The 122,445-nt window shown below is 36.7% G+C and overlaps 12 protein-coding genes, 3 long non-coding RNA genes and 2 pseudogenes across 24 annotated transcripts in view; 10 read left to right on the top strand and 7 right to left on the bottom strand.

Annotated features, from left to right (window-relative positions):
- The first annotated feature begins 5,212 nt into the window (after positions 1-5,212).
- On the top strand, positions 5,213-6,425 carry LOC137745392 (uncharacterized). Its single transcript, XM_068485379.2, has one exon. The coding sequence runs from the start codon at positions 5,521-5,523 to the stop codon at positions 6,196-6,198; it is 678 nt and encodes a 225-aa protein (XP_068341480.1). The 5' UTR covers positions 5,213-5,520; the 3' UTR covers positions 6,199-6,425.
- Positions 6,426-15,550: 9,125 nt separating this feature from the next.
- Positions 15,551-19,116, bottom strand: LOC137716031 (indole-3-pyruvate monooxygenase YUCCA2-like). Its single transcript, XM_068455423.2, has 4 exons — positions 18,125-19,116; positions 16,801-17,049; positions 16,567-16,689; positions 15,551-16,311 (listed from the first exon to the last, which is right to left on the bottom strand). The coding sequence occupies exons 1-4, from the start codon at positions 18,815-18,817 to the stop codon at positions 16,066-16,068; spliced, it is 1,311 nt and encodes a 436-aa protein (XP_068311524.1). The 5' UTR covers positions 18,818-19,116; the 3' UTR covers positions 15,551-16,065.
- Positions 19,117-21,141: 2,025 nt separating this feature from the next.
- LOC148690852 (uncharacterized) lies at positions 21,142-22,136 on the bottom strand. The gene is made up of 3 exons (XR_015956166.1): positions 21,788-22,136; positions 21,470-21,682; positions 21,142-21,236 (listed from the first exon to the last, which is right to left on the bottom strand). It is a non-coding gene; the product is annotated as an uncharacterized LOC148690852 (long non-coding RNA).
- A 17,942-nt stretch (positions 22,137-40,078) lies between these two features.
- Positions 40,079-41,405, bottom strand: LOC137718578 (heat stress transcription factor C-1b). Its single transcript, XM_068458130.2, has 2 exons — positions 41,116-41,405; positions 40,079-41,020 (listed from the first exon to the last, which is right to left on the bottom strand). Exons 1-2 carry the CDS (start codon positions 41,326-41,328, stop codon positions 40,205-40,207), a joined length of 1,029 nt encoding a protein of 342 aa, XP_068314231.1. The 5' UTR covers positions 41,329-41,405; the 3' UTR covers positions 40,079-40,204.
- A 9,654-nt stretch (positions 41,406-51,059) lies between these two features.
- LOC137745564 (kinesin-like protein KIN-13B) lies at positions 51,060-56,069 on the bottom strand (annotated as a pseudogene). The gene is made up of 11 exons (XR_015956228.1): positions 55,842-56,069; positions 55,562-55,736; positions 53,871-54,018; positions 53,533-53,612; positions 53,370-53,451; positions 53,106-53,268; positions 52,734-53,037; positions 52,434-52,652; positions 51,851-52,349; positions 51,707-51,772; positions 51,060-51,617 (listed from the first exon to the last, which is right to left on the bottom strand). The product of XR_015956228.1 is annotated as a kinesin-like protein KIN-13B (transcript).
- Positions 56,070-57,287: 1,218 nt separating this feature from the next.
- On the top strand, positions 57,288-60,227 carry LOC137723220 (uncharacterized). 2 transcript variants are annotated; one of them, XM_068463075.2, is made up of 6 exons: positions 57,288-57,524; positions 57,645-57,714; positions 57,810-57,915; positions 58,301-58,399; positions 58,646-58,783; positions 58,887-60,227. In XM_068463075.2, the coding sequence occupies exons 1-6, from the start codon at positions 57,398-57,400 to the stop codon at positions 60,045-60,047; spliced, it is 1,701 nt and encodes a 566-aa protein (XP_068319176.1). In that variant the 5' UTR covers positions 57,288-57,397; the 3' UTR covers positions 60,048-60,227. The 2 variants fall into 2 exon arrangements, with proteins under 2 accessions (XP_068319176.1, XP_068318820.1); XM_068462719.2 differs by having other exon boundaries at positions 57,302-57,714.
- Positions 60,228-60,581: 354 nt separating this feature from the next.
- LOC137716958 (uncharacterized) lies at positions 60,582-61,449 on the top strand. The gene is made up of 2 exons (XM_068456296.2): positions 60,582-61,009; positions 61,108-61,449. The coding sequence occupies exons 1-2, from the start codon at positions 60,788-60,790 to the stop codon at positions 61,309-61,311; spliced, it is 426 nt and encodes a 141-aa protein (XP_068312397.1). The 5' UTR covers positions 60,582-60,787; the 3' UTR covers positions 61,312-61,449.
- A 59-nt stretch (positions 61,450-61,508) lies between these two features.
- Positions 61,509-64,953, bottom strand: LOC137716952 (G-type lectin S-receptor-like serine/threonine-protein kinase CES101). The gene is made up of 7 exons (XM_068456292.2): positions 63,579-64,953; positions 63,231-63,371; positions 62,939-63,141; positions 62,660-62,870; positions 62,328-62,565; positions 62,072-62,219; positions 61,509-61,980 (listed from the first exon to the last, which is right to left on the bottom strand). The coding sequence occupies exons 1-7, from the start codon at positions 64,789-64,791 to the stop codon at positions 61,675-61,677; spliced, it is 2,460 nt and encodes an 819-aa protein (XP_068312393.1). The 5' UTR covers positions 64,792-64,953; the 3' UTR covers positions 61,509-61,674.
- Positions 64,954-66,115: 1,162 nt separating this feature from the next.
- Positions 66,116-68,409, top strand: LOC137710938 (uncharacterized). Its single transcript, XR_011065047.2, has 2 exons — positions 66,116-67,883; positions 67,981-68,409. It is a non-coding gene; the product is annotated as an uncharacterized LOC137710938 (long non-coding RNA).
- Positions 68,410-73,643: 5,234 nt separating this feature from the next.
- Positions 73,644-77,513, top strand: LOC137747306 (uncharacterized). The gene is made up of 6 exons (XM_068487400.2): positions 73,644-74,089; positions 74,214-74,346; positions 74,644-74,747; positions 75,393-75,537; positions 75,621-75,764; positions 75,877-77,513. The coding sequence occupies exons 1-6, from the start codon at positions 74,049-74,051 to the stop codon at positions 77,242-77,244; spliced, it is 1,935 nt and encodes a 644-aa protein (XP_068343501.1). The 5' UTR covers positions 73,644-74,048; the 3' UTR covers positions 77,245-77,513.
- A 268-nt stretch (positions 77,514-77,781) lies between these two features.
- LOC137745654 (uncharacterized) lies at positions 77,782-78,930 on the top strand (annotated as a pseudogene).
- Positions 78,931-80,227: 1,297 nt separating this feature from the next.
- Positions 80,228-82,656, bottom strand: LOC137744442 (ras-related protein RHN1). Its single transcript, XM_068484254.2, has 8 exons — positions 82,457-82,656; positions 81,984-82,061; positions 81,715-81,882; positions 81,360-81,408; positions 81,165-81,238; positions 80,985-81,078; positions 80,565-80,677; positions 80,228-80,457 (listed from the first exon to the last, which is right to left on the bottom strand). Exons 1-7 carry the CDS (start codon positions 82,493-82,495, stop codon positions 80,580-80,582), a joined length of 600 nt encoding a protein of 199 aa, XP_068340355.1. The 5' UTR covers positions 82,496-82,656; the 3' UTR covers positions 80,228-80,457; positions 80,565-80,579.
- A 6,140-nt stretch (positions 82,657-88,796) lies between these two features.
- LOC137742049 (transcription factor IIIA) lies at positions 88,797-91,479 on the bottom strand. 5 transcript variants are annotated; one of them, XM_088686398.1, is made up of 8 exons: positions 91,171-91,479; positions 90,850-90,981; positions 90,441-90,627; positions 90,199-90,346; positions 89,828-90,113; positions 89,506-89,744; positions 89,245-89,388; positions 88,797-89,126 (listed from the first exon to the last, which is right to left on the bottom strand). In XM_088686398.1, the coding sequence occupies exons 3-8, from the start codon at positions 90,452-90,454 to the stop codon at positions 88,950-88,952; spliced, it is 1,008 nt and encodes a 335-aa protein (XP_088542524.1). In that variant the 5' UTR covers positions 90,455-90,627; positions 90,850-90,981; positions 91,171-91,479; the 3' UTR covers positions 88,797-88,949. The 5 variants fall into 5 exon arrangements, with proteins under 5 accessions (XP_088542524.1, XP_068337892.1, XP_088542523.1 ...); XM_068481791.2 differs by having other exon boundaries at positions 90,461-90,627; positions 91,171-91,432; XM_088686397.1 differs by having other exon boundaries at positions 90,461-90,627; positions 90,850-90,984; positions 91,171-91,427.
- A 1,391-nt stretch (positions 91,480-92,870) lies between these two features.
- On the top strand, positions 92,871-95,856 carry LOC137745525 (uncharacterized). The gene is made up of 3 exons (XM_068485490.2): positions 92,871-93,517; positions 94,437-94,508; positions 95,525-95,856. Exons 1-3 carry the CDS (start codon positions 92,939-92,941, stop codon positions 95,525-95,527), a joined length of 654 nt encoding a protein of 217 aa, XP_068341591.1. The 5' UTR covers positions 92,871-92,938; the 3' UTR covers positions 95,528-95,856.
- Positions 95,857-104,737: 8,881 nt separating this feature from the next.
- LOC137747945 (putative pentatricopeptide repeat-containing protein At1g69350, mitochondrial) lies at positions 104,738-109,577 on the top strand. The gene is made up of 2 exons (XM_068488069.2): positions 104,738-105,028; positions 105,860-109,577. The coding sequence occupies exons 1-2, from the start codon at positions 104,994-104,996 to the stop codon at positions 108,459-108,461; spliced, it is 2,637 nt and encodes an 878-aa protein (XP_068344170.1). The 5' UTR covers positions 104,738-104,993; the 3' UTR covers positions 108,462-109,577.
- A 1,425-nt stretch (positions 109,578-111,002) lies between these two features.
- On the top strand, positions 111,003-111,756 carry LOC148690851 (uncharacterized). The gene is made up of 2 exons (XR_015956597.1): positions 111,003-111,343; positions 111,480-111,756. It is a non-coding gene; the product is annotated as an uncharacterized LOC148690851 (long non-coding RNA).
- Positions 111,757-120,713: 8,957 nt separating this feature from the next.
- The window catches only part of LOC137744369 (casein kinase 1-like protein HD16), a 5,884-nt gene continuing 4,152 nt past the window's right edge, over positions 120,714-122,445 (top strand). For 2 of the 4 annotated variants that reach the window (XM_068484208.2, XM_068484201.2), the window contains exons 1-4: positions 120,714-121,006; positions 121,783-121,964; positions 122,040-122,257; positions 122,355-122,445. The exon at positions 122,355-122,445 is cut by the window's right edge and continues 35 nt beyond it. In XM_068484208.2, the coding sequence (XP_068340309.1) occupies positions 121,862-121,964; positions 122,040-122,257; positions 122,355-122,445 (412 nt within the window). In that variant the 5' untranslated portion in view covers positions 120,714-121,006; positions 121,783-121,861. The remainder of the gene's footprint in view (positions 121,007-121,782; positions 121,965-122,039; positions 122,258-122,354) is intronic. The other 2 variants (XM_068484204.2, XM_088685959.1) reach the window with 2 other exon arrangements.

The following is a 122,445-nucleotide window of genomic DNA, read 5'->3' as shown; positions in this document are numbered from 1 at the left end:
GGATTATTTTCTCTTAATACATTAAATCAGAGAATTCATATCATTGAAATTTGATCCAACGGTTATAAATAGGAATTCACTTTAAAAGTTATAATAACTTAACCGTTGGATCAAATTTCAATGACATAAATTTTTTGATTTGATAGATTAGGAGGAAGATATCGGGATACGATCTCCTTCCTTATTTTCGTACTACACCCACACAGAGGCTAGCTTCTTCCTAACCTAAAAAGACTAGGGTCAACTTCAAAGCTTGGGGGGGGGGGGGGGGGGGTTTCCTTTTAGTCTTCTAGCGATTTTGCAAATTACATTTTTGTTATTATTTATGAAAAAGCGATACCGACGAAGAAGAATTCAAAAGCATAACATTTGAACGCCCTAAACCACTTTATTCATCATACACAGATAAACATTTTTGCTTTTAGCAAAAGTGTTTTTAAGTTTTTAAAGCACTAGAAGCGTATTTTAGAAGAATCACCAGTTATGTATTTTTTGTATGAAATGCTTCATGTGTTTTTTTAAAATTTACTTATATTTTTATTAAGAATTAATTTTAAAAGCACATTTCGTCATTTTAAATTTATTTTCAAATACACCCTTAATATTTGCAACTTGTTATGCAAAGAGACACTATATATTATTGGGAGTAGGTGAAGCTATTTTTGTTGTGCTGTCAAACCACATCTGTTTAATTTATAGAATCAAATTTGATTCCTTCATTATATATTGAAAACAGAGACAAAACATAACCAGTATAGCACACCCTACCACCCTAACATCAAATCTAGCTTTAGGTTTGCAGTATATAGCTTCATTCCCATTCTATCCAACATTCTTCCGCATTTAAATTAAGAAATTTTAACATAAAGTTTCTGGTACTATTTACTTTAATAAAAAATTATATTTTTACTTTAAAAAGTCAATCTCGGTGCTATTCGCTTGCAACACATTTTTGTCTTTTTCGTTAAAACTCAAAGTTTTCAGACCCTTTTCATTAGCTTTCCTTTCAAATTAAGCTTCAACATTCTTTAGCATTCAAATTAAGCTTCAAACATACCAAAAGACATCGATACTTGTTAAGTTGTGACCATCTAAATTTAAATTATTTGTCTGCGTCTTAATAAATAAATAAACAAATAAACTCGAAAGAGTGTCTCATTTGTGTTAGTTGTTTGGTTATGAGGATCTAAATCAGTTTCAATTGGCAGACTCATAATATGAGCACACATGAAAACTCAAAACAGTGTCCCATCTCCGTAATTTGCTAAGCTGTTAGCATCTAACTTAGAATCATGGCTTTATATTATGAACAAACATGAAAACTCGAAAGAGTAGTCTTCTTATATGCATTAAGTAAATGCACTGTTCTAAAAATTCCTGCATAGCTCTGCCTAAGTGCTAGGCGGCTGGCCACCGTCACGATTATTGTCTAAGCGTTTGAAAAATAAAAAAAAGTGCCTAGACCGCCTAGCCACCCGCCTAGATCGCGACTCACTTAAACAAAAAATATCTAGGCGACTCACTTAAATAAAAAATAGATAACTTTCATTTTGCATTTTATTGTTTTCAATAAATCGTAAGAGACTTGTTGCATACTTAAATGAACGCACATTATATCATTGTTCCTCATGTTTTCATTATGTTCTAACACTTTATAATATATATGTCATTCTATTTTGTAGTTTATGATGAAATTAAATATATTTAAGGTATATATAAACATTTATTTACACGAAATATAATAGATTTACTTAAATTTGCCTAGACCCTACCTAGCCACTAAGTCCTAACCCGCCGCCCGCCTAGCGGCTATCATCCTTTAGAACCTTGAGTAAATGAATACTCATTACGCGTATGTGTTGCTAGTACGTTAATGTGAATCATTAACCAGATAAATTATTGTGGTTCAAATTGATCGAACTTTACCTAAATGGTATCACTTTGGCAATAATGTTAACTGAATTGTCAATTAATTGATACATGAGCGAATGTGAGGACACATTCCATTCCAAAAGGTTCTCAAAAACTGATATGTCCAGTAATTGCAGCAGCAGCAGCTTTTCTTTTGAAAACTGATACGTCCGTTTCAAAGCTAAATAGGGCAAATGGGTTTTGCCTAGAACTAAAAATTGAAACGAAAGACAAGACACAATGGAAGGAGAAAATATAGGGATCAGAGATTTTGAAGCAAAAGTGGGGACCTTTTGGTAGAATGTGATATCTTGGAAATTCGAACCTCATGATCTATTTTAGAAAATATGGTGTTGTCTCCACGCTCTTTATTATGATTTATACACATTTTGATTTTTAAATATCGAGTAAATTAAAAATAATTAAAAGATGAAAGTTAACATGATATGTGTGAATAACATGATATTTTCAAAAATATTTTCTATCAATTCATATATATAAGAAATATTAACGTCTACTTATACTATAATATATATGATGACACGCCGAGTAACAAGTGTTCCAGTTACATATAAATTTCTCCTCTTTCTCCCGTGACTTTTTGGATGACCTATAAGACTGGAGGGCTGAGCTCTGCAACAACGGTTCCGTCCTGTGTGCAATTACTGTTCACCCAACTTGGAAGCAATTTTAAAGAATGTGTGACTATGCCAATGATGTTTACATTTGAGTGGTTCCTACATTGGGCTACATTTGCATTTTAATGGTCGCAGTTTTTTGGGTTACTGAGCCTCATGCTCATTTTCTCCATTGGGCTAACGATTTTTGAAATCGTATGTTTTGGGTTCCTGTGCCCTCTCTCCGTCTCACACATATTCTCGGATAAATTAGTTGAGCTTTTTGGTTTGGACCGATCGTGGAAGGAGATTAAGAACTTGGACCATTTCTGCATCCTGCAAAATTGACAGGTGACAATTGAATGATTTTGAGGAGGGAATGGACCACAGTTTAAACCCCTGCAATTCCGTATGTCGTTATGTTTTTTGTCAATAACCCACTCAGGTTTGAGCACAAGGACTAACAACGATGAGGAAGTTTTTCAAATACTATGAGAATAAGGGGTACATTATCCGTTTTGAGACTGGCTGGCTTATACTTACAAGCGTTTTTGTTATTAATATTGAACACTTGGAAGTATTTCTTAAAATAGCACTTAGACGTGCTTATAGGAAAAACGCTCGGACATGTTTCTTGAAGAAACTCCTTCAAGAAGCTTTAAGTACTTGAATTTGATAGACACTTCTCTAAAAAGCACTTCTATAGCCGAGAAACACTTTTGAATTTTTCTAGCAAATATTGTCAAGTTTTTTTGTTTTTGTTGTTGTAAATAACACTTTTAGCCCTTATAGAAAGTAGAAACAATCTCAATAATCTCTTTTTGAAGTTGAATAAGATAGGTTTGATACAACAAAACTTTTGGATCAAAAGCTATCATGCATGAAATTTGAACACAAACAGTCATGACTAGCTCCAACAATTAAAAATTGGGTGTTACAAGATCAAAATGTCATAAGCAGATTTTGATGATAAATTCAACAATCTTGATTTTGATCTTTGTTTTTTTGGGTATATGATTGTAAGTACATACGTAAGTGGATGCTTTAACATGCATATATAAATGTAGAATAACATACCTGCAATAATGTGCTATCCAACTAATATGCCTAAAAAATAATGAATCAATTTGGCAGTACTTGGGCAATGATCAGAAAAATTAGAATCTAAAAGGGAAAGATGTTGTTAGCGTTTTGGAATTTAGGGTTTGTGGTTGAGAGTGGTTTAAGTGGAACAAAATTTAGGGTTCGGTATCGTCATTTGTCATATGTGGTGGTTAGCCTTAAGCAGCACGGGTCTTGAGCCGTGCAAGCGCAGGCTAGGTTCTGAGGGAGACTGGTTCCAACCCTAGGACACGTGGCATGGTGTTAATGGTCAAACCAAGTCAGTAGACTAGTAACTGTCTCCATCTGTACTACTAGACCTAGAGGATCAGCCGTTCTTCAGTCACTTTCACCGCCCAGCTGCATCGCTTTGTACTCACTCTCTCTGTTCAACCAACAACCGTACAAGCAGGCATGGCAGTCTACGGTGGGTGATCTACATTGCTTTTGTCATTTGCTCGGTCTAAGTTGCTCGTATATGAAAATGACAAACCCCTAACGCGTTTTGGGTTGATGGGTTTTCAAAATTTGCTTTTGCATGGCAAACCCTAATGTGTTTTAGACATTTCCACGCTCTTTGCGTTGGACCGCCGACTGCATCTGCACAAAGGTAATGGTGGTAGACTGCAACGAAAAAACAAAAAGGGTCACTAATAGTGTCGTGCAATCGACCATTGTGCATATAGGCAACGGACTTCAGTTTGCAATGAGATTTTGACCAATGCAGCTAATGATGAGTTTTTAGTCCTTTTGGTTTGGGGTTATTGATAAAATTGCTATAATAGTGTTGTGCAATTGACTATTGTGTGTCAACTACTAAATTAAGGAAAATACTTAGGAGATCAAATTTTAGATCATCTTTTATAGACCACATAATGTAACGGTTGATGATTAGACTCATTTTTTATTGATTTACAGAAGAAGTTCAACCATTAATTGACACATTACGTAGCTTACAAAAAATAAATTAAGAATTTTGTCTATCAATAGTTATATATTGAAACCTACCTCCAGAGTGCTTTTGGAGAACCACAAGTATACTCATTACTCAACCACGAAAGTATAAAAGCTAGGTAAACCCACATCATTACAGCTAAGTAACCGAAAAGTATCCAATGCCTTCCAATTGAGTGATAGATGAGTGATTGGTGGCTGTCATACCTAATTGGTCGTGAAGATTGACTAGTACATAAATTCGGAAACTTCCATTTGCAAGAGCCAATTATAGAAACAAAATATAGGAAACCAAAGGAGATACAATGTCATTATCTAAGGTAAATGGTAGTTATAGTTCGTATTTACGATAATCATATATAAGTGTTATAGGTACCTCAAAAAATTTCGTTGTATGCAAAAGTAGGAAAGTTAAAGAGAATCAAGTACCAATCAAATTAGCTAGAGGAGAGAATTGGTCCAACAACCACCCCGCTCCTTTCATTCTCCTAAAGCGGATACATACCAACTCCAACTTCTAAAGTAAAAGCAAAGAAATAATCTTTTTGTACAAAAAACAAGAGTCACCACCTTAAGCTTCAATACATCTGTCGTTTCCTCATCATATAAACCATTATCGTTGATCACGTAGAGAGAGAGAGAGAGAGAGAGAGAGAGAGAGAGAGAGAGGGTGGGGGAGCGTGTGGAGACAAAGAAACATAAAGGGAAAACCCAAAGAGAGGAGGACTTCCCTTTCTCCACAGAAAGTTAAACGACTTCCATGGCTCCTATGATTCTATTATCTGTATGAAGAAACCCTTCCTTCTTCACTGAGATCATCACTTGCAAGAAGCCAAAAGTACTGAAAGACAAATCTCCCTCTCTCTCTCTTCAAATTTGTCATAGAGAAGGACCAACAACTCCCACTTCCATCGAAGCACACCAAAAGTTGCCACCAATGTTGCTTAGAAGCTCCATTTCCCACACCAAGAAGTTCTTCCAGAAAACCCTTGGGAACTTGAAGAACTTCTTCTCCGCAGGAGACTACGAAAAGCTCCCAAAATCCCCTACTCACTACAACAACCCTTTTCCCTATGCTTCTACTTCTATTTCTGCGGTTGACAACATGAATCATCTCCACGCCACAGCATACAAAGACTTGGACAAGTTGTATACCGACTTCACGGACCAATGGGATGCGAAAATCGAAAACATCAGGGGATCATCGAACAAGAAGACACTTCTCTCCACACCTACCAAACCACAACATCTTCATAAAGATCATGTTCAAAACCCTGCAAGCTTATCTCCACGACCACTCAATGCACACCCTGCAGCTGCAAGTACTCCTCCTGCAAAGATTGAAACTTTTGTGAAGGAATCAAGGGCGGTGGGAACGGGTTGTTTGCTGGAACATAAGCTGAAGGAGTTGGAGATGTTGGACATGAGCAATGTGGATCATGTTTTGGACATCGAAGAGGTTCTTCATTATTATTCTAGACTCACTTGTCCTGCCTATTTAGAAATTGTGGACAAGTTTTTCATGGAAATGTATTCGGAGTTTTTTGCCCCGACAGCAGCAACTCCGGCACGCAGCATCAATTCAAGCCTGAGGCCGAGGTCTGTGAGGTCCTAAACAAACTTTTGGAAATTTTAGAGCTGGAAAACAAAGTCCTAGAAATTAAATCATTCCACTTGTGTTTGAACCTCTGATCAGTTCTTGCACTTTACATTCTTATGTTAGTTTATGGTTGGCATTTGTTTGTGTGTGTGACAATCTCTCTCTGAAATTGTGAATAATCTGATTTCTTGATTCATTCTTCTTTGATTTATACTAATGAATTTGACTTGCAATTCTGATTATATATTTCTTCAATGTTTTAGTATTTTAGCATCATACTGAATTGGATTGATTTGGGTAACCCAAATTTTAACTTGTTGCTTTATAAAAGAAAATGCAAAGGGTAGTGGGAAAACATATGCTGACAATGAATCTCTATTCTTCCATTTCTCTGCAATTATTTTCCACTTTTCTAGTTTGACTAAAGACTTTAACACTCCGCGAAAGCTCGTTTGACACTGCTGTTAGAAGAGCTTGAACATGTTCATATAATTAAAAGTGCCATGGCAACGATTGGATGAGTAACTCAAAACTGGATTTTAACAACACCGTTTAGTGTCTTTTGGAAAATCATCAACAAGGTTATCATAACATGAGTTTATCAGTAGAAATGTTTTCTGGGGTGAACATTTTCAAACAGACCCTAACCTTTAATTCGGAATAAGACTAACAGTGATTCTGGCTCTAAATGAATAACATATATTCTCCACAATAATGTCATAAATATTGCACTTGTTAACATCGCTCAGTGAAGCCTAATTTACCTATTTTTGGTCTAATTCTTTATGCAGAACACGGTTGCAATCATTCATATTCATAAAGGCATTACCAATGGTCATTTTGTACTGGTCTATTTTTCTCTTCCATAATGTTGGAAGGATCTGATTTGGAATTTCCCACCCGATAACATATACAAACATGGAAATCTGGCGGGACGAATATGGGTTGAATTTTCAGAGTTGTAAGCTGTAACTTCAGATTATAGGCCATTTGACCAAGACAACAAAAAGATTGATGGGCTTAACATAGTATGGTGTTTCTGTTCTAATATGACAACCCAATTTGTTTAATGGACCGGGCATCTCATCTCATTTTGTTGGTTACAGAAACATTAGCCCAAAAACTTTTGTTGGTTACAGTAACACTAGCCCAAATAACTTGAGCTGTACACGATGATTCGGTGTTTGACAATCTATTAAAAATTGGGGTGGTGGAAATCGAATTTAGGACCTCTTCCTACATCATGCAAAGAAATGATAGACTAAGATTTAGTTTATTAGCGTTAAACTTAATAATGTACTAATAAATTGTTTTTTACTTTTACATGAGGTTAATATTGTTGATTATATGCATAACCGTCATTTACACGAAGAAGATTAAAAAATTAAGACTAAAAAAAACATTTTCTTCAAAAAAGAAAAACAAAACATTTTTTTTCCACCGTTAATATCTTTCCACATGAAATGTTACTTTTGTAAAAAGAAAACTTTCTATATATAAAGAAGTGTGAAAATGATTTGTATTGGAAAGTTTAAAAATAAAATGACATTTATGATTTTCCCCAACACCTCACTTTGTCTAGGAGCAGAAAAATGAAGTATTATTCATTCCACATTTGCCAGTGTTTTGTTCTTCTTGGCAACCTTTATAACTAAACATATCTTGTACTAAAACAATGCGAGTCCAGCACCATGTAAACATGTTATGGTGGCTTGTAGCAAGTGATTTGATGTCTGGGTTTTGCATTGTTTATAATGAAGAAAAAAAGTGCTAGAAAAATGAGGTCCAAATGGTGCACTGATATGGCAGAATCTTGGATCTCTCCACTAAAACTTTGGTGGAACCCAACAAATATCACATCTTTCCAAACTATCTCATGAGTCATGAATGAACCAAGTTGGAACCCTAGCAATATGGAATCCAAAATGCATGGGAATTTTGTTCTTTCTTGGTTCAAAGCCAAGGGAAGATTCGCTTGGATCCACTTCGATTCCAAGAAGATGGGGGCAAACTATGTGCCACTGGAAAAAGTAACGAAGTGGGTTAAGCATGGACTCTCTCCTTTAAGTAAGTCTGCAGCTCTCTTTAGTCATATGCATGCTCTTTTGAAACAAAATACGCACAGTAATTAAGAAAAAAGAACCATCTTTTTACTGCTATCTCTCTCTAAACTCTTACAGCTAGGGGTCATGAGGAATATAGAAAAGAATTCAACCTGCGGGCTTGTTGTGTCTAAATTTATGTGTGATCATCAGTTTTCAATTGATAAGTATACGAGTAATTTTTCCGAGTATCTAAAACACTTTTACATGATATTATTATACCACTCAAAATATAACAATACCTATAGAAATTTCTCCTAGTGTACAAACTTCATGACACTATTAAAGTGCTATCTCACTTTTAACATATAGATTGGGAGGCATTTTAAGTGGGGCTGTATAGCTTTCATAAGCTGACAGAAACACTTTCACACACTCTTCCGGACCTTGATCTTGTGTATGTGTAGTGACAGAGAGAAATTGATAATGACAATATTGGTTTTACGTACAAGGCCGGCGGCTTTGAAAGCAAGTGTTGTACATTGAGAAAACGTATCGCTTACTCAAACCAATTTGAACTATAGTTGATGGGGTAATGATCTTGTAGCACTGTTTCAGATCCTATCTTCCCATGCGGTTGATATCAACACATATATAATTGTGAAGGGTGTACAAACCGTCATTCTCATGGGGCTACCAACCCTAAGCACCGTATAATTAGCCTTTGAATCGGTGCATGTTGATGATGTTACTGTCAGTTATGATTGTATAAGCTATTATATAATACTAACCCTAAGCAACGTATAAAAACATTATATACACCTGTTGCATGTAAGAATTTCTTAGCAGACGTTAAAAGAGGTAGGGCCAGTTCAAAGATTTTTGAGGCCCAGGGCGATGCTAAAAAATGTGCACTCATTTCATATAAAAGATTATTTATTTTCACACGTAAGACATCGATAAAATTATATTTATAAAAACATTTTAATCTCAATAATTTTGAAACACGGAATAACAAATTTATTTTATATCGAGATAAGAAAACCAAAAAACTTCGGGCTTACAATTAGATAGATTATGAGTTTTGTTTTACATTTGAACTTTTAAAGTGTTTTTGTATAAATCGTGAGGTATTTTTTCTTATTTACTAACTTCGTCAATATAAAACTAAAAAAATAATAATTTTTTCGAGTCTTTAAGGATATGTATAAGTAATGAATGAACAATAAATTAAACCTTTTGATGGCACGTAATATTATTTGCAAATTTGGTCTAAAAATTTAGTCTACGCGTTACTCTTTGTTGAAGATTAGACTTGAATTTTAACGGATGTTTAAAAATAGCAACACATATAGCTACTAGGTAGTAAATAAATTAACAACCAAACAAATAAACATGCACATAGCATTTCAAACTTAGGATCTCTTATTAATTTTAAACAACAAAAACCATTGCTTCTAACTAAACTTCTTGATCATTTAGCCAAATTTTATAAATTTATATTGTTATGAAAAGAAATTTGTAAAAATTGGAATATAAATAAGCACAAATGATGTTTTGAACCCAATACCTCCTTAATAATTTTAAACAACAAAACAACCAATTCTAGTTAAATTTCTTTGTCATTAAACCAAATTTTATAAATTTATACTCTTATAAAAATATATATAAATATATCATCTTAATAATTTTGATGATCGCAATTTTTTTGAACATCTAACGATCGCCCTGCTCGTACTAGATCTGGACCGACCCTGATAAGAGGTCTGGAGAGAGAGCTTTCATCGACGGGGAAAGTGGAGGGTCAGTGTGATATTTCAACTTTGGAATCCCATTGAACATGTAAAGCTATGTATGGGGATCGATGGATGGGCTCAGTGGAATGATTGAAGACGACAAGTTGCAAGTGGTGGTCCATAATCGACGTATGTATAGCTAGGTAGGTAGTTCAAGAGAAGAACTTTAGCTAGTAAAGTATGGGGATGGATTGTCTGTTTTTCCATTTTCATACTCTCTTTATACTTTCTTGTGATATGTGATCACGGTTAAATCATATCAATATTTTATATTAATTTTTTATAAAAATAATAAAACAAAAAGTAATAGGAATATAAAATATGAATATGATTTAACCGTGATCACACAAACAAAAAAGGATAAGAAAAGCATGAAATGGCAGATAATTCACCTCCATAAAATATAAGGTATGTACAGTTATATATGCAATTGCAAACATATATATATATAATGAATATGTAGCGTGCGAAATTGTAGAAGGGACGATCGATCGGGTAGTAGCAGTCATGTCCATCTCGAAATTCCCTCATGCCTCTGACAAGTCGTCCTGTTCCTACTCACACGCCCTCGCGCCTGCATGTCTTGCCCCTTTCATCTACGTAATAAAGTGACTACTCTCACAAATTTAGATCCGTTTTCATGCCAACTTCTGGTGGCCTTACCAGATTTGCTTATCGCATATTTTTTTAGGGTTTACTAAATTTAGTAATTTAATTAAATATAAGGAAATTTTAGATGCGGTCTCTAACCATATATTCATTGATTAAAACCTTAGTAATTTTTAATTTTTGATCAAAGTTCTTTGATTTTGTACACCTTAACATATTAATATTAATATATTTCCATGTCAACAATAAAACTTGAGATTTTATGGTGTTTAAAATCTCACATCTAATGAGCTATAAAAAAAAGGGCAAACAAATAATATGGAAATTTTTTCAAAATTTTAATTGAATAAAAAATCAATAGAGCAATATAATTCCCTTTGAAAATGTATATTAATAGATGTTAAGTACATGTTTGCATATATATATATATATATATATATGTATCAATCAATTGGAAACAGTGTTAAAAAGTGCCAAAAAAATGTATGCAACATTGTTATGAATTTGACCAAAAGAAAACATTGTTATGAATGATAAAATAGTTGTCACATGTCAAAAGAATGTACCCGTACATTCGCCATATATAATTATCTATGGGGTACAATTTCAACATTATTCCAAAAGTAAAGTGTTTTAATATGTAACCCATAAAAATATTTAAAAAAAATGTACCCATATAATTATATGAGTACAATGGTGTATGTAGTTATAAATTTAAAAAATGTGGGTTCATTTTATACAAAAATTGGGAAAGTTTTATATTAAAAAAAATTGGTACATTTTATATAGAAAACAATGTGTACATTTTATATAAACAACAATGGATACATTTTAGATTAAAAAAAATTAAATAGATTTACAGTAAAAAATGTACCTATATAATTATATGAGTACAATGGTGTATGTAGTTATAAATTTAAAAAATGTGGGTTCATTTTATACAAAAAATGGGAAAGTTTTATATTAAAAAAAATTGGTACATTTTATATAGAAAACAATGCGTACATTTTACATATAACAAGTGGTACATTTTTAAAGATACATGGGTACATTATAAATAAATTATAGGCACAAATAAAATGGGAAAAAAAATTATGAGTACAAATAAAAATTTTAAAAATATGGGAACATATGGGTACAATTTGAAACTGTAAAGAAAAATGATACAAATTAAAAAATAAAAATAAAAAAATAAAAAAAAAATAAAAAAAAAAAAGATTGCAAATTAAAACTGTGTACAAACTAAAAATAGAAATATAAGATACAAAGTTTAGTCATAAATATAAATGTACCAAACGTAACGTTTCTAACATTAAATGAATATATTTAGTAATAAAATTTAATTATCTTGACATGTAAATCTCTACTAATTAATAAAACACTCATTGTCAATCAAAATCTTATGAAATTACCATTTTAACCGTTTAATTAAAACAGAACATGAATAAGAAATATGGGGTAGAAATATAATTTCAGACAACCAAATTTTATTGTTTTTTTTTTCCAAGGCCTCACCTACATGTAATCCTAATATATCTCTACTTTAAAAAAAAAAAATTCCCACTCCCACATTCTCTATCACAATCTCTTCCTCTGTCCTTCTATTTCAAAAAAAAAAAAAAAAAAAAAAAAAAAAAAATTCTCACACATTTTGTATGTGCCCATATGCTAGTATTTTATTATTGAAATAATGACATTCATTAAAACCTAAGGACATTGATCAAAAGTTAAAAAGGTATAAGATTTTAATCAATAGAGTAAGAATAAAAAGGATGAGAACCTAATTTCTCCTTAAATATAAGACTACTCATTCATTCATTCATTTAATCTAACGACATGACAAAAATGGTCCTGCAAGAATTTTTAGAGTTTACTCGCTATTAGAGAGAGAGAGTTACTTGCCCTGGCCAATAAATATTAAGGACCACGAACAATAAAGGCAATAAATCCATCAAAATTCGACGGTCTAAATCGACCAGCATGTGCACCATGTGTTCGTACACAGAGGGAAAGCTGTGCCAGGGGTGCCTCACATATCATACGCCTGGCCATCACGTGTAATCTGGACCATTTACGTCGTAATTTGCAAGGCAACTCAAAGGTGGTTGAGGGTCGGTCATGCAATGTTTAACACACAGCAACAGCTATCCAGACCTTGAAAACTTTAGTTTGCAAACGTAATTAAAAAGGATCTAATCGCTTAAGTAAAACGATGTATTGTAAGTAACAATAAAATCAGGATTGTCATTTAGTATTACGGTCTAGTGGTGTTCATCTCTACTATGTAAGTGAGAGATCGTAGGTTTGATTCTCGTCAAAAACGAATTTAACTACATTATTGCTAGCCCATTCCCCTCTTATGTAGTGTAGATAATATCTTCCAAAAAAACAAAAAAGATTACAAAATTTAGCTCATGTCTTAATGGATTAGGCGAGCCAGAATAAACGTAATATCCCAGATTGTCACTAATGCAACCTACTGCTTCCCATATAAACATAAAGAAAAATCAACTATTTATACGATTACAATCCCCAAGTAAAGCATGTAGAAGAAATTCTAGATTTTCCTTGAACCAAAGACCTTTGTAATAAGAAATATCCTGAACATGGCCGAACAGTGAGAAACTTCGTGAAAGAGGGCCGGAAAAGATCCTTAATGAAAAATGATTGCATTGCTCCCTAAACTGTAGAATCTCATGAATGTAGTGGAGCAAGATTGGCCGTTAGCTTGTTGGTCGGATGAAATTAATGTTGTCATCAAATTAAAATTCCAACCAAATTAGCAAAGGAAAAAAATTGCTATCTATTAAGAAAAAGGATTCACTCGAGATTTTTTCAGGGAAAAAAAAAAATCAATAGGGGTAAGTCGGCGGGAATTCAAGCATGCATTGCTTGGGATATGGATGCTCCAGCTCATGCAAAGAGAGCAAATTGTCACATTATCTGGTCATCGAAACTTTCCTTCTCTATAGCTCAGTAATTAAGCTTTTCTTGAAAATTGACCTAGCCAGCTTGGAAGTTTTTTTTTTTTTTAATTGAAGTGTTGGAATGCTTAGTATATATAAAATATAAGGATATAAAATACGATTGCAAAATAGTCGGCAGTAAAAGGAATAGGAGAGCAGGACTATATATTGTATATATAATTAAGGGGACTTTAATCAAATATGTACAGTATTACGGGATCTCATGGGCCAAATGGCCGCCAGGCAATTATTAGTAGGGCACACTTGCTGGTCCTGTTAGGGTTTTAGAAGTTGAAATCCCTCACAGATGTTGATACTCTCTCTCTCTCTCTCTCTCTCTCTCTCTCTCTCTAAGTTTACTTCTAGTATTGTCTTCATGCTGAACTTGAAGATTCAATTTGTATCATGCTTCATCAATTCCAATCGGTCGGAATAAAACCCGCCAACAACAAATCTTTAAACCCTAACTAACACCCTCAATTGTAGCAAATGTATTTGTCATTGTCAGTATCATGCGTACTGCTACAGATTTTTCTCTCATTTCCAATAATTATATATCTTACCCTATAATTTAACTCAAGTATTTACAATATAGTTTAGTTACTAAATCTTACCATGTCAATATACCATGACTGCCAAAGTTTAGGTGTGAATAGTGTACTTTATGTTTGACGTGTTTGTTTTTGGCCTAATATACCTTTTTGAAACTGGAAATGAAGAAACGATTCCAACTCACACCGCTTCGCCGGGACTAATTTGTACGTTCTTTTTGGAATTTTTTTAGCTTTCCTTTTTATTTTTCCTTTCTGTAACTAGGGTTTGCTATGACTATTAAACATTTTTTAGGATTGTATTTCAATCATCTTATTATCTTTATGAATTGAAAGTCGAGAGTTTTCTCAAACTATGAAGTTTCAAAATCTTATCTAAGGGTGATCATTTGTGACTCATTTAGCCTATAACTTTTGTTCTATCAGGAATTAATTGGTACTTTTTTTTGTCTCTTAATCATACAACTTGTCAACGCACAGAATAATAATTCAGATGTTAGTCATATTCACTTGCTAAGATATGAAACTGATCCATCCCGCCTCGATCGGTTATTGGTTCACATATATAATTTTCAACAATCAAGTATGAACGTGACTTCATATATATTCACAATATATAATTGGCATAAATGTTAGACGATCCGTAAGTATTGACAAGGTATAGTTGTGGTGGATATTCTACGAATGCTCATGAGTCATGAAGCTGCTGGTGATGGTGGTCCGAAAAATTGATAGGAAGTAAAGGCTGACTGATAAGGGCCGTATAAGGCAATAAGGATAACAGTTAATGATTGATCATCAAATATTTGCTAAGATTATATCTGTACAATACAGATTTGGGAACCTGATGATGATGATGATCATGATTCATGCATGAGGGCCACTTTCATCTTCATGGACATTATGGGGACCTTTTCATTTGGCGTAAAGAACCTTTCTTTTCTTCTCTTTTCCAATCACTTTTTACTTTCTCATTAGATACTTGTTATATATATGGTCCCTAGGTCTAAGTTCTTTTGAATGTCCTCTTGTTTTTACATATATTTATAAACATATAGTGAATAGAAGTTATATAAAAACATAAATTAGCCCCTCAAAACTCAATTTCATAGTTAAAAGCACTTCATATATATATATATATATATATATAGTTCCCGGCTAACATTATTGCACATTTGGTAAGTGAGGGTTTGTTTCTATCGCTTCGTTGTGGAAATGGTTCTCTTGATCACTAAAGTTTATTAACAGTTTTCAGGTGTAAGACCTCGCACCACAAATTCTAGTGCCACATTTAAGAACAGTTTGGCCTTGAGTTTGAGAGCGTGACATCAAAGAACTACACTAATTATGTACATAAGCAAACACATATCCAAAAATTATAGATAGAATTATACGAGTCTTAATGGAATATCATATATATATTCTATATACACCAATCACAAATATTAACATTAAAATGCACTTTATACCTTATACTTCACATTTCACACCGCCATATCATAAAATCAGCTACTAAAAATTATAAACCCTAGAAAACCAAATATAAAAAACCCCAAGCCCTTTCTTAATTAATTAAACAGTAATCCTCCTAATATAATCCTATCTAGCAAACTAAAGTAAAAAGTGGTAATTTACAAGATGTGTACGTACAAATTGATGATGAGAACTACGCCATCCATGATAGGTGAAGTTTCTCCTCCTCCCTAAGGCCAAAAGAAGCATTAAACTTTTGTTACATCGGCCATCCCTTCGTCTTTACTATAATAATTGAAAGATTGGAAGATCTCACAACCTTTTTCCCACCCTATTCCCTCCTCCAATGGCAGCTGCATAAAGTGATCATTCACTTGTTTCTTTTCTTATAATCTTGATATTCTTCATCATCAGTAGTATAAAATATGCACGCAGGTAGTTTTGCTTAATTAATTGAAACAGCAGGTTGTGGTGGTGGTGGTGGCAGTGCACAAGTAGTGAAAGCCATGAAATGCGTGGCCTCAGCTTTCCAGCTATGCTCAATATCCTCTGCAATTCTCCTTGCATCAAGAGATGCACCCAGAAGACCACGTTGTGTAAACCCCACTGAGTACAACCCACATTCCCCCTTCCATCCGTTCGGGAATGGCTTCCGAGGCAACCCATCTTTTTCAGAAAACATGCTCGTTTCCTGATCACAACACAACAAATTTTCATCAATTATATATTTCCATATACCTACATTCATGAATAAATAAGATTAATTAATTAATTAATCAAACAAAGTGGTCTCTACATAACAAAATTGGCCAACTTGATCAATTTTGAAATCCGAATTACTAAAATGATCAGTTTTTTTAATAATGTCATCGATATTTGATTTTTTCTTCAGTAATTATGATTTGATTTTTGATAACTTGAACCAATTCCTCATGATGATACATACCCTTAACCAAGACAGTACATTACTTCTGTAGCCCGTTGCATAAATGATGGCATCGAAATTCTCTACTCTTCCATCTATAAACTCCACAGCTTGATGCTTTAGTTGCTTTACTGCCTTGCAAACCTACATGATTTATTCAAGTAATTAGTCATATTTAATTTTAATTTATGCATAATGGAGAGTGAGTAATGATACGACGACGTGATTAACTTAATTAATTGTATTATTAAGTACCTTGATGTGGCCAGTTTTGATCTTAGCAAGGGCGCCAATGTCCAAAACAGGTGTCTTGCCAGTCATGCTCTTGAGCTCAAGAGGGCCACGCTCAGGGCGGTAGATTCCAAACCGAGCAGTGTCTCCGAGCATGAAGCGTGCAACAAGAAGCAAAAGATGATCCACAAAGGGCATGGGGAGCCACTTGAGCAACCACATGGACAATCCAAAAGTTGATATTCCCAGTATCTCTTGCGGCAAGATGTGCACCTGCAAAACAAAACAAATTTAGAATTGTATGTTTAAAGAAAATTAATAAATAAAAGGTTGTTACCTTATACATCCAATAAATTACAGAAACAAGTATTCGGACTTAGTTGCAAATGGAAAAATACAGTACTCTAGCTAATTTGATTAAGCTCGGCCAAAAAAGGGTTTTCTAAAAGCATTAAAAAAAAAAGGACCGGAAGATGCATGACAACTTGTGCGTGGAGTTTTTCTTCTTCAAAGTATATTCTAGTTTAGTTTCTGTAGTAAGCGTGTATACCACTAGACGATTCTCTACAAAACAATACCGTTCTTTATATGGGAAAGCCAGCTAGCACATAGATTTTTTTTTTATACATATATGGCATAAGATTTTATGTTTCAAGAAAGTAAAGAGAAGAATGAAGCAACTTTTGTTTAGAGTCTTCGTTTACTAAATTGGCTCTAGAGTACATGCTAAGCTATTGCTAGCTTGGTGAACACCTACCACCAATCTTCCAAAACTTAAGCATGTGTGTTAAAAAAAAAAAAAAAAAAAAAAGTACTTCCATCAATAGATTGCTTGGAGAAATGTTAAGTAGACTCTCTCAAAGTGTGAATGTGAACTCTCTGACACCTCACAATTTAATGTTAATTTTCGTGTCAATATTATACAATATTGTGCCAAATATATGAAGTGGCAGAGTGTCCATGGAGGGTCTCACTTTTGAGAGAGTCTCATTTTTTAGAGAGTCTCCTTAGCATTTCCCGATTGTTATAGTAATTAACAACTTCTTTTCATCAAAAGTGTAAGCTCTCAAATTCATTAGTTATTCTAAAATATCTAGTCGGAGGCACTATGAAATGGACTCTAACATTACTTTTTAAAGTATTTAGGGAAAAACTAGAAGCATTGAAATGAAACCATATCAAGAATGGAGGAGAGTTCGAATTAGATTCTCGTAACTTTTGTGTGGGGCAACTGCTCTACCACTATAGCTGTATTCCTCCATAAATGATGAAATAAATCGATCATATTCAAGGGAAAAAAAACAAAAAAACAAAAACAAAAATTGGGTTCTGAGTTGAGTATGCTCACCGAATCTTTTACGACTAGGGAAGGGCGTGCATTGTAGTTGCATAGATCCAAACTAACCTCCATGCCTGAATTACCAGATCCAACCACCAAAACCTTCTTTCCCCTAAACAACTCACCACTCTTGTAAGAGCTAGTGTGGACGATAGGCCCACCAAACTCACTCACCCCTTCAAATTGTGGTACAACTTCCTCAGCATTTTCACCAGTGGCAACAATTAGCCATTGACAAACATACTCAGTCTCCTCATTTTTCAATCCCAAAGTATTAACAAACCAATGCTCACATCTACTATCATACCTTGCACTCACCACTGTTCTGTTGAAAGCAGGCTTCAAATCAAAATTTTCAGCGTAAGCATTTAGGTAACCCACAAACTGCTGCTTTGTTGGGTAAGTGGGAAAATCTGAAGGGAATGGCATCAGTATGAGCTCACAGAATTTCTTGGGTAGATGAAGCCGGAGACGGTCATAGGTCTTGAGCTGCCATAACGAAGCTATGCAGTTAGCCCTTTCAAGGATCAAGCTTGGAATACCTTTTTCTTTAAGACAAGCAGCAACTGCTAAGCCGGAAGGACCAGCTCCGACGATGATGGGCCCCGGAACCCATATGCGCTTTGCTGTAGGTTTAGTTGCCATGTTTGCTGCAAAAGGATCATGAACTCGCTTTCCTTCCAATTCTTTCAGAAAGTCCATATATGATCAGTAGTTATATATAAGCTTCAGGTAGTACTACTTTTACTAGTAAAGAAGAAAACCTAATTAGGGTTACCCATGAATGAATGAGATTAGGCTGAAATTTCAGAGAGAGAATAATGGGAAGTAGAGAGAGAGAGGTTGTACTTATCAAATGTGGGAAATGAGGGTTAGGTGGTTTTCTTTTGTTCAAATGTAGGGAGAGGCAAAGAGTTGGAGAGTTGAGGAGCTAAAGAGAACACTTTAGCTCACAAAGGTAGTGAATGAGTGGGAGGACTAAAATAAGGGAGAGTATTCCCAATGAGATTGAATTGAGCTTCAATATATATACAAATGGTAGGCAGGCACAGTGGTAAAAGTTATAATTTTAGTGGGACATCACCATTTATTAGGAAACTTCATTTTAATCCTTAAAAAAAAATATGAGTTTTAGACTTTAACCTTGTGTAAGATTAAAATCCAATTTTAGTCCCTAGTACATTTAATCATATCATTTATTAGTTATATTTTGATGTTTTATTTATCTTTTTATTTTTATTTTAATATATCAATTACATTTAAATTTAATTTTTATTTCATTCATCATAATATATTTTAATGTCTACATTTAGGTTACTAATTCTTTTATAATTTATATTCCGATAGCAATTTTGTGTGTTCTTTATTTAGGTACATTAATATATTTGAATATTTCGGTATATCCATCGGTACAAACATGTAATTACATTGATTCAATATAATGCATTTCATTACGTACATTTTGGTACACATATTTGAGTATTGACTTTTAGGTACATTAATTCAATATATTATATTTTGGTATATACATTTAGGCACGTACATTTTGGTACATACATTTCGGTATTGATATTTAGGTACATACATTTCGGTATTGACAATTAGGTACGTACATTTTGGTACATACATTTTGGTATTGACATTTAGGTACATTAATTCAATATAATACATTTCAGTACATACATTTCGGTATTGACATTTAGATACATTAATTCAATATAATACATTTAGGTTCATTATAATATATTTCGGTACAATCATGTAGGTTCAAATATTTCGGAACAAAAAGGTCAATTTTATATATTTCGGCACACTCATTTATGTACACTTATATATTTATATATTTTTGTATCACAAATGTCTTTTAATATTTTCTCATTTACGTTCATTTATAATTAAAAAACTAAATATGTGCATATTAATAAAATTAAAATTTAATATGGAGAGATTAAATAAAAATACACATTAAATAACAAAAATTGAATGTAAATTTTGATAAAAGCACTCTTCAAGGAATTAAATTGAATATTTAATCTAGCACCAGGTTTTTTTTTAATTTTAATCTTTTGCAAGGACTAATGTTCAAAAATCCCATTTAATAACTACCATTAGCCCACAACAACCTCCTCATCACCCACCTCTTGAGAGAGAGAGAGAGAGAGAGAGAGAGAGAGAGAGAGAGAGCAAAACATCCTAGTTACAAGGACTAATACTTACTGAATCAAACACACAGTAGATGGTGGTGATGATGAGTGAGAAAAATTTTACATTGCATCTATGGTATGCTGCTACATTGGTATCCTGTGTTAATAATATATTATCATTTTGTGTATAGTTCTTATCCACATAATATTATATAATTGATATAAACCGCTTTAATAACTACGTACATATTCTATTGTCTATGTTGTTCTGCATGATTAGCATCAATCACATGGTAAACCAATATGTATAATTTTAGAATGGTGTATATTTTTTGAAGGGTAAAGCAAATATATACCCTTGATAATGGAGAATCTCTTTGTGAAAATTAATATTGACCCTACTGATATTCCAATGGAGACTTCCTAGCCGTCTGATTTTAATGCTTTCTTAGATGTATTGGAGCATTCGTGAAATTGTGATTGGTCATAGAGAATCACTAGTAGAAAAAAGCCCATCTACCACGGTTAATGCCAGTGGTAAATTGCAATCCACCATGGACACTGTACCTTTTAGTATTCTGGATGTGATAAAAAGTCTCAATTTCTACCACGAATTATGCTCGTTGTCAAATGCAATATAACCACGGATTGTATCTGTGGTAAATTGGAATCTAACACCACGTGCTATGACCGTTGTCGATTACTAATTGACCACAACTAATGCCCATTATAAATTATTTTCCAAAATTAAAAAAAAAATTAATAAAACTATTTAACAAATATATTTATATATTCAGTACAGAATAACCAACAAAATTCCATATTTACTACAATATAATAACTACAGAAAAAAATCACAAATTCAAATATTACAAGTAGTACATTGTTGGCCCTCTTCCCTTTCTCTTTTTGCTTCATTCACATCATCATTTGAGTACATCTCGTCACCGTCTAGCAAACCATCAAAATCTAGACACCTAAAAATTGAAACCAAATTCGTAGAGAGATTAACAAAGGAATGTTTTGTATCCTAGAAGAAAAAACAAATTTAGAGAGAAAGATTTCGCGAAGTAACCAAATGCAACTAGAAGACCACTCAATTGACACCAAATTTATAGAGAAGCAAATAACCCAGTTTACAAACGCGTTCCAAAATGTCATAACTCTTTGAGACATTTCGTCAAACACTTGGTGGTCATATTATACATACCCCAAATTACTTGCAGCATATTTGATAACCACTTTAGGTTCTCTCTCCTTCCTGCAAGAAGAATGATGATCGTAGGGGTAAGAAGGCTCACTAAAAACGAAGTGTCATTAGCGCGCAAATAAAAGCGTCTTCCCTTTTATACATATAATGTATGTAGTTCCTTCATCACTCCATATAGCTTTTTCATCACTCCATCACCTGCAAGTTCAAATACTAGAAAACACATTGCTCTCAGATAAAACCCATGAGATCCTGAATCATGTAATACATTAAGTTGCATGTTGAACCTAGTTAAAGTGAGACTATGATTACACATACTTGAACCAACAGATTTTCCTCCAATGGCAGCCATGACTTGGCTAAAGAATGTGGCAATTGTCTGACAAAAAGATAACATTCCATCAAAGTCTTTTAAAGAATACAAGAAAAATACTTTGAACAAGAAAGAGGCAAACAAGAATTTCAAAAATTGAAAAACATTTAATCAAAAGTTTGGCTTATTTGTAACCCATAGCAGTTGGCCCTGTAACAACCTACAGAAAGCCACCTTATAAGCTTCCTTATATACAAAGTAAATCCCTAGATTCTAGAGTGATGACACAAATGGCATCAAACTTTAGCCTAGATTCCCTGTTCATCTCCACTCCAGTATAGAGTCAAAACACTTGCTATTTGTGAAATCCCATTCCTGGATTTCATTGTTATAATCTACGTATTTGTATTATTAAGATTTTATATTATTTCTCGAGAATTTATTTTAAATTGTTTGAATTTAGATTTTAACTAAACTAGTTACAAAGTTTGAAGTTTGAAAATTAATTGCTTAAAATCCGTAGATTTTTGGAGGTCACAATTTATATTTTTCGAATAGATCTTGAAACCACGAACGTAAAAGCGAAAGCCGTTTGCGAGTTCGAATTATAACAGTATAGCTACGGACATTTGAAGTGGTCTTACAAAACTATAGATTTTAAATCGATTAAACTTTCAAGCCTTATCAGATTTAAGCAAAAATAAGAGGACCATTCAGCAAGAAGGAGAAGGACCAATCAAATAAAAGGGGGGAAGGTTTCTGAAAAAAAATAAAAATAAAAAATAAAAAATAAAAATAAAAAAATAAAAAAGGGAAAAGGGGGCTGCTGCTAACCCGTTTTGAGGGTGAATTAGACCCGTTAACCCACAAACTTGACCTGCTTGTATCTCCTTCATCCGAGCTCCGTTTTGGGTGATCTTGGTGTCCATGGAAAGCTCTTGACGAGCCCTACATCTTTGTAGTGTTAGATTTCCCCTTTTCTTTTCCATCTTTGCAGTTTGAAGCCATAAAGCCCACGAGTTTTTTTGCGGTTTCAGAAAAGACGATGTTGTAGTTTGAAGTAACTATTACGAGCATATCTCGTGGTAATTATGATATTCCATCACGGATTTAAATGTCCATTGTAGATTATTTGCTTTGAACAACGGGTCAAATTCTGACCGTGGTGGATTAATGTTATCTACCACGAGTTAAACTTGATCGTGGTAATTGAATAGTTTTTACTACAAACTATATATACCCGTGATAGAATTGATGTGGTAGATGAACTGTTTTTGTTCTAGTGAATATAGAATGCATGCCAATATAGCTCGAAAAATATCGGTCGAGAAAATAATCAGCCCCACCTCCTCTAGCACTAATATATACACATCATCATCATCATCATCACAAAATGATTATGTTGGATTCATGGAGTATATAAATGACTAAATGTATGTGATCCAAAGTAATTTACTTGAAGATTGGCACTTCTAAATGCTAGGTGTGGATCAGGGTGTGTTTCCTCCCTTAGCCACGTGTCAACTTTATATGATATGAGGATATGATTGGAATAATGCTTTGTTGTTGGAACACGAACACGTGGCACCGTGCTGCTCCAATTTGATCTCAATTCTCCTCCCCAAAATGGGACATCTTCACTTTTACGTATTGGAATATCATTATATAGTTTTAGGGAAAATACCTCTATGCATATTATGCTGTGGTGCCTTTTCATTTGAAGTCAATTAACTTGACGGTCTTGATGAAAAATATGGGGACGGTTTATTCTGTTACTGAAAATTAATTGATACTGAAACTTTTTTTTCAAAAATTACAATAAGATGGGATCATCTTTGATATTTTGTGGCCTATGTGCGAAATTTATAAAAACAAAATCCTCTTAAATTTTTTTTTTTTTTTAAGTCAGACAACATATATATTGATGTTATAAAGTAATAACTTAAATCAAAACAAGTTTTAGAACTCACTGACTATAAATGTACAAGTCATTAAACAATAAGTAAAAAGAATTACAAACATAACCTTCATTATGTAATCAAGAGCGTTATCATAAACAACCAAACAAGAAGAAAAGCTTCAAAAACTTTGACCTTTAAAGTTTCATTTGAAAGTATAGCTTCAAAAACTCTGATCTTTAAAGTTTCACTTGAATATATTACCACTCCAAATATATCACTGTGAACTCCAAATTTTTATACGGAAAACTAATGAAAAAAGTTTGAAAACTTTGAGTTTTAATCAAAATGACAAAAGGTGTTATAAGTGAATAGTACTAGGTGCGACTTTTTAGAGTAAAAATATTATTTTTCGTTAAAGTAAACAGTACCAAGAGTGTTTCATTAAAACTCCTATTTTTATATTTACAAAGAAAAAATTAACACATATAAAGAGTGCACAAAAATACGCCATCATGGTAACAAACTTGAACATCAAGTATACGTCGTGTTATCAATCTTTAACTCATAATTCTAACATTTACAATTTTATATTCACTTAAAGTATAAGTTTTATGTAGTTAATCAATCCCAACTTAAAAGGTGAGTGTATGATTGTCACATTCCGGTCTGGGGTCCACCACATCCTGGCCGGCTTCACCACCGTAGCACAATATTGTCCGTTGTGGGCCCCGACCATGCCCTCACGGTTTTGTTTCTAGGGAACTCACACGAGAACTTCCCAGGGGGTCACCCATCATGGGAGTGCTCTCATGCACTACTCGCTTAACTTTGGAGTTCTCATGGAACCCAAAGCCAATGAGCTCCCAAAAGGCCTCGTGCTAGCTAGGTAGGGATGGGAATATACATATAAGGATCACTCCCCTGGGCGATGTGAGATCTTACAATCCACCCCCCTTAGGGGCCTGACATCCTCGTCGGCACACCACAGCCAAGGTTAGGCTTTGATACCAAATTGTCACATCCCGGTCCGGGGTCCACCACATCCCAGGCCCGCTTCACCACCGTAGCACGATATTGTCCGCTTTGGGCCTCGACCATGCTCTCACGGTTTTGTTTTTGGGAACTCACACAAGAACTTCCCAGTGGGTCACCCATCATGAGAGTGCTCTCGTGCGCTACTTGCTTAACTTCGGAGTTCCCATGAAACCCGAAGCTAGTGAGCTCCCAAAATGCCTCGTGCTAGGTAGGGATGAGAATATAAATATAAGTATCACTCCCCTGAACGATGTGGGATCTTACAATGATCGTATGATAATCTCAATTTTTTGGTACTCCTCTCCTATATAATCAACTCGAGGCAGCTGAGTGATTACTTACAAAATGAACTCGATTTTTTCACTAAGAAATACCAAAACCTTAATCTAAACAAAGGTGGAGAGATAGATACCAAAACATATTCTGTATTTATTTATTTTTATATGGAATTACCTATTTTATTAGAAGTGGAAATTGATGATTCTTCACCTTAAGAGTGTTATCTTTCTATCTATAGTCACTAATTGCAAAGAGTGTGCAAACATTGATGTCCTATAGCCATAATTCTAATAGTGTTACAGTTTCTCCAAACTTTTGGTTGGAGAAATGTGTGGGATGCTAAGTGAGAATCAAAGTAGACTATTTGAAGTTAAAAACCCGATTGCCTTGTCACAGTTTGCAATGGCCACTGTGCTGCCCTAATTTAGAGGCGGAAGGCCAAAAATGCCATCTAGGCTCCCAATTCAAATGCCCCATCATTTTGGAGAATCTCTTTCCATCTTTCTTTTTTGTTTTCTTTTAACGTACCTAAAACCAAACATGTCACCCAACAGTACTCTCTCTTTCTCCTCCAAGATTCTTTCCTTCATTAATCAAACGATGTTGGTGTGAAAGCTAGACTTGTGGTCAGAATGAGGTTGAAATGTCTCTATGAGTCTTCCCAGCCCCCAAAAGAGATGGATAACCATGAAGCGCCATCAGTTGTCCGCCTTTTTAAAAATAAAATAAAATCAAACGCTTAGTTATGTTTGCTGCATGCCTTACGTGCACAAAAGCACAATTTACATATTCCCACTTCTTAATTTCTCTCTTTTCTTGGATTATAATTTCCACGTTTACTTTCTATCAAAATGTAAACATCTTAGTGCCATACGTATGTGCTTTCGGCAGCTCAATCTACTAAAACCAGTAAGAATTTTCAAGTGAAGATCACCATCACAAGCCACATATCTGAACGGAAATTATTGCGAAATTTTATTGGCGAACAGAGAACTGTTGGAGTTTCATTTCCGTTCTATATTTTTTTCATATTTTATTTCTTCATTTCCTCCTATGTTACTTTATGTAGCCCATCTAAGGGATGTGCGCAGTACATAGTTCATAATGCGGAACTCTTTTAGTTTCATCCTAGTGGCTCGGTTCATTCAAAAAAGTATCTTCAAAATTTGAGAATCTCAACGAATCCTTTCTTTCTTTTTTTTTTTTTTTAGTATTTATTTTATTTAGCCCACCCAATAACTATATATATATATATATATATATATATATATATATATATATGAATGAAACTTCAATTACTATGTTTGATCTCGAAGAGAATGTACAAAAATTCTTTTGATTATAGATCTACTACCAGAAATTCAATGCGTAATCTTAGCATTCAATGGTTATTCCTAAATAATCTCATTTTTCAATCATTCAACCATTTCATTTTACCACTATTTTTTGTGAAAAGAAGTCCAAATAACATAACTTCATTCCCAACAGCGATCCCTCTCCTTTTTTTCTTTTTCGTTTCACATTTATCATCAACCAAATGGGGGAATTTTCATTTCTTCAACTAGTACCGATTCGATTGATGGGAGAGAGGCATATGTTGATTGGTACAATTATTATATTATTAGCATCAAATTCAGGATTCCATAGGATACCGTACTATACAGGTCTGGCTTTTTCAATTACTCCCGATCTGTGAAATATGAAATAGAGTAGAGTATTGTATGTTTTCCGGGAGTACAAACATAAATGGAATTTGTACAATATAAAATAAATTGAACATATTTACTGTGTATAGAATACTTTTATTTTAAGATTAATGTAAAAGTATATCCTTTTTGGACCCTATTTTGTGTAACCTCAATTTCAAAAAGGATAAAAATTTCGCGTCTTAAATAAAATGGGCAGACTAGAATCAGTCGCATTCTATGAGTCGGTACATTTACTTTAGCGACTAATTCTTCTATTTGAAAATAAGTTCACACAACCAACAAAGAGAATTAAACACTACACGGCCACCACAAGAAATAAATGCCAGCAACAACTAATTGATGCAATAAACCTAAATTGAGGAACACAAAATTTGTCTATAAACAGCAAGGGTGTGGAGGGGCTAAGGTCACTGTGCTTTTTCTTTTTCTTTTTTAAAGAAAATATCACTCTGCATAAATTGTTGCCAGCAACCTGCCTTTAAGGTCACTGATGAGTCCCTGCTTGACCTAATGATTTAATTTATGTGATTGTATATGCGATTGGATGGCTCGACGAGGGAATGTTACTGGGTCAACTCATAAAATATACCAAAGTACATTGAATTGTCAATTTTTCATTGATAAAAAACCACTCATGCAGCAAGCCTATATGAATATGTACCATCTACAAACATTTCTGGCCATCGTTTGTGGCCACCATCATAATTGAGTCTGACAGATTTTGGGAGACGAACTATGAATTTATGCCTGCAGAATCAATGACGCTATTTTAGGTAACCCGTGAACCATGATTCTAATCGTACAAGGATTCTTTCAAATTCATCTGGTATAACCGTACAGTGGTCTCCATTCATATACACAGGGCGGAGCCACAGTTCGTATGAAGTTGCTGCAGACCCCAAACAATGGAAACTAGCTCCGCCATTGTTAATAACTTAATATGAATGCTATACACTTGCACGCGTTAGGTTAAGTCTGAGGGGCAGGTAGGTGATGGATACGATCAGGTTAGGTGTAGGGTTCGAAACCCTCCATATAGCTTGAGCTGACAGTAGTAAAGCGAGGTCGATAGTGGTATTAGTATAATGAATAATTAAGATGTACAATGATATTCCATTACCAACTGCCTAATGAAAATTTTAACAAAATTCTAAATTCTTAGTGACCTTTAATACTAGGCCTACTCACTTACAAAAGTCAACACTAAAATTCCTTACTTTGTATATAAAGGCACCATATATACACTAAATATGACCAATCTCATATACCTCGGGTATTATTGGGTTTGTCAGAATCATGTTTTTTCTTCTCTTATTCCCATAAAGATTTAGTGCAGAAACCGAATGTGACCTTCTGGAATAAAAGCTTTAATTAAAACAACTTCAGAAGCTTGTTTATTATAAACTAATTGCAATTTAGTAATTAATGAGTATTTTCTTGTATATTAAACAATTTCCTCATGTGGTATATAAACTATAAACAGACATTCATTAACTGTCGTTAAGCTCAAGTTTATGATTAAATAACCTACAAACAATGGTACCGGTCATGACAAATTATGTCCTTAATTCCCTACATCTCATGTTAGCTTCTCTCTTGCTAACCTTTACAAAATTATGAGACTATAAAACTGAATAATTAATTCTAGGGTGAGTAAAGTATGTGGGGGCCTTAAGGGTAATGCTAGCTAGGGAGATCATCGATAAACCATATTTTGTAAGCCATGTGACGTAGTGAGTGATGGTTTAATTATTACTAAAGTGTTGATTAACGTACTTATTTTCTATTGGTGACACATCACATGATTTGCAAGTGTGGTATAAAAATTTGGTTTACATAGCATTACTCGTGGTTCTTAAATAATTAAAGATTGATTAGTAGTAATAATGGGTCAAGTGCGATCTTAGTCGCTAGTTATATAGCTAAAGTAGGTTAATAAAGTTTGCAATTTGGAAGGTTCAGTTGTACTTGTATATATGTTCTTTGCTTCTTCAAGAATGAATATTTGTCAATGTGAACAGCCAATTTTATTAATTTTCTGGGAAAGGAAAAGGATCAATACCATTCTCTTTCCTTTCCCAATAATTGTTTCCAGGAGCCTATCTTTTCATATACAACTCGATTGTAAGAATATATATTGAATAAGATACCATCATGAGAAATTAAAGCATGACTTGACACAAAATAATAAGATGGCAGCTTGGCCCTTGGTGCTGAATTCTGATCACCAGAAAATGTATAATATTATTTCAAAACGAGGGATTAGGGCATCAGATAGAGAGATTTTTAAGTGTATCAGAAACACGGTCTGACACGAAGATTTTTCAGCGTGTCAGGGGTGCGGCTTGACACACATAACTAGTGTCATAATATAAATAGTTGGATACTTGAAAAAAAAAATTCATCCACCATGTCCCAACACATTGAAAAATTTCTCCATTAAACATATATAGATCACATATATTTTAATGAAAAAATTATCTCAGTGGACAACAATAATATTGGTTTATTAAGACATCTTTAAAACATTCCCTTAATCACAATTTTACATCAATCATTATTAAGTTCAAGCTTTAATTTTCTTTTCCACCCCAATTGTAATAATTAAAACAAAGTAGGCCGTGTCTACGGTTCAAAACCCTGAACCCTAATAATCTTACAATTGTATGGAATCTGTCTAAAGATGTGCAGCTCAATTATATCCATCAATTGATTTACTTATATGCTTGCGCTTCACCAAGTAAATTTTAAATGTTGGGTCATAACCATTGTCACCGAGTTGTAGATCAAAAGATAACATGCCAACAAGTGGAGAATACATGGGATCTGAAGAAAGTTGAGGTAATTGTTAGTCCTTATTGTCTCATACCATTAAGACACACGCTCGACATGATGAATGAGATGATGATCTGCACGTAAGGAACTCAGAAATCTTCTCCTCGCTATTGCACCTTAATCACAAGAACTATATGGGAGTTCAGGGTTTGTGATGATTACACATTGAGCAGGGACCTCAAGTTTTATAGGCTTCAATCTAATAAAGTCCTACCTGTAAACGGACTACACCAGAAAACCCTAATTAGTATCAAAGCATCTGAGGCTTTCTTAGCCCGAGAAAAAGAAAAGAGGGTGTCCATGGATATGTCTATATCCACCCCATTAAAAAATGGACCTATTAGATATGGATTTTAAAAAGCCCAAACCCATTTAATCTTACTTTGAGTCCTGCTAGAATAAAACACTCATGGATATATAATCCATTGACGTTGTTGTTGTCAGCAACAAATTCAATATATAGCAAAGTTTATATATACATATAGCCTTTAAGGGAAGGTATCAAAATTTTTTTTTTTAAATGGGAATTAATTATGAAGTTCATACCACATCAAACTTTAATAATCTGAACCGCTTCTATGTATATAGAAGATCCTACAGTCCTAACTAGTTGGCCACTTTATATTCCCCAAATAGACTAGGAAAGAAAGCTCATTAGCCCCAATTTATAATTATATTACGTTAAAATGTAATTAACTCAACTTATTATCCTTTCTCGATTATTTTCTTGTGGTACCATGTCCCCAAAAGACTGCCAATTCCCCTAATAATTCTAGCAACACCCCTAAATCCCAAACCTTACTAGTGTTGAATGATTATAAACACTAATCTCTCCTGCAAATTATATAAAAGCCCAATTACATATATAGAGTAGGAGTAGCTAGGGAAAAGCTAACTAGATGCCCTCCTATATGTGACATCTAGTTCAGAATTAAGCCTGTAATATTTTAAGTTAGTGATTTTTGGACTCTCCTTATCTTTAGTCTTGTTTTTTTATCTTTGAATTTACTTAACATAATTCAAGGTTAATCCAGAGAGAGAGAGAGAGATAAATAAATGAATAAGAAGTGAGTGTGAGTCTGAAAATCACTACCCATATTTTAAAAATGTTTGTCATATTGCATCAAGAAAACATCTAACAAAATCAAGCTAATGACATATGTTTGGATTAATATTTAAACATTGGGCTTAAGTATTAGGGGAAGCCCAAAGGCACCAAAACAAGTCCAATTTGCCCGAAGCCCAGCAATGAAGCCTAAAGCAAATTAAAGCCTTTTCAGCAAGGGCATGGGCCATGTGCCTATGAGTGAAGTGATAAATGACAGAGACTAACCCACTATCAACCAAAAAGTATTTTCTAATGGCATTACAAGTAAATAGAGGATGACTCACTGCCCTCCGAGAGCCATCGGCCAAGAATGAAGCCAAAGCAGTCGGGTCAAATTGCCTATAAAAGCCAAGATAAGCACAAGAGACAAGGACACTCAACCAATCAAACAAACAACATACGAGCTCTGCTCTCAAGCTAGATTTGCACCCAGAAAGTTGAAACTCGTCCAGATTTAGTTATTTTAGCTACAGTTCCCTTATAAAATCTATCTTTTGTCTAGTGTACAAGCTCTGTTACCTTCCCTTAGTGGTATAGTATCGATTCCCTCGTGTAAAACCTATTTGTCATTTATCCATTTTAGCACACAACCTCTGTAAACTCAAAGAGAAGTGGCTGCAAGACGTTTGACCTTATCCGACAAGGTGAAATTTTGCTCGAGTCTCTTTGCTTGTACTTTCAATTAGTAAATCTATCGCGTAATGTACTTTTCAGCATGTATTCCAGTTATTTCTAACTGTTTTCTACTTAAGAGATTCATTTATACTCATATCTGGTAAGTTAATGAACCTGTTCTCATTAAAGTAAACTTGGATTGAGAAAATGGTTTAAAGGGACTTGAACTCCCTTTGTTTTGGACATAAGATTATGGACTAAAAGTCCTTATTTACAAGGTAAGAAAAAGAACTTAATGCAAACTTAATCCATCTGCGACAATTCTTTGATAACGAGAAGTTTAAGTAACTTGGGGCACAAGTAATCGACTTAAATTACATCTATCTAGCATCTGTTATACTGAGATAACAGTGGCATGCCGAGATCCTTGTTAGTTTTGATTAAGAGCCTCAAGACCTATACCTAAGACCCCACAAAGGCACCTTTCAAACTAACCACTGACCCATCTTGCAGCACAGCCAGCAGTAAAAGCTTGCCTGACAACCAACCAAATGCCAACACCCCTGGGAAGCTGTGCGAGGGGAAATCCTTGCCTCGAACAACATCTATTAGTTAATGTGTTGTCTATGTGCTTTTTATATATGAGCGATAGCGGGTGGAAGAAAACCGAAACTAGAACCTCGATTATGCACGAGAAGTTTTTTTTAACGCCTTGATCTACAAAATCTTTTGTCAATGTATTGTGTTTTATTTGAACTAGATGTGGGAAATGATTTGTACAGAATAAAACAGTCGAACGAACTTTCAGTTAAATGCAATGCATGGTTTATTGAACATTCCCATTGCACTAGCTGGTTCCAAAAAGGAAACCAACAATTATGCAGAGACCCATGATGTTGCTGTTGCTGTTTGCATCATGACTCATGTACGGTTCAAATTCTTTGGAATTCAGAGCATTGGTTCGGCATGTGATTGTCATGGGCTTATACAACATGAGAAATATTTATATATAGAGTAAATGATAGATTTTCCTCTTGAATTTTCATTTAACTTTCAATTTATTTCATAAATTTTGAAATTGAAAAATCAAGGACTTAAACTAATTTTTTTAGCCAATTTTTCCCTACCACTAGTTTTTCATTGATTCCATTTAAATTAACTTTATCTATTATCACATGACTCTCATTTGAGAACAAAAACGTCACTTCGCTAGACCTTTAGACACAAAAACTATATAATCACACAGAATTCCATATGTTAACATTTTATAATCTAGGGTTTTCACGCGACCGAACTACCACGTTGTGCACATGTTTTCATTTAATAAAAATTTGGATGGAATGAATGAAAAACTAATAGCAGGGAAAATCGGCCAAAAAAATTCGTTTAAGTCCTTGATTTTCCAATTTAAAAGTTTAGGGGTAAATCAAAAGTTAGGTGAAAGTTCAGGGGGGATCAACAGTTTACTCTTTATATATAATGGTTGAGTCCTTTTGATGCAAATTAAACTAATAATAAACCAACATAATGATATGGAGTGATCACCAAACCATTATATATAATTTAGGAGAAGGAAGTTTCGAAACCGGGACGCATGGAGAGTCACCAAACAATACATACTCTCCCATACTACTTTTTGAGAAATAATTTGCGCACTTGTTTTGTCATTTAGAATCCTTCTAATTATTGGATTGTAATAATAAAATTACAATCAGCAAATAAAAATAGGCAACTTTAACGAAAAACTCCCGGTACTGTTCACTTTAACGAAAAATCATATTTTTACACTAAAAAATCAATTCTAGTATTATTTACTTTACCCTTTATTTTGTCTTTATCGTTAAAATTCAAAGTTTTTAAACCATCTTCATTAGTTTTCCAATGAAAATAAGAGAATAAGTGCAGAAGAAAATACTAGAGGGTTTTTTTTTTTTTTTTTTGGAGAACTGGCTTCCATTAAAACCAAGGCCGAAGCCACAATACAACAGAAGCTCAACGAGAGCAAGCCACAAAGGCAACCACAACCACAAGCAAAGGAGGAGGATCGATACAACTGACCCAGACCAAAGGCACGGCCTCCCCCTCCCCAGCCAAAACAAAAATTAATGGGGGCAGGGTAACCCATCCTTGTTAAGAACACGGACCAGCGAAGATGGAGGGAGATTTACCCAATTTACATCGCACATCTCCGGATTATTTCTCGACGCCAACACATGCGCCGCCAAATTGGCCGATCTCGGAACCCAAGACCAGCGACAATCCTGAAAGTTCCCCCCAAGACGCAAAGCCTTAGAAATATTGGGGAAAGCCTCCCAGCTGCCCCGTGAATAACCCTGAGATAAACTAAGGATATTCTCCTTAGAATCGGACTCCACAATGATGCATTCCAACTCCAACGCTTTTGCCAACTCACACCCACGCAAAATCGCAGCAGCCTCGGCAGCAGCCGCACTAGGCACCCCAACCTGACCACGATTAGCTGCCACAAACTTCCCCTCGTGATCCCTAATCACCACTCCCGTAAACCCGCATTTAGAATTAGCCTCCCAGCTCGCATCCACATTCACCTTCATAAAAGGACTGCACGGAGGACCCCAGCAGGCAGGAGGACTAGAGCGAGTTAGATCCCGCTGATGGCGACTAGCAGAACCATCAGTCGCCTCCAAAAACCCATTCACCGATGTCAAAATAGCCAAGATGACTCGATTAGGATAAATACCCATGTGATAAAAAACAAAGCTACACCGGGATTTCCATATGTGCCAGCAAGTAACAGCCACAAACATCAAAATCCTAGCAATTTCTTCCTTTGAACCCAAGTTAGACCCTAATAAAGACAAAACCCAGGCATGAAGAGTCGATATATTTGCTCTATTCACCCTGTAATTCAGCGGGCCACCAAACCAAATCGGCTCAACCCACGGGCACAGAAGGAGCATGTGTTCTACAGATTCATCCTGTTCGAAGCAAATTGGGCAACACGGTGATGGAGAACAACGACGTTTGAACAAATTCTCCATCGTTGCCAACGCACGATTCAGAGCCCTCCATATAAAGTTCCGGACCTTCGGAGGAGTCCTCAGCTGCCAAATACTTCTCCAAACTTTGTTCGGGATTATAGGGGAAGACGAGGAGGCTCTACCAATCATAGAGCTTGAGCTAGCATGCTTCCAATGATATCCAGATCTCACCGAGTACACCCCATTCCTGGTAGCCGGCCAAATTAACCTATCCTCCTGGAACCTATCTCCAATGGATGTATCCAGAATGGCTTCATAGTACTAGAGGGTTTAAATCATTTGTTTGTTTTTGTTTCTCTCATACTGTTTTACATCATGCAATTCTTTCCAAGTGAAATGTGGTCGTAATTAATGTTAGGATGCTCAAAGCTTGTTGAGTTACTATTCATGTTTGATTGGCAAACAAACAAAAGGATCCAAAACAATGGACAATACTATTCTTATGTTGAATTTTAATTTCTTCTTTTTTACCTACTAGATTTGTCACATTTTGTGTTTTGTTTTAATTTCAGCTGCATTTCAAACGTTATGTAATTAATATCACAATGCTTAATTATTTGAGTTACCAACCCTTCCTTGTGAAAAAGTGACAAGATTACTTTGCTTAAAATGAAAATCCTATTCTTACTATTTATTTATAGCATGATTTGTATTAGATATCTAATAGAAATGAAGTCCACGTGTGTTGTGAATCCTATCTCTATTATAAAAATGATACAAATAAATGATAAGTATAATACAACCACAGCAAGTGGCCCATCTATAAGAGCCTAGATTGCGGCTCTCCAATAAACAAAAAAATATTGAATGTTCGATGCTCCGAGCTGGTTAATTTGTTTAATTCTGGTCACGAGCAAGGTGAAATTTCTCATAGCCTCTTCAAGCCCAAAAAAAATGGTTAATCGTGACTTATTACCAGTTATTACTTTTTTAAAAGAAAAAAAAATGTTAAGTGTAATACTTTGCTTAAAATGACAATTTACATTTTTTTTTTAAAGAAGAGAGAAGGAACATTTTGATTCATATATATCACTTGCTTAATTATCCCCAATGCCTTGTTATTATTGAGCTCTAGATTAAGCTAATGGCAGATGCCACGTCGGTCTTTGTGCATTTTTTGTTGTGTTTATACACACCAGGTTTTGATTTAAAATTAATCAAGAAATGGACATATTAACCTAGCCTCCAAGGGACAGGTGTCACCCTCTTTTTCATGCCCTAGCCCATACAAAGCGCCCCCCCCCCCCCCCCACCATTACACTTTGTCCACTAAAACTAATCAAAACCTTGGACAATAAGTATATTTCCATATTTGAACCCATCATAGCATCTAGTTAGTGGCAATGTCTTTCATTATCGTGGCGTAATAATTAAAGAGAAATGTTCTATATACTGAACAATTCATCACATGCAAATTTTTTATTTTATTTTTTTATCAATACAACGACATTTACATTCAAATATAAAAAATAAAGCTCACTAGCAAGTAAGAAAAATTGTAATACCAAGGGCATCTCCAAAAGAGATGTTAAACATATAATAGTAAAAAATGACAACAAACTCTCTCTAACCAATCTTTCCATTTCTTACATGGACCTGAGTCAATTGAAGACAAAACCTTCTACCGTCAAATTAGTTTATGCTTTATTAATAAGTGTGATGCAATTCATAATAAATGTTGTTTTGTGCGGTAAGTATTTGATAGGTTTTCCTAATAACTGAACCCAACAAAGAGATGAAAGAAGTTATAAAATGATATTTCTATTTAACATATCAATTTAGTAAAAAATTATGCAAAATATCAATTTGTCACATAAATTATAAAATATTATTTTGATATTTACATTTGACATCTCCTTGATTACTAACAAACGATATAGTATCATTTATTTGAGAAAAAAATGAAAAGGTTAAAAATTGCTATTGGTAGAAAATACACCCATGCTGTATAGTTGGTGAACCTGGATATAAACACGTGGGGAACCCTACTTAGTCATGGGTTCAACGTCCACCAAGATAGTGTGCGCCAGAGCACCACCACATTGCGCTCTCCTGGCGTCTCGACCCTCGACTCTCATTTGAACGCGTGAGGAGGAGGATCAAAAGTGAAGCACTGGGAAGCAAACACGTGTTTCTTCCCTTCTACTGTCCCCACGTGGTTTCAGGAGTCGATGGGCTTGCTCCCTTGCCCCCTTAAGCCGAAGGAAATACTTGGTTGAGAGAACAGAGACCCCCCTTGTCCTACGACCCTCGGGGCCCACAGACTTTTTTTTTATTGATTTTTGAAAGTTTTAACGAAAAATTCTGAGTATTGTTTATTTTTACGAAAAATCACATTTTTATTCTAAAAAGTTAATTTTAGTACTATTCAATTACAACACATTTTTATCATTTTCGTTAAAACTCAAAGTTTTTAAGTCATTTTTATTAGTTTTCCTTTGATTTTTCAATGTCTCATGGAGTTACAAAACAGTCCTATCTTTTTAACTTTCTTGCGAGCATGCATAGTAGTTCGATGATGAAAACAGTCTATTTTTAAGAACCCTCATTAAAATTTCATTTACGAAAAATTAACTAAACTAATATTTGTTTATCGTTTAATATTAATTTTTATAATTTAATATTTAACTAAAAAATATGGTTACTTTACTATTTGAATAATCATTGATGCGTAAACAGTTACAAATTTAAAGTTACGTCTCGCATGAAGTTCATACAAATAAATTAAAAATATCACGTGAAAGATGAATACTAAAAATTTCTTCGCTCTCCTGTTGCAAAGGTCCGTGGGCCAATTCATCATGCAGTTTGGTTTCTCTCAGAGCAGGACACGAGTCTCAATGGCCCAATAACGCTTCAATCTCGGGTGGACCCCATAAGGTGAGCCTCTGAGGGCAAATCCCTACGTCAACTTCGGAGCCTGGCCCCACATAGATGGAAACGTAATTAAGCACGAGTCTGACTTTGACATGGATCTTTGGCACATCATTGGCCATCTTGTTTGACTTAAGACTAATCTCAATGGGAACATTTTTGCTTCGAGTATTCTCTCTCAATTTATTCTCATATCTTTTCCTCTCTTACAAAGGGAGGAGAATAAACTTAGTCTTACAAAGAGTAGCAATACTATGTTTCAAATATGTCTTTGACGATAATTGAACTAAATATCTCTCTCTTCTAACTGAAGAGAAATATTATTAGACCGTAGTACCAACTGACATTTATCTTTCACATTAAATGTTACTTTTTTTTCAATTTGAAAAAAAAAAAAAATAACTAAGCTTAAGTGAAAGTGAAAAAACACATGACAGATGATTAAATATATAGTAAGCATACACTGTAGTTTAGGGTGGTAGCAAAATAACATCATCCAGCAACAATCAAGAGTCGAAGGTCTGATTCCACCTAGTGGCCAATTCAACCAACAGAGAAAGCAACCTTAGCCCTTAGTGCAAGCACTAAGTAAGTAAACAACCTTCGTGAACGTCATGATCTCAATTACTTGATTAAGTTTATAATAATTAGAGTAAATTGTAGCAATGATCCTTAACTTTAACTCAATTGGAGTAATAGTCCCTTAATTAAAAATTCATTACCATTAGTCCATCAATTCATCAAAATGTGCAACCATGGTCTCTCAACTAAAAATTCATTACCATTGGTCTCTCTCAACTTGTCAAAACCCGCAACTATGGTCTCTCAACTAAAAATTCATTACCATTGGTCCCTCAACTTTAATTCAACTGGAGAAATGATCCCTTGACTTTAACCAAATTGGAGCAATGATCCCTCAACTTTAACCCAATTGTAGCAATGATCATTCCAACCTAACTCATTTTGACAAAATTCTAACGAAGTTGACGAAAATGACCTTATCTACACGTTTTATTGAGTTGAGGGAGCCCAATTATAACAATGGTCCTTTCAGCATAACTTATTTTGATAAAATTCTAACGAACTTGACGAAAATAATCATAACTACACGTTTTGATGAATTGAGATACCAATAGTAATGAATATTTAGTTAATATACCATTACTTTAATTTACTCTAAAAATTATGCTTACACTACACTGTGTACTTGGCATGTCCATGTCACGAGCGTGCAAATGTGGCACATAAGGGCAGGGCATGTTTGCATAGAGGTGATGGCCTACAGGCCCTACCTTATAAACGAAGGGCACCCCTCGTGCCTCTTGTAAGTTTACTGTGCCCCTCGGGGGTTGTCGATCGCAAATGTTGGGTGGAGACATCTTATGCGTCAATCCGCATTTTGATGGACCATTTACGCTAACAGGATCCCCTTTAGATCTTTTTGAGGGAGATCCTGAGAATTTATAATCATATTTGTTTATCGTATATCGTATGATCAGTTTTTATTAAGTACTATTTGTATTTAATTTTAAATAAAAATATTTAAAATAATTTATTACCGTACGATTTACGATAAACAAACTCGATTCACAGATTCCCGAAATCCTCACAAAAAAAATACGGTAAGAATCCAGATTCCCATTTACGAGTGTGTTGTCTCATGAATCAACACCACCCAACATTTTCTCCATAAATTGAATATTTTCTTTTTGAATAAACAATATTATTTAGGATGATAGATTAAGTTTCATAATAAATTAGTAATAATATGATTCAAATTTATTTTTAACAAGAATCAAACTTAGAATCTTTTAATTATATGTGAAGAGTAATACTACTATAATGTAGTACTCAGTTGAATACTCTTTTGAATGTGAACACTTCCTAACAGTATTGTAGTATGCCAATGGCGGTAGGGTCTGCCTGGCAATTCGTAATGGGTCCAGAGTATATTAAAAATGTGTTACTTCTCATAAATCATGTGAAATTAGGTTGAATGTGAATCAAATTACTAAAAGTCATTGAGAATTAGTGCCTCGATGAATAAAATACAATAAAAATAAAAATAATAAAATGGTCATTGACTTGACGACTTGGTTCCGCTTTTCATCCTCCTTCCTAAAGCACTTTTTTATGGACAAAGTATCCATATTCCTCTTGTGTCTGTGTAACTTTTTAATATTTATTCAAATCTTACCAACTTTATTAGCTAAATAATCATATCAAGTTTTACCACACGTGTAATAGAGGTGAAACGTACACATAAATTCAGGAGGATCCTTTTTGGATTGTCTTAACACGAGGATCCTTAAATCATGATCGTTCATCGTATATCATGCAGTTAATTTTCATCAGATACTATTTATATTTAATTTTAAATAAAAATATTTAAAATAATTTTTAACCGCGCAATTTAAGGATCCCTAAGATCCTCACAAAAGAATCCAAAGAGGATTCTCATTTCACATAAATGAACGGACTACATCTTCAATGATATATGGTTTAAAATTACGGCTTATTATTGCGAACTTAATAATTCAATAAATGTAGTTACGAAGCTATGTCAAGACCAGGTGAAGAACAACTTAGCTCACATTCATTTAGCGAGAGAATCTTTTGAGATGTAGTTTAGAACGTTTCAATTTTTAAATTAGGAATGGTGATAGAATGATTCATCAATAATGTTCTTTTTTAATCTAATTAAAATGATATTTTTAATGTAGCATTGCAACCATTGAAGGTCGAATATATAACTGAATAAAAAATGATTGACGATTATAGCTAAAATCGCCTATAAGTTTTCATTTAATAACGAAAACTAATTTCATGTTGCTACAAACTTGTGGAAATCTGTTACTTACACATAAACAAGTATTACTAAATGCTAACACATAATTGTATTTTTTGCGTACGAAGTGAGTTTGATAAAGGCACATCAATTAGAATAAAAAGAAAATAACACAAATATAGAATCCAAGAAAAATCTTGTTAAATTCGACCGAAAAATGAAACATATAAATTGTTAAAGCACCAAAAACACCTACATCTAAAAGCCTCCCTCCAGTAGCGAAAATGGATAAGGCGGTGGCGGACTAGCTTCCACCTCCGTAAAGTATCCCACTTCCCCGCCAGGGCCGCCACCATTCCCATTCCCATACCCGTACCCGGAACTACTACTATTCCGGATATTCTCCACCCCATGACCCGACGCCGTCGGATTCATATTATTCGGGTTTTGTACAGCGCGAACTTGATCCACGAACCGCCTCTGCCTTAACCAGTCAGACGCCGTCTGGACCTCCGGTGACGTGGAATACCGATTAAAACTCTCCATCTCAAAACCTGCTTCAGGAGATGACGAAATTACCCCTACGGTTCCATCATCTTCGTCCTCAGTTCTAACGGAAGTGGTGGCCCCCATCCCCGATGACGACGACGACGTCAATGCTATCATCATAACCCGCCGTTTCTTCTCCCCCAACTGCGCCGTCGTCGCGCGGTCCTTCTCGAGCATCATACGTGGCAGAATCTCCGGGTCCTCCGCCACTTTGTGTAGAAACGCCATCATTTGCTGCGGCCGTCGCTCCGTCGTCTCCAGCCGCCGGTTCATATGCCCGATTTCTTCCTCCAGCGCCTTCTGCTCCTGCTTCAACCGCGAAATCTCCATAAATATATCTTCGTCGTTGAGCTCCTCGTGCTTCGTTGGTAAGAAATTCGAGTTCGAATTACAAAAAAGCGATTTCGAGTTAGAACTCTTGTCCATTTGTTTTCTCCTCGCCACGTTTCTCAGCAAATGCGTCTGTCCTCGTAGAAACCACTCGTTCGCGAACTCCCACTTATCTGGATCGACCTTTCGAAATCCCTGCAAAATCAATCAAAATTACGAACTGGGTTTTTCAATTCCCTACTTAATTAACAAAACCCATTAATTTACTAATTTCAAGATTAATTGCTCACATAGGTGTTGAGCTGGCGGACGAAGCTGGAGAAATTGTTGTGCTTGAAGTAAGCGGGTAACAGTCTCTGGGAGAAGACCAGAGGGTCAACGACGATGAAGCTGTTGTTGGCTCTTCCCCATGTGATTAGATTGTCCGTCGTTGGATCGTTAACCATCTGGTAAGTCTTCAAAACGAACGGTGCGATGACGTTGTTGCTCTCCTCCATCATCATCCCATATAACTATTCTCTGCAACTCTCTGTTTTTTGTTTGTCTTCCCAGAGCCTTATCTTTCGCTGCCTTTTTTTTCGAATAATGGTGAAGGAGCACCGTAAATATATAACAGACGCGCGCACAGTAGCACCGAGCTAACGTGTCACACGGCGATAGGTATCTGATATTTCATTGGCGGGAGCGATGTGGGACCTGCCTTTCTCCCGCTTTTTGCACACGTCATTGTGACTCGTGAGATATTTTCCAGGAGAGTGATGTTCCACGCTCGAAAAAGGGGCGTGGAATTGAATGCAGGTTTTTTGTTTGATTATTTAGTGACGTGGTCCCCCTAGGTAGTTGACAACTGTAGTTATACCTAGACGACAGGGTGGGCATCAGTCGAGAGTAGATGAGATTGAGTTGGGCTGGTTGGATATGGGATATCGAACCGAAAATGGTATACCAAATTCCAAACTGAAAATTTTTGCTATGAGAATTTGACGATTGATCTCCGAATTGAAATTTCGGTATTTCAAGATTTCCCGAAAACTGAACCTGCATCAAAATTCAAATCACCTGAACCTACATTAAAAACCTAAATTGAAATCAGAGAGTGACAATGAATCGGTGGTCGAGAGAGAGATAAAGTGAAAAGATAGTCAGACAGACCCGTGTCTTCCTCCAGACTCAGCCCCCAATTCGAAACCTTAAGCCTAAATTTGAAACCCTAACCTTAATTCGAAACCCTACATGCACAAAAACTGGAAAGAATCGGTGTTGGGGGATGAAGTCGTGAGGTGTAGTGGTGGCCGGAGCAAAGAGAGTTCGTCGGAGTTAGATTATGAAAGGGTAGGTGGTTGTTGAGCTTTGAATTCGAGAAGGAGCGACAGAGAGAAGCCCTAGCGTCGCTCTATGTGCGCAATGGAGAGGGTGACCGGCACCGCTACTTTTGGCAACCATGTCTTAGTCGGGAAACCTTGGGGTGAGTTCATGGTTCGACAACGACCATGATTAGCAAAAAAGGGTGAGAATCTCAATGGTCAGAACCAAAACCCTAGAAATTTGAATTGGGCTTATGAAAATTTCAATGAGATTGGAAGGAATCTCGGTTAAAACTCGTCAGGGATGAACTTCTAGTCATCAAGGACGATGACCTACGTGGCGTGGCGTGGCTGCAGGCCAAGCCTTGCGGTGGTTCAATAATGGCAATGCCATCTTGGCATAGAGTTTTTTTTTGGGTTGCATGCTTAGAGCTGTTGGCTTCGTGGCTTGGGTTTTCTCACGGTTCAGTTCTTTCAGTAGATCCAAACTACTCACCTAGTGTTGGTGGCTTGCTCGGCAGTGCAGCTCGAAGTCACAAGTCGCGTGTAGGGTTTTCAATAACCCTAATTTCGTTTTTCTCAATTCAAATATATTTAAATGCATATTCACAATATCAATCCACAATAATTCAACAATTATGAATATAATGCATAAACAATTTATGTAGAATCTAAAATTTGTAAAACGTAAAGTTGGACTATGCATTATGGTGAAGGTTCATGCAAATATGGCTAAAAAATATCGCGTATAAAGCCATTGTTTTGGAAAAACCTGATTGTGTGATGATATTGATGAACTAGTTTTTAATAAAAAAATTCCCTGTCAGATTCCTTAGCGTAGCGGATGAGCATGCTGATAATATGTTGTGGCTTATTTAACTGAAAGAGAATAAGAAGTATGACAAGAGAAAGTATGGAGAAAGTGTAGGGATTTCTTATGTGTCTGTTATCTATTCTAGACAATGTCTGTATTTATAGTAGAGAAGAAGGAGAGGATTAACTTGTCCTCCAAGTAAATACAATCCTATAGGGAAAGAAAAATTAGTAACCAAATCTACTTAGCATTTACACAATCACAATCTAAGAGTATCTGTAACATATGCAAATTTATTAAAAGATCGGTGTATATATCAATATTGATGTTAGTTGCCTTTGATGATAATTGTGAAAATTTATAAAGAGATGAGTATAAAATTAGTCGAAATTAAAGAAAAATCTCCTTTAAAAAAAAAAAAACAAAAAATCAAAAGTTCAATCTGCAATGGGCTCCGGTAAAACTTATATAGTGAATCGGTAAATATCATCAATATTAATTGATTTTGTTATATTTTGCCTATATAGTGTGAAGTTTGCATTTCACCTCTCTTCCCATACCGATCTTGATTTTTCGAATATTTCAATGAAAATATTGATAATTTCGTGCATGTATTTAAATAGTGGTCACATGATAATTAGAGGAATTAATTATTAGTTTCATGGCGTTAAGGCTAATTACAATAGGCTAAACGGGTAATAGATCTTAGACCATCTCCAAAGGAGATGTCAAATATGCCAAATAAGATTAAAAGACATTCAAGTGTTCTCTAATGGATATGCCATATATGATGTGGCATGTGAGTCATGTGAGTCATTTAATTTAATTTTTTGATGCATGGATCCCATTAACAACCAATAGAATACAAACTAAAACTAATTTTGATTATTTTTTAATAGTTAATGTAAATCTAGGCCCAATAAAATAATAAAATAAATATTTGACACATCCATTGAAAAAGAAGAAGATTTAGCACTTGTATTCAATTGGCCACATCAACCATCAAATAAAATTTTGACATACTATATTTGACATATTCTTTAGAGATGCTCTTAGCCTTCTTAGGCTATAATTTTTTTTTATTAATTAATTACTGGCCAACAATTCGTCGTCCACATCTTTTCTTTTGAAAAAGGCTTAAATGTCAAAATGGCCCCGGTGTTATAGCCGTATGACAAATTTAGTCCTCATGTTTTTGAATTGGCTAATTTAGGGTTAGTCCTCGTGTTTGTCTCTGTTAGCCAATGAAGGACATTTTATTCAATCTCTTTTAAAAAATTCATAAGAAAAATCATATGAGAAATAATTACCCTTTATCTTTATAGAAAAATAAAAATCAATGAGAAATAACACATATAAGAAATAAAACTTCCAATCTGAAAAAATGAATAAGGTTGTGACTTAGAAAAGAGAGGGGGTAATATTTTTTTTAATTTTTAATTTTATTTCATTTTAAATATTTTAAATCAAATAAATTATAATTTAACAAATAAGTTTTATAGTAATTTATAAATTATTTATAGAAATTAGATGAAAATGTCCTTAATTTGATAACGGAGATAAACACAAGGATCAAATTGACCAAATTGAAAACACATAGACTAAATTGACCTAATGAGTAAAACACATAGACCATTATAACATTTAAGCCTTTGAAAAAACTATGAACTCAGAGAGCTCTGGATGGAATTGCAGTTCATAAACAATTGAGAAGGTAAAGGCAGCATGTGGCTTATTTCTTGGACCTAATTCAAAAGGAGGTGGTGGTTCTTATTCGTGTATATATATGAGACTGTTGAAAATCTCACCTTGGAAATTTGACAAAATAAATAATTATTTATGTATAATTATTCTATTTCTAATTACACCAATATCTTTCAAGATTACACACGACAATTTTTTGGCTACACATTGTTAATATGGAGACATCGGTTCATCTCTATGCAACTTTGACACACTATGACATATATCAAAATAATAACATAAAGTTACGTGCTTTAACCCTCACACGATAATTCCTTCTTAGTTTAAAATATCATTATCGCAGCATTTTTTAATGTAAGTAAGCCTGTCTCCTTACTATTCTTACTACTAAACAGCGAAATATGTTGTACATAAACAAGAATTCTCGAATTTTTAATGCACAATTCAACTAATGTCAAACGATGGGTGAGCATAGAATTCGATCTATTTCTGTCCTAATCTTAGTGGGCAGATTGAGTTAGTAAAAAGAAAACCCACACGTGAAGTACATCATCAAGGTTGAATGGAAAGATATAAATATTGTATTAGCTAGCTTTGATAGGAACAAGTGACCCAATGAAAAATGATGCTTACCCAAAAAGAGAAAGTATTATGTGGTGCTTAATTTTTGTCTGTAACTTAGTTTTAACAGCGATCCATGACCATATGATGGGAAAGTCATAGTCAAATTAAGAACTCTTACACTCCTACAAAGACTGTTAAAAAAGAGAGTGTATCATGCGGTGATTAATTTTGGTCCATAACTTGGTTTCCACGATGATTCATGACTGCATGCTGAGAAAGTCAGAGTGAAATTAAGAACTCTTACACTCATACAAAGATTGGTACGAAATAAAAATAAAAATTTAAGCACTTGTTCAATCTAGATCATAGAATATGACGATATTTGAGATTTTTCACATCCAATACAAACTCACCAATTCATATCAAATAAATTTAAAAGGTCCACGTATATTACTAATCAGTTGTATCATCACGCGAAATAATTTCAGGAGTTTTAACGAAACACTTCCAGTATTATTCACTTTTAACGAAAAATCATACTTTTACCTTGTCCTAGTACTATTCACTACACATTTATTTGTCATTTTTCATTAAAACTGAAGTTTTTTTTTATACTTTTCATTAATTTTCCTAATAATTTGTCGTGCAAGCACTATTTCATGTGCAGTTTCTCGCTTACACTTTTACAAGTTATAAGTGTACGACTTCTTTTGAATGTTGATAAGAACTTTTTACACTCAAGCTAATACTATAAGGGCTGGTTTGGTCTTACTGTGCTTTGAAAAAAAACTGATTCTGCTGTGCTGTGAGAATAAGCAGCTGTGAAATAAAGAAGCAGAGTGTTTAGTGAACTTTTTTGTAAAAGTGCTTTTGAAAAAAAAAAAAAGCAGTATTAGAGTGTTTGGTAAACTTTTATGTAAAACAGATGTGAAAAAAATCCGGTTTTTCAAAGCTAGGTTTTGCATCTTCTTGTTTTTGGCTTTTTTTTCATCCAAAACTGTGAAAAAAAGCTGAAGCTGAGTGTTTATCAAACACAAAAACAGCTCCCAGCTTTTTTTGGTAGCAGCTTTTTTCAGAATCACCTCAGTACCAAACCAGGTCTAAAACATGTTTACTTATCAAGAATGAATTTGTCATATTGTGTATTACTACTAACTAGAAAATATAGAAGTAGATGAGTCCTACATTAAAATTAGGTATGATATACTTGTTTAACCAGGTATGAGATCATAAAGTATAATTGAACGACCAAACATTATTGCTGTTTATAACTTCTCCTGTTTCGAGTAATCATGACGATAGACATTGAATATGAATAGAAAAACCCATCAAATCAAACCACAGATCATCGTGGGATGCCAAGGAAGTGGGACTGTGCGTTTATGAAGATCCAATCAAACAAGCACGCGCTTATTTGGGGAGAGTGCGGTGCTCCAACATCTCTCAAATTTTTATTGCAAAAAAGAGGAAACGTAAGAGGCTATTAGCCAATAGGAGGATGGAAAATGTGAAGCGAAAAGCCAAACGCAAAAGTAGTGGGCTTATTAGATTCGGTCGCTAGGAATCCGATCTGCTTTTGCATTTAGCTTTTGGGCAGCTAATTAGAATTTGCTGCTGCCTCGTGCGTTGGCGCATAAAGGGTGGTGCGCACGTGTCTAGTTCCTACTTGACCACGTTTAGGGTTCCAAGGTCCAAGATCTTCAAAATAAGAAAATAATTCTGTAACCGTTCATTGTACATAGTCCATTTTTGTTAGATATTATTTATATTTAATTTTAAATTTTACTTTTGGAGTGATGTTAGTGTTAGGGCCATGGGGAGCACATCCTGTTGCGTGTCTCCATCCTATTGCCACCTTGTCGGTTCATTTTATGAAATGAAATTGTGTTTTTTTTTTTTTTCATAAATTAATATTGGGTTAATTTGGATTAATAGTCAATTAATAGAGGTTAATCTACATGCCTGCTCACAAGTATTTGGAATAGATAGTATTAGATTAGACCCTTCAATTGATGTGATTCTTAATTGCTTAAGCATTAGATAACTGATTAACATATCATTAATCGAGAATAAAAAACTAACACATATATTAAAGAAGATTAAATTAGATTAATGATTTTTATGCTCATAAGATATTCGGAAGATAGCTTATGAGAAAAAAAAAAAAAAAAAAGAGTTTGAACCTTGTAATCAAACCAATTAGCAAATTTAATCCAAAAGTAAAAGTTCCGTCAAAATTCCGTTAGATACAGAGATATAAATGTCTATTTCCACTACTTCTTCTCTCTAACCATTGTCTTACCATTAGTTTGGGAAGTGGTGCTGAAGCTTCTGAGGAAGCTCGATGTGAATGCAGCTTGTCCATTAGGTTCTTTGTCCCGTGCAAAGCTGGACGTTCGACGGGTTATGTGTCCCATGAGTTATTTTTTATCTCAAACGAAGATGACATTGGTTGAAGAGAGAGTGTCGAAGGTGGTGGAGGTACAATTAGAGTGAGAGAGTTGAAGGTAAAAACAACAGGAAGAGGATTCTCTTCGAATCCATTTTGTGGGATCTTATGAATTCTCACATTATAAGGGTTTATTGTACATCGTCCGATTAGTTTTTGTCAGATACTATTTGTGTTTAATTTTAAATAAAAAATTAAAATGATTTCTGATCGATGATACGCGATAAATGACTATTATGTGAGAATTCCTAAGATTCTTACAAAATGAATTCGGATGGGATCCAATTCCAAAACAACATAAAGTGTATGTACATGTGTTAAATTATGATTGATCCATAAGGAACCACGTATTTGTTTTATTAAAAGTATAAGAAACTTATTTGTTTAATTGAAAGTACAAGAAACTTATTTGTTTAGTACAATAATTTAAAGTTAATGGGAAACAATTTCCTCTAATTTTTTGGGAATTGATTTTTTTTTTCAATAAATGATATAGAGGAAGGGAGTGGGCTAATTTTTTGGGAATTGGATTTTTGGTACAAGAAACTTATTTGTTTTATTAAAAGTACGAGAAACTTATTTGTTTTATTAAAAGTACAAGAAACTTATTTGTTTAGTACAATAATTAAAGTTAATGGGAAACAGTTTCCTCTAATTTTTTGGGAATTGAATTTTATTTATTTATTTATAATAAATGATATAGAGGAAAGGGTTGGGTTAAGTCTTACAATGGACTAACAATAATATGGTTTAAGTTCTCCATTAACGAGAATCAAATTTAAAACTTCTCATTAACAAATGTGAAAAAAAATATCAGTAAATTGTAGTACTAAATAGCTTTGGAAATAGATTTTAAAATAAAACATTGTCAAGCATGTCAGGTGGCGAGTCAATCAAAATATTTGGTGCTTTATATTAAATAATGATTGTGAATTAATGTAATGTGACTATAGCTTTCCTATCCATCATTGTTGGGCCTGTAATTGTTTGTTAAATGAGTGCATTATTGCACTTACAAAAATATAAATTAAATATAAAATCCATTATATATCATGATGGTGGTGATTCGCCAATGGCTCCTATCCAGTTGAGTCTCGTTGCCAGTAATCTTCGTTCGTGCCTCGATTTGTAAAACATTAAGTAAATTCATATAGGCAATAGTTGGTAATAGATGCCACGCGTAGCTCTTTCAACTTGAGGTTGTGGATATGTTCTGCCGCTGATGGTGAAAGTAACCGATCTCCCTCCAAACTTTTGTTTAAAACAAAAAATAATAATAATGGGATTAAAAATTTTGAAAAAAAAAAAAAAACTCAAATAAAAAATTACAAGGAGGATGATTATCATATATTAAGTTTTTATTTTTTATTTAGTTTTAATTTCCCGTTAAGCAAAGATAGATCCTTAGCTTGCCCAAAGCAGAAATGCCTGAGATGGGTGCTAATCATAGTTTTTAATATTATTTGTGTTTGATTTGTTGAATATATCATTAATTAAGAGTGTGGCATCAAGAACCCTAGACCCCACGGCAGCTGTTATAACATATTCAAAGTAATTCGTGTGTTTACTTAAGCTGGTTTTTGTAGCCAATCAATTTATAGAGATTAGTATCCAATCAGTTCTGCAAATTGTAGCAGACTTGAGCTAATCACACGACTTATTGAAAACTTATACAAGGAGTGGTTGGACAGTTGCCCACTTTCGCAACGATGATTTTCAAGTGGCACTAGACGACATTTGCATTAAATATTTAAAAGTATTCACGCGCAAGCAAGCAATTGTTTCAAATAAAACGTAATATTTTTTATTTTTCATTTCACTTGACGGGTAATAATTTTTACAATTTTTTAAGAAAACGAAACTGTGTATATGAATATATTGTAGGGTTGATTAATGCATATTTTTTAGGTAATGAAGTTTGATAAACAACTCCAAAACAACTTAAGGAATTCTTAAGAAGAAAAAAAAAAAAAAAAAAACCAGAAAACCAGAAAACCCCTAGAAAGCCCACCAATAATTTCATTTTCTTGTTTGTCCTCCAAGTCTGAAAATGATCGCTTTTGAAAAAAACAGTTTTATGGATGTGATTGATTCATGAATGAAAACAACCACCACCATAGAAATAATTTTATTAAACTATTTTCATATTATTTGACAACCAACGCACAAGTGATGGATTGCTTTAGTGCTGAACGTTCTTTTTCCAATCACTTAATCCCAAGTGATGGATTGCTTTGGTACAGGACGTTCTTCTTCCAGTCGCTTCATCCGGGTTTAAATTCTTCTACCTCTCTTTAGACAATCTCCAATGATTGAGCTAAAAACCAAATTTTTTAGCTCGAAAAATTTAGCTTTTAGCCCAAAAACAGTTTTTCTGCTCCAACTGTTTTAGCCTAAAATTTTAGCCCGGGATTATTAAAGAATGAACTTAGGCTATTTTTTATGTTAAATTAAATTAAAAAATATATATATGTAGACCATCGTAAATTAATTTTATAAACATTTTAATTTAAAAAAATTTAAACTTCAATAAATATTAGGTAGAGTCCACTCCGATTTCTGGGCTAAATTTTGAGGAGAATTTGGCATTGGTTTAGCATTTAGCATTTAGCCCAAAATTTCTCCTTGGGTTGGAGTGGGTTTGGAGGGAAATTCTGGAAAGTAATTTGACTTTTAGCCCACCATTAGAGTTGATCTTAGTAGTAAAGGAAAGGAAGTGTCACGAAAGTCTGAAAAAGAAGGAAAGGGAGGGAAAAGGGTACAAAAAGGATCAAAGATTTTGAGCAGAAAATAGATGATAGTGACTTCAGGTAAGACAAGATTTTATCACAAAGATTGCAATCTCTAGTCAAGCAAATGTAATGACTATGATGTCCTTTCAGTCTTAAGCCGACTTAGAAGAAGATGCGAGAGGCAATCTGAAAATATTTTAATTTGGAATCTCTTTCAAACGGCTCTAATTTCGCCAACCCAACTCTGCTACATGAAACATCGACCGATATACCATCTATAATGTTCTACAACACATAGGGATGGTAAAATTGGAAATGAGGCGGAGTGACGTTGAGTTTGCCCTCGCCATCTCCGCCCCCACAAAAATTTCCCATCCCCATCCATGCGCATAGGGATGGTGAATAAGTAACCATGTATACTTTCATCATCACCGTCGCCACCACAACTTACACTACTCACCACCCGCATTAACACATAGCTAACACCCACTGTGCACCGGTTGGGAAACAGATTCCCTAGAGGAGGAGGAGGTTGCGTTCCCTATACTCTTCAATTATCCAGTAGAAATGAAGTTATAAGTAAAATATATAGAGCAAATCAGAATAAGGGTTTTCATAATTTACTTTGATAAATTACACTGCCATAAATCTTTATCAAGCATGCATATTTACTTTGATAAATTGCACTGCCATAAATCTTTATAAAACATGCATATAATTGCATGTATCTCTCTCATTCCTCAATGATCACAATTTGAAACGATATGAATAACTGTTAAGACGAAAAAAAAGCAAGAACTAACCATTTACCCTAAACAAGCTGTTTTTGGTACATGGTTTTCATATATTTGTAGAAATTTTAGCAACTCAAACAAAAGCTTTATCGATAATCACACACTGCTCGAAGTGTTATGAAGAGCCAACAACGCTAGACATGCAGAACAAATAAATCAAGAAACAAGGGCCGAAAGCAAACCTCAAGCAAGCAGAGAAAGAATCATCATATCTTACTGCTATGATCAGTTCTCACTCCCAAATTGGATCAGTTACTTGAAGAAGAAGATACTAAAACGCTGTGATGATTCAGATGCCACAGGAATTTAGCCAACTGAGTCTGCAGTTGAAGAATTCCTGAAGCCTTCTGAGAAAGTATAGCATTCAATTTGCATATATAGTCGTCAATCGGGTTGCCTGGTTGATCAGCTTGAACCAGCAGATTCATCTCCTGCACCAGTAAACACGGTTAAGCCATGTCCAAACATATACAGCTTAAAATAGAACTGAGGTCAAAGTAGATTATAAAGTTATACTGACCTCCCAAACAATGTCTATCATATGCTGTTCTTGTCTTCGGTGAGCAGTTCCGAGGTCTTCCTCCTCCTCAAACCAAGCAAATGAGAGTATGATAACTGAATGGCTGATATGAAATATAGAACTGAAAATCTAGAATACCTTTACCTGTAAGACGGCATTAGGATCATCCTCCAAATGAAAGTTCATAACCTTAAAATCAGGCATATCTTTCCATTTCATCTGACTACCAATTTTTCTCTTTTTTTCGAGGGCTGACTGATGCTAGGTTTCTACGTTTTTAGTACTCCCCCTTGATGGTTTTTCTTGTTCATAGGTCTGCTCAGGGTAGTCAAAAGCATCTTTGCCTATGCCATTTCTACCTCCTATTGGAGCCTTGTAATAATTTGATACAGATGTTGCAAAATTCCTTCTGCGCTCCCGCTAGGCATACGATCCGCGTTAATATTTGGAGAGGGTTCTCTCTCAATCTGTTTGGACCAACCAGAGCTGCTCTGTTCGTTAGGGACAAAAGTAATGTCATCTTCAAAGGTTGTGTCATTTGGCAAAGACGAAAGACAAGGGCATTGTGGTTGAGTCTCGAAGGTTTGACAACGAAGAAAATTGATACCTTTTGAAGCCGCTCCCTTTTGATAAACTCTTCACCCTGGAAGCATAAAATTCATGATAAATGCAAAAGCAATCATAAAATCCACTTCCCCACTTCTTTTTTCTGTACTTAACTACGTACCTGTCAGCATATCTTAGCGTGTTGAGAGTCTGCTCACATGATCCTGAGCTTGGTGAAATGCATGATATCATAACGGCGCATGAATCACCGACAAATGAATCTCTAAGAACTTCTGTCAACTTACTCCCTCTGAAAGGAATGTGGCCTTGGTCACTGTCAAGAGCTCTGATGCCTTCTTTCAAAGCAAGGAAGCTTTTATTAATTTCAGCACCTTCCATTCTGCAAGAAGATAGTCAACATGAATCCGAAAGGAATAAGGTTATGCTAATTGCTCATAATTCCACACAACAAAATCCCCACCTTGTCTGTTTATAACTATCTGTAGTATCTGCACTGTGTGCACTTCCAGCAAGGTCTATGAAAGATAGCTTGCCTACAAGCCGGGCAGGGCATTGTTTCAGTTTTATAAGCTGGTCTCTTTACACAAAGCTGAAGTACAGAATGTGATCGGGAAGATTCCTCATCCGCACCAGTTGTACCGGTACTTCTGGTGGAATTTCCTTTCTCAATAAACTCCCTGACCATCTCAACATTTGAAACCCTGTACTCTTGCAGACCAACGATGCACACTTGCTGCTTACCATCCTCCCTCATGCAAAGCTTTCTGCAGAAGTGGACTTCTTTCAGGATAATGAGCCAGAAAATCTTTTCTTTCCTAAAGGCTGAAATAACTTACTTTCGGTCATTAGGAGATCAAAAAGTTTCCCTCCATATATCTTGAAGAAACTCACAAATAACTGAAAACCTTGGTTTCGGTATGTATCAAGCATTAATCTTAGAATATCTTGGGATGCTTTAAGGGGCAGGGGTTGCATAGTATAAGTCTTCCCGCTACCTGAACAGCGAATTTAAAACAAATGAGAAACGCAACATAAATTCTTAATTTCTTACAATATAATGAAGAAGCTAAGTTGTTATTAAGGGTATAATACTTACCGGTTTGCCCGTATGCAAAGCAAGTCGCTTTTGTTTGGTTGAAAATCAATGGAACTATTGGCTCCACCTTTTCAAAGTAAACCTAAAACAACAAAATGAAAGATATTGTAACATCAATTGATTGAAAGTGGCAAAGCGAAACCAGCTTCGGATAAACTCACACCTCATCATTTGAAACACCTTCGTTAAGCACAGCATAAAAAAAATTGTCTCTCAAGTCTCAACATATTCGGTTAAGTCAACCTGCAGAGAAAAGAGAAAACTTTCTGATAAATCACAAAGTAACCACATGTCATATAATGGTCTGCTAGTGGTGCAAAGCTAAACCAGTCATTTTATATAACCTAGAAATTCAGAAACTCTACATCACTTTCCAGTTCCTCTTCCTAAAGACAAGTTCAGTTACAATTATCCTTCTCGCACCTCGCATGCCTTCACTTCAAATGAAGGCATGTGGGAGGTGGCAAGCGCATTGACATATGACTCTTGACAATTGCTAACCTGAAGTTTGGTGTCATGAACTGTGAGTGCATTAGAATGTGGTTCAATTGCGATAATGTCTTCCTCTTTCTTCGCGAATTCCTTTTTATTTAGCGGTCTCTTGCATACCTGCAGAATCATTTTTCGAAAAACCAAGTTCTACCATTTGCTGCAAGGTAAAGAAAAAAGAGAAAACTTTTAAATCTACCAAATGAGACATACCACAACTTTGCTCTTAGCAACACCTAGTTTGTGCTAACTCCACAATTTAATCTCATGATCCGAACTATTCCTTTTTTCGAGTGAACTGTGAAGCCAAAAATAATCACAAGGCGACACGTGGATTTTTGGATATAAGAGGACAAAAATATCCTTGAGGTATATTGGGATTCCTACACGCGAGCAATGGGCAATCATCCATCAACTAAGTCAAAAGTGCCCAAAGAAGGTAACAAATTCAAAATTATTTCATCCTTACTCATTCCATATTCTCTACAAAGCAATCATTCCATAACCTTCCAAACATTCCATAAAAATTAGGTTAATTGGCTAATTAATGGATTTATTTCCTAATTAATCCATTAATCATCAATTAAATCACCCATTACACACCAAAAATAGCCCAAAGGGCCAACCACCTTTTCTCCGACCGGCCATGCTATATATGTTGAACCCCATTTTTCTCTAAAAAGTTAGATCCACACTCTTGCAAAACTTCAAAAACTCTCTAAATACTTTTCTCTCTGAATTCTAACTTTGGCATCGGAGGTTCTTCGGCCAAAGCCCTCCATTCATCGTGGGTCCGTGAGGCTCGTAACCTTGACTCTAAGGTGTTAATTGTTTTGTAGGTGTAATTTTGTCCAAGAAGAAGGAGCAGAAATTTACATCCGCATGAACCACTTGTTTATCTCGCAATCCAAACTATTCATTTTCTTTAGTACTCGTTTCGTGAGATTAAATTGTGGAGTGGACCAAATTATTTGTTAGCGCGGTATTAATTTGTATTCTAAATATTTGATAATTATTGAAGGAAAGCAGAGAAATGTAAGGGCTACCAAAAACAAAGCAAATTTTTCTCATCAGTAAAAAAAAAAACGAATGAAACGGAAATATGTATAAGGCATAGTTTGGTACTGAGGTGATTCTGAAAAAAGCTGGGAGCTATTCTTGTGTTTGGTAAACATTCAGCTTCAACTTTTTTTCACAGTTTTGGATGAAAAAAAGCAAAAAACAAGAAGCTGCAAAATCCAGCTTTGAAAAATTGGCTTTTTTCACATCTGTTTTACATAAAAATTTACCAAACACTATAATACTGCTTTTTTTTCAAAAGTACTTTTACAAAAAAGTTTACCAAACACTCTGCTGCTTCATTTCACAGCTCCTTATTCTCCCAGCACAACAGCAGAAGCAGCTGTGAAATAAAGCAGCAGACTGTTTGGTAAACTTTTTTGTAAAAGTACTTTTGAAAAAAAAAACAGTATTACATAGTTTGGTAAAATTTTATGTAAAACAGATGTGAAAAAAAACTGATTTTTCAAAGCTGGATTTTGCAGCTTCTTGTTTTTGGCTTTTTTCATCCAAAACTGTGAAAAAAAAACTGAAGCTGAGTGTTTAACAAACACAAAAATAGCTTCTAGCTTTTTTTTATAGCAATTTTTTTCGGAATCACCTACCAAACCAGGCCTAAACCAGCCCTAAGTAATTTGACAAACCTCAGGTAACAATCCAGGGCTGAGCTCACTAGGCGAAACTCGATCGTCGCCGTTCCTTCTCATGCCCGACGATCGCGACGCAATCGGCGGCAGAGTCGAAGACTCCGGTGGCGATCGTTCATTTGCCGTTTCTATGACTCTGCCTGCTCATTCTCGTCGCGTACAGCTCGAAGTCCTGCAAAATATTCAAAACAGAGAGCTTCGCATTATCAGGGACCCGGCATGAAATTTCGAGTTGACGAGGGGCGAGTTTGAAAAGATAATCAAATTAATAGAGGACCTGTGAGTGTGAGAGACAAGGGGACTGCAGCCACTTGGACGGCGAGTCCGTGAAGTGGTCCGAGTACTGGCGGTGGTGGTGGTGCATTGACGAACCAGATCTCGACGTCTGTCTCCCCACCGCATTTATCTTCGTCGACTCTAGGCCTGTAATTGTATCGACTCCAATGAACGGGCAGCTATCGAGAAGGGGCAGGGGGGAAGGAGGAAGAGGATGATGAGTGGCGGGGACACGTGGTCGGTTGCCTCGGGCGGGGTTTGGTTGTCTTCACGTCATTGATGCATGGTCCGATCCACTACATCGCGGGTCTATGCTTTATGGCCTCGTTTGACGGTCAGGATTAGCTTGATTCAATCCTTGGCTTGGCAGTAAAAGATAAATCAGGATTGCTTACTTGCATTTTGGATGAAATTTATTATGTTATGGTGTATTTTATGAATAATAAAAAGTTAAATTTTGATTATTGAATCGTTAACGTGAGAATTAAACTACAAAAAGCATCTTTAGAGTAGATTTCAAAATTGACACGTAGGCATACAACAGTAAAAAAAAATGGCAGCAAACTCTTTCTAACCGAGCCTTCAATTTCTTATGTGGCTCTGAGTCATTTGAAGCAAAACCTTTTGCTGTCAAATTTGACAGTAGATGTCAAATTCATTAAATTATTTTTTAATAGATTAATATAATATATAATAAATGTTGTTATGTTTTTGAAATATTTGATTGGTTGGCTTAATTATTGGACTCCACAAAAAGATAAAAAAGTTTATTAAATGACATTATTGTTTAACATATCGGGTGGAGCAAAATATTGTACAAAATGTCAAATTGCCACATAAGCTATCAACTATTATTTTGATGTTTAAAATTTGATATCTCCTTTGGAGATGCTCAAATAATCAATGTTATTCCTTCAATCAAACTCTAATTTTCAATCCAAAATCAATCCAATCCTAATCACCCAACATTATATGTTATAATACACCATGATCATAAATTGGTCTTTTATTTGAAATTTGGGGACATATAAAAGTGGACGCCTACATAAATGTTGTGCCATTATACTTATTCTATACAGGTCGCATTTCTCTTCAACGTGGAGCCATTTTCAAGTTCTAAAGTAAGGCAAAAATCTCACGATTCACTATCAAATTCACTATGTCAAATGTTTGTAGACTTATAATATCGTTTTTTTTATTTTATATTTCTGTGTAGCTTTTTTAGAAAGCTTGCTTAAATTATACTTACTTTGTAACCTGTTGATCTAATTTATTCCTCTCCCTTCCTTCTGCAAGTTCAAATTTCAAACACCAAATTCCAAAGCACATACCGGTGGTGGAATATTGTGTATAAATTAACTTTCTGTGAAAAAATGCTAGGTTCAAGTTGAGATGGCCGAGTCATAGCCGTCCATATATACATTTTCAAAAACGGAAATCTGAACGGTCCGGATCAAATATCTCCTCCCCAAATTTTCCCCTGCCCGCGCTTTCCCCCGTATCCCTCCATTTTCCATCGTACCCAAAATTCGCAGAGAAGCCAAAGCAACCGCAGCAATGGCTCAAGCCGCGCGGCTTAACCTCCGACTGCAGAAGGAGCTCAAGCTCCTCCTCACTGATCCTCCGCCGGGCGCCTCTTTCCCTCTCCTCGCTTCCTCCTCCTCCCTCACCACCATCGACGCCCGTAAAGCTTCCGAGTTCCTCCCCTTTTCGGATTTTTCTAACGCCGCGTTTGGTTTCCGAGGAAAAAAAAAGGGATTCAATAACGAAAACGTTTTTTTTTTTTTTTTTTTTTTTTTTACAGAGATCAAAGGTCCAGAAGGAACCGTGTACGCCGAAGGATTCTTCAACATTAAGATTCAGATACCCGAGAGGTCGGTTCAAAATTGCCAATTTTTTTTTTTTTGTTACAAAATTTGGGAATTTTATGAATTTTTTTTGGCGTCTTACAAAATTTTATGATTTTCAGGTACCCGTTTCAGCCTCCGAGTGTGACATTTGCGACGCCAATTTACCACCCGAATATCGACACCGGAGGCCGGATTTGCCTCGACATTCTCAATCTTCCTCCGAAGGTGAGTGAATACTTGAGTAACCCCAATGAAAATGTTCATGTATGCTGCTAATTGGGAAATTTTTAGCGGTCAATTTTTAGGTTGTCAAGTGAAAATTTCTGTCTTGTTCATCCATCAATTTATAATGAAGCTTAGGGGTTAGTTACGATACTCAATTAGCATAGTCCCGACAATGTTAGCAAGGAACACTTCAATGATTGAACTATAGAAACATACCGCTCGTTTATCAACTGTTAATGTCGGTGGAACAACGATCGGTTGCAATCACAGTTGGATGCAAAAGGGTTTTTTTTTTCTTTAACACAATGATTTAAGTGTTGTTAACTATGAAATGGAGATTTGAGAAGCTTATTTGCGAAACCATAATTAATATCGTTTTAAGCAGGGGGCATGGCAACCATCATTGAACATTTCAACTGTGCTTACAAGCATTGGGTTGTTATTGAGTGAACCCAATCCAGATGATGGCCTCATGTGTGAAGCGGTGAGTATCTAAAGTGATGATTATGTTATATGCTGTCAAGTGTATGTAGTCGGACTGTCAAATGCATCGGTAATGTGTTGATATCATTTACAACAAACCAAAACATGTTTTCGATACATTTCCAACAAGTCCTGCTATTATAATTTCTAGATGAACATATATGGTTGGGATCCCTGGGAGTTGGGACATTGGGGGGTACCAACATTATTGCTCAACTCGTTTCTTCTTGGTTTTTTGCATGTGCAGAGTAGGGAATTCAAGTACAACAGGCAAGCTTTCGACCAGAAAGCTCGATCTATGACTCAGAAATATGCCCAGGTGTCTGCTTCTGGGAGTGTTTGTGACTCTCAATCTCAACCTCAAAGCAGCGCAAATCCACTCACGGTATTATCAATTTATCTTAAGACTTATTTGGTTGAAAAGTTTACTGTTTGGATAGGATCCATTAGAACCGTAACCTTTTTCTGGTTTGTTTTTCCCTCCTCAGGTGCTGCTGGAGGTTAAAGCTTCAATCCATGAGTCAAAACATGAAGCAGAGTCTGCTGTGAGTAGTCATAAGAAGGTAATTGGGGGTAGCAGGAAGCTGTCACTGGAGTCTTCAGGCCAAACCCAGAAAAGGAATGTTTGCGGGAAAGGAAATGAAGTGCCAAAAGTGCAACTCTTTGCCTCTGATTTCGGAAACAAGATGGAAGTCAAAGGAACAGAAAAGTTGCTGGAACATAAGTGCAGTCAGAGTCAGGAGAAGATATGTGGGAGCAGACAAAAATTGTCACTAGAAGCCCTCAGCCAACCTGAGAAGAAAAGTGATGGTATGGAGAATGTGGTGCCAACAAATCACCGTTCATCACTTAAACTGCAAAACCTTCCCGTGCCATCTTCAGGATCGGTCGTGCTGCAATCAGGAAACAGTTACAAGCAAGGACTTCATCAGGGTCAAGATGGTAAATTGATAGATGACAGCACAGTCGTGAGATCAAAGAGGCTGCGTCTATCTGAAAACAAGCAGTCATTGGCTTCTTTAAACACATCCCAAATATTTGATGAAACCAACGATAAAAAGTTCATTACCCCTCAACTGCTGCCCTCAGTGTCCCATTCTGATGCGTTGTCTGAGCCTTTGTCAGCGGCACCAGCTCTTGACAGCATCTACTCACAACCACATAAAGATTTGATTGATGGAATGGGAAATGGCTCCGTTGGAATAAGTTGCAAGAAGCTTTGCTTAGCTGGCAAGAAGCTTTCGTTGGGATCCAGAGGCTCATCAGAGGCACATGGAAAGGCTAACAAGGAGAATGGGGCGCCAAAGGTGACTGAGAATCATACAAAATGTGAGATGGCTCATTTGCAAGAGAACAACAATAATAACATTCTTCTGCAGCCCCGGAGTCTCTCTTCATATCCATCCAAGGCCCTTCCTAAGCAACAGAATTTGAAGCGGGATGAGAAGCAACAATCTGATGAAGATTACAATAGTGGGATTGCTGCAGGGATTAATAAGCAAGAAGAAGGGAAAAAATTGGCAATGTGTGAGGCTGAGGCAGTGATTGTGCTGGATAGTGAAAGTAGTGATGAGGAAAGGAGTAGACCTGCGATGACTATATCAGTGCTAGCAAGAAAGCGCATGGGAAAGTGGAGAGTAAGAACTTGACAGTCTTTGGACTCCAAATCAATCAAGCCGTATGATTGTCCTTACCAAATTTTGTGCTCTTACTTGCTACTCAGAATGCTAATTGTTCCAATTCACCTGAAAACAGCTGGACATTTTACCCACAAACTCGGCAAAAGTTCCCTTGTTTGTAGACAAAAACATCTTTTCGTTTTTAGTAAATTTTGTGTCATTGATAAAAATTCATACGAAAAAGGAAAAAAAAACTTATCTTTTCCAGGGCACACAAGCGGTCATTGAGAGAGAGAATTAGATAGCACCTCGATTAATTGAGGGCGTAGGCCACAGTCGTAATTAAAGCAAAGCGCTTTGTAGTTAAAAGTGATTAAGAATGTTTATCTTTGAAGGAAACAGCATGTGAGCAAATTTCTGTTCCGCAACTCGGCTTGTATCAAAAGAAAAACCAACCCTAATGGGCCAATAGGTTGTTGGGCCTTTCATTTAAAACTATTGGGCTGTGGAATTTGTTCTAGTCGGGCTAAGGATAATAAATTGATCAAAAAGGGTGAGAAAATCAATGGTTGTTACGGAGAAATAAAAGAGAGGCAGAGGAAGAGGTAGCGGCTGAGAGCGTGTGGGTAAGGCGGTTGCGCCGCGGCCTGGCCTGTCCTAGACTACTGAAATTACTGCTATAGCCTTGGAGCCGTCTGCAACTTGAAAAACCGGAAGTCCAATCGCAAAAACCCAAGGAAGAAGAAGCAGCTGAAAACAGAAGAGAAGTGATGGCTATGGCGACGAGCTGCCTCTCAACACTGAGTTGCGTATCTCCTAGTTGCAGTTGGTCGAATTGGAGACGAAAGCACTCTTCTTTATCCCTAGTAAGCTCGTCGTCTCCGTCCTCCGCGTTGTCGTTCGAGTCTCGTCAGCATCGGAGGAGTCACGTGGTGTGTATGGCGCCGGATGAGGAGAAGCTCACCCGCCGCAACCCTCTCGATTTCCCGATTGTAAGCGTGCTCCTCCGCCTCCTCTCGATTTCTGCCGTGTTTTTGGGTTTGGAACTTGGTTGCTAATTAGTTTTTGGTTTTGCGGAATTGTGTTGCAGGAGTGGGAGAGACCGAAGCCGGGGCGGAGGCCTGACATTTTTCCGCAGTTCAGTCCTATGAAGACGCCTCTGCCGCCTCCTATGCCGTATGACCCGCCGGAAGAAGACGAAGACGAGGAGGAGAAGAAGGAGGAAGAAGAAGAGGAGCAAGAGCAGGAGGAGGAATCTCCTGAGAAGATTGACCCAGATAAGAACAATATTTAATCTATGCGTCTCTGCATTCAATTTTACGGTCTTTATGTTTGTAGTGTTGCCTGTAGGTTTAAGTTTAAGTGCTTTCCCACCCCACTGTATGAGTTAAACGGATTATGCTTAATCTTAATCGAGTTGTTTGATATCGAATTTTGATTGTTTTTCGATGAAATGTGTACCCTTTAGTTTACTCCAAAGCTCACATAAAGTTTCACGAATTTATATATATTCATTAAGAAATAAAGAAATAGCCTTTTGTGGCAAGAATGTATCCGAAAACTTCCTAAACTCGACGGGATTTCCCCCGCGCAATACATTTGTAAAATTCATATTTGAATGATGAATACTATCTAATGGAACGTGAAGTTAGTGTTGTTATCTAGGTTCCATTACAGTTATAGATACACAATTTGAAGAACCCATATCCGACCTTATTGCAGCTTGGGATGATCCGTATTCACTTCTTGAGACATAGAATGCGGGCTGTTTTGGATCTGGTAAAAACATGACATCACTTGTGAGCATGGATATTACTTCCGACATAGTAGGTCTATCCACTGCATGTTCTTGCACACATAGCAGACCAACATGAACATATTTCGAAATTTCGTCTTTTGGACATGAGTCCATTGATGGGTCCCTTATCTCTAGACAGTCACCTTGTTGCCATAAACCCCAGGCCTGCAGTCAATTAAATTTTGATGCACCATGTGAGTGTTTCTGCTCTAATTGAAATTGAATGCTAATTTCGATCTATCTTTATAACACTTACAAGTTCAATAAGGCTGAGATTAGTAGATGAAACGAAAACAGTGTTCTTTCTGCCACTCACGATCTCCAGCAGTAAAACTCCAAAGCTGTATACATCAGACTTCTCAGAGAAAATGCCATTCATGGCATACTCTGGAGACATATAGCCACTGCATAAAATCATCATACAAAATTAGGAAACCGTTCATATTTCATATAAGAAAGTACATAAATTTTAGGTGACATTACTATGAAATATTTATGCTTTCTAAACTTACTATGTTCCTACAACTCTATTCGTATTTGCTCTGGACTCATTCTGTGTGAAGATTCTGGCCATTCCAAAATCTGATATCTTAGGTTTCATGCTTTCGTCTAGTAAAATGTTGCTAGCTTTCAGATCTCTGTGTATGACTCTAACTCTAGAGTACTTATGAAGATAAAGAAGTCCTTGTGCAATCCCTTCAATGATGTTGATGCGCCTCTGCCAATCTAAGAGATACACTCTAGTGGAATCTGCAGTTAATGTGAAATTCATAGGATGCTTAGTAGGGTTACAGATTTCGGGGAAGATGGGAGTCTTTGAATTTGAAAGGAATTATGGACAAACCAAAGAGGAAGGCATCCAAGCTTGTATTTGTCAAGTATTCATAGATCAGAATCTTCTCTTCTCCTTGAATGCAACAACCCAAAAGCCGAACAAGATTACTATGTTGAAGTTCAGCTATGAGTGTTATCTCATTCATGAATTCTTCTAGTCCTTGTCCTGAATGTCTTGCGAGTCTCTTTACTGCTACCTGTTGCCCGTCTGGTAATACACCCTACAAAAATTTCAAATGTCAGATATCAACTTCCCAGATAGCCATTAGTTGATAAATTTAGATTTTACCTTGTAAACCGGTCCAAAACCACCCTCTCCTAGCCTTCTGGCAAATGAGAAGTCATCTGTTGCAGCCACTAATTCAGGAAAAGTGAACATCTTAAATTCCTGCCGCCGGCTTTTGCCGAATTTGAGTTTGAATATGTCACCCATTCCGCTGATTTGAGATCCCAAGTCAAGTAACCCTTGCTCTTGGATTGTTTCCGCATTGTCTGCAAGCCAGTGATTGCAATAGTTTATAAGGTACTTGTACTTGCAATTCATAAATTAACAGCCACAAAATCCTACAGTTTCTTCTCACCAGTTTGTTGCACGTGTTGAGACTTTCTTTTCCTTGTATAGAGGAAGTACCCCAAAGGTAGCACTGCCGCTGCAAGTATAATCCCCACGATACACCATATCCACCATTTGCTCTTTTTACTTCCTTCGGTAGGTGTTCCATCTGTACCGAACCACCAAATTAGCATTAATTACTTGAAGTGGTTGAGAGCTATAGCCAATACATAGATACGAAAGACATTATTGTTACGAGGTTCATGTCTGTGTCCCGAATAGCATGAACTAAAGGATGGAAGAATGACAAGATGCATAGGTGGATTAGATAAACTCAGTATTAGTCATGCTAAACCAGTAATTAGGGTATACATACCCCTGCTATTATTTGCTTTGGTAACGAGGTAATTAACTCCAAAGTAATTATTCTTGACAAAATGTGCTCCTTCTCTCATATACAGACATCCAGACCCATTGGGATGGAAAGGTCCGTAGCCGATACAGGCGCAATCCCTCCAGCAAATTGCGTGACAGTCGCTAAGATCCAAGTTAGGGTTACTATCATTATATGTCAACTGAGCATCAATTAAGTAGCCTTTTATCGGTAGGAATAGCTCGGAACCATTCCTGCATTCAGAGGTCGTCTGCTTTATGCACACTGCATCCGGATAATCTGGGTTGAACGTACATGGACCTGTAGCTGTGGTGTCCCATGTTGTACCGTCTGAGGCTAAAATCGACTGCAAGAGTTGGCCCCAAGTATTGAGTTCCCATCTCGAAAGAGTAGAGTTGTCTTTGACAGAATAAGTGAAGTACTTCTCCTCTGCATTTGAAACAAAAGTGAACTCGAACAAATCAGCCCTGCTTGTCAGTTGAGGGGCCATCTGAAAACTTCCACTTTCCCAGATCCCACTGGTCCAGTATACAACGTCTCGCCGCCAGATGATTAACCGGTTGGTGCGATTGGGATCCACACCAAGCCGGAATGCACCTGGCGTAGGCACCTGACCGCTGAACCATGAAGAAACTGTTCGATTACGCCCAGTCCTAAAGTCCAAGCCTAACTTCATTCCAGGTAACAATGTGTTTGATGGATAATCAAAACTTTCCCACAAAATCTTTCCGGGAGTTCCATCCGATGCTACTTCCCTTAACATAAAGTTTCCGGTATCCATCATATAGCCAGTCACATTACCGGAAACTGTCCGATTGTGATCCCACAGAATAATCTCCCCTCCACCATGTTTGATCTTCATTTTCCCATCACTATCCAACATAAACACTCCAGACGAATCTACGACCGGAGTTTCAGGGTTTGCCACCCACACCGCATCGGGGTGATTTGGTAGTTTGCTGTACCATATTCCCAAGAACCGATTGCTCGTAGGCCCCAGGTCACTCGAAGCACCGGGACTGAAGAACCCCAGCTTGAAGTAACCGTGCGGAGAAACGAGATGATCGGCGTCCTGGTCCCGTAGCTGGTCGCCTTGCTTGAGCGTGTACACCACTACTTCCGCATAACAAGAGAGAAGATACCGCAGGAAGAAACACGAGAAAAGCAGAAGCCTCCTGCTTCCCTGTGCAGCCATCGCCTACTACAATATTCTGTTTCTCTCTACGATTTTTTTGCAGATCAGCTTTTGTAACTTGAATGGCCTGCAAATTGAATCTCTGACTTTTCCTAATTTGTCCAATCTTTTGAACTTAGCTGTACAAGTTTGATATGTGGGCATACTTGTGTCCGGCAATTCGTTGAAAATTTGAAAGGATTTTATTGACTTGTTCTTCAATTTCATTTTTAATTAGAATAAATTATTAAAATTATTAGCCAGTCATGATCGCAGCTGAAGGTTCTCAAAGTCATGAACTAGGCCCTACCCATTACTCGTTTTAAATTCATACTATTAATTAATTAATTGATTGTTTTTGAATTTATTCTTGACTGCTGGAAAATCTAAAGATCTCCAATGAAGGTGGTGTCATTTTATATTTCAAATTCGCGTTCATAGGCAAGCTTTATAGGTCAAATGGCCTATTTCTTCTCGCTTGAGCACACGTGTGGACGACATGTTTATAATTTTAAGATATAATATCAATATTTATAAACGAAACACAATTGTGAATAGGGTTGTGATTTTCACATTCTTAACTACTTTTCCCACACCTTTTCATATTTTTTAATACTTAATTTGTATCCTACTATTTAATCTTCCATATATACCTCTCCTCTATTTAATCTTTCATTAATTACCATCAAAAAGTAGGAAAATGTATATATGGAAGATTAAATAATAGGTTACTAATTAAGTATTAAAAAATAAGAAGAAATGTGAGAAAAAGTAGTTAAGGGTGTGTGAAAATCACAACCCTTATGAATTCATTGGTGGAAGATTCTAAGATACGGCCAAAGCTAATACACTAGCACAATAAAAGAGCTAACAACAAGTAGTACAAGCCAAAGCGCAGTTTATTTTGACATATTTCATTTCCCGTTGACTTTTTTAAACTATTACGCGGATAACACTAATTTTTTTATTTTTTATTTTTACATATGATATTATCTACATTAAAAGATTGAAGTGTGGTCTAGACTTCAAAATTAGCTAATAATAGTGTGATTCAAATTCGTCTTTGGCGAGAATCGAATCTAAGACTTCTCACTTACAAGTGAAGAGAAATATCACTAGATCGTAGTACTAAGTGGCAATTAAGATAATAAGAAGGAGAAATCAAACATACGACCAAGAATGTAAGGATAATGCACTAGCATTTTGTGACTGAGAGCATTTTTTATGGCACGGGTATACTGTCACATTGGCGTTCCGTGCTAATGATATAAGAACACGTGGAGAGAAACTAACACATATTTTTATGTTATTGGTACAAAATATCACTGTAACCCGTGCCATACAAGTCCTTGTCTCAGTGGCATACGAGGGTGGAATATATAGGAAAGAAGCCTGCAATCGTTTACGCTTCGTGTTTAGGATTCATATTTTAGTAAAGTAAAATGTTGCTAGCTTGAAATCTCTGTGTATGATTCCAACTGTAGAATACTTGTGAAGATAGAGAATTCATTGTGCAATCCCTTCGATGATGTTCATGCGTTATTGGCAATCTAAACGCTTCCCTTTAGTCGAATCTGCAGTTTATTGAAACTCATACATAGCATGCTTAGCAAATTACAGATGCAGGGGAAGATGGAACAAGGGAGTCTTTGGATTTGAAAGGAGTTGTGGACAAACCGAAAAGGAAGGCCATCCAAGCTTGTATTCGTCAGGAACTCATAGAGCAGAATCTTCTCTTCTCCTTGAATGCAACAACCAAGAATCCGAACAAGATTGCTGTGTTGAAGTTCAGCTATTAAGTGTAATCTCGTTTGTGAATTCTTCTAGTCCCTGTCCCGAATTTCTTGCAAGTCTCTTAACTGCTATCTGTTGGCCATCGGCTAACACACCCTACATCGTTATTAAATGCAGGTACCAATGTGCAGTGGCAAAAATGTGTGTGTTGGATGATCAAAACAGTCCCATAAAACGCTTCCTAATGCTCCACTGGAAGCAATTTCTTGTAACACAAGATTTCCGGTACCTAGAAAAGTAGCAGTCACACAACCTCAAACTGTTTGATTGGTATCTAATACGGGTATCTGCCCTCCACCATACACAATCTTCAATTTTCCACCACTCTCCGAAGTAAAAACACCTTGAATCACTGGGCGGAGTTTTCGAATTAGCCACCCACGCTGCATCTGGATGACTTATTGGAAGCTTTGAGTCCCACGTAACGATCGCTGGTATCGCCAGAAGCGCTTGAAGTACCAGGACTCAAGAAGCTTAACTTAAAGAAACTGCCATTTTCCGAAGCAAGACGATCCTGATTTTGATCTACTATCTGCTGACCTTGCTTGAGTAGTACAAGATAACTAGGGTTTGTGCATGACAATAAGAAAAAACAGATTGCACGCAGTACATGCATGAGAAAATGCTCAGAATTAGGACAATATTGCATCTCATGTTTTGTGTACGAAATCTTGGTTTTTTCAGGATAATATTGACCAGTGCTACTAACTTGGTGTGACAAAAAATTGTTGACATTTGGGGACTGCTGACTTATGGTTTATTTGTTGACTTGTTCATTTCTTTAAAAACCCTACGTTTTGCTAGTTGCTACTTATTTATTGGTAGATTAAATGGATGGCAATTGAAAACTCTACATCCTATTATGTGTTATTGGTTTGAAATGTAAACATGGCATTTTAAATATTTAATTCATTAAGGTTTAGTGTGTGATTGGTTTAAAATGTAAACATGGCATTTTAGGTACGACACATGGTACTCAGGATCGCAGACCGGTGGCCCAAGAAAACTACTCATATTTGTTTGAATTCTCAATACTAAAGAGACACAGAAAGAGTTGGGTTTTGCCTTTTCGGCCAATAGTGAAAACTTTTACTTGAATAATGGACTCCACCTATCCTTCCTGGTGGTTTGAGCACTACGTACCTAATTTTTTTCACGTCAGTTTTTTTTTTTTCCAGACGGGTAGGTTTGAATGTTTGCTGAAAGATTGACAGATAATCTTACAAATAAATCACCCCAAATCAAAAAACCCCACATTCTCTTCCAAATCCAGTTCAGAATTTCATCTCCAATTTCCTTCTCCCTCACCGAAATCCATGGTATGTACGATCAAATTTATTTTTTTATGTGCAATCTATTGTTCAATTTATTTACTTTTTGTGACATTTTTTTGCGGTTGCATTTTTGGTGGTGCAGTCTCTTACACCATTGATGTTTAGGACACTGCTGAGGCTGCTAACATCCTTAATCGGAGATCCTGCTGCCTCAGTTTCGACTTTGCTCTATTACAGCGAGTTGCTTCCGCAGAACATCATCCTCCAAAGATTGGTTCGGCACGAACTGCTCGATGGAGAAAATTACCTGTTCCATTTCCTCATCAACTTTTTGAGATGTTTTTGGTAGGAACTAACAAATTATCATTCTATACTCTAATTCAAGCTAAACTATGAGGCGGAGATTCAAACTTGGATGCAGATGGACGCACAATACCAAGCAAGTTGCTTTTTTTTTTTTTGTTTTTTGCATTTTGGTAAACCATTATTTATTGGTGACCGACTGGCGAGCGTTCGAGTTGTAATATGTGAGTTCAGATCATAGAATGAGATATGTTTCACAGTTCTTTGAGCCGATTGCAACTCCATTTAAATCCAAGGTTTGTTATTCGCGTGTGTATACAGGATGTGAAAATAGGCATGTGCACCAGAGAAAAAATTACTCCTGGGCCAACACAGATTAATGTGTTGTTAGATTTTGGGCCGCTGGCCCATTTTGGAAAAGGGTATTTTAGGTTATATCCCTCGTCCATGAATCACTTTTCTAGTTTTCTTTAGCAGGCATTTTCTAGAATCCTTCTTACTTGCACAAAATTGCACGTAGCATAATAGCAGTAAGTAGTAACACCATTTGAAGACGATTAACGTATGGAACACCAAGACTTAGAAATACTAATATTATGAATCATTTAATGAAGCATGTGATTTCATTAAGTCGTTTAGCATCATTTTAAGGAAAAAAAATTTAGAAGGGACACTCCGACCGTGTTATCCGTATAATATTTCTTATAAAACACATGGAATTTTTTATTTAAATCTTATTCGACCCCACGTTTGTTTCCCTTTCATGAGAGCTACCCTAGTAGATTAGCTATACCGAAGATTCACTCCACTTTAAGAGTCCACTACATTGTCTGATTGTAATTAGTTATGCTAAAAGTCTCTAATCAGCGTGCTTAAGAGACTTTCCCGCCATTTTGTTATGTTTTTCATGTTGTGTTCTCCTGTTGCATTTTCCCTTTCCCCTCAATCTTGTTCTAGTTAGTTCTCCACAATCTTTTGGCAACCCTCTTTATGGGTCATCTCCAATTCAATATGTAGCCACTTTTCATCGTGATTCATTGCGATCTATTGAGTTGGTGTATCGAAGTCCAATGTTCTCAGGTGTTATCAACGCCACCACCTTCTCTCTCCCTCTGCCTATGGCAGCGTTGCATGTGGACTTCCACATGCTTCATGGCTGGTTTTTTCCAGTTTGTGGTTGCGATTGATGAACTGTTTTCAGCTGGTGGGGGCGATCAAAGTGGGGATGCTTTGTCAGGAGCGTGGAATCGAGTTGTACAGGATTTGCTGGTGTGGAAACCAGGGATGAAGCCAGAGATATGCATGGATGGGGCATCTTTAAACAACAAAATCACAAATTAAAAAGCACAAAAATATACTAAACAAAACACTTATATATTAGTCCATATTGTTTTTCATATAACATATCACAATATCCATCGATGCGTTTTTATGTTTTGAAAACGATGCATGACAACCTCATTACCAATACCATCAAACATCTCTCTCTACAAAAATAACCATGTTATCATTTATCCATTAGTCTCTCATACAATTTCACAATCGATCTTCATAAATTTTATGACCGAAAATGCTCTTTCAACAATAAAAATAACATATGAAAGAATTAATACTAATGCTACAAACAATTGAAAGAGTACATTTTTTTTTTCCACACAAATCCGCCCCCTCTGGGCCTAAGGTGGCTCCGCCCATGGCGGAAACGGCTGCAACACGGTTCTAGTTTGCTGTTTGTTGTTTACTGTGTGTTGGACTTTTGCTACAGGGGCTTTAGTTTCTCTAGGGTTTTCCTGTTTGTTGTTTTTGTGTATTTGGGCTGCAAACTATCTTTGGGCCCTTTTTTGTTTTATGGTCAATTTTGTGCATACTTTGTATTTGAACCATTGTGTTTGTAAAGTTTGTTGTTGGTAATAAATAATACCCTTTGACCAAAAAAACAAAATTGGAAATGGTTGGCATCTATGCCTTGCTTCTGCATGAATGTTAGATAGCTGAAGGGGTTGGTGGTAATACGATAGTCATTTCCCTTTTAATTAGTGGAAGTAACATGTGGATTGCTTAATTTATCCCCAAACACACAACTAAAAAGTGGATTAATTTAATTAATCATGTGACTAATTGGATGGCTTTGGTCGATTCCGTAAGCGGTGGGGCGGTGATGCAAAGCCGTAAAGCCTAATCCATCCACGTAGGTTTCTAACTTTCTATGAATGGGGCATGCAGAGCAGCGGAAGCTTGCAGACGTGGAATGTGACAGTGCTGTGTGCTTTCTGACTCTGCAGATGGATCTGTTCGAGTTAACTGAAAACTTTATTTTGTTTCGAAATATCTTATATTGTATAACTTTGTGTAGTTGTCCTGGAAGGTGTAAGTAGCAGCACTCCCTGGCACAAATTGAAGCCCTCGCTGTTCGAACTGGGCTTGAGTTGGCGACTGAAAGGGGATATCAAAATGTTAATTTAGAGAGTGATGCACTTCAGATCATTTCTGCATTAGGCGTACCTTCGATGGATTTGTTTTTCATTGGACCAATCATTGAGGATGCGATATTCCTGATGCGTTTGATCGCTGAAGTTTTTGTTTTCCATATTGATCGCCAAGCAAATTTAGTTGCCCATAGACTCGCTAGGTTCTCCCTCCACTCGGGGGTGTGAATACTTGGTTTGATGAACCTGCAATTATCATTTGTGATACACTTGAGGAGGACCTCTCTTTGTCATGTAATTCTTAATTTGTCAACTTTGGAAATGAAATGAAATATTGCCTTTTTCCTCAAAATAAAAAAAACAATAAAAAAATTTGTAGTTAAATTTTAAAGGTAAATTACACAGAACTACCTCAACTATTGGGTCATTAACAGTTCCATACCTCGTCTTTAAAAAGTTTCAATGTCATACCGTATCTTCAAATTTGTTGCAATGTCATACATTCCGTCAGTTGTCTGTCAATTATTCTGTTAAATGTTGACGTGGCTTGTGACGTGACACACTTTCTATTAAAAAAATTAAAATACAATTACTTAAATATTTTTATAAAAAAATATTTTTGCAGCAGAGTTATTTTCTTCTCGCTCTAAAAAAACCTCATTATCTCCCTCTCTCTCCTCACCCACGCAACCGACAATTCAATCTTCCTTTCCGGATTCAATCTCAATCGGCTCCAGGGCTTCCGATTCAGATTTGGAAACCAAATTAAAAAATTTAATTTAATTTAACAAAAAGAATTGAATTCGATTAGGGTTTCAAATCTATCAAGGCGATTTGAGATTTCTAGGAAATTTCCCCAATTATTTGCGATGACTAACTATGGAGAGTGAGATTTACAAACGAACAACGAGATCGATCGCGTTGGGGATCAATCGAACGGTGGGGAATTAGAGAACTCGTCGCCTTTGAACGGTGTGGGGAGATCCGACGCTGAACCAGCGTCGAGGAGTGAGATTGGGCTCGAGGAGCGGTTGACGGGGGTACTTGTTAACGAAGAAGATGGAGATCTGTTGCTCCAGCAGAACATTAGGGAGGACCGCGTTTTGCACTGGCTAGAAGCGCTTGTTATGCAGGTTATGGGCGCGTGTCGCACCGACGAGAGGTTGAAGCCGCTGTTGAAGATGAATGCCTCGAATAAGGTCTGGGTTTGGTTTCAAGGAAGACAGAGAGAGAAAGGGGGAGAGGTGTGGGGAGGTTAGTGAAGCAGGAGGAGGAGGAGGTGGAGGGGGAGGGATGAGGAGATTGAGGAAGAGAGGGCGCGAGGGAGGGGGGGGGGGGTTGTTTCTGGAGTGAAGGGAGGAAGGGTGCAGGGGGGAGACAGGTGGGAGGGAAGAAGGTGGGCGGATCCCACCTTCTTTTTATAAAAATATTAAAATAATTGTATTTTAATTTTTTAAATATCTAATTAATTTTTTAATAGAAAGCGGGTTTCGCCTCAAGCCACGTCAGCATTTAACAGAATAATTGACAGACAACTGACAGAAGGTATGACATTGCAACAAATTCGAAGATACGGTATGACATTGAAACTTTTTAAAGACGAGGTATGAAACCGTTAATGACCCAATAGTTGAGATAGTTATATATAATTTACCCAAATTTTAATTATCACCTTCTTGATTAAGTATTCAATGAACAAAAATATTAAAATAAAGAATATTGCGGAGACTACTAGAAAATCTCAAAATAATTGACATATTCTATCCATTATATTTTGAATAAGAGTAATGCTTGGTAAACAATATTTCTAGACTAAATTTGTAAAACATGTGATGTGTCATCAATAAAAAATAAAAACGTTAATCAACAATTCAATCATCAACAAACACGTCATATGATTTAACAAATTTTGTCTAAATATTTAATCTCCTTAACATTACTCTTTGAATAAAATATAATATCTTTGTTGAAGAAAGGAGACATGGAGTTATTCGATCAATGTAATATTTGAATATGAGTGACACAAATCAATTTCGTCAAACTTCTATTAGTAGATGATGTGATAAATATATGAGACCCACAATTCTAATTAAATATTATCATGTGAAATTTTTTAAAATCAAATAAAAATTAATTAAAAGCATTAAAATTAAGTTAAAAAATAAAGAGTAAACTTTCGATTTTCCCCTGAATTATCACCTAACTTTTGATTTCCCCCTTAACTTTTTAATTGGAAAATTAAGGACTTAAACTAATTTTTTTGGCCGATTTGCCCCTGCTGTTAATTTTTCGTTCATTCCATCTAAATTTCTGTTAAATAGAAGCATATGCACAACATGTGTGGGTAGTTGGTCGCTTCATCATTTAAAATAATAGAAAACCTTGGATTTCTAAAATACAAACCTATGCAAATATGTGTGATTCTATAGCTTTTGTGTATGAAGGTCTAGTGAAGTGACGCTTTTGTTCACAAAGGAGAGTTACGTGGTTTGTGCATGATAAAAGTTCACGATAATTTGGATAAAATCTATAAAAAACTAACGGTTAAGAGGAAATTAGACAAAAAAATTAGTTTAAATCCTTAAATTTTCAATTAAAAAGTTCAGGGGAAAATCGAAAGTTCAATGATAGTTCAGAAGGCAAATTAGCAGTTTACTCAAAAAATAAATAATAATTTAAGCTCAAGGGATAGGCTGCCGACAGAGAGAGATCTTGCCAACCAAAGACCCATCGATGTCATGACCGAGCTGAGGACGTCATCCATTGTCGAGAAACTGCCATTTTTTCTTTCGTAGATTGGCTAATCTGTGTACCATCCAAAAAAGAAAATCATTTTTTTCAGACCAATTTCTGATAAATCGGTTAATTGGCCGTTATCAACGGTCTTCCTTTATTTCTGTCAGACCGAAAATGATCATTTCATTGTCCCATGAAAGCAATATATAATTATAAATAATTATTATTATTAAAAAGGTTAATGAAAAAATTAAGGAATGTGACCCAAAAATAAAGCACTTGACGGTCTGGGTCCAGCTCAGCAGATTCTATCAACTCCTGGAGGGCTGACTCGTCATTTGCTCACCTTGACTTGATGACTCTACCTCCCACCGCACACCCTCCTCTTCCAACGGCCACGATCTCCAAACCCACCAAATCCGCGCTTATTTCCCCAAAACACCCTCAGTAACGTTATAAAAACCAGTCGTTACCCGCGTCAACGTCGTTGTGAAAGGTGAAAGGTGAAAGCGCAAGGACCTTGTCACAAAAGTTCTCTCTCCCATCAGCTTAGTGGCCGAGTGAGTTCGAAAAATGTCCTGAAGTGGCTTCAGAAAAGCGAGAGCGAGAGAGGAGAGAGAGAGACTTCTTTTTCTTCTACCTTTCTTGCTGTTATTGTTCTTGTTCTATTGCACTGCGAGCTTCTGTCAAGCGTGCTCATACATGCTGAGTCGCTGAGTCGAATCGTTCACCGAGTTATTGAAAAATGTTGGACGGGCTGCTGGGCCGTGGATTTGCCTCCAAATGGTTTGCGTTTGCCCTCAGATCTCTCTCCGTATATAGTTGCATGATTTGCATCTACCTCTGTATGTATATCAGAATAGAAATATGTATGTGCTTATATATATATTCTGCATGTTTTGATTTGCAGCAAATCGCTGATTAAATCGACGAAGACTCGGATCGATGTGATACGGAGGAAGAGGAACGCAACGCAGAAGTTTCTGAAGAAGGATATCGCTGATCTGCTCACCAATGGCCTTGATATCAATGCTTTCGGAAGGGTGAGATTGATTGATTACTCTGCTCTTCGATTTTGATTCTTTAATTTCATTTTTTGGGTGCAATTTTGAATTTTCTGTAATCTGTTTGGTCGCCGAGAAAATTTGTTTTTCTGCCTTTTTGTATTTTACGATATTTGCTCTTTGAAAAGGATAAGAATCGTTGGATTAAATTAAATAAAATGTGCAAGGTTTTTAATTAATCGGAAATCAGACAAAATATGTTGGTGATGTGGACTAAGTTTTGTTTTGCCTACTTGTGCACCTAAAGCAAGAGCATGCTATATTTGGTAAATGCAGGCTGATGGACTCACAGCGGAGTTGATCCTTTCTTCGTGTTATGACTTCGTTGAGCGATGCTGTGATTTGGTGCTCAAGAATCTTTCAGTTATGCAGAAAGAAAGGTACATTCTTGAGTTGTCGTGGGAATTTAGAGATTCTTTGCTGCCAAAACCGATCACTCAATTTTCTTTACCTATTTAGTGTGCAACCGCTCTTTTGATATTGGATTGGAACACTTTATACCAATTTTATGCTATTTTAATATGTTTCTTCTCTACATGTTATGGTCAATTTTGTGAATTATTGTGTTATATGATATGTACATTTGTATAATTTGTGGCTGATTGTGTTAGAAGTCGCAAAAATGGGTGTAGATTTAGTTGACATTTTCTCGTTAAGTGGCTTGATAAGATACGGTTACCCCTGTTGATGAGAAAGGAGACATCAAGTGAGGTAATTTGTTTCGACTAGGGGAAATACCTGTTGGGAAAATATTGGTTTCAGTAAAAATGCGTAAAGAAGTGTGGACATATTGTCACGTGATTGCAATTCTCATAAACACAACTTGTCTATGGTTCTGCCCCAGATATTTTCAGCTGATTCTATGTCATTGCTCCATTTTGTCTGTTAATCTGATGTTATTTCTCTAATATTATGCACATTAGGAAATAATCCGAACAATTTGTTCAGTTTCCTGCTAAAGGAAATGACAGTCCTGTAGTGAAACTCAAGATAACGTTCCCTTTGCTATGCTATTTTCTCTGTAGTGATTGCCCTGAGGAATGTAAGGAACCTGTGTCATCGCTGATGATTGCTGCTGCAAGGTTCTCTGATTTACCAGAATTGCGTGACCTTAGGCAACTTTTTCAAGAGAGATACGCGAATTCTCTGGAGTATTTTGTGAATCAAAAGGTAATTCTTTATCGACATGCTCATATAGAACTTTATGCATCCGTAACTGCTTTAAGCTAACCTACTGCATTATTAATTGATAGTTTGTTGAGAACATAGCTTCAAAGCCTCCTACACTGGAGAAGAAGGTTCAGTTATTGAAAGACATAGCAGTAGAGTTCTCAATAAATTGGGACTCCAAGGCCTTTGAACAGAGGATGGCAAAACCTCCTCCTGCGTTTACACAGGTATGTCCTACTCTGTTGTTGCCATAACACCTATATCAGATAGAATGAGGAATTCATGGTCAAAAGCATTGCTCTCTCAAATTAAACGTCACTTGTGGACTGGACCTTGCAGGACAAGCCAAAAACTTACGGGCCTTCCCATGTTAGTGACGATAAAAGCAAATTGTCTACTGGGAAATCTGCAGTCCCAAAAGAACATAATCTTTTACCCACAGAAAGGAGATTTGATCTTAATGATGCTCAGAAATTACACAAGGAGAAGCTCGGTACTGTATTGAAAAAAGATGATCACGTTCCTCAAACGAGGCATAGACCCTTTGGGATAGAACATAAGTCTCTCGGTGCCAGGGAAGATACTGTCATGGAAAAAGATGGCCATGGAATTTTGTTCCGGGAAAGGCAAGAATTGGCTTCTCACAAATATGAAGCTTGGAATAGAAGGGAGGATGCTCCCCCAAAGTCAGTTAGATCAGACAGTTCATCTCAAGGAAAAGGACAGGAAAGGCATCACGAGAGGGGGAACAATGTTCCTAAAAGAGACTTCCATGAAGCTTTACCTCGTGTACAGCCAAGTGTTGCTGGACCTCATGTGAAAAGCAACGGTCAAGGCTTATTTGCTGGTGACAATTATGGTGGCAAACAAAATGACTCAAAATTAGGAATTAAAGAAGAAGAGACACCTAAGTTGAAGCCCCCCTACAATTATGGGGTCCCTCCTCCGTATGTGAAACCAAATGCCAAAGCAAAAGATAGAAAACATGAAGTCAAGGATGGTTCTGGCAGCAAGAGCATCACTAAGGATCCTGTAGCGTATAACATAGCCTTTGTTGACAATATACTCAGAGGGGTAAGCGTAGGATCTGATGATGAGGATGAGAAGCCTGCTGCTACAAAAGTTAATAGTCATGATCATGAGAAGGATCGTGCTCATCGGGATGATGCATCTAGCAACCACATACCAAAACCAAGATCTTCTAGGAGGAGACACTCAAGATCACGGTCCTCTCACAATGATGCTGGAAACAGTGAAGATACAGAAGTTGCAATCAGAAAAACAAGAAGCAGGAGAACGGATGAGTCACGACGAGGTCTACAACTGTTGTTTGATGACGAGCACTATAAGAAGGATGAAGAAGAGAGGAGAATGGACGAGCTTCTGATTCATTACAGTAAAAAGCCATCTAACTTGGACTCAGAATTGTCAAGAAGAAAGCCGAGAAGTCATCACGCACAGCATGCAGGCACTGGTGTTGGTGAATCCCCAAGACACGCAAGCAGAGATGAGTCGGAAATGGTTCCAACAGCAGTAAGATCAGTTTCCCTTCCTCATGAACATAGCGGTCCATCAGAGGCACCCAAAGTATTTGCTCGTGCGGCTTCGTTTCAACCCTACAGGTCCAATCCAGCTAAGCATGTGCATCCCAAGCTCCCAGACTACGAAGATTTGGCCGCCCAATTTGCAGCCCTAAGAGGAATGTAAAGGGTAAAAGCAAGAATCTTAACTGTATGAGCTCGATGGCGACCATTGTTTCCGGTAGTTGAGTGGCACAGTGGCTTCCGACGGTTGGTCTTTTTTACCTCACACTGCGTCTAATAAATCATATATTACCGAAATTTCAAATCATTGGAGTCATCATTGTAGAATTTGTTATAATGTCTTGAGTTTCAATGGATAATTGAGTTTGAGAATTGAGAATGCTTCTTGTTGAGTGGTGTTCATCATAAATAACGGCTACACACTTTCGGAAATTTTGTCTTCAATCAAGGATAGAGAGGTAAATTTGTGGTTTAGTGTCAGTGCCAAATGACTAATTTGGCCTTGATTGTCAGAATGGAAAGCCTTTACATTCCCCAGGACCATTTGCCCTTCCACATTCCCCAGGACCATTCGCCCCTCTACGTTCCCTTCCCTTGTCATAGGTAACGTACTGTTTCCCGCCAAAATAATAAATCTGCTCGGTGCTCAGCCTCCAATATAACACCAGGACACTCTTCTCGTCCCTCAGTCCACCACAGTCTAGAGAGAGAAAGTGGGGGGGGGGGGGGAAAGAAATGAAGGGCACGTCGAAGGTGATAATGGGGGACACACTGGTGATGGTGGTGACCCTCACCATAGTCTTAGGCTTGATCTTGGTGCTGCTGGCCGAGCTCTACTGCTCACTCCTCCTCCGCCGACGCCAGCACAAAACCAACAGCTACGCCAACATCGTCGCTGACTCTGCAGCCGCTCCTCATCTGCCCTCAGCACAGCAGTCTCAAGACCACCTAACCGGCCCTTCTCTCGGCAGCTTCTTAGGCATTCTTTGCGCTCCGACAAGCTTCCTTTCCCTACCGGTTTCTTCCAGTGAAGAATACTGTGCGGTTACGAAGAAGCAGCACTCTCAGCCTCCTCCAAGTTTTCGACATCCCGGTCCAAAACCAAGAAATGTTAACAAACACATCTCCCTGCCATATAGGGATAATTATGTCAATCCGCTCCCCCATCAATTTCTTTTGTAACTTCCCCGCAACCAACCCCAGATGACAAAATTAGTCCCAGTCACGGTGCTAATTATAACGAAAAAGCTGGTGGCGGCAGCAGCGGTTGCGGGGGTGGAGCTGCAGAGCATTTTGTGTACATTTCCAGCCCCATTTACGACAACGAAACGATCGGCAGGGCAAGCGGAACAAACACTCCTTTCCAAACGCCGGACATGTCGCCATCAAGGATGGAAATGGGGGGTTCTTCTTCTTCAAGCTCCGGGGACGAAGAGGTTGCGCAACCAACCCCCTCAGGTCCGTCAAACCCAATTACCACGCCTCCTTTGACTCCGTTGAAGAAGCACCCTGCGGAGGCTTGCTCTGTTTCTCTCAGGGATGCAAGGTCTCTAGGCACTTCGGGTAGTGATTCCAATAGTAACAATGGCCACTCTTCCTCCTCCTCTGGTTCTCCTTCCACTTCTCCTTCATGGTGATTAATTAGAGCTTTTGTATTTCTTCGTTTTTTCAATTTTTTTTTTTAAATTTTAGTTATATTCTTTTTTTCGTAGCAAATGCGAATTAGGTAGGTTGGTTAATGTATTATATTTGTATCTGGTTTTGTGCATCCAAGTTCAACTCTCTCTTTGTAATTCTCCTCGTAGTTTAGGATATTATCTTGTCACAAATGGGTTTTTTGTGATCTACAGTGGGAAAGAATGACTTTCCTAAAACGGTGCCAATGTTTTGATAGAGTTGCCCTACTGGAGCAATTCTCATATTGACCAGGTTCACATGGGTTAGGTATGATCAAATGCATAGATCTATTTTTGATAGAGTTGCCCTGTTAGGGCAATTCTCTAGAGGCCTCATTTTTGAGATGTACAAATGACGTGGCCGATATTCTTACGTAAGTTATTCTTCTGTATTGAGACACTTACATGCATCATTCGAACGTTACTTTTGCATCCCTAACTAATAATACAATGCTTTTTGCAACATTAATAACACATGGCACTATGTTACTAGCTTCAAATGTCTCTGTGACATTTTGAGGGTTGTTTTCATCACGGCGGAATATCAAACTAATCACTCAATATTAAGTGCGACAAATGAAATGAGTGATAATTTGTGATTGACATAAGACACCGTCACAGTAATATCCATGATGGTAAGTTTTTGGTAAATGGGAAGACGGTGCTCCGATCAGCATTTCACTGCATGCGTTGGCCATGGCTCGTCCATCCAAGCCATGCCATGCTTCTCTCTCTTTTCCTTCCCTCCCAAACTGCAGAAGCAGAGAGCCAGAAGTACTTTTCTTGTTTTCACCTGCTTTTGTACTAGTTTATGGAGAAGCGGTTTCATTTCATTTTTCTACATATTACACGTTTATTTTCCGTTCGGGATCGTGAGAAATTGGATGAGTGTGCACGTGAACGGGAAATGGTGGACTAACAAAAATTCAACAAATAAACAAAAGATACAAATTTAAAAATAAAAAAAAATAAAAGAAAAGTCTGTTTTTTAGGGACATCGATTTGAGATAAACAATCCAACTGAAACCTGCTGGAGGTTTTTGTCCACTTCGGTAAGAATGAGAGAGTGTGTGTATTTGGTTATTTTATCACGTGACCAATCATGTAACGAGAGAGATGTGTAGAGCGAAATAGTAGAACGGTTACAACCAATAATATCTTTCCGTTGTGCACTGGTGAACAAGCTAACAAGAGGAACTTCCCCATCCCCGTCGTAGTGTACCTCTCTCTCCTCCGCAAGAAAGAAAAACATACTGCAATCAAGTTTTTGGACAATTGTTCCGACACCACTCTTCATGTGTTGATGAGAGTGTTAGGAACAACTGCCCCACTACTCGAGCGCACATGAGTATATCTCATGGGACGGGGATATATAGGTAGGTTATTTTTCAACCTTTGCGGGCAAAACTTTATTGATCTTTCAAGCTACACCAAGAAAGCGTAGATTGTTTTACTCACTGCCATGACACGTTTTTATGAGTGAAATTTTGCTTCTCATTATAATTATGTTCCACAATCACTCTTTAACATCAATTAACATAATGAAATAATTCTTATAATTTGTACAACATAAACTAAGGAAATTCATATCTTGTAGCAGGTCGGCAGAGCTTGCAGATGGATATTCATTTCTGATACAGCCGCAGTTTTAGTTAGTTTCTCCATCTTGTTGAACCATGTCCTTGAAATTGTTCACAATCCTGTTAAAAGAAGTTTAGTAGCTTTGTAATCGTCGAATTTAACAGAAAATAAGACACGGTGACCAAAATTGATAACGAGGCAAGATACAGCGAAAGAAAATGCATACCGAAATCATCAAGACTCAAGAGCAACAGAACATTCTCCTGCTGTTTTGCGGTGATCTGCTATGCAATTTTATCCCACTTTGACGAGAAGGGCTAGCTTTGGCCAGTTTTTTTGCTGCAAAAAAGACTTGTTTTCATAAGCGTTTTTCAAGAATATTTGCTGATGGACTGATGGAATGGGATCATACAACTCGAATACTGCCCAAATATTTCAGATCAAGCGGAAAACTTGGAATACATATTATTCCAAACATTATATAGGGTGGGAGACATGGGCGTAGCCACATTAGTCAATTAGAGGAGATATGCTCCCTCTATACACCCAAGTTTGAATCCTCTTCCCCGCAATTTAGATTAGTTTAAAGTAGAATATCACTGGTATCAGAAAAGAAAAACATTATGAAAGGCTGATAAGTATGTACCTATTTCATAGAAGAGCTCATTTACATTCTGTGCAGTTTTTGCAGATGTTTCAATGAAAACCAAACCATTTTCCTTGGCATATTGCTCACCTTCCTGCAGCCAAAAATAAATTTCATGAGAGAAACTTGAAGAATCAATAAATTACATGTACGAAATGTGTCCTGGTGAAGAGTGAATACCTCAGACCCTACTTTTCTCTTATCTTCCAAATCAGCCTTGTTACCAGCCAAGAACATTATTAAGGTTGGATTTGCTGATATGAAAAATATTGAACAAATTTCAGTTATCTTGAACAAATATCAAACTTCATTCGAATTGATGCGAAAACTAATTGAAAATGAAACTTTTAAGTACAAAAACTGGCATGCTTCCACCTTGTCGTTGCACTTCTAGAACCCATTTTTTCGCCCGAAGGAATGAATCCTGCAGCAAAACACACCACATATTGAACATAAGAAATATCATTAGTAAAGCGTTATTCAATCATTCGACAAATAACAATCCAATCCAATCCTAGGTGCCAAGCGAGCCATAAAAGTATTATCCGAAGTTCTAGAGGTTGAAGCTTCTTAATAGAAATCTTTCTGTTGCCAATCAGTGAGCATATTAAGCTGCTGCAGCCATTTTGGATTATCAACAAATGTTCAAGGCATTATGTGACAAACATGAACATGAGAAGACCTAGCAACAAACGTAACGATAGAAACCGTTCTGGACCAGTCTCCATACCATGCTTGTGATATCGTACACCACAACAGCTGCAGCAGCACCGCGGTAGTACATTGGAGCCAGGCTGTGGTACCGTTCCTGGCCGGCGGTGTCCCATATATCGAATTTGATAGTAGCTTCATTTAGTGACAGAACCTGAGTGAAGAAAGCTGCTCCAATTGTTGACTCCTGCAATTTATACACTACTCATATTAATTAAAAGCCATGAACAAATATTCTAGCATTCTACATTTTGTACAAAGAAATTAAAATTTGATCCAAAGTGAAACCTGGTACTCCAAAAATTTTCCAGTCACAAATCTCAATACCAAACTTGTTTTCCCAGTTCCCATGTCCCCAAGAAGTACCTGGAAGCAATCATAATAACGAAGTTAACCAATTTACAAAAATTTCAATGCGAAATTATATTTATTGATAAAATGTGACAATTTTAACAATCTAACAGCTAAGTGAATAGAAAAAGCATTTGACTCCTTCATATATATATATATATATATATAAAACACTGCTCGTTGAGTTAATTGCAATCTGCGAGAATCCTAATTCAGGAACCATCGCTATAATCAAGCCTAAAAGTCATATCATATATCATCGTGGATGGTGCTCATCAAGTTAATCAAAATCATATCAAAACTCAATTAACCTCGCAAAATAGTAATTAGCAATAACTCAATAGATCATGCATACAACGAATTAAGCGAATGAAAGAAAAAAGTAAAAATAAAAAGGAAGACATACCCACCAGCTTGGCTTGTATATTCTTATTGCCAGGTCTCGCCATGGATCTTTCTCGATTAAAATTACTTCCAACTTTTTTCTCGAAAATTCACAGAAATTCAGGAACAACAGAGACAAGATTTCTTCGTTTGAAAGTGATAACTTAGCAAGGGCACTTATGAGCCCCCACAGAGAGAAGAAAACCAAAAGATCAAACTGACTGGTAGTTTGTTCCTTGACTGGTAGTTGTTTTCTAGCTGCCTTTTTTTTTTCATTTTCTTTTTTTGTATTTTTGTCTGTTAATTATTTTTTTTTTCTTTTCCATTTTTATTTAGCTTGTTACTTTCAATGCATAGTGGATCCGGTCAGATGAAGAAGGAACACTCGGGCATCATTGACATTTTATTTTTCTGAACTTATCCAATTTTTCTTACCCCGTATGACATGCCGTGCGTTCATACACCGATAATCGCATTTAGGTCTGTTTTTACGATTTAGATCTGTTAATAACTACTTCGTTTTTTAAGATAAATAATTTCTTTTTTTTTTGGTCAAAGAAATAACTTTTTTTTTTTGTCGAAAAAATAACTTTTGTTTTTAGTTTTTACTTTTTGTGTTTGCCATATGTGTAAGCTATATTAAAGTGAAAATGTAAAAACAAATTAAATGGTTAGCAAATGGATCTTTCGATCATTGGATTCTCACATATAAACCCGAAATCAAATAATCAATTCTTTTATATATATGTATGCAAACATTATTAAGGGAAAACTCGAATGAGAAGTAATGTTCTCTTAACCATTTGAACTGCAAGTCACTAAAAAAAGTCTCAATTTTTTAAAAGAGCTAGTATTATTAAAGGATAACCAATTAGTAAGTCATTTTATTGCCAATTTAGAGTGCAGTAGGCGAGAAAATCCGTTATGAAACTGGTGGTACATTTACTTGTGTCTATTTTGTTGAGTGTGTTTAGATGTACAAAGACATATTCACAGTTCAAGATAGATTTACGATAAGTGATATAGACATAAATGGATACATCCCAAGGTAGATTAATCAAACCAAAGTACAATTCTTGGAGCTTAAATTAAGTTCAGATGAGTAATGAGCAATAGATAAAAGAAGAATCGTAACAAGCCAGCCGACTTGCATTGTTGAATTTAATATATATATATATATATATATATGCCATCTTGATAACTTAAAAAGGTCATCGCTATCATCGAACGAAAACGAAACTTGAAGGGATTGGATTGGGGAAGGTGTTAGGCACCACGCCAAAAGAAAATAAAAAAACTAAAAAAGGTTGGTGGGGTATCATTTCATACATATTCCTACAAGGATATAATTTATAAAGATAAGATAACATAATACAAGGATATATATAACCGTGTAATTCAAGTTGAAATTGCTGTAGTATGAGACAGCGCATGCATAGCCTGGTATGTTTGTGTTTGATTTCAAAGATGTATTTGAAATTAACATTACGTACATAGAAAAATGGTTTCTTCTAAGAAGAAATAAATTGTATGAACATTCATCGTCTTGCAGAACCAAACTATTACTTACAAGCATTCTTTGCTTTAAAAACTATACCACATTTTTATTTTGTCTACTTTGTAATTGATGGTTAATTCCAGAGTCTTGGTTCTTTCTGACTGTCTTGCGCGGGTTTAGAGAATAAGATTATTTTGGTAGACTAATGAACAAGCCTTATGAGTAGTTCGACTTGCCTAATCCATTATCATCGTTTCTTTTAAAAACAAAAAGAAAAAAAAAATTTGCCAATTTCATTAGCTTGTGAAAATCAAACAAGCTCGCAACAAACAAATTGCCAATTTCAATTTCTACACATTAAAAACGATGCAATAGTCGTGTAATTTGTATGGATGAGGAAGTTAACCTAGCTAATTCGGAAACAACAAGAACACATATCAAGTAGTCATGAACAACCCATATCTTCAATATGGGCTCAAATCATGCATGGCTAAGACAATATATATAAACAGGACATTTAAAGGAAGAGATTTTCATTTTTTATCAAAAATGGGAATTAATTGTAGGACCACTTCATATCGAACTTCAATTATCCGAACTGTCTACTTTGTAAGTCTCAATATTATAGATCATCTTTGCAAAAAATCAATTCAATCCGAAACTATTTGCTTTTTAATTATCACGATAAAATTTCAATGTTTTCTTTAGACCAAAGTATTCGTCAATTTTTTTGAACTCAATTAAATGCCTCAAATATTTTTGATTTGGCTAATATTTTGCAAGGTGATTTATGAAGAGCAACTTGAAAAATAGACAGTTTAGATCGTTAAAATTTGATGTCGTCGGAAGATGACAATAAAAGCTCTTGCTCTTTAGCAACAATGGGAGATGCCAAATCTTTTTTACTTAGGGTAGGGAGAGCACAAATACGGACCATGCATGATCTGGTGTAAAATAGCAAATTAATCAGAATGTATACTACGTGTACAATCAGCCACATACATTGCGTATACTTAATAATCCCTCCCACAGGGAAACCTCATCTTCATGCAACCACCAGCTATACCCACTCACCTTACCGACCTCAACATATCACCTTTTTTTTATCTTCAAGTCTCCTTCCAAATCAACTTTTTTTTTCCTAATGACAGAAGTCATGAATCGACAAGTTTGAAATAAGAAAGAGGAGGAGTTGAGATAAGATCAATTATTTTCCCCATAACTAAATTTAATCCTGAATTTTCAAGTACATTACAATTTACAAGGTAGGGAGGGTCATCTATGTTTTCTTTTTTATTACGCATGTGTTAGTACAATTAAGGGAAAAAAAATCAAAATAATTTTAGTCACTATGTATTAAGAAACATAAAAAAAATTCGAGAATCAAAATATTCTAATTCCCATTACAAACAAAAATAGTAAACATTTCATGATTTGCCTTTCACTTTTTCTTTTAAAACAGTATTGCCTTTCATACTGGTTAAATGTTATTATATGAGGAGTTTGAATAAGCTCAAAACTCTTAAGTCGGTGGATTATGGAATCCATTTCATGATCTTGTCCTATTCTCTTCTCTAACACATGATTATTTTATTTATTTATTGGTAAAAATGATTAATTTATTTAGAAGTTGAGATAATGACTCCTCATCTGTTTTTAGTCACCCTTTTCAACCTTTAGATCAGATTAGCATAAAACCAAGGGTTTAGAGTCTATCAATTTCGTGAAAAGCACAGATGTAGGTTAGAAACAACAAACAAAAAACAAAATTAACTTATCTACGAATAATTTTTTTTGTAAAACAATTACACTGTTACGTTATATTATTAATTATAGGAATGGAATATAAAGAATGATATAACTAATATTCCATACACATATCTGATAATAATAATGAATGAGGATCCTCTGTGAATCTTCCAATCATGTCTGTTTATCGTACATTATGCGGTCAAAAATCATGGTTAATTTTTAATTTAAAGTTAAATATAAATTGTACATGACAAAAACTAACTGCACTTTATAGATATATAATATTATAAATGAATTACATGATAGTACAAAAATCACTTTTGCCACAAATTCCTAATTTGGAAGAAATTTTTAGCTGTGACGGGAATACGGATGATACACATCAAATATTTTTATGTAAGTGGTGGAAATTTTTAATTTTTAAGTTATTAACCTTTTAACACACATATCCCACTATTTATATAGTAATACGTGATGTACCATCTCGGATGACGGTCACATTGAAAAATCTCTTATAATTTGGTTACTAAAGAGACAAATGAGGGTAGGAATCAAGGGTACAGCTTGATTGCCTTACTTGATCACTTCTGACCTCACACTATTCGAGGATAAAATCCCTTTTTTTTCCCTTCTAACTTTCCTCCTATATATAAAGGCAATCTGGCAATAAGTTTATAAAAGCTTTTCCTTCAATTGGTATCACTATTCTCTATCAAAACATGGCCTCACATGGCGGTGGCCTGAAAGTCTCAACAACTCCAGAAAATGGTGGCAACGCAGAAGCTGCATCAATTACTTCACAAAAGGGTCAATGTCTCTGCTCACCAACGACACATCAAGGCTCATTCCGGTGCCGGTTTCACCGGTCCACGTCCTCGGTTTGGATGAAGCGATCAAAGTCCATGCCTACCAATAGTAACTCAGCGGCTTCTTTCTCTCCCACATCAGTACTTGATCAGTCTACTTAGTTAACCAAGTCCGCAAAACAGTTTGGTGTTGCATCCTTTTCATTAATCCAACTATTTATAGAAGTTGTACGTATATATACAAATAGGTATAATGAAAATCTTGTCTCTGCTTGCTTAATTCAGGTGTAAATGTTTTTATATGAATATATGATGGATATATACAAGTGTTATACTTTTATCTTTATTAATTAGTACTTCTCTTCTTCTTGAACAATCAGAGCACACACACATATTATATATATATATATATATGTGTGTGTGTGTTATATATATATATATATATATATATATATATATATATATATAGGGTTTAGGATTACTAAGTATCCAATTTTTCATCAAAATAGTACTAAGTACTCTACGGTAAAATTACTTGAGAAATACGTATAGTTAGGATTGGCCTTGACATGTGCAGGTGGTGTCACCGTACAAAGCTCTTGATTTTTTTAATTTATTTTAGGTGTATATTTGTGTCACACAAAATTGTAATCGTTCATTGCAAATAATTATTCTTTTTATATATGAAGTGTATTGGCTATTATATGGAAAAAAATATTCAATGTGGTAGTGCCAGAAATACGATTCGATACATCAAATATTATAATACAAGTGGTTAGATACTTTAAAAAAAAATTTCCAACAATTTGTATTATGACATTGAGTGTGCCTAACCGTGTTCCTAAGGCATTGAAAATTTTTCCATGTATACTGCCGCCTTTCATTTTTATTCTTTTTTTCTAGACCATGATATGGATATCTGACTGAGATGAGTTTTGTAAGGCTGTGATTTTAGTCAGTTTATGTATATCATAGATTCATATGCAATAATGGGAACTGATTTTTCATACGATATCTTATCGCATGGTATTGGATGGTTGCGTGCCGTCACATCCTCCTTGCTCCGTTGTCAAATTTTCTTGGATTCACATGATTATCAAGGTTCCAAAATAATTTAATCCAATCCATGCATTTTTTTTTTCTTCTAATTACTGTAGAAGCAAGAGGAGTGGTAATGAAAACACTCATTCCATACAGAGAAAATTCAAACTTGAATAGAACATGGTAATAAAAACAGTCATTTCATATTAGCTGGCATAACACATTATTTCACTCGAAAATCTTAAAAACAATGTGAAAAACAATTATGTCAATCTCCTTGATGATCTTCTCATTATCATATCCAGGTAAATACAATATAATATTTTAAAGGGGTCTTTTGATCTAAATGGTGGTCAAGAATCACTCGACCATAATTATAATTACACAACTAAATACTGAATGTGACATATTAAACATTAATAGTTGATGCCAAATTTGAGGGAGTTGTTATTGGCACTCCAAAAATCTCATTCCATACTCCAAACTTTCTATATTTGGAAAGAAAAATACACTTGTGATGAGTGTATAATGAGATTTTTGAAGTGCGAATAATATTTTCCAAATTTTATACCATTTTATGTTAGACAGGTCAAAAACGTAATGGGATCAAATTTTCATTACATTGAAAGGAACCGAACATCTATTATAATCCTAACTCAACTTTGAACCTTTTTTTTTTGTGATTAAGAAAGAAAAACTTTGCAAATAAGGGCGGATGCACATTGGGACCAAGGTGGTCCTAGGACCAGGATCACCCGCAAACCAGGAAACAAGCATGTGAAAGTTCTCGGGGGACCCTCCGAATGTTTGGTAGTCTCTTTTGTGCTCACCTAGTGTTTGTTGTAATGACTGCTAAACATATCTCAACACTACTTGACTGGTTGCGTCGGTAACACTCGACAAATACTCTTGATAACACCAATCAAATTGCTTCAAAAAATAACGATATCTATTGATGTATGCGCAACATGATTCGGCCAACGTAAACCGCAATCCTACATCAACAGCCGGAGGAAGTATGGAGGACAATCAACAAGCAGAGAAAAGGGGCGACAAAAAGGATCGAGTTATCGCGCCCAAACCAAGGGCGGCACGACGTAGTGTATCTGTAAAGGATGTGATTGGTGCCCTGGAGAGGGAACCTCAGATGTCGAGGTTCTACTCTGATACATCGCTTGTTCGAACGAATTCAAACAGTAACAGCAGTGGTGAATAATCTAAAAAGTGCGAAACGTAGTGCAATCCTCACCATGAATGTTTACCAAAGACTTTGTTAAATACAAAAATGCTATATATATTTATTGTTGAGATTCATTACACCATCCAACATCCAAATCCAGTTTGAGAAATTCCTAATTCCTAAAGCTTTCACTCTCATAGGTTACTATGCGTGTCCGGTAATTTTAACAAGAACGCTACGACTCAATTCTCATCCTCCGCGTCTTGTAAGAGCAACCAGGAGAGGTACTCAGGCTCTAGGCCCAACTGATCCGGTGGAGTCACCCGTTTTCGTAAGAGCATTTCTATGGTCGGACACTTCCTCTTAAGGCCGCCCCTTGGCCTTGACTGGAATTGTTCGTCAGCCTCTATGAAATCCCCCTGCAAATCAAAATAATGTTCCAAATATGAATTTGTAATGTGGCATTTTCCCAGAAAGATGCTTATCTGAAAATCCATGCATAGAAAGGGTATTGAATGCTCCAAGAACAAAACTCACATAGGCATAAACATGGCGTCGAGTCTTCTCATGGTTATCTCTCACATGCTTGTATGCAAATCTCATGCCACACCCCGAAAAGCTACAGGCAAAAGGTTTATCTTCAAGGTGTACAGCCTTGACATGTTGAGTGAGATTTGATTTCTGCAAATGTCCAGCCAAAACCAGAAAAGGAGTCAAAAATAACCATGGCAACACAGAATAACAAACAATAAATTTTCTGTACCAAAATAATGCAACCAATCCAAGGCCGCAACTTACAGTTGAAAATGTGTGAAGACAACCCTTGTAACTGCATCTAATTCTCTCAACTGAAGGCGCTCCTCCTTTATGGGTGAGTAGATGCCTTTTGATGTTCCTTTTTAACTTTTTGGAACCACATATCTCACACGTAACATGTTGGTGGCAGGACAGGATATGGTCCTTGAGGCATTGGCCATTGGTAAAATATTTCATACAACCTGCTTCAGAGCAGAATGCCTCCACTGAATCCATATGAACTACAGAAATGAAGGATATTGTTTTTAGTTTGCAATTAACATAGTGCTGAAAACATAAATAAGGATTTAGAAATGAAAGCTACCATGAGAACTCTCATGCTTCTGCAACTTTGAAGCAAATAAAAACACCTTTCCACAACCAACTTCCTGGCACACATGCTGCTTCTGACCTCTTCCAACATAGGTGCCATCCTCACTATGAAGTTCTTTAACATGCCTGCTCATGTTACCTTGGCAAACAAATCCACGATTACAGTTCTCAATTGGACACTTAAAGAGTTTCCCTTGGTGCTGAAGAAGGTGGCGATTTAAGTGGTCTTTTCTTCTGAAGCTGGAACGGCAATCATCCACCGAACAAACATATGGCCTCTGTACAGAATAAGCTAACATAAATAATGAACCAATAAACACAATTCCAAAACCCACATGAACACGAATTCAAATCACATATTACGTGATTGAGGCTCTCTTGATGGAGCTTCACAGGAGGTCTCCCACCTGTTACTGGTCCATTCAAGTCAAACGCTCTCGCATTTTGGAGTTCTTGATTGGGATCCAATGCTTCACGTTGTCCAATGGATACTTCATTAAAATGTTGATTCCTGCAAAATTTCTAACTTCAACCGATGCAAACATAACGAAAACTTCATACAAAAGTAAAGAGAATAAGTTAAAGCGAATTCACAAACAAACTACACGTGTTCAAGCATTCAAACCTCAAACTGAAAGGTATGTGACTGAGGCTCGCTTGATGGAGCTTCACAGGAGGTCTCCCACCTGATACTGGTCCATTCAAGTCAAAAACCTCTCGCATTTTGGAGTGCTTTGTGTGGGATCCAATGCTTCACGCTATCCAAAAGATAGTTCTTAAAAATATCGATTCCTGCAAAACTTCAATCTTCAATTGTTGCAAACATGACGTAAACTTCATCGAAAAAGTACGGAAAGCTACAGACACAATCAACTCATATGAAACTATCACAAACTAAGCTGTGTGAGCATCATCAACTGGATTCAGTGCAAATATAATAAGCCAATTACATACTTTTCCTATACAAAAACATGTAAAAGCTAAGAAACTTTGAATTCAACACCAATCAAATACCTCAAGGGAGTGGCTTTGCATGCGTTGCTTCAAATGTGCAGGTTTTTTTAAAGTAGCACCACAATCTTCGCAAGTATTACATTTTTCCTTCTCTCCTTCCCCTTCCCCACCAGCCTCTTTTGCCATATCCATCTGCTACAGCATATAAGAAAATAGAGAAAAACTAAATAAAAATAAACACAATCAATCTGAATAAAACCCAAAACTTCAAATTTCGATGAAAATACAAAAACCAAATCGACCCACAACAGTAAATCCCTCGAATTCAAAAAACCAAATCGGAAAAATTCATAATTTGATCAAAAAGACGGGATTGGAAACCTTGTGGTGATCGAGGATGTGAGAAGCGATCAGAGTCTTTTTGGAGCCGCAGATCCCGCAGAATTCACAGTAATATCGCCTTATGTCCTTGAAAACTGGCAATTTCTGATCTGCTTCTCAGTTATCCATTGATTTCTCCAACCCTCTCTCGACTCTCTCACTCTCACCCGCCAAATTCTTCAGGCAACCGCCGTTTGGTTTTGCCTTCTGGAAGTCTGATTTTCTAGGCCTTTTGTATTAGTAAGGGATACGCTATTGCCGCATCTTACTTTACGACCTGCAATCTAAAATAAGTTCTAGAAATATTGCAAAAATATCACCCAGTTTTTCCATTTTTGTGCATTTACCACTTAAACTTCTTTTTTTTTTTTTTTTTTTTTTTTGCCTAGAAATTATCACAAAAAACGATAAGGTAACACTTAGCAATTGGAAAAATTCTATTTAATATCATTATGTGACTTATATGAGCTGATTTTTGAAGTTAATTTAAACACAAAAGAATACCAAGACACACTCCTTCGTAACAGGTTTCGTCAATTTTCAACTCAGTTGCAGATATTAGATGTTATCTCTTTCTTCTCCCATAAGAGTGTTTCGTCTTATTTTTTCATTTTTATTATACTTGCAATTTTTTGTGTAAATCTCTAATCAAAGGGGCATGCTTTGCTCCTTGGTGATTGCGGGTTTTATTGGAGGATATTAAAGTCCTGTCACAGTAGTTTTATTGTATTTCTTTTTCCTGTGTTTATAAAAATTAATTTTGATGTCAATAATCTAGCTAGTTTAGGCCCCTCATTTTTCAAGATTGTATTTGGTTGAATTTTATTCTACAACGAATGCATGCACTAGACCTCGATAACTTATGTACGGGTTGCCTAGAGGCTATTCTGTTTAATATTTCTGCTCTTTCAATAGGAAAAAAAAAAAAAAAAACCATAATGGAGTTACACATAGAAATAAGTTTGTGTTTGATAAAAAATAAAAAATAAATAAATAAGTTTGTGTTATTTGTTATCTTTCTCTAGCGTAAACTAACGATTTGTCTCCCGAATTATCACTTAATTTTCGATTCTTCCTTTGAGCTTTTTAATTGAAAAATTAAGGGCTTAAACTAATTTTTTTTGCTGATTTGCCCCTTGTTGTTAATTTTTCATTCATTCCATCCAAATTTCTGTTAAATGGAACCATGTGCACAACATGTTAGGGTAGTTCGGTCGCTTCATTTTTTTAAATAATTGAAAATCTTAAATTTCTAAAATACAAAATATGAAAATATGTGTGATTCTATAGCTTTTATGTTTGAAAATTTAGCGAAGTGACGCTTGTGTCCACAAAAGAAAGTTATGTGATGTGTATGTGATAAGAGTTAACGTTAATTTGGATGAAATTTATGAAAAACTAACGGTAGAAGGGAAATTGGCCAATAAAATTAGTTTAAATCCTTAATTTTCTAATTAAAAAGTTCATAAGGAAAATCAAAAGTTAAGTGATAGTTCAAATGGCAAATTGGCAGTGTAGCATTTTTCTCTATACGAGGGGAAATTGTACCAAAGTGAGAAATGTCCTGGGCCGCATGTGCAAATTGGCCTAATATTGAGGGGTCCAGGGTTCATGATTGGTTAAGGTCCACTTTGACGGCGTCGATCGTGCCACGTAATCTATGGCCCACCAAATCAACAACCTAATACTTTGCGTAGAAAATAAACGGGGAAAAAGCCAAAGAAACTCTGTTAAGTCGTCGTCGCGTCTTTAAGCTGTTCCAGCAAACATGGCCTCCTCCAAGAGCGAGTACGTCTTCTACGCGCCGATCCCGTCAGGCCCCTACAACCCCCAACCTCAGCAAAACGTCGTCGTTCTAACTCATTACCGCCCCGCTCCCGACTACTGCTGCCGACGCTCTCTCCGCCTCTACATCTCAATCACCACCTCCCTCCTCCTCCTCTCCGCCGCCGTCTTCTTCCTCTACCCCTCCGACCCCACCCTCCAAATCGCCCGAATTAACCTCAACCACGTCCGAATCAACGCGGCCCCCAAGCCCACTCTCGACCTCTCCTTCTCTCTCACCATCAGAGTTCGAAATCGTGACTTCTTCTCTCTGAATTACGACTCGCTCAAAGTTACGGTGGGGTACCGCGCGAGGGAGCTAGGGGTTGTGAGCTCCGACGGAGGGCGAGTGAGGGCCAGAGCATCGTCGTACGTGAACGCCACGCTCGTGATCGACGGGCTCCAGGTCCTCCACGACGTGTTCTACTTGCTTGAAGATTTGGCCAAGGGGGTAATTCCCTTTGATACTGATACGGAGGTGGATGGAAGTTTGGGGCTTTTGTTCTTCAAGATTCCGATCAAGGTAAACTTGCTCTTGATGCAATGTAGAGTCTATTACTTCGAACTGATTCAATGTAGAAGCTTTTATCTGGAATTGGTTCTGTCTGATATTTGTTTTAAACATTGAGAGGTAAAGATTAAATTTTGCATTAGAATCTGTATCTATTTGGGAAATTTTTAAAGAAAGTTGCAAACACTCCGTTTCTGTAGTCTTCGATTTTTCGTATTTATAAGAAATTCGGTATGCTGAGTTTTGCTATCAGAGTTGGGAAATTGTGTAAGAAGTTTTATAACTAGTTCACATAATGTGCCTGTTTTCACTTCTCATTTGATTTACTGATTTCGCCTTTACTGTTCTTGAGGTTCGTAAAGTTTTCTTCTTTATGTAATTAGTACTTCACACATAGGATCAAATTTTCAAGGTCAGAGCAGGTCGAGACATCCAGCATTGTTGAAATTTGATTGACGTCTAGTTTGATCAATCATTTAGGAAATGAGTTGAGAGGAAAGGTGCCGATAAGTTCTCATATATGCACTCATGATTGGTGCAGAGGGCTACTTGTTTACCCCCAATTTATTTTGTGTTGGAAAAGAAAGAGGAACAATTGTGTGTACTTTTCATTGATGCATAGTATGTAATATAGTGCCGCTGCTAGTAGAAATAAGATTCTGATCCAAACCGTAGAGTTGCAGGAAGCCGAGATTTGGTAGGTGAAAGAATAGGCACATAAGGATAGAGTGACTATTGATATCTGCTAACAGATTTATCACTTTAGAAAAGATACGTGTGAAATCCTGCAATTGAATAAGGGTGAGATGGTTGAGGTGGACATTGATTTTGTTGTGCTTCACTTCACATTTAACCACTCTATCGTGCATGTTATATTAGATGTTAAATCTTTCATTCTAATATTCTAATTGTGATCTTTAATGGTAATCAGGCGAGAGCGTCATGTGAAGTATATGTTGGTACAAACAATCAAACAGTTGTTCGTGAAGACTGCTACTCTAAGGTTAGGATTTTCTTTGCTTTCTTTAACTAATCTCAAACTCTGCAAAAATCTCTATAGTCCATGTGACATATTCATTTCCTATTTTCACGTCAATTTCATATATTTGGAAGCTCCGTCCTCCTGTGCTATAGTTAGTCCTGACAGATTAATAAAATTCATTCTTCTTGCTCTGTAAGCACAAATAGGAAAGTGCTATTCACACACCCATTTTTACCTCCCATAGACCCTTGTTAAGTTTTGGCCATTGATATTCTTTAGTTCATGATCCAACGGCCGAAAATTGAAGGGTGTGTGAAAAGTAAAAATGGGTGTGTGGATAGCACTACCCCCACAAATAATGTCTTAATTTCTTGAAGAGGCTTATCCTTTGGCTCTACCCAATATGTTTAGAGGCATAGTTCATCTAGAAGCCGGGTTTACACCAGTTCCTCATAATAATGTGTCGTTTCTTTTGGTCTTGAGGTTCACCCTCCTTATCAACAAAGAATCGGTGATACGTTGACATGAATTTGCTTTCTTTGGGCCAGAGTCCTCTTACATTTTGTGCCAAATTCCTTGTGCATCTTTAGAAAATAATGAAATTAAATTCAATCAACTCAACGATAGAGTTGTGCCGTCTGGTGGCTAAAGTTGCTTTATACTATTTAACGAAAGAAGTTTTCAAATATTAGTGTCTGTGGATGTGTTCTTGACCTGCATATGAGAATTTTTTACATGCAAGAATTTTCTGCCTCAATGTCCATGAATTTTCACCTGCAAGACTTTGCTGCCTCAATGTCCTTGAGTTACATTGTCTTCCGCATGACCATCTCGATCAACGGACAAGACACATCCCTGGCGGGGTTTGATACCCCGTGTTTGAGAAGATGTGTAACTCGTACAGTTTGGCTCTAGTAAGAAGTTGAATAGCCGGTCTTGTTTCTACAGAAAAAATTCTAAACCGAAAATGTTGTGTCGTAATAGCCATGAGAGTGTTTAATTTACTGGTGATTAACTACCTTATTTGATTCTTGCAGTGAAATCAATGGAGTTTTACTGCTGTATAACCTGTAAATTGGATGCTAAAGGCGAAAACCGACAGTTGCAGTCCGTGTGCATACTTATCGAGTTCGAATTGATCACGGACAGCATGTAGAATGTGAACAGGGTGTGCTTGATTATGCAATCAACGAAGCTTGAATAGCAAAACAAAATCATTAGATGAAAATCCCAGTGGGGAAGGCTTTTACTTGTTTCACTGTACTCTGTAACATTTGGTTCCTCAATCAACTTTGCGGTCGAAACGTGTCAATTTTAACTAAGGATCCAACGTCGGTGGATGCTATAAAATCTCGAATTATCAATGTCATTTTCATATGCACACTGTGGAGTATGGACCAACAAATGCAATAATGTAGACTGTCAACGTTGGGGTAGAAATTGGTTTGGGGAAAACGCTAATTCGGTGATTAGGTAATGCTTAATCTCGATGCAAAGTATTACGAAACTATAATATAAATTTTCTTTTGAGAGATGAGAATTTAAAACTCGCAGACAGAATGATACACTGCTCTATCCAATTTGATAATAGAAGTGTAGTCACATTGGCGATTAGAGTTTTTTTTTATGCACCTGAGTTTAAATCGGCGCTATATAAATTTGTTTTATCATCGATGGCAGGACAATCGAATGCAATAAAAAATAAACCGTTAGAAATGGGAAATAAAAAAGACAATTATTATTATGCACAAATTACTTGATGCATAAGTTGAGAGAAAAACAGATCACCCATATATATGATAATCTTTTCTCCTTAATTTGTACACACGATTTGCACTACTATAATAGAACTAATTAATTACTCGACATATTTCCTCTCAACTTCCGACCACCGCCCCAGGCGTACTCAGCATGGTGTTGCCTACACCGGAACGACCCCGGATGCCGCGTCGGCGAGCACAAGCACCGCCTTGTATTGCCGCCACCGCTGCCACCTCCAGCAGCAGCCTCTCCAACCCTTCTGGCCGCAGCTGCAGCCGCATGCAGGTTCACTGCCGTCTCTACCGCCACATACGCCTCCAGAAGAAGCCACCTGCGATGCTGCTGTAGCACGGCCAAGTCTCTCACTCTCCGTCTCACCGAATTAGGCACGCCTGAAGGGTGACACATAATTTCTAGCCTCCAATTCCGGAAAACTGAATTACAAAACAAAATGGTAATTTTGAAAATTCAGAGCAGATTGAGAAATTGAGAGCAAAGGAATGTGGGAAGGGACTACAGAATTATACGGAGGAATAAGAAAATATTTATAAGAGGGGAAGATGGCTAAGCCAAGTTAATTTGGCATGAAAAGAAGGTAGATTTTCGATATGATTCCCGTGAAAGAAAAAGCTACAATTTTTGCTTTTAAACGATGCTTTAATTCTTGAGGAGGAGTTTGTGATGGTCAAGGTATGAGAGGTTGTGTCAGAGCCCAGGCAAGCCACGGCTGCACTCTTTGAGTCGTTGCCTGTTATCGATAGACTTGTATATAACGTGTAAATTGTTTTCGATAGATATGCACCAAGGCTGAAACAACTTTTATATTATATGTTCCAACTGGCCCACCAGAGAGAGACATTGTTAGACAAATAAGGAATATGGTTGGAGTCCTTGTGTAATTGTATATAATATTATTATTGGAAGAATAAGCCGTCCTACAGCCGTCCTACCTTGTCCTACCTACACATTTGTATCATGTATATATCCTTGTAATCTTGTAGAGAAACATAATGAGAAAAAAACATTCTCTTCCATTTTTCCACATTCACGTATCAATAACAAATATATTTTTTAGCCTACATACCTTTTTCTACATGGTATCAGAGCAGGTTCAGCTTTCTCTGCCGTTCCCATGGCTGACTCTTCTTCTTCCGATGGTGTTTTTTCCCTTCATCATTCCGACCACCCGAATCTTGTCCTTGTATCCAAGAAGTTGCAGCTTGCGATGCCTGACCTCTTTGCCGAGCAGCACTCCCGTGTTCTAGCTGCTCTACGTGACACCACCACCCCTCCTCAGGCCAATGCCGTGCTCACTACTGATTTTGCCCAAGGTTTGTTACATGTCACCTCTCGTCATGATCAATGGATTCTTGACAGTGGTGCTACGGATCATATTACTTCTTCCGCTTCATGTTTGGTTAATCGTTCTCCTTCACATTTGCCGCCTGTTTCTTTGCCTAGTGGTGTTTCCGCTCCCATTACTTTTACCGGCACTTTTCCTTTAAATTCATCAGTTACTTTGAAGGATGTTTTATGTGTCCCTAATTTCCGAGTGGACCTTTTATCGGTTGGTAAACTTACAGATGGATTATCGTGTTCCATAACCTTCTTTCCTTCTTGGTGTGTTTTGCAGGATTTGGTTTCGAAGGCGACGATTGGTGTGGGTAAGCGACGTGGCGATCTGTATTACCTTGTGGCCCTTACCTCTTATCTCCCCACCCGTCAACCTCTCTGCAACATCATTACCATCCCCTCCTCCCTCTGGCATAGGCGTCTTGGTCACCCCTCCTCCACTCGTTTGCAAGCTTTAGCATCTAGCTCTCTTAATTGTACTTTTGATTCTAGTCATATTTGTGATGTTTGTCCGTTGGCAAAACAAACTCGTCAACCTTTTCTTTTGAGTTCAATTTCCTCAACTTTCCCTTTTGCTTTAATTCATTGTGATATTTGGGGCCCGAATCGTCAATCTTCTCTTTCTGGTGCTCATTATTTCTTAACCATTGTGGATGATTTTTCTCGCTTTACGTGGGTCTTCCTCATGAAACATAAATCCGACACTCAACAATTAATTAAGGATTTTTTTGCTTATGTCACTACCCAATTCCGCACTACCATCCAATGCATTCGTACTGACAATGGTGGTGAATTTTTATCTCTTCGTAGTTTTTTCTCTGATCATGGGGTGCTTTTACAAACTTCTTGTGTTTATACCCCCCAACAAAATGGCATTGTTGAAAGAAAACATCGTCATCTTCTTGAAACCGCTCGCGCCCTTCGTTTTCAATCCCATCTTCCTATCAAGTTTTGGGGGGGAATGTGTTTTTACCGCTACTTATCTCATCAATCGTTTCCCTACCCGTCTTCTCCATCATAAATCCCCATTTGAGGTTCTCTTTTCGAAAACCCCATCTTATGACCACTTCCACGTCTTTGGTTGTCTGGCATATGCCACCTCTGTCACTCCCACCACCAAATTTTCCCCTCGGGCTCATCGTTGCATTTTTCTCGGTTATCCTCTGGGACAAAAGGCCTATACCCTTTACGATCTCGACAATCACCGCATTTTCACTAGTCGAGACGTCATCTTTCACGAAACTACTTTCCCTTATGCCGTTTCTCACCCTCCTATCCCATCCTCTTCGCCTACCCTACCCATCCCACCCTCTCTGGACTTTACATATAACCCACCCCTTCCTGCCCCGACGCCTCATCCTCCTCCACCTTCTTCCCCTTCCACGCCTCCCACAGATTCCCTTGCTGCCCATTACCCGTTCCTCCCCATGCCCCTGCCCTCTCGGCATCCCCTCCTTCCCCCCCCTACTTCCTTACCTTTCACCCTTTTACCCACGGACATCCCTACCCCCCCACTACCTACCAATCCTCCCCTTCCCCGCACCTCTTCCTGTGCCCATAAACCTCCATCCTATTTAAAAGACTACGTTTGCTCGCAGGTGATTCTGCCATCCCACCCATCTTCGACTTCGCAACCCGGTTCTACACAAGGTACGCGATATCCACTTTGTAATTTTCTCTCTTATCACCGTTACTCTCCCAGGCATTTTTCTTACATTAACTCTGTCAGTCGGACTGTGGAGCCTTCCTCCTTTGCCGAGGCTGCCACTGACCCCAATTGGCAACGTGCTATGACTGAGGAGCTTCAAGCTTTACATGCTAATGGTATTTGGACTTTAACTTCCTTGCCCCCTGGCAAAATTCTCATTGGTTGTAAGTGGGTGTACAAACTCAAGCACAATTCCGACGGCTCTATTGACCGCTACAAAGCTCGTTTGGTTGCTAAAGGCTTCACTCAGGCTGAAGGTATTGATTATCATGACACTTTTTCTCCTACTGCTAAGATGATTACGGTGCGTTGTCTTCTTGCTCTTGCTGCTAGTCAGTCTTGGTCTCTTCATCAGCTTAATGTTAATAATGCTTTCTTACATGGTGACTTACATGAAGAAATCTATATGTCTCCTCCTCCTGGTCTTCGGCGACAGGGGGAGAATCTTGTGTGTCGCCTTCACAAGTCACTTTATGGTCTTAAGCAGGCTTTTCGCCAATGGTTTGCCAAATTCACTAGTGCCATCATTTCTGCCGGTTTTCAACAATCCAAAGCTGACTATTCATTGTTCACTAAAAAGTCTGGTATTTCTTTCACAAGTTTGCTCATTTATGTGGATGATATTGTGATTACAGGCAATGATGCTAGTGCCATTAATTCTCTGAAGTCTTTCCTCCGTGATCATTTTCGGATAAAAGACCTTGGTGATTTAAAATATTTTTTGGGTATTGAGGTTTCTCGTTCCAAACAAGGGATTTATATTTCTCAACGCAAGTATGCATTAGAGATTCTCAAGGACTATGGTTTTTTGGGAGCACGACCCATTGCTTTTCCTATGGATGACACAAAATTATCTGATAAAGGAGAACTTCTCAAGGATCCTGAAAAGTATCGACGATTAGTAGGTCGGTTAATATATCTCACTATCACTCGCCCGGATATCACCTATTCTGTACATGTTCTAAGCCGTTTTATGCACGAGCCAAGGATATCTCATATGGATGCTGCGCTTCGTATTGTTCGTTATTTGAAGGCTACTCCAGGTCAAGGTTTATTATTTCGTTCTGACAACCAGACCAAGTTAACTGCGTTTTGTGATTCTGATTGAGCAGATTGCCCTATCACTCGCCGTTCGACTACTGGGTATTGTGTATTCTTGGGCGGTTCTTTGATTTCTTGGCGGACGAAACGACAGAAAACCGTTTCGCTCTCTTCAGCAGAGGCGGAATATAGGGTCATGGCAGGTGCTTGTTGCGAGATAGTTTGGCTTCGTTTTTTGTTGAAGGATTTGAACATTCCTTTGGATGGTCCTTCCATTTTATTTTGTGATAATCAAGCAGTGTTACATATAGTTGCCAATCCTGTTTTTCATGAACGAACTCGTCACATTGAGATGGATTGTCACTTTATACGAGATAAGATTGTAGATGGCACAATAGAGACCAAGCATGTGGGTACGGCACAACAGTTGGCAGACTTGTTTACCAAACCTCTTGGGAAAGAAAAGTTTTCGGGTATGTTACGCAAGTTGGGAGTTCTTGACATCCACTCTCCAACTTGAGGGGGAGTGTTAGACAAATAAGGAATATGGTTGGAGTCCTTGTGTAATTGTATATAATATTATTATTGGAAGAATAAGCCGTCCTACAGCCGTCCTACCTTGTCCTACCTACACATTTGTATCATGTATATATATCCTTGTAATCTTGTAGAGAAACATAATGAGAAAAAAACATTCTCTTCCATTTTTCCACATTCACGTATCAATAACAAATATATTTTTTAGCCTACATACCTTTTTCTACAGACATGGTGTCCTCTCTTGATCCTGTTTGCTTGCGAGGATCCTTAAAATTTTCTAATCGTGTTCATTTATCGTATGTGCAATCAATTTTCATTATGTACTGTTTATATTAAATTTAAATAAAAAAATTTATAATAATTTCTGACCGCACAATATATAATAAACGAATATAATATAAAGATATTCGAAATCCTCAAAGAGAATCTGAAAAGTATTCTCGTTCCAACTTCCACATAGATTAGATGATACTAGTACTTACGTTCCCTTTTGAATTCTGCCACGTGGGATACACTTGTCCTTTTCTTGGCACCAAGTTTTTCTTCGTGATCAATCTAGAGCTAGGCGTTTGGGTACGAGTAACCTGATATTTACATGGTAAGACGCTCTCAACAAGGAACAGATTCGTTATTATACACAGTAGAATTCAGCTGTATGGTCCGTCAATTGTGAATGCCACGTGATCAATCAGTTGATTAAGTTGTCTTGTCAAAATTTTTCTATAATCATAAATTTAATATAATGATATTATCTCTATCTATATATATAAAGTCGGAGGCCACTTTTAGTATCACAGTGTTTGGATCCAAATTTATATTATCGACTTGTGCAATCAAGGTCGTTGAATGAGCATAACTTCACACTGTCATATGAAGAAATTAAGATAATTTTATTGTTAAGAGATAATATTATGATTTTTAATCATGATGATTATTTCTTAATAGTGAATTATCTTGGTTTTTCTCTTGTTCTAGATAAACGTGATGCAAATAATATCTCTAACCTACAATTCAAATTAATTGGAGATATTCGGCATATGACAATGCATCTACCACTAGATTAATTTCATGCAATTAATCTATGCATGGGATAAAGATGAAATTGAAATGGTAATGTTGTCATAATGGCTTTTGGGATTAGCCAAAGACCTACATGCTTGCCATGCACGTGGATTATCACTAGTCGACTGGTTATCTATCTAAGTCTCGGTCGAGAAGGATTTTCGTCCTTATTGGTAGAGGTCATCTCTTTAGCCTTTTCGGAGAAGTGAGGTGTTACAGGTTACTATTTTCGGCACATTGAAAGCCGAATTTGATACTGAACTTCGCAGAACTAGTAGCCTTGTCTTCAGGCTCTAGAATCCGAAGGCCGATATATGTTCCTTCCTCGGCCACAGTCACAAGATCAATAAGTCAACAGCACGCTCAACGCAACGTCAACATATTTTACTCCCCAACCGAGCTCGGCCGATGAGTTAGCACGCCTCGCATACAACCGAATGACGTAGTTAGCTTATTAATTACTCAGCATGTGCGCTACGTAGGCTTGGTAGTTTTTATGGTCAACACACAGCTTCGACAAAAATATTAGGACAAAATTGCCTCTGAACCAAAAAAAATTCAAAAGCAGCCCAATATAATATATCAAATAATGCAGGGGTAGTTTGGTAATTTTCCATCATAAAATATAATATAAATATAAGTGGGAATAGAGAAAAGAATAAAAAAATGGGTAAATTACACTTTCATACCTCAGGTTTGGGGTATATTTCAATTCTTTACAACATCTTCAAAACATTTCACTTTAATACCTTAAGTACTATTTTATTTCAAAATAATACTTCCGTTACATTTTCCATCTATTGATCTGTTAAATGCTGACGTGGCTGCCAAATGTCTGCCATGTGGCAAATAAAATAATTTTTTTTAAATTTCTCAAAAAAAAAAAAAAAAAAAAATTGTCCATCCCCCACCCCCTCCCCTCAGGCAACCCAGAAGAAGAAGAAAAAAAAGAAATGGGTTTCAAATTACCATAACCCACCTCCCACCCCGCGACCCTCCTTCCGCCTCCCCCCCAACCCCCCGCCCGGCGACCCTCCTCCCGTCCCCTTACCCACCCTGACCCATCTCTCTTCCTCCCTCTTCTTCTTGCGAGTTTCTCTTGTTTTTTGTTTTTTTTTTTTTTTTTTTTTGAAAAAATTCAGGTTTTTTTTATTAAAAATTATTTTATTTGCCACGTGGCAGACATTTGGCAGCCACGTGGCATATATGTGGCAACCACGTCAGTATTTAAAGGATCAATGGATGAAAAATGTAACGGAGGTATTATTTTGAAATAAAATAGTACTTAAGGTATAAAAGTGAAATGTTTTAAAGATGTTGTAAGGAATTGAAATAGACCCTAAACATCAGGTATGAAAGTGTAATTTACCCTAAAAAAATTGAAGGATGAGTGAAAGTTGATGGTGCTCACGTGAAGGAGAAAGAAAAATATAATGAAAAATAAAGAAAATCATGAATATTGTGTTCAAAACATCTTAAGAAGCATATAATGTCGGTTATAAAAAAGGTTTTTTCGCACACGGATAATAATGTGATTAAATAAGTTGTTAAATTATTATTATTTTTTAAACAAACGATATTATCTACACTAAGGAAAAAGGGGGTGGGCTTAGCTTCAAAATGGACTAGCAATAATGTGATACAATCAGTTGTTTATTAAATATTAGGGAACTATTATTAGCACTCCAAAAATCTCATTCTACAATCCTCAAAAGTGTATTTTTCTTTCTAATTATAGAAAGTTTGGAGTGCCAAATAAGATTTTTGGAGTGCTAATAACAATTCCCAAATATTATTTTCTTTATAAAAAAAGGTATTTCGCACGCGGATAATAATATGATTAAATTAATTGTCAAATGATTTTTTTTTTAACAAACGATATTATCTACACTAAGGGGGAGGGGAGTGAGCTTAGTGACTTAGCCTCACAATGGGCTAGCAATAATGTGATTCAATCAATTGTTTATTAAATATTATTTTATCTATTCTTAATATAAATTCTATAGAAACTGATTTTATTATGTGAATTCAACTGTTTTAATTGGTTTATGAGAGGTTTATTCTATCATGATCTAAAATTATTCGTTTACTTCAAATATTTGACTTTCCTTTTGTCAATTTACACATATAAATGTATTTAAAACGTGTAAGTCGCTTGTAGCACGCCGTGATTCAAAAAATGCATTTTGCACGCGTGTAAGCGTGTACATGAAGGCTATTAACTCTTTTTATTAGGGTCGAATCTGACCTGAAACGCCAAGTGTGACACAATCAATTAGTTTAATGTCCATATTGCTCATTTTTTTTCTAAATATCCAGTTCATGTGTATCCCTCCATAATTTATCATTTTATTTTCTACAAATTGATCATTTGCCTCTGTTGAAAACTTTACAGAAGGACGATTCAATTGAAAGTTAGGAAGTGCAAAAAGGTTGTATTAAAAGGAAACAGAAAAAGAATAAATCTGAATGTGCTTCATGCATGCTTTTTACACTGCACAAAATAATTTTTGGTTAAAGAAGTAAAAGAGAACCATTTAAGAAGAAATTTTTTTAGTATAACCGAAACACAAAGTAGTACCCTAGGTGATAGGAATACAAAATACTTCTAAGCCGAAGTTAGTTCTGTCCATGTTGGTGGTAGGATTCGAATTTCTAAATAAGATGACGAAGGAGGTGATCAAAACTCTGAGTAACACGTGGCAGCATCTAAGCCTTCATTAAGGGCATTACTGTCAATTTCATCGTTTCTTTCTTCCTCACTTAGTCACTTGTGGTTTAATTCGCACGTGTCTGAAATCCACACCGTTTCGCGCTAAACCCTAGCGCGCCTTTCTTCTTCTTCCACCGGTAGAGAGCTGGAGCATCCACATCCGACCCAAAATCATCGGAAGTTACAGTATGTTCGGATCCGGATCCTACTCACGACGTGTACAGAGCCCTCCGAATCTTCGTCAACCTTACCGTGAGTTCCGCGGCTACCAGTCGGCGTTACGAGAAATCGAAGCCCTCCGCCGCCTTTGATGGGTTGATGAATCCAAATGGGTTCTCGAATTATATGCATTTTCATCAAAGGGTACGTGTTTGTTCGATAAAGTTCCTCACTTTCTTGTATATTGCCATTTTAGTATGCCCGTAAATTTCCTTTTTCTTTCGATGTTTGGATGCGATTGCAGTGCATCTGTTTGTGGGTTTTTTTTTTTTGTGGAGTAGGTGGGTTTTCAGGTTGAAAATCTGTACTTTTTGTGTGATGTTCATGACTTTTTGGATTTCAGTGATGAAATTTTGTGGTGATTTATGTTTATGTCATTCTGTTCGAATCAATAATTTGGATTTAAGACTATTCGGTTGTAATGTGGGTAACTGGGATTCTGTCCAACTGATGATAATCAATAATGTCGGACCTTTGGGAAATTAATGCAGTTTGTGCATAGTTGCTTGCATAGCTGCGGTTCGATTGAGTATAGTTTTGTTTGTCTATCATGTTTGTAATGGACTTGAAATTGCAATGCAGCACGTGTGATCAGATTTTGATTCAGTGATATATAGTGGTTAATAAGAATGTGAGGTTGCTATCATAATTCACTTGTCATGAAATCTTTGTGCATTTATAATTAATATATCATGTTTCCATTTGTATCTAGTCAAATGACATGACTAATATGACTTTACGTCAAGTTCACTTTTGTACGGTGAGTATCTGAAGACAATTTGAAAAAATTGAATTAAGATGGTTATGACATGATAAATTTTAAAGTTTGTTGTCTTTTGTTTGTTAGGTTGAACCTTAGGCTTTAATTTCTCCCATCAGATTCTGATTTTTTTTATGAAAAGTAAACCTATCTTTACTGGAAGCTGCAGTTGCTTACTAAGCTTGTAGCTTACACATTGTTATCTGACATTTCAGTGTAACGGAGAATAGTGAGAGAAAGATTGCTCATTGCCAAATCATAGAGAAACTACTTAGTCTACAATTCTTCTTATGGAATCATATAACATCGTACTTTGAAGACATCAACGCCTTTCTTCTTTCGATGTTAAACCACCTTCACCATGCATTAAGGCAGTTTCACTTGGCTCTGCTACTCTCATGCCGCAAATATAATTACAAACCAAATCCCACCCGAACCTTGTATCTCTCTACCACCACAACGCCTTGTACACATGCCTCACCAACTTACCCTCGTTCTGATCTCCTCACGCTCAGCTCCGATGTCCAAACCCTTTACCAAACCAAGCAAGTTCACGCCTCTGCTCTTCTCAGTGGAGTACTGCCCCACAGTGTCTCTCTATGTGCCTCCCTCATGCTCAGATACGCCACTTTCAGATCCCCAGAAACCTTTCACCATCTCTTCCAACAAACCGTCCAGCATTGTCACACTGCTTTCTTGTGGAACACCCTCATACGGGCTTGCTCCATTGCTCAAGTTAATGATAATTTTCAGACTTATAATCAAATGGTTCGGAGCGGTGTTGGACCCGATGACTATACTTTTCCTTTTGTTCTCAAGGCATGTGCAGACCTTTTGGAGGTAAAAAAAGGGATGGAGGTTCATGGGGTTGTTTTTAAAGTGGGGTTTGATTATGACGTTTTTGTTGGAAATACCCTTATGTTGTTTTATGGTAATTGTGGGGATCTGAGAGATGCAAAGAGGATATTTAGTGAAATGCGTGAAAGGGATGTTGTCTCATGGAATACAGTTATTGGGGTGCTTTCGGTCAATGAGTGCTACATGGAGGCACTTGATTATTATAGAGAGATGAATTCGGCAAATGGGTTTAAGCCAAATGTTGTTACTGTTATCAGTGTGCTGCCAGTTTGTGCAGAGCTCAAAGATGAGTTGATGGCGATCCAGATTCACAGCTATGTTGTGAAAGTTGGTTTGGATCTTTTGGTGACTACTGGAAATGCATTGGTTGACGTGTATGGGAAATGTGGGAATGTGAAGGCTTCAAAACAAATTTTTGCTGAGATAATTCAGAAGAATGAGGTTTCATGGAATGCATCTATTACCAGTCTCTCTTACATGGGGCATAATTTGGAAGCCTTAAATACATTTAGGTTGATGATTGATGTAGGGGTTAAACCAAACTCTGTCACCATTTCTAGCATGCTACCAGTGTTAGTTGAACTAGAATTCTTTGGAGTTGGCAAAGAACTCCATGGTTTCAGTGTCAGAACAGGTATTGAAACAGATATCTTCATTGCCAACTCATTAATTGATATGTATGCAAAATCAGGCTGTCCAAATGAGGCATCGAATGTGTTCCAAGAGATGGATAAAAGGAATATTGTTTCTTGGAATGCCATGATTGCTAATTTTTCTCAAAACAGGCTTGAGTTGGAAGCCATTGGACTTGTGAAGCAAATGCAAGCTCATGATGAAATTCCCAACTCTGTAACCTTCACAAATCTTCTTCCAGCTTGTGCTCGTTTGGGTTCCCGCCGTCTTGGAAAAGAAATCCATGCAATGACAGTTCGCATGGGATCTGCCTCAGATTTGTTTGTCTCTAATGCTTTGACAGACATGTACGCAAAGTGTGGCTGTCTAGGTCTTGCTCGAAATGTGTTTAACATCTCCGTCAGAGATGAGATTTCTTATAATATACTTATAGTAGGTTATTCTCAAACTACTGATTGCTTAGAATCTCTGAGTTTGTTTTCTGAAATGAAGCTTAAGGGAATGATGCATGACGCTGTTTCCTTTATGGGAGTTATATCAGCTTGCGCAAATCTAACTGCAATCAAGCAGGGTAAAGAGATTCATGGATTTTTAGTAAGAAAGATTTCAGATACTCATCTCTTTGTTGCTAACTCGCTTTTGGATTTTTATACCAAATGTGGACGAATTGATCTTGCTGCTAAGGTCTTCAACTGCATGCCAAGCAAGGATGTAGCTTCATGGAATACAATGATTTTGGGATATGGAATGCTAGGTGAGCTTAACATTGCAATCCATCTTTTTGAAAAAATGAGGGAAGAAGTTGTAGAATACGATTCAGTTTCATACATTGCAGTTTTATCATCTTGTAGCCATGGAGGGCTAGTTGAGAAAGGGAAAAAATACTTTGAGGAGATGTGCACGCAAAATATTGAGCCAACAGAAAAGCACTATGCTTGCATGGTTGACCTCCTTGGGCGAGCTGGCCTTATGGAAGAAGCAGCAGAACTTATTAAAGCCATGCCAATTGTACCCGATGCCAACATTTGGGGAGCTTTGCTTGGGGCATGCCGAATCCATGGGAATTTAGAGTTGGCGAGTTGGGCAGCAGAGCATCTGTTTGAGTTGAAGCCCGATCATTCTGGGTACTATATACTTCTTTCAAACATGTATGCAGAAGCTGGGAGATGGGAAGAGGTAAACAGGGTGAGGGAACTGATGAAATCAAGGAAAGTGAAGAAGGACTGTGCTATCAGTTGGGTTCAGGTTCGGGACCAGGCGCATGCTTTCATAGTTGGAGATGCAATGGAGACATTAAATTCAGATAGTTGGCTCGCAGAGTCTTAGTATGTTTTGACCCAGCAGAAGCAAGAAAAGAGAATGAGTGGTAAGCCATGAAAAGGAGATGTAGACAGAAGCATAAGCTGAAGTAGTTGATCAAAGCAATTCTTTCCCTCCATTAAAAAAAATGAGAAGATGGGAGAGGATTTGAGAAAGCAAATAGGTGCCACAGCTTATATCGATGCAGCTCTGAGACTTAGCAGGTATATAACTTAGAAGAATTTTAAATTTAGAAAGCAATTAACTTAGAAGAATATAAAATTTAGAAGGCAATTCTTTGCCTTCATACATTTGCTTGAATAAATTAGAAATATGTGCCTTAGTTTTGTCTCTCCCTCTTCAAAACTGGTAATGACTGATAGTAAATTTAATCTTACCCAAGAGACTTGTTCCCCCCACCTCTTCTTTTACATGGTATAACAATGTGTTTCAATTTGATGCCAGTGCGCATCTGTCACCCGCCCAATTCATGAAAAGAAATTTGATTATTTCTTGGTTAGGTTTTTGTTCCACTCATTTGTTTATCTTAAGATCTTTCTTTTTCTTCCTCTCTTATTTTGTTCCGCATCATTACTCGCTTGCTAGATTTTCTTTTTGTTAGTACTGCCTCGGTTGTGTATATTTGATTCAGGTAATTACTGATTCGTGCCCATGTAATTGATGAGTTAATGAAGAATGAAAAGGAGATAGAGGCTGTATATTTTGCTTCTGAGTCTGGTTTGACTGAGATTTCGTATATCAGAAACTCGAAAAAGTACTTATCAAGTACTTTCGAGAAAAGCATTTCCAAATGGGCATGTAATCCTGACAGAAAAGGATCTTATTTGTGCACCCTAGAAGTGTAGATATATTGCCCAATTTTGCACGATTTTCCTTCACTCAAAGAATTCAGGGGTCCCAATGGACTCTACCTACAGCCACAGATGGGTATATCTGAGTCGAGTGTACAGCTGGTGTGAGTGGGAGCCATGGTTTCAACGCAAAGAACAACTTTTCCATGACACGTAAATACGTAATTGTATTGTGTTAGAAGAAAACTTGTAATTAGTGGCTGACATCTGTTTTAAGACTATTCCAAATTTCTAATTCATAGAATCCTTCTGTTGGGCTCTGACCTTCCAATTTGGTCACGTTGGACTTGTATGCGTTTGCTCTGGAGTTTCCTACGCATGGGACCCTTGTGTGGCAGGCTACAGGCTTCTGACCAAAAACGCAAATCCATTGCTTTGAAACGGGATTTTCTTCTCTCTCTTGATACCTGCATTTTGGAGTGATGAGGGTCCGAGTCAACACGCCGCCAACTCGGAGTCAAAGTATGACTTTTTCCTTCCAAACCAAAACAAAACCTCACACCAACGGAAAGGGATCCCTTCTCTTATCCCTTCCCTTCCTTCTAATCCATCAAATTAAGGGATCCAGACTGTTGAAATTTGATCCAACAGTTACAAATAGGGGTTCATTTTATAAATTATAATAACTTCAGTCGTTAGATCAATTTTCAACGACACATATCTTCTGATTTGGTAGATTAGGGGGAAGGGATCCGGAGATGATCCCTTTCGCACACCAACAACACAGAGATTCTTACACCTTGGTGCAGATATTAAAGCTAATATTATATTATTTGCCCGAATGAATGTTGGCGTCATATTATTTATATGAGATGTCATCATGGCATATTCAATGACATAATAACGTATTAGTGCGTCACTATTATATCAGCATGCATATCTCTACTAATTAATAACAGTCATTATCAACCAAAATTCTATAAAATTATCAGTTTAACCCTCTAATTAAAACAGAACATGAATAAAAAATATGAGGCAGAAATGTAATTTCACACAATCAAATTTTACTTTTTTTTTTTAAAACCTCACCTACATGTAATCCTAACATATCTCTAATTAAAGTAAAATAAATAAATAAATAAATAAAACTTCTCACTCTCACATTCGCTATCACTCTCTTCCTCTCTCCTTCTATTTCAAAAACAAAAATAAAAAAAAATTCTCACACACTTTGTGTGTGCCCATATGCTAGTAAATCTTTATATGTTTAAAATTGTAACTGGAAGGGTTAAAAATATATTTGGACAATAATGTACTTCTAACGACATCTGACACATACATTTAAAAGTGTTTGTGGTCATAGACGTATTTTCTAGATAAACACTTATCAAGTTCTTTTTTACAGAAACACTTCTACAAGCAAAAAATACAGTATACAAAAGAAATTCAAACGGCCCTCTTTGTTGTATATTTAATACACAGAATACAGTATAATTTGAAGTCATTAAATTCAATAATTGACATTTAGGAGCTAAAAATCTCGATGATAAAATTAAAAATTGTTATTAGTATTTTAAAATTTTCATTATACCTTTTAAACTTTTTACATTTTAAAAAGAAAAAACATTTGTAAATAATTTAAAATAAAAATTTTGAAATGTTAATAACAATTTTCATAAAATTAAGAGCTTAATTAGTAGAAGTCTCGCACAAACACGTGCAATTTGCACTCATTTTCCCTTTTCATCCGCTTTCCAGAGAAACCGCACATGTTGGCCGGCCCACCATGTTCCCATGTTCCCATGTTCCGAAAAACCCACCCCTCCTTACTTTCCCCCGCATATAAATATAGCACCGCCAATTGTTTCCGCAGCCTCCTTCCCCTCTCAAAACCTCACCCCACCTTCTCACAGATCTTTGCCTAATCCCTCTTAATTTCCCTTTATTTTCACCTAATTTTCTCTTAATTCATATTTAGCGGTCAAAAAATGAACTCAATCAGATCCTGCGCTCTCCCAATCATCGGGTTCATGTTCATGGCGCTCCTCAGCCTCGGCTACGGCCAGCAGGCGCCAGCTCCTGCTCCCACCAGCGACGGTAAGTCCATCAATTTCTTCCTAAAAAAAATCAATTTTTCAATTTTTATTTTGTTGGGTCGGTCCAAAATTTTGATAACTTTATGGGTTTTTTTCTGATAATTTTGTCTAATTTTTCTGGGTTCGAATTGTTGCAGGCATGGCGATCGATCAGGGAATCGCTTACACGCTTATGATGGTGGCGCTTGCAATTACGTACCTTATGCATTAAGAGATTGATTTTCTGAAATTTTCTTGGGGCAGAAAAACCGATTCAGAAATCACATTGAGCATTATTGTTGTACATCTGGTGATATATTAAATTCTATTTTTTTTATAAATTTTTTGTGTGTATTTTTCTCCTCTTATTCAGATGGAGAAATTTGCTTTGTAGTTCAAATATTAATATAAATTAATTTATTATTATTAGCTCAATATTTCTGAATTATGTCTCATTCGCTTGGAGGTTTTGGGAATCGGAGTAAGATTTTGTCCTTTTTTTTTTTTTTTTAGGTTAACATCATATATTAATTTTTTATCGTAAGAAAAAGACATAATAAGAGAGTGTAAAATAAAGCAATAGAAAAAAAAAAAAAAAAAGGCAGAGATTCCTGCGGCTGCCAACCTGCCCTTTCACATTATCTCAGTCAATTTATGTATTTTTCAAAAGACGAAAAGTTTTTGTTACTGTTTATAACGTAAAATTATATTTTAACATTAAAAGGTTACTCTTGATACAATTTAATTTATTTTTTATTTTGTTTTTATGTTTAAAATTTAAAATTTTCAAACTCTTTTCATTAGTTTTACTTTTTTTAAATTAAGCTGATCACATAAAGTGGGCTTCTTTGTGCCACATCATCCTTTGTTGCAGGTCTCGGTGGTTTTTTTTTTTTTTTTTTTTTTTTTGAACAAACATAAGCTAATAATAAGCTAGCCACAATTAGGTACATAACTCATCGCATGCATGTACTGCTTTTGTATTTTTGTAAGTCGGATTAGAGACCTCCTTCTGTTTGTGGCATTGTTTACTAATCCGTTATTGAGCAAGGAATAATCCAACTGAAGGCAAATCGGTGACCTGCTTCATGTAATGGCATTAGTTACTAATTCGTAATTTGGTAAGGGAGTTGGATTGAGGAGTCAAAATCTGAATTATTCATGTTTACTTACAATGAACGATACTTCAAATTAGAGTTTAATTCTCATTTTTATGTATTCTACGTTTACTAACACATAATATTTGGAAAAGAACCCGTTATCAATAATATTTGGAAAAGAATCCGTTATCAACATATTCTACGTTTACTAACACATATTGCGTCTTATTTTTGTTTCATTCCCAAATGATTAGTAAGCACAAAAATAATCTGTTATCAAGATTTAAATCTTTATTTTTATTGCAATTACAAATAAGTGCACATGTCAAAAACTCACAAGTGAAGACAAACCCATGTCAAGGTTTAACGGAATTGGATCCGCTCCGGACCTTAACGTCCAGAGTATAGGGATCAATTCATCTAGGCTGCACAAATTGAATCCAACAGTCCCTATTAACTTATTTTCTTCGCTCACCACACAAAATCAATGGCTTTGATTTCTTTTAAACACCAATCGGCAGCCCAGATGATTTAATCCTTAGACTCCGAACATTAAGGTCCTGAGCGGATCCAATTCCAGGTTTAACCTCATTCTCTTAATTTGATTAACAGTAACAAAGAAAACGACATGTCAATTGTTGGTCGAATAATACGATAAACTGAACAAACATTTGCACAATCCCAAACCACATTAAACCAAAATCATAACGAAACTGTGCAACTTTTTAATTTACAATTGAAAAGTTGAAAACGCACTATCTAATTTTGAGGATGCTAGACATTTTCTGCACTCAATCGCCCACTCGTGACTGTCTTTTCACCAAACGGGAGGCTAACAGGGTTGGCACACCGCTGGGCTCGGTAGGGTCTTTTTATGGATGGACAAATAGTTCGAGGGAATCTTTGATATTATCATTGATCTTATATTTGAAGAAAGTTTAGACTTGTAAATTGTATGGTGCGGGATGTCGTTTTTTCTTAGAACGAGTTGAAATCCTGATAAAGTTTTTATTAAACCGGGTATGCACTTGTTCTTCTTTTATCCGTATACCGTACTCTGTCAGAAAAAAGTATAAAATTAAGTGCTAAAACTTTTTGTTTTATACGAACATCATTAGGACTTTCGTTTCGTAGTTTTTTTAATATAAATCTTATACACTAAATCTTAAAATAACGTTGTTTTTTATATACCCTAACAAAAATGGTATTGACATTTCCTTTTGTTAAAAAAAAAAAAAAAAAAAAAAAAAAAAATTGGATTGATTCACGCGGTAGTTCGGTTAAGATACATAATGGGCAACCCAATTTGATATTAAATTCGCCATCACGAGATTCGAACATAAGATCTCTCACCTTTAATTAAAGAGAAATATCACCAGACTATAATGACTATCCACTTGCATTCAGAATTTTTTTTGCACTTAGAAAACGTGCGTTTTTTATTTTTTTTAATTTTTTTTTTTATACAAGAGACACGAACTCTAAGTTAGGATTTGAATTGAACCATACCATAATCAATTGAATAAAAATGTCGTGTTCATCATAAACGAATAAAGAAGTGTATCCCATATTAACAAAATATCATTAACGTCGTTTGGTTTCACGGAGATGTGTGATGTTGTGTGGGTCGATAGGCCCCCATCTTCGTTGGTCTTTGTGTTGAATAATGACGGACTTCCTTGTCCTCATTAAAGTGGGTGTGGGGGTGCTGGGGGTGACGCCTCTTCTAGGTGGAGGGGTCCTTGTGTTTCTTCCCTTGGCTCTTCTCTTGTTGTTGTTGTGTTTGCCTCTGTGTAGGCCTTTAATGAATTGGGTTCTGGTGTTCAAAAAAAAAAAAAAAATATCATTAACAGTGTAGGATATATTTATCTTATAAAGGAACTATTTAGATATAATTCTTTATTATTTTATATCACACATTTTCAAATATATAAATAAAGATGCCCTAATAAGGGAGTATAAAATCCAGATAAAATCCTCTCTGGATTATCTTTGTAAGGATTTTGAGGATTTTTTAATCTTATCTTTTCATCTATTGTGTGATTATAAATTATTTTAAAATATATTGTTTTAAAGTAAACATAAATAATATCTGACAAAAACTAATTACATGATGTACAAAGAACAGACATAATGAAATAATCTTCAGGATTCTCGCCGACTTGATCCGGCGAGAATCTCATCCGTATAAAATCACCTTCCAAACAAAAAACGTATTGGACGACAATATCGTCCCCTTGATATTAGGAGTAGAATTGATCCGTATGAATCAATGTAAATCATCTTTGTTTCCTTCCTAGAATAGACTTCTTTGTATTATATAAGTCTTGTATTCAACTGTGAATTAATAAGAAAGTATTCAAAGTTAATTCCCAGACTTCATATTTCTAAACCCTAGCCGAGTTATCTTTCAACATGGTATCAGAGCACCGTTTCTGGTGACTCTGAATACTCACACAGCTTCCGCAAATCCTAACAAACACAACATCACCTAAACCACCATGGGCGATCCAATACCTAAGACGTCCATTGACACCCAAAAACCTATGGAGACATTCACAGATGTCTCGAACCCTTTTATCATACATCCCTCAGATCAACCTGGGAATATCTTGGTCTCCAAAACACTTCAAGGAGACAACTACAATACCTGGAGTCGTGCTATGCGAATCAGCTTGAGCGCGAAAAATAAACTTGGCATGGTTGATGGCACCATTGACCCTCCATCAGAGACTGACAAACAATTTGCATCATGGCAAAGATGCAATGATATGGTCCTTGCCTAGATTCTCAACTCAGTCCACGACGATATTGCGAGCAGCGTTTCTTATTACACAACAGCAGCCGATGTTTGGGCAGACCTGCGAGATCGTTTCTCACAAGGAAACGACTCACGCATTTATCAAATCAGGAGAGAGATCGTTGAACACAGACAGGAACAACAATCGATCCAGGTTTACTACACGAAACTGAAAGCGTTGTGGGATGAACTGGCATCCTACAATGAAACTCCGACTTGCACCTGTGGGGGATTGAAGAAGATGAATGATCGAGATGAGAAAGAAAAGGTGATGCAGTTCCTGATGGGTTTAAACGACACTTATGCAGCAGTACGTGGACAGATACTATTGATGCAGCCACTACCAGACACTCGGAGGGCATATTCCCTTGTTCTTCAACAAGAGAAGCAAGTAGAGGTATCTCTAAATCGTAACAATATAAATATGCATGCTATGAATATAACCCGTAACAGGGAAACTGCTGCATCAAAAGGAAACACCATTCAATGCTCATATTGTGATCAAAAATACCACACCGTGGATCGATGCTTTTACCTGTATGGTTTCCCGCCTGGCCATAAGTATCATGGCAAATCAGTCAAGCCACCAAATAAAAGAAAACCTGCGGCGAACCAAGTCACGGTGGAGACCGAGACCACCAAGGGTGTAGACTCACGACACAAGGCGACGTCCAGTGACGGTCCAAAGTTCACCACAGAAGAATATAATCAACTTATGGCAATGCTCAAGAAGAGCAACATTGATGGTAATCCGCAGCATTTTGCAAATGCAACAGGTACAATCACACCTTCTTCTGACTTGTCAGAGAAAACTTTATATTGGATCATTGATAGTGGGGCAACAGACCATGTATCTCCTTCTCCTCATTTGCTAGAAAAGAAGTCATTATCCATGTTGGATTCTGTTCAATTGCCGAATGGAGGACATGCCTTAATAGACTCGATTGGTTCTATACAAGTTACCCCACACATTAAACTTGATGGAGTGCTCCATGTGCCCAACTTCCGAGTTCACTTATTATCTGTTAGCAAACTTACTGAAGCATTACGATGCATAGTGATTTTCTTCCCTGATTTCTGTGTGATACAGGACATGGATACGAGGAGGACGATTGGCCTGGGCAAGCGATATAATGGGCTTTACTACTTGGCGCCAGAACACAACCTTCGCCTCGCTCATCACATTAGCCGCAACTTCACCCTCTGGCACCAACGATTAGGGCACCCTTCTACCGGTCCTCTGCAAACTTTAACCAAACAAGTTCCATCAATAGTATTTGATTCCAGTCATACATGTGACATTTGTCCTCTTGCTAAACAAACCCGGTTATCTTTTCCGTCCAGTTTTATTTCTTCTAAAGCACCTTTTGATTTGATACATTGTGATATTTGGGGACCTCACCGAGTCAATTCCCATTCGGGGGCTCGGTATTTTTTAACGATTGTTGATGATTATTCTCGCTATACTTGGATACATCTCATGCGTTTTAAATCCGAAACACAAGGATTGTTACGTTCCTTTATTGCTTGGGTCCAAACACAATTTCATTGCATGCTTAAAACACTTAGGGCTGATAATGGTGGTGAATTTACCTCTTTACGTCCTTTCTTTGATAACAAGGGTATCATATTCCAAACTTCTTGTCCGTCCACGCCCCAACAAAATGGGGTTGTTGAACAGAAACACCGTCATCTCCTCAATGTTGGTCGAGCTCTACGGTTTCAAGCCAATTTACCACAACATTTTTGGGGGGAAAGCATACAAACAGCATGTTATTTAATTAATCGTTTACCTACACCTCTTCTTGGTCATAAAACTCCTTATGAGCTTTTGCATCGTCACACTCCCGATTTTTCGCATCTTCGGGTTTTCGGTTGTTTGTGTTATGCTACCAACCTCCATCCTCACCATAAGTTTGACCAACGTGCTCAAAGATGTATTTTTATTGGGTATCCATTAGGTCAGAAGGGCTATCGTGTTTATGACCTTAAGACACACAAAATTTTTTCCACTCGTGACGTGATCTTCCATGAAGCCACGTTCCCTTTTTCCTCTCAACCACTTGACCATCACCCTGCTACACCTATCCTACCTATCCCCACCGACTCTCCATCTCATCCTAATCCCACACCGCCACCGACTGCACCTCCTGTACCCACACCGACCGACATCCTTTTACCCACACCGACAGAAACTGCTCCTCTCACTCCCATATCACCCTCTCTTCCCACACCAACCGACCCTCACTTAGTCTCTCCACCACTTCCTACCCCACCTGCCCCCCCTGCCCCTCGCCAATCTGGCCGTGCCCTCAAGCCCTCCGTCAGGCTTCAGGGATACCATTTATATCATGTGCAATCTCTTGCTCCAAGCGCCACGTCCTCCTCCATGTCAGGTACTCGCTATCCTTTATCTCACTATGTATCTTATGCTCATCTTTCACCATCGCATCGCTCTTTTGCTTGTGCTATTTCGACTCTTGTCGAACCCACTACATTTGCACAGGCTAACGGTGATCCTCAATGGCGTGCTGCCATGGACTCTGAGCTTCTGGCCCTTGAACAAAACAACACATGGACTCTCACTACCTTACCTCCTGGTCATCGCGCCATCGGTTGCAAATGGGTATACAAAATCAAGTACCACTCCGATGGTACCGTCGAGCGTTATAAAGCTCGTCTTGTGGCCAAAGGTTTTACTCAACGCGAAGGTATCGATTACAAGGAAACTTTTGCTCCTGTTGCCAAACTCATCACCGTCCGTTGTTTATTAGCCGTTGTTTCAGTTCGTCATTGGTCCTTACATCAAATGGATGTCCATAATGCCTTCCTTCATGGTGACCTTTGTGAGGAAGTTTATATGCAGCTGCCTCCTGGACTTCATCGGCAGGGGGAGAATAATGTATGCCGACTCAACAAGTCCCTTTATGGCCTTAAGCAAGCCTCTCGCAGCTGGTTCCATAAATTTTCCACTGCCATAAGTCAAGCCGGCTACCAGCAGTCAATGGCTGACTACTCCCTATTCACTAAGGTGCGTGGAGATTCGTTTACAGCCGTCTTGCTTTATGTTGACGACATGATTATCACAGGCAACGATGAGGCTGCCATCCGTGACCTCAAGCAATTTCTTCAATCCCATTTTCGCATTAAGGACCTTGGACACTTAAAGTATTTCCTCGGTGTGGAGGTGGCTCGGTCTTCTCAAGGAATCGCCATCTCACAACGTAAATATACACTTGACATTATTGATGAGGCCGGCTTACTTGGTGCAAAGCCTGCAAAGTTCCCAATGGAAGAAAACTTGAGATTATCTCCAACGGAAGGGCAACTTCTCCATAATGCCTCGCAATACAGGAGGCTTGTTGGGAAACTTATTTATCTCACAATCACGAGGCCAGAGATTTCATACTCAGTCCATATACTCAGCCAATTTATGCAACAACCAAGAAAGCCTCATCTAGATGCAGTGCATCGTCTTCTACGATACTTAAAGGGATCACCTGGACAAGGGCTTCTTTTTCCTTCAAATGGGAGTTTGACATTGAAAGGATATTGCGACGCCGATTGGGCTCGCTGTCCACTTACAAGAAGATCTGTCACAGGCTATTGTATATTTCTTGGAGGTGCACTAGTTTCTTGGAAAACCAAGAAACAATCTACCGTTTCGAGATCCTCAGCTGAAGCGGAGTATCGTGCCATGGGTTCAGCTACATGTGAGCTCACGTGGATGAAGTACCTATTGGCTGATCTGCAAATTGATCACAAGGGTCCGACAAGGTTACACTGTGACAACCAAGCTGCACTTCACATAGCTGCCAATCCCGTTTTTCACGAACGCACCAAACACATAGAGATCGACTACCATGTTGTTCGAGAACGACTGCGTTCTGGGATTATTTCGACAGCCTATGTACCTACTGGACAGCAGCTTGCCGACATATTCACCAAGCCACTTGGACAGTCAGCATTCCGTTCTCTACTTGGCAAGATGGGTGTTCTTGACATTCACACTCCACCTTGAGGGGGAGTATTGGACGACAATATCGTCCCCTTGATATTAGGAGTAGAATTGATCCGTATGAATCAATGTAAATCATCTTTGTTTCCTTCCTAGAATAGACTTCTTTGTATTATATAAGTCTTGTATTATATAAGTCTTGTATTCAACTGTGAATTAATAAGAAAGTATTCAAAGTTAATTCCCAGACTTCATATTTCTAAACCCTAGCCGAGTTATCTTTCAACAAAACGAGACTATTAAAGAATCAAGGATGAAGAAACATCCCATTTATCGAAGAGAAATCCGCATGACTTTTTTTGGTTTGTTAAAATAAACTAGTTAAAAATTGGGAGTCTATTAAAAAATCTTTCCGATAATTACGAATAAATATGCTTAACCCAAAAAATATTTTAGTAATCAATATATCAATATATTTTTACATTAATGAGAGAAAGAGTTCGGTTAAGACACACAATTAGTAACTTAATTTGTTATAAATTTACCATTCACGAAATTCGAACCTAAAACCTTTAATTTTCAAGTGAAGAGAAATACCGTCAGACCTTAATACTGAGTGATCATTGCTCATTTTTGTTGGATGTATTTTTGCTTACACACTATTAGTCATCTCTAAATTATTTAAATTTCGAGATGTTTGTTATAAATAGATTAAACTAAACTCATTTAGCAACAATCAATAAGATGTTTAACATCATCATGACTTTACACACTTTACTGTTATAAGAAAATGATAAATGTTAAGAGAACTCCCTCAAAAGTTGGATTTTGATGTAATTTCTATTACTTTATTACAATTCTCGTGCTAACATTATCTCTACTAATGGAATGCCAAAATTACATTTGATGTCTCAAGGCTTCACCAAAAATAATAAGACTAAAAAACCCCTCAAAAAAATAAACACTGCACCTTTGAGAAAAACATAAATATAACTCCTATGGGTATTTTCGTCCAAACAAATAACCAATACAACTAGATAACCTTCATCGAGGATCGTTCTTTTACGAAACTCACTCCAACATCCAACGCGAACATAATAAGGTTGTGCTTCACCACGATCTTTCTTCTCCTTCATAAAATATTATGTAAGAAAAAAAAAAAAACGAGATGATATACAGTTCATTATAACTTTTGCCAAAAAAGAAAAGAAATAAGAGTTCATTATATTTCCATTTTTGCTGACCTGGCATCTGCGACAAAATCTAGAAACACAGTGTACCTTGGAGAGACTTTTCATTGTGATCAACACATGAGATAGTATATCACATATAACTATATAAATGATGAAATACGTATGTTAAAAAGTTAATAATTTAAAAAATAAAATTTCACAACATTTACATAACATCCTGTTTCCATCACAATAAAATATTTCTTTTATACTTTGAAGAAAGCTACGATACAATACTCAAAGTCCACGATAAGGCCTCTGCTCCACCAATAAGTTCACTCCACGTCACCCGTTCTGATATCGTACACACCAGAACTCTTCGCTTACCCCTTCTTTCCCATGCGGATACCTCTCTCTCTCTACCTCTCCTCTCTCTCTACACATTCAGACCCACCTAAGTCACCCACCGTCAAGTTTTTTGGTAGCCTCTCTTCCATGAAACAAACCCCATTTAGTTAAATCCCCCATTTTTCTTCAATTTTTCTGTATTATTCAGCGGAAGAATCCAATTGGGTTCTCGAATTCATGAGCTTTTTATCGAAGGCTACGTGTTTGTTCGATAAAGTTCATTACTTTATAATGTATTGCCATTTGGGTATGCCGTAAATTTGTTTTTGATACTGATTGTTTTGATGTTTTTGCGATTGCAGTGTATCGATTGGTGTGAATCTGTATGTGGGTGTTCTTGTTTTTGTATTTTTATTTTATGGGATTTTTGTGCTTGCTATGTTTGCACAAGTCTTTGGATTTATCTGACTGATGGGTGGAAAAACTGAGATGGGTTGATTTATTTGAGCTGAAATCATTCCCAGTAGGGGGTTTTTGGGGTTAAAAGTTTGGGCTTTTGTGTGATGTTTGTGGTTTATGGATGAGATGTTTTGGATTTCAGTGATGATTTTACTTTGTGGTGATAGATGTATATGTCATTCTGTTTGAATTAATGTTTGGGATTTAAGACTGTTTGGTTGAACTTTGAACTCGTGGATAGCCGGGATTTTGGCTGGATGAAGATCAATGATGTTGTAGCGTTTGGAAATTAATGTTGTTGTGCGTGGATGCTAATGTAACTGTAGAGGTATTGAGTAAAGTTTCGAATGTTTATTATGTTTCTGATGGACATCAACTTGCAATGCAGCACTTTTAAAACCAAATTTTGTTTCTGTGATTATGTGATATATAATGGTTCAGTTAAAACGTGTGGTTGCTATGAAAATTCATATGTCAATGGAATCATTATGCATTTATGAGTTATAGATCTTGTATACATTTGTATGTTGTTGAATGACGTGACTAATATGATTATGTGTCAATTTAATTTTTGTACGGTGAGTATCTGAAGTCAAGTGAAAATCTGATTTTTTTGTTTTTTAGGTTGAATCTAAGGCTTTAATTGTTCAACATTCTTTTGGGGCTGGAGAAGGAAAGTAGCAATTATTTGCATGAATATAGAATGCCAGATTTAAGAAGTGGGGTTCGACGTTCAAAGAGGATCAATTATGTTCAGGAAGATCCTGCTGTTCTAGTTCCAGCTGTGCGGCCTGGTGCTGGAAAAGGTAATAGCTTCAACATTCTACCCTTGATATCTTCTGAAATCCGTTTAACACTGTGGTTTGTTTGTTTAAGTGCAGTTCTGACTGGTAAAGGTAGGGGTAGAGGGTCTAGAGCCCCGAATCAAGGTAAGAATTCCAAGCTATTTGGTGCTGGAGTTGGTGGCCAAGGGCATAGAGGTTTGGGTTTTCCAGAGAGGGAATTAGTGCCGGTTCACGACGAATTGGTAGATCAGAAAGGTGCACAGAAATTCGCTGCTATGGAGGATGAAGGAAGCACTAATCCACTTCCGGACAGAGTAATTTTTATCAGCTTTTTTATTAGCTATCTGTAGGTTATTTACTGAAGCGTTCATTTAATATAGTATATGATTTCTATAATTTTTTTATTTCCAGGTACAAGTTGGCAAATCTCCCATGTACAAGCTAGACAGAAAGTTGGGGAAAGGGGGTTTTGGACAAGTTTTTGTGGGAAGAAGGATGACTG

This window comes from Pyrus communis, chromosome 15 (assembly GCF_041283825.1).
Source record: "Pyrus communis isolate YQ-2024b chromosome 15, ASM4128382v1, whole genome shotgun sequence".
Taxonomy (NCBI): Eukaryota; Viridiplantae; Streptophyta; class Magnoliopsida; order Rosales; family Rosaceae; genus Pyrus; species Pyrus communis.
The sequence above is the reverse complement of the archived record's forward strand: the minus strand, read 5'-3'. Positions and strand labels throughout refer to the sequence as shown.

Bases quoted from the DNA above. Each gene is read 5' to 3' on its own strand.
- LOC137745392 (XM_068485379.2), top strand. From the start codon at position 5,521: ATGTTGCTTAGAAGCTCCATTTCCCACACCAAGAAGTTCTTCCAGAAA.
- LOC137716031 (XM_068455423.2), bottom strand. From the start codon at position 18,817: ATGGACTTTCTGAAAGAATTGGAAGGAAAGCGAGTTCATGATCCTTTT. The intron at 17,050-18,124 runs GTGAGCATACTC...TTTGTTTTGCAG, and splicing joins CCCTAGTCGTAAAAGATTCG to GTGCACATCTTGCCGCAAGA. The intron at 16,312-16,566 runs GTATGTATCATC...TGTTGTGATCAG, and splicing joins ATGTACTGTCTTGGTTAAGG to GAAACGAGCATGTTTTCTGA.
- LOC137718578 (XM_068458130.2), bottom strand. From the start codon at position 41,328: ATGATGATGGAGGAGAGCAACAACGTCATCGCACCGTTCGTTTTGAAG. The intron at 41,021-41,115 runs GTGAGCAATTAA...TTGATTTTGCAG, and splicing joins TCCGCCAGCTCAACACCTAT to GGATTTCGAAAGGTCGATCC.
- LOC137723220 (XM_068462719.2), top strand. From the start codon at position 57,398: ATGGCTCAAGCCGCGCGGCTTAACCTCCGACTGCAGAAGGAGCTCAAG. The intron at 57,715-57,809 runs GTCGGTTCAAAA...TATGATTTTCAG, and splicing joins AAGATTCAGATACCCGAGAG to GTACCCGTTTCAGCCTCCGA. The intron at 57,916-58,300 runs GTGAGTGAATAC...CGTTTTAAGCAG, and splicing joins TTCTCAATCTTCCTCCGAAG to GGGGCATGGCAACCATCATT.
- LOC137716958 (XM_068456296.2), top strand. From the start codon at position 60,788: ATGGCTATGGCGACGAGCTGCCTCTCAACACTGAGTTGCGTATCTCCT. The intron at 61,010-61,107 runs GTAAGCGTGCTC...ATTGTGTTGCAG, and splicing joins ACCCTCTCGATTTCCCGATT to GAGTGGGAGAGACCGAAGCC.
- LOC137716952 (XM_068456292.2), bottom strand. From the start codon at position 64,791: ATGGCTGCACAGGGAAGCAGGAGGCTTCTGCTTTTCTCGTGTTTCTTC. The intron at 63,372-63,578 runs GTATGTATACCC...GGTTCGGTACAG, and splicing joins CAAAGCAAATAATAGCAGGG to ATGGAACACCTACCGAAGGA. The intron at 62,220-62,327 runs GTAAGTTTAGAA...GATTTTATGCAG, and splicing joins AATAGAGTTGTAGGAACATA to TGGCTATATGTCTCCAGAGT.
- LOC137747306 (XM_068487400.2), top strand. From the start codon at position 74,049: ATGTTGGACGGGCTGCTGGGCCGTGGATTTGCCTCCAAATG. The intron at 74,347-74,643 runs GTGAGATTGATT...TGGTAAATGCAG, and splicing joins ATATCAATGCTTTCGGAAGG to GCTGATGGACTCACAGCGGA. The intron at 75,538-75,620 runs GTAATTCTTTAT...ATTAATTGATAG, and splicing joins AGTATTTTGTGAATCAAAAG to TTTGTTGAGAACATAGCTTC.
- LOC137744442 (XM_068484254.2), bottom strand. From the start codon at position 82,495: ATGGCGAGACCTGGCAATAAGAATATACAAGCCAAGCTG. The intron at 82,062-82,456 runs GTGGGTATGTCT...GATTGCTTCCAG, and splicing joins AGAATATACAAGCCAAGCTG to GTACTTCTTGGGGACATGGG. The intron at 81,239-81,359 runs GTGGAAGCATGC...TTTTCATATCAG, and splicing joins TCTAGAAGTGCAACGACAAG to CAAATCCAACCTTAATAATG.
- LOC137742049 (XM_068481791.2), bottom strand. From the start codon at position 90,558: ATGCGAGAGGTTTTTGACTTGAATGGACCAGTATCAGGTGGGAGACCT. The intron at 90,114-90,198 runs GTAATATGTGAT...TATTCTGTACAG, and splicing joins ATCAAGAGAGCCTCAATCAC to AGGCCATATGTTTGTTCGGT. The intron at 89,127-89,244 runs GTGAGTTTTGTT...TTTGATTTGCAG, and splicing joins GACGCCATGTTTATGCCTAT to GGGGATTTCATAGAGGCTGA.
- LOC137745525 (XM_068485490.2), top strand. From the start codon at position 92,939: ATGGCCTCCTCCAAGAGCGAGTACGTCTTCTACGCGCCGATCCCGTCA. The intron at 93,518-94,436 runs GTAAACTTGCTC...AATGGTAATCAG, and splicing joins TCTTCAAGATTCCGATCAAG to GCGAGAGCGTCATGTGAAGT.
- LOC137747945 (XM_068488069.2), top strand. From the start codon at position 104,994: ATGGGTTCTCGAATTATATGCATTTTCATCAAAGG. The intron at 105,029-105,859 runs GTACGTGTTTGT...CTGACATTTCAG, and splicing joins ATATGCATTTTCATCAAAGG to TGTAACGGAGAATAGTGAGA.